The following is a 144179-nucleotide window of genomic DNA, read 5'->3' on the forward strand; positions in this document are numbered from 1 at the left end:
AAATCTGAGTAGAATATTTCGGGTCAGCGAAAAAGCATGCTTACTTCAGTTTTTTTTTTTTTTTGCGAGAAAACATGCACTGAAGCATCATCTTAGCAGTTACCACACATGTGGTCAGCACGAGGGTAAATTTTACTGTTCATTCCTTGTCACTTAGCTTCTATTGCCCCCTTTTTTTATCTGTCGTGCATCGCTCCAAGTTTATATGATACTTTCGACGACGGTCCACCTCACGCAAACATACCAGGATCTACCATACGTCTGATATACCTAATGCCTTCGGGACCTTAACCTTGCTATTCTGAGATGTGCATTCTAAGGAAGGCAGCCTCTGGAGTGCGCACCAAGTTGGCCTTATGGATTCGCCCGTAAGAACACGTCTTGACAAGCTCTGGCTAGCTACTGTTAGGTTATACGGCACAAAAAACTTAATTCAGCGTGTCATTAACAACATCACCGTCACTTGCCATCTCCTGGCGAGTATTTGTGCTCAAGATGTTCGTTCATCATCTGTCTCTCGTACGCACGAAGTGTCCGGTCCTTTCCTGCAAAGGCCGCGTCAGGGCTTGCTGTGTCGGTAGCCAATATGTGGGAGCAGGTTTTTTTCGACATTATTTCTTATCACAGAAAGAGCGAGTGAATGGAAGCTCCTAAGAAATCTGGTGTTCTCGTCCGCCACTTGTTGAGGAAAACCGAGGTGATCGAGCTCTAATAAAAAGAGTAAAAGCATGCGAGTCACTACATAACCTTCATAAAGGTTTCGGATGCAGAGGGGATTACTAGAAAACTAGACACATTTTTTTTTTATTTTAGCGATCTCTTTCCACTTAATGCAAATGGTAAACCTCCATAGGTCTTTGCTAAAACGCAAAATATTTGACTGCTCTGGATTACACTGAAAGCACATATACTTAAATGCGACGTGTAATAGAACCTAGTTCAAGCCATTCCGAAGGACGGGAAGTATGCAGCCACTACAAATCATCAGAAAACTTCGAATATATAGGAACACCCGCAATCATATTAAAACACCCACCACTACTGAAATTCTAACTCAGAGCTCCAAAACCAGGCAAACTAAGAGATAGCTTACATGTCTACCTGTTCAAATTTTAAAGTTGTCATTAACGATTAATTCGCATCAAGTGAAAGGAACAAACTTTCGTTATGGTTAATGCACCCAATGCGCGTGGCTTTGAGGAACGTCGCACAAGTTTCTTTCTTTTAATGCCGTAGTACAGGATAACCTCGACCGGTTTGTCAGCACAATAATGAAAAACTTCCAACGCAGATGAAGAAAAATATATCCCATGTTGACGGCAGTTCATTCACTGATGTGCTTTAAAAACATGAACATACGGTGGCTTCCCGCCTATTACATCCACTCTAAAGCTCGACTACAGAAAGCAGTGGTACTTTTTGCTCCAACTGGTATCCTGTGATAGCGGTTCATTTGTTATGAAACTCTTTGTTGATATGGGCTCATGAATCCTGAGAGTTAACATTTCAATGGGAGCTAAATGGAAGACATTCCTGAGCTGAAGTTTCAATGAAAACACCCTAGATGGTTTAAGGGAATTTGAAGGTAATCATTACCGCGTGCCTCAGAACTCGGGTGCGGTTTCCGTACACAAAAACCCTACTCAAGTGAAGGTTCACAGATGGTGCTACTTGAGTTCACTCAGTAACACCATCACTCGCATTGTCACATTTATTGTGGCGAAATTAATAACTCGGATACAATTCGTAGCCAGTTTCAAATACAAAAACTATAAGGTACAAGGAATACGTTCTCAACTGCTTCCTCGTACAACTCCTACTAATTACGAAAGCGCCTAATTCATTCCTCGTCGTGGCTCTGTAGGCAAACTCGTTGTGCTACTAGAGCGTATTAGTCTTTGACATCGGCAAACATAAGTAGGCTACATTCCATAGAGGTGTACAAGCACAATAATCTTTCGTTCGGGTTCACTAGCATGCGTTATTTTCAAGTAAAAGTAATTATGTTCAGCAAACCTTGCCTATAAGTGTGATTCACGGTGCACGAAAGGCGTGATCTAGATTATGAAATTGTATGTCCGGTCATTTTTCAGGAAAGCAAGCTGCCGGGCTAGTCGGTGATGCATTTTTCGAAAGAAGTTAGCGCAAAAAACGGACAAGGGACAGAAAGAAAGTACACATAAGACATTCCAAGAGCTACTACCAACTGTTTATTCATGCGGTCGTACAAGGCATATAAAAAGGAAAAACGACGAGCGTGCGCGTAGAGAGGACAGAACAGGCACAGCAGTCAAGCAACAAGTTACTATTTTTAGTCTGTGTGATAGATTGTGCAGTCACGCACTGTGACGTAGGAGTGCCATAAGAGAGCATGCGCCAGTTTTGTACCTGTGATGCTATAACCGGTTGTGCTGATAACTGGCCACCGCCGTAACAATTTAAGCAGTCGTATTCTTTCAATAAAGCGCTTTTTGATTCTGTGCAGTGTGACTCACGCGTCAGTCTCTTACAGTCTGTCTAGTGGATTATACCGTGCTTAGAAGGAGACTATGAAAGTGACGGGAAACCGAGATAACTTGGCAAAGATTAGTTTCTTTTTCTTCATATATTATTTTCTGCCGCGCAACAAACTTTTTAATTAGAAGAGAGAAGAGAACGAAGCGGATAATGGGAGCGAAATGACAGGGGTATCGGGGTGGGAGGAAGAGAGGGAGGCAGGGAGGGTCGCGGTGCACATGCAGCTATGAAATTTTATCATTGCCATCTTCTTTGCTGTAATCTTCTCCATCCTGCTACCGCGTAACATTGTAAGCGCTTCAAGCAGCCAAGCTGGGTCTAGTTTGCTCAATTCAGTAGTGATAATAAGCCGACAGAGAGTCCCAGCATGCTGAAATTAAGCTTTTTTTTGGTGTAAGGCGAGCACGCACATAACTGAGGTCGCCCTGTTCCAACTTCAGCTTTCTTCTGATTAGGCGCACAATGACGTCGAATGACACGCCAGAGAGAGCTCGCTTCTCGACGCGGTTGACTGCCGCGTATTGATTGCCAAATAATCCGGGAAACAAACTTACAGTTGCGGTAAAAGAGCTTCGCCGCGTTTAACTCTCTTTCTGTATTGCGTTGACTGTTAATTTGCGCTCTTACCTCATCCTCATTTAATTAATTACAGGACGTCCCATAGCAGCTCAAGAACATTTACAGCAATACATTCTTTCTATTTCATATTTGTACTTTATTACAAAGAAATCGAATGAAATGAATAAAGAAAAATGCATCATACCTGCCACGACTCTCCTCGTTCCGACGTCTCTGATGCGCCCATCATAAAAATTAATCCAGAAACGTATTATTAATTGGCATGCTCGCAGATACCCGCCCAGTGCGGAGCAGTTGCGAACACACATCCTTCTTTACGTCTATGATAGAGAGAGGGTAGGCAGATGGTTTTTTGACGCTCACACAGTAAACAGGGAGGGCAAATCCTCAGGCTGGTAGCCAGTGTTTCGACAAGAGGCTTTGTCCTCGTCTGGCCGTAGTATTCATCATTAGTGGGGTTTGAAAAGGGATTTCATTCCGAGGAACAAAGCATAGTGATGGGGAGGAGGGCGTGAAGCGGGGAGGTTGTTAGGATGGGGAATGTGGATGTTGTCCAAGCATGATTGTAGCTAAAGAGGATTAACCGGTTGACCCGCAAAACTATGAAATGCCAGCTCAGTCGAAAGGAATCCGGGGGGGGGGGGGGGGGGGGGGGGAGAGAAGGCGGAGAGACAGCGAGCATGGGCTTGAAGCGCTGTGTGTCCGCACATGGGGAGCTGCGGCAGGTGGCATGGGATGACTGGTTGGGTTGAAATGGATAAACTATAACACAACTGACCGGTAAGGCCAAACGTAATACCGATTGAAGCGACGAAAGAAGTACAGAGGTGCAAAGAAAGAGGGAAAGAAAGGGGGGGGGGGGGACTGTCTGAAAGCAAAGAGTTCCTAAGAAATGGTAGCAGGTGGTTAATTCACAGATTAAGGTAAAGGTAGATAGGAATAAATGGTAATAACTAAAGAGAAGGGACAAAATGGGAGAGGAGGAACAAAAGAGGAAAGGTAGGCAGGGGAGTAGGGTGAAAGAATCGATCAAGAGGCGATTCGCAGCACCGAAAAACGGTATGTGAGTTTGTTTCTTTGTTGCTCTGAGCCCGCGAAAAACCTTTTTTAAAAGAATTACGTCAGTAGAACTACCCCATGTAGAGGTGGTTCTGCCATGCCTCCTTAGGGCGTGGGGCTTAGGTGACATGTTCGCGGGTGGACTTGTGTGAAGGGGGACGCATGTCCAGTGTTCCATTCATCTGTCTTGGTCATCCCACATTGGGTACCCGTAACTAAGAAAAAGCACTAGGAGCACCGCGGGCCTGCCCCCGCACAAATACATAGCGAAAAAATGCTAAAAGAGCGCAAAATGCTTCCGATGTACGCAAGCATAGGGCACAGAACTGTACTGCCGAAATGACCAAAACGAATATATTATAAAAAGAGGAGCACGGTCAGCAAGAAAAAAAAAACTTCCATAGTGGCTACAATAAAAGGCGCATAAGAGTGGCGATTCGCTTAAATGTTGGTCTAGGGATACTTCTATAGCGCCGATATATTGCCTGTAGCATGCGCTTCAAGAACTGAACTTACGAAATATCAACTCATTTCATTTAATTACTTTTAAACATGAAATGCTTTAGCTCCCGTTGTCGGCAGTGTGGTGACGCCACGCCGACACCGAGAGCCAACATCCGGGCACTGAGTTCCACTCATCCGGGCACTGAAACGAGAACATCCGGGCACCGTACGAGATTTAACGAGACTCATACGTTATATGTTAGGGGCTTTGAGAGAGGGCCGCTTAGAGCAACAGGGGAGCTCCAGGGCGAGATGGGCCTTGGAGCTGAAAAACTGCTTCCGCGCCGTCCTCAAGGATGGCGCTGCGGTCCCACACTCACGCATGTAAAAGACAGGCCGCTGTGCCTTCAGCTCATGACGTTTCCCCCTTTGGCAGGCAGATGTATACACGCTCGCGGAGTATGGGAACGCGCTGCATATATGTACAGCCTTTGTCAAAAGTTTGGAGCCCATGGGGTTTGGTTCCGAGCCACACTTTGTGGTTCGTAATGCACCTCCAGCGCTCCAAATTTCCTGAAGGTAAGATGATTTCTGGTCCTGCCTCCTCCAAAGGGTAGGGCTGCCACGAATGCTTCGGGAGCCCCACTGCAACGCTTAGAAGCAAATCCCCTGGGCTCTAAACTTTTGACAAAGACTGTACATTCTTGTCAGGCCTGCGCCTCGTCGTGTCCGCGTTTGCTTCTGCATCGTCCTGCATTTCAATGCCACCACCGTCACAGCTGCTTAAGCCGAGCAATGAAGCCTGATGAAAGGAGAGGAAGGAAGCGTATTGCGGAAAGCGATCGCTTTGCGAGTGATACGCCACAGCAGAGACTGCTCGCCCCTGCCGACAACGCCATGATTATGCGGCCGCTCCCGAAAGCGACAAGGTCGCCACGGTTCGCGGCTGCCTACCTAAGCCCGCACTATTGCAGGCGATCGCTTCGACGCAACAAGTCTTGTGTGGCGTGGCGTGACGTGACGTGACGTGGCGTGGCGTGGCGTGGCGTCGCGTGGCGAACACTAGACCCATTTCAAGATTCTGACTGGTACCATCTACAACCAATGTGTTATGCCTGTAAACATTTCATGCTTATTCTACTCTCGCAACGCTTAACGCTAGAACCTTATCCAATGAAGCTAGCTTAGCAGTACTGCTAGTGGAACTAGCTGGTAATAAATGGGATCACTGGAATCATTCGAAATGAGAAATTCGAATCATCGCACTTCGTGCAAAACAATTTTTCATGGCCACACATACTCCTGGTAGGGGACTTTTATTATTCCTATATCGACTGGCATAATGGGAGGTCATGGGCGGCACAAGGAAGTGTAAATATCAGAATTTTCTGGACATACTTTCTTTGCTCTACTTCCCTCAAGTGTTTTATGTCCCTACAAAGTGACTCGCTTTTCGATCTTGTATACTGCCCATAGAACAAGACAAAATGTCAGGAAATGTATTAAACGGTATAAGTTATCGCCACATTCTGCGCTGCGAATTTAAAGGTGCAGTGAAGAGGAATCTGAACTCGTCTTTTTGCCGCGGGAACTCAATCTACACGTTCCGAGCATTCTTAGAAACTTCGGTTTATTGCCCTGTGTGGCCGATTTCCCTAATTAAATCGAATCAACGTCCGGCTCCCGCCTTTCTTTTTTTAATTCTCCCCCGTACGGTGGGCGGAGTCGACCAACGCGTGGAGTGCCTTTCACCCAGTCCCGCGGCGGCTTGCCGCTCTGCCATCGGCGGAGTAATACGTAGTAGTCCGTAGAAGCAAATAGTCCGCGAGTATTTGTATTTCTGCGGACTCATTTTGCGGCTATATTATCTGCGATTGAAACTATTTATTCACGGAAACCTAAAAAACAAAATAAACTGAAAGTAAAGCCTCCACGGAGCTGGCTGAAAGGCACTCCACGCGTTGGTCGACTCCGCCCATCGTACGGGGAGAATTCAAAAAATAAAGGTGGGAGCCGGACGTTAATTCGATTTAATTAGGGAAATCGGCCACACAGGGCAATAAGTCGCAGTTTCTAAGAATGCTCGGAACGTGTAGATCGAGTTCCCGCGACAAAAAGACGAGTTCAGATTCCTCTTCAGTGCACTTTTAACATAGACAGGATCAAACCAGAAGAAAATTGGCAGTGGTTTAGCTCTGGTTAAACCTGGAGGATTGCGAAAGCAACGAGGTAAGAGAGAGAGAGAGAGAGAGAGAGGCGATGCACAGCGCGCGGCAGCGGCGGCGGCCCCGGCACGCTAGCTATGCGCCGCTACTGCGCATGTGCAACTGGCGGGCGCGGCGGCGGCACCTCTGAGTCACCCGCGCAGCGACGGCGTCGGCGCGCCAGCAGTGCGCCGTCCTCGCGCATGCGCAGTATGGCCGTCAGCTCCGCGAAATGGCTCGGCGACTCGCGTAGTGTTGCATTTACATATGGTTACTCCACAGCAAACACTGATGTGCTAATCAGTGAACTGTCATCCTTTCCTGTTCATGCACTCATTCAGTCTTCCGAACACAATTAAAAACAGGACATATCTTCACGACAAACTGACTTCCCTAAAAGAGAACTTTATACCGAAAATCGGCACAAACCCTGTAGTTCACAGCACACGCAAAGCACAGTATAAAAAATGATTATATTGAAAAACCAAACGGTCGGGCTCCGTGCACGATTGGAAGCTGTACCGCGAGCATGTGCAGCTGCGTAAATGCGAACTTAATGGTTTGTGGTTTATGGGGTTAACGCCCCAAAGCGACTCAGGCTATGGAGGACGTTGTAGATGAGGCTTCCCGATAAAATCGACCACATGTAGTTCTTCAACGTCCGCTGACATCGCACAGTACACGGGCATCTAGCATTTCTCCTCCACAGAAATGCCACCGCAGAAGTCGGGATCGAACCCGACCCTTTCGGGGCAGCAGCCGAGCACCATAACCATTGAGCCACTGCGACGGCTAAATCCGAAGATTAAGCTGGCAACCAGAAATTCTGTAATTCTGTCATTTTAACATGCTTCAAAATGGCACAAAAGAAAAGATTCGAAAGCTCTTCCTTCAAGTGCGCTGCACAGACATCAATGTCGTTAACAAATGAGGGGAAAATTTTTTCCTTGGGCTGAGGTGGCTGTACAATATAATGACAATTTTTTTTTGCTCTGTATTTACTGATGAGACTCTGATACCAACACACTGTAAGACAGGCCATCGGCTCCCAAACCCTCGGCCGCTGGCGCTTAAGGAAGAAGACGACAAGTGAAAACCGTGCCGATGCTCGTACGTGTGCTGGACCGATTGCTGCCTCTGGTCTGCACAGGGACTGTACCGCTAGCTGTTCGCGACGCAGCGCCTTCGAAGACGTCCTACACAACAACAACTTCATTTTTTGCCGTTGTATTTATGCATTCATGATATAATTATCATTCTCCTCAGCATATCATCCGCTATTCATCGTCTTCCGGCCAACTCGGCACCTAAACTCGATGGAAATCTCGCAAGCTGTTTCTGTCGTATTCTTGCTGGTTTTTCAAGAGCCTATTGATACGGGACGACTCCCAAACAACTGAAAAATTGCTCGCGTCAACCTTTTTTCAAATCTGCTTTTCAATCTGGCCCAAAAAACTATAGACCTATATCATTAACTAGCATAAGCTGCAAATTACTGACACATATTATTTCATGAGCTATAATGAATTACCTCGACAATCAATACTTTTTTAGTAAACTTAACAGTTCCTGCGTTGTGAATTTTGAGACACTAAGCTTTTCAAATTAGTTAGCGATCTTCATCACGCCGTTGAATCTTTGTCCCCAATAAACACTTTTGACAAGATTTTTCATCTTTCATCAGTGCATCATTACCAGACATGCGAGCCTGAACATAAGTTCAAAGGTTGTTAGAGAGATGCGTAGGTTCCTAACAAACCAGACCTAATCAATCTTCGTGAAACACCATTCATCTTCTCTTGCCAACGTAAAGTCTGAAGTGCCAGTAGGTGCTGTTTTCGGGCCAACATTGCTTTTAGTTTATAACTACGATGTAAATACCAACCTACGTTCAACAATCACACTATATGCAGTTTTTGCTTTTTAGACAGATTGCCAACCACAATGATGCTAATTGTTTACAAACTGATCTGATCAAGCTTAGTAACTGGTGCAGAGAGTGGCAAATGGAGAACAACGTGAAAGCCATCACACTTACCTTTATTAAACCGATGCTCTATGAATGGACAGTAAACAACGTCCATGTGGATTTATTATTTACCATAACATATTTAGGTCTTCATATGTCATTCAGAATGTCATGGTACCTTCACTTGGACATGATCTCGAGGAAGGCTTCAGCAGGCGCAACTTGCGTTCGGCCTATTCGTCGAAAAAACTTACGGCTGCCATGACATTAGTTTGCTCAAAAGTCGAATGTGGGTGTCTTATATAAATCTCACATGAAGCTTGTCTAATAAATAAATTTCAATCTCTTCAAAACAAAGCTGCCCGGTTCAACTCAATGAGCTACTCACGAACATCTAGCGTAACTGAAACGAAAAGGTCCCTTAACTTGCACTTCTCGAGGAATCCAGGTTGCTTCAACTATTGTCCTTCTGTCGCGAGATTTATCACAGATATTCACACTTTTCTGCCCAACATAGTAGTTCAGCTCACCAAATATTTTCGCAACTGATCACCATCTCTAAGTACAGTTATTTTTTTTAGCGTAAAATCTTTTCTTTCACTCATCCCTTCTCGCCATCCGTTACTAGAGTCACCTCCCAGAACACATGACATCTATCACTGACCACGTCACATTTGTCCATAGCCTAATATACTTCCCGGGGCTTTGAATGCAGTAGAAACCACGCAGATCTCCCAGATGGTGCCTTTATTTCATGTACGAATTGTCTGACTTCTGCGTGTTTTGTGTATATTCAGTGCATTCTAAACCATTAATTCACCAGCGGCTGAATTTCGATGGAGGCAAAATTCTAGAGGCGTGTACTGTGCGATGTCCAGTGCACGCTAAAGAACCCCAGGTGGTCAAAATTTTCGGAGCCCTTCACTACGACGTCCCTCATAGCTTGAGTCGCTTTGGGACGTTAAACCCTAATAAACCAAACCAAACCATTAATTTCCCCCCCCCTTCCCCCAAAGAATGTCCGCTCGGTCGTTTATGGTAGTTAAATCAATAACTTAACGATGGCCCCAGAGAGCTTGGAAATTTTTCGACAGAAAGAAACAATCCCTATCTGCACTTATGCTGAAGGCACGTTACTCACCAACAAAAGTGATATTGCTAAGAAACTTAACTTACATTTTCATGTGGGTCTACAGAGTCAAAATATTAAATTCCAACTCTTGCTTCATGTTCCCAGCTTGAGCATGATCTTGTATCAGACACTGGCGCATTTGCAGCGAAACGGAAAGTTCAGGCAGTTGGTACATCATATTCGTTTAACACTGCAACACTGCTCGAAAGAGATCTATCAGTGCTCGTCTCGTCTACTTGCTTGTCCGTGTCTTTCGTGCCGTTTTATACAGTATATGGTGAATCTGAAACGTTATTTATCTTCAGCAACAAAGCAAGCCCTGCTCCTGATGAAATATCCAAGGCCTAGTACATTGCTACGCAGAGATCCCTGCTCACTTTTTTACACATCATTTTTAGCTTTTCTGAATTGTTTCAAGGGCTACCATCGAAATCGGGTGATGCACCTACTTTGCGTAACCACAAAAAAGGTGATGCCACATTGCTTGATAATTATCACCCCATATTTAAACCTCATTTTGCTGCTAACTTCTTGAACATATTACAGCTAATTGCATGAAAAAGCATTCCTTGCAGCAGCTGCATATTGTCAGCTTTCCAGCATGGATTAGAAAAGTTATTCTAGAGTCAACATGCTAAAACTTGGCCTCCACAGTTTTTCAGAGGTTCTTGACGATTCAGGCCAGGCCGATGCCATTTTTCTCGATTTTAGCAAAGCTTTCGATTTTGTTCTGCTGTAGAACTTATCCACAAACTTCGAGCAACTGGTCTTTTTATTTCATTGTTTCCTGGAAGACCAACGACGCCTGGTGGACCTGGCGAGAGTTCCTGCAGTCTCCGTGGGAGCACTGGACTAGGGGCTGCACCCAAACGCAAGAGAATGTTTCTCAATAAACATTTTACATTGATTCATTGATTCATTGATTCATTCATTGATTCATTCATTCATTCATTGATTGATTCATTCATTCATTCAATTATTCATTTATAACTTCATTCATTTATCGATTTATTCATTCCTGGTCTCCTAAATATCTAACCGACCTCTCTGTATGTAGGCATCGATAATGACTGCTTTAACTAACTTCCAGACGCTTCTGATTTTCTACAAGGGTGTCCTTGGGCCATCATTGTTCCTTCTATATAAATTACATTTCTGACATCATCACCAACCCTGTTCAGATTGAACTGTTTGCTGATCATTATTTTTTTAAATAAAATTGGTGCACCCAAAAATCACGTTTTCTTAATTCCGATCCACGCAATATCAAAGTGCTACGATAAATGGCGAATAAAAATCATGCTGGCAAGACAATTTTCATTCACATGGCTAACAAAAGAAACCTTCACTCTTTCTGGTAAAGGATTCCAGTCCGACAGCTTTAAGAAGTGAGAATACAAGTACCTTGGAGCAACCCTAACGAACAACCTTGGATGGAACAAACATATCGCCATAGTGAACTCTTCTTTCCATCGCGATCTTCATTTTCTTCGAGAAACTAAACAACCATTTATTAAAGTTAGATATTTCGAGTATATATATCACCATGAGTAGAGCTAAACTTCAGTATACCTGCAGTGCCTGGGATCCTTACAAAAAACAAAGATTAATGCCTTAGAAAGGATTCAGCGTAATGTTGATCGAGTTGCATATTTCTTCCAGCGTGTCAGCGACTCGCCCACAAGATTAATGCCTGAACATGATATATCGCCACTGAAACCTCGGCGCAAAATCTAAAGGCTGAATTTTTTTTTACGAAAAAATAACATGGTGTCTACTGTTCCTAATTTCCATCTCACAACGCTAACTTCGAAGCTAACAAAAAAGTGGCACACAGAGTCCCTAAAACCATACTTTGCAATAGCGAAAATCTTCGAATTTTGTTTTTTTTTCCTCAAAGCGTGATCGAGTGGAACCAGCTACCAACATCATCCCTTACTAACTAATGATTTAGAGCAGGCCCTTCGTTGGCTAGCTGCTTTTGTTAATGTTCTGATTTTTACTCTTTTTCATTCACTATCTTCCTCCTTCCAGAGCTCTTAACTGCGCCGGCAGTATGTTGAAATATTGTCACGTTGGCAATCAGCGAGATGTCACGTTGGTAATCAGCGGCTGAGGGTCCACAGCGGGTCAACAGACGTGCGCTTCGAGAACACTTTTACTTTCACACACACACACACTTCCTCTTCTTCTTGAGAGGCGCTTCCGTCTGCACGAGCGCTGGCGTCATTAGCCCCCCTCCTGCGAAGGCATCGACCCGATGCCGCCACGAACGCAGGGGTGGTCTCGAGAAGAGTTAGTGCGCCCTTTCGTAGTAGGGCATCAGGCGAACGACGTGGACCACCTCGGGGCGGGGGTGGCGGCGAGATTGTTGGGGCTCGTGAGGGACGACTTCATAATTCAGGGCTCCAAGGCGTCGCACAATTCGGTAAGGACCGAAATAGCGGCGCAAGAGCTTTTCACTTAGGCCACGTCGTCGGATTGGGGACCAAACCCAGACGAGGTCACCCGGGAGGTATTCAACAAGCCGTCTCCGTAGGTTGTAGCGTTGCGCGTCCTGGCCCTGTTGATCTTGAATGCGAAGCCGTCCGAGTTGGCGGGCAGCTTCAGCGCGTTGTAAGAAGGATGCAACGTCGTCATTTGGGTGGTCTTCGTCATGGGGCAGCATGGCATCGAGTGTTGTCGTCACCTGACGGCCATAAACGAGGCTAAAGGGTGTCATGTTGGTGGTTTCTTGTACGGCTGTATTATACGCGAACGTGACATAGGGCAGGACGTCGTCCCAGGTTTTATGTTCCACGTCCACGTACATGGAAAGCTCTTGAAACGCCTTCTGCTGCGGAGGTTCCCACTTGAACGGTACATGCGCTTTTGTCAGATCAGTAAGGGGTGAAGCAATTTTAGAGAAATTCTCCACGAAGCGGCGGTAATATGCGCATAGCCCGAGGAAGCGACGAACTTCCTTTTGGTCACGAGGCAGTGGAAAGTTGGCAATGGCGGATGTTTTTTCAGGATCCGGAAGAACCCCTTCTTGGTTGACGACATGGCCCAAAAACTTTAGCTCTTCATAAGCAAAATGGCATTTTTCGGCTTTGAGAGTAAGGCCTGATGATGTTATGGCCTGCAAGACCTCCTCGAGGCGACGAAGGTGCTCCTCGAAAGACGGGGCAAAAACGATGACGTCGTCCAGGTAGACCAGACAAGTTTACCACTTCAAATCCGCAAGGATGGTGTCCATGAGCCTTTGGAAAGTCGCGGGTGCCGAGCAAAGACCAAATGGCATCACCTGAAACTCGCACAACCCGTCTGGAGTAATGAATGCCGTCTTTTCGCGGTCTCTTTCATCTACCTCAATTTGCCAGTATCCAGACTTGAAATCCATGGAAGAAAAATATCTGGTGTTGCATAAGCGATCCAAGGCGTCGTCAATTCTGGGCAGCGGATACACATCCTTTTTAGTGATGTTGTTTAACCGACGGTAGTCAACGCAGAATCGTAAGGTGCCGTCCTTCTTCTTCACAAGCACTACAGGTGCCGCCCACGGGCTCCTAGAAGGGCGAATAACGTCGTTTGCGAGCATTTCTTTCACCTGTGTGGTAATAGCCTCACGTTCTTTGGTAGACACTCGATAAGGTGACTGTCGGAGTGGCGGAACATTTTCGTCTGTAATAATGCGATGTTTCGCAAGATGTGTCCGCCCGACGCGTGGCGAGGACGCGAAGGCACCACGGTAGCGACTGAGCAGTTCCCGTACTTTGTCTCGCTGGCCGCGCGGCAAGGTTGGGTTAATAACGTACTTAACACCAGCAAGTCCGTCGGGCTCAGTTGTTGAAGCAGATGTTAAACTATGCACACACCTATTTTCACTAAGAGCGTCAATATACGCCACAGTCGTTCCCTTGTTAAGGTGTTGGTGTTCGTTGCTGAAGTTGGTGAGAAGAACGTTGACCTTGCTATCTTCAAGGAAGACAACCGCCCTGGCGACGGAAATTCCTCTGTCCAGTAGCAACAGCTGCTTGCTTTCGACGACACCCTCAAGTTCCCGTATGTGCTTCGAGCCGACGGTTACCATCACACTGGAGCGTGGAGGCACGGTCACGTGTTCGTCCAGAATGTGCAGCGCCGCTGGGAGAACACTATCCACGGATATGGCCTTCTCGGTCGAGAACTTGACGGACTGCGATTGCAGATCAATAACTGCACCATTTTCGGTCAGAAAGTCCATACCGAGTATGACGTCTCGGGAGCACTCGGCTAACACTACGAACGTCGCCAAGAATGTTTGGCCTTCCACGGTTACCCTCGACGTGCACGTTCCCGTAGGCGTAATTAAATGTCCTCCCGCAGTACGCATCTGTGGGCCATCCCAAGCGGTTGTGACCTTTTTTAGTGCCGCGGCGAAATGTCCACTAAGTACTGAATAATCGGCACCTGTATCCACCAACGCGGTTACATCGGCGCCGTCAACCAAAATCTCCAAGTCGGCAGTTGGTGGTGTCTTACTTTGGGGATGTCGAGGCGTTCGGTTTCGGCTGCGGTGCGTCGAAGGAGTTCGGCATCGAGGAAGGGCGTCGTGTCCATGGAGGGGTGCGTCAGGACATCGGCTAGTTTTGGGGTACGTGGGCTCAAGAATCGTCGGTACGGCTACGGAATTCGGCGTTGGTTGAGAACTGTCTTGTGGCGATGGAGGATCTTGTATACTTTGTCGTTGAGCAGCCGCACCTCCAGAGGCTGCTGCATCTAGTTTCCCCTGCGGGGACTCTGAGACTGGCCTCGCCCTGGGGAACTGTAGCGACGCGGCGATGGAGATCGAGAGAAACGGCGCTGTACGGAGTCCGCTTGCGAGATGTAGTCCGCGATCTCCTGCGGTCGTTCTCCATACATCGGACGATGACAACCGAAGGGGAATCCTCGAAGGCCCATCTCCCTGTATGGGCAGCGACGATAAACATGTCCAGCCTCACCGCAGTGGTAGCACAGCGGCTGATTGTTTGGCGCTCTCCAGACATCTGTTCTGCGGCGTCCTAGCCGCTGTGGAGAATTCGGCTGGGGAGGTGGAGTTCGTGCAGCGGCGGAGGCAGGTGTGTCGTAACGTCGGTTAGGCTGCGATGCAATAAAACGGCGTGTGACGGCGGCGTAGCTTAGATTCGGAGGCTGGGGCTGCACAGGGCCGGCAACAGGTAGTGCTGTACAAGTGCCTAGAGCTTGCTGCACCTCCTCACGGACAACGTCAGCAAAAGTGCTAGGCGGAGGTTTTTCCTTGTCCGGAAAGAGCTTTGCCAGTTCCTCCCTCACAATACATCGTATCATCTCACGTAAGGAGTCCGCCGACTTCACCGTGGCGTCCTCCACAGTGGCCGTGAGCATCGACGCTGTTGTACGATCGTACTGCCGGGCCCTCATGTCCAAAGACTTTTCGATGGTGCTCGCCTCCTTTACGAAGTCAGCTACCGTGACTGGAGGACTTCGAACCAGGCCGGCGAACAGCTGCTCCTTAACACCTTTCATAAGGAAGCTCACCTTCTTCTCCTCCGACATGTTTGGGTCGGCACGCCGGAACAGCCTCTTCATTTCCTCGGTATACACCGTCACACTCTCGCTGGGGAGTTGATGTCTGGCTTTTAAAAGCAGGTCGGCCTTCTCCCTGCGCGACGTGCTGTCCTTGAAGGTTTGGAGGAACTCTGTCTTGAACGTATCCCACGTTCCAAGGCCAGATTCATTGTTCAGAAACCAGGTCCTCGCGTAGTCTTCAAGGGCGAAATAAACATGCCGCATCTTGCAGTCAGCGCCCCAACCATTGTAGATGGCCACCCGGTCATACTGGTCCAGCCAGTCTTCGGCGTCCTCGTGTGGTTGACCGCGAAAATGGGGTGGCTCTCGCTGGTGGTGGAGCAGGACCGGCGACACTGTAGCTGGAGGATTCATCGTTGTAGGACCTGCCCTCCGTGAACAATGCGAAACAGGGAGCAGTCCAAATTCGGGAGGTAAGCCCTGTAATCGGCGACTGCCCTGGTGGACTGGCGTGTCTACCTTCGGTATCTGTACGGGGCTCGAATTGCGGCTTGAAGGGGGCGTACGGTGCATTAACGACGTACCCAGCACCTCCACCAGATGTCACGTTGGTAATCAGCGGCTGAGGGTCCACAGCGGGTCAACAGACGTGCGCTTCGAGAACACTTTTACTTTCACACACACACACACTTCCTCTTCTTCTTGAGAGGCGCTTCCGTCTGCACGAGCGCTGGCGTCAATATATAAATTATGTCATGCATCCTGGGCTTACGGCGTTTCAGCGGCACGATCTAAGGTTTACAAAAACGCTATCTTTCACCTGAACTTTTGTCCAGCCGGTGAAGTTAGGTGAACTGAAAGTGATGTCGAAAGAAAAACCTTTAAATTTAAAGTCAGCGGTTGTTCTGCAAGTGTGAGTGTGGTACAAACGTTTTTAAATTTTTGCTCAGTTTTCCCGCACATGAATGATTCTCATTACACTTTTCAAAGTTTTATGTCAAAGAAAACATAAATTTGCTTCTACATTTTTGGTTTCCTGCGAAGAAACGTGCACCTCGAAAAGGAGAAACAGGCCAGCTATTGCTGTTCAATATAGTCGGTATGTTGCTGTAAACATGCGCTTCAAGAGCTGAAGTTATCATGAAAAATCAACTCCTTTTATTAACCCTTTACTGAAACTTGATAATAAAGCTCGTTGAAAATGCAAACAATTAGTGGCCGAGACACAAATCATCTATGCTTGTATGTACGCAGCAAAGGCAAAGCTACCCACTCAGCGGCATGCCCACTCGCAAAAGTACTGTGTTTGTTACTGCGCTTTTGACTTAGTATAAACAGAATCTGACTAATGGACTTGTGTAACCATACACTGCTTCCTCATAAAGATCCATTACATTTCCATGGTTTTCATAGCTTTAATGAACATTCCGAACAGCCTGCATTTCTCAAAAGTGCTGCCGGTCTGTGGGGTTACGGCTGTCGATTTTCAGTGTAGTATAAAGAGAAACCGGTTAGAGGGCTTATGTAACTGTAAACTACTTTCTCATAGACATTCAAAAATGTTCATGGTTGGTCCTTGGAGCATTGGAAGGTCAGGCCCTTCAGAAACGAGAGTTCTTCGGTGTTCTCAATTTTGGCTTTGAAAGCATCGATCTCCGACTGCGTCCAAGTTTCCTTGTACGTGACATAGTACCACACTGCAAGGATAAAGCATGCGAATGTACTGAAATACACGGGCAATCTAGTGTACGTTGTTCCGTGAGTTCGAGTCCACGGCAAAACAAAAATATGTAAGCAAGAAACAAACATTAAGCCAGAAGTAACACGGAGACCATTTGTACGTAATTGAACTTTCTTATCGCAGCGCCTTCCGTAATCCCCGTCCCTTCTGGCTGCCTCATTGGATTCTTTATTTCACATCGCCAAATTCTGCCTCTTGCACGTATACGAGAATATACGAGAATTAAAGCCCGTTTTTTCATATAGGAGTGCTTACACAGGAAAGCATTTGTCTAAACATTTACTCATATTGGTTTCAAGTGCGCGTTTCTCTCTCTTCCCAGCTGCCTTGCCTCCTTACCGCAGCGGTTGTCCAGTGGTTTGAGTATCCGCCTGCGGGAGGTGCGGGATTTATTTATTTATTTATTTATTTATTTATTTATTTATTTATTTATTTATCGCAGTTACCTACATGTAGCGCCCATTGGCCATTATCGTAGGAGGCTAATTGCAAACATAAAGATTGCAAAACAAAAACTGCAAACAGGAAAGCCGAAGGTAAAGCATACAGTCAGTTCTAAAGCAAGAAAAAGAAAATAATAAATTCAAACGGTCATTTTAACAAACAGGACGGAAACGCATTAAATGCCAAGTGTAAAAGAAACACAGAACAAAAAAATTAGTCAAGGTAAAACAAGTTCAAATAACGTTCTCGATGGCAGGTGAAAAATTAGGTACAGATACTACCTCCTTCGTGAGTAAATTCCATTCTGAAATTCAGCGCGGAAATAATTAAAACTTAAATGCATTTATGCGACTTTGATGTGGCCTGATTTTTGTCGAATTGTCCATTTTTTTGGAATTCCATCCCCACTGCTTCCGCGCATCTACCTGTTTCCCTGGCCTGGAGCTCTGCTTCTCTTGGGTGATATTCTTGGAAATGGGCATCTGACCCCATCTTGTGCAAAGAGAATACCTATCTTGTGCCACGACGCTTTATGGCTAAAGCCCTTCTCCTAACAAGCATTTATCACCATCATCTTAACCCTTTGAATAGTTGGCATTTCTTAGCGCCCTGTTTTGGCTCGTAAGACTTACTTCCTTGCTAACTTTATTCTTTAAATTTTGAGTGTCTCTCAAATTTTGTCGCTGCCGGAATGCATTTCTCGCTCAACAAAATAACCCCTTCAGCAATTTCCTTTCAAGAGAGGACCACATGCAGTATGGTTGCATTCGGCTGGGCATGCAAAAACCAGTACGGTTTGCGTCGTAGCCGCCTTGCCTTGTTACAAGAAGGCTTCCCGGTAAAAGCTTTTCACAAAAACTTCTGCAGAAAATATTCTTCCTAATCCTAGGCTCACGCCAAGGATTTGGAATTGGTTAAGGCAGCTCATCTGCCCTTTGTGGAAAAGCCAGACACAAATTCATACACCACAGTCATATCAGGTGAAATGGCATTTCGGCTGTGGACATACTCTCTGCGCATCTGAAGCGGAGAAGTTACAAATCCCATCTTTGTATGCAGGGGCCATTACTTCACTGCACTTTTATACAACTAAAATTTTGTTTAGTGGTGCTAAACATGCTTCATGCAGGCGTGAACGAAAAGAAAGCAGCTGAGGGACCGATTATTACTGAACCCAACTCGTAACAATATTTGGGCGGGCACTACATTGCCTGCTACATTTACGCCAACTTGGCTGCAAGTTTATATTCGTGCTGTCAATAGTTTGTATACTTAGCACACCACTGTGTTAAGGTATGTGTCGAGGGCTCTGTGGACCATTTGCATTCGGTCCATGGGCGGAGCTGCTTTGTACTGCTAAGACGAGATTGTTCCTGCACATCCCAGTGCAAGCGCCGCAGCCAATCAGTAAACGCCAATAATGTATGCGGACATATTTGGTCTGCCGCTGTGAGGTGGCGCAGCTGATTAAAACTAAGAGAAATAGTTTGTATCGCGCAACCAAAAATATTCAACTGGGCTACGCCTCTTGAAAGACACTAAACACGCTTGCATAATGCCAAAGCACTTTCAGATGATTTATGCCAGCCTTACCTGAACCATCTGGATAACATTCGAGGTAAACCAGGTACTTGCAGTTGTCAGTGTCCAGAATTATTGATCGTACTTTCTCTGCAAGTCAAGCAACAGGAACGTTGTTAGCTCAGCAGCTCGGGTGTTCCACGAAAGTTAAAAAATTGGCAGTGGTATAGCTCTGGTTAAGCCTGGAGGATTGCGAAAGCAACAAGGAGAGACAGAGAGGCGATGGAGAGCGCGCGGCAGCGGCGGCGGCCCCGGCACGCTAGATGTGCGCCGCTACTGCGCGTGCGCAACTGGAGAGCCCGGCGGCGGCCCCTCTGAGTCACCCGCGCAGCGATGGCGGCGGCGCGCCAGCTGTGCACCGTGCGACGTCACTGCTCCTCGCGCATGCGCAGTATGGCCTTTCCTCAGCTCCGCGACTCGCGTAGTGTTACTTTCGCAACAAAAATGTCAAAATGACTTTACACACTGGGAAAACAAGGGCCCAACCACAAAATTCCTGGTCCCCAGGTGCCTTTAGCAGTACTATTCGAAAATTAATTAAGTGATTAGTGCATATTATGTATTTCGCTCCTTCAACATACCGGAACGCTTAAAATGTATGGTCTCGCAAGCAACGCCGTTGCCCTTGTTATTGATATCCTTTCTTTCTCTCAATACAGCAACTAAATTAAGATGCACTCAAAGTTGGTTGTGACCGATTATAGACTATCTAATATGGCAAGTTGGCGCATTCGTAATGATGCTATTTCGCTGTGAACTCATTAATGTGAAATAGTCGGGGAGATCCCCCGCTTCCCCTCAGCATAAAATGCGATAACTAATTATTAATAGGAGGAGAGAGAGAAGTTGATAACGACGTCGTTTTACTACCGTTATCGATGTTGACCTCCAGGTACTGCTCGCCATCTACAGGAACATATGTGAAGCTGAAAAGTGAAATAGACATTTTTAGAAAGCAGGGAGCAGGCTGCGTTAAAGAAAAAACGCAATGCACTTAAAAACTTACAACCGTCTCAGCTACACTAACTATATATATTAATTGCAACGGCTCAGAAAGGCATTGCAGTGCTCCCCAAGGGAACAAAAAGAGTTACTTATAGTTATAGCGAAACCCGAATAACCGAATAACAACCACCCGCAACACACTCCTAAACAGACTAGGTGAGCTGGCGCGCATGCAGTAGCGTTGCGCTCACTCACTGCTGTTGTGTCTCCGTAGCTATGTAAAATATTTCACGTGCAAAACATGTAACTATTTTCTTGATCTTTGTTTGCACAGATGACCGTTACGCTCAATGCTAGACAGCGCAAAATGTAAAACATTTGTTATACTGCACACGTAGATTAAAACACGCTCAAGACAAGCGCATTCTTTTTCTTTTTGGTTTCTTGTTACAACTGTGGCAGAATTTCGTCGACACGCTCTCTAGACATGACAGCGAACGTCTCTATTCGTTCAAAGCGTAATATGGTTTTGAGTACGAAAAAATATAGCGAATTTTCGGAGTCAAAATAGGCACATTAGTGCGCGCAACTTTCTTGAAGCTCTTCAGGCTTTGGGAAACCAGCGCTTTCTTGAAAACTTGTGCCAAGAAATTTCTGATCGATGTCCTCGACCGTTATAAAATTGTGAGCAGTTTTCAAATAGAGCTTGAGTGCTCGAGTTTTGTATAGCAAGCTAAAGTAAAAAGTTATTTTGTTATTTATCATTTCTTACTTCTTACTTAAAGAACGTGCAGGCAAATACGCGATAAGGAAACAAATCCTAATAGTCCGAATTATTGTCAGATATATATACTTTTGATAGGTGTACTACACGCTCACGGCGATATAGGAAAATGGGAATGGTACGTTTATCTTCTTGGTGCGCAGCACAATGGAACAAGGCTTTATGGGACGTATTGGACCCCCCAAATCTCTAGCAAATAAGTAGGTCCTGTGTACTGCACCATTTTTTAATTGACATTGAATCGAATTTCGGCCGTAAATAATACCCGTACGCGTCGTCGATGTGGAAGTGAACTGGGAGACTTGGAGGAGAGGCGTCGCCCTTTCTCAGACGTCTGATTTGGCTACACCGGCAACACAATAAAAAGAAAGCAAGCGGTGCTGCAAAAATTGTCCAAGATCACTGTCAGCTCTGGGAGAGGGACAGGCAGAGGAAAATTTTGCCGCAATGGGTGCTGTACGCTTGTATCAGTCACAATAGAAGTGCAAGCAAACAAGGTCCTTTAATTCATGCGGAATCCTTTTGCTGTGGACTATCTTGGAGAAAAACACTTTTTATCGACCGTCGCCGCCTCTGCGATATTAAAGGCGGCTTAGCCGTGCAAGTCACTTATGAATAAAAAGAAACTGAGCGCCGAGAATTAGTTATTAATGTATTCAAATGATCGCTTATTAAGTTATCATGGAACTCGTGAACTCGCTAGCTGTCTGAAATGCTTCAGCAGGAATACGATCACTGAGCATCTGAAGTTATCGCCAGTCTGAATAATAATGTGGAGAATGCAACCAATTGTGTTACTTCATCCAAAATGCGCATACATGGAATAACAACGCCGACAAAACCAGAAACGCGCTTGTAATCTTAATACTGAGATGGGCATGTTCCGCAGGAGAAGGAAGATCAATATATAAAAGTCACTCTCGTACTTTAGCACTAGAAAATATTGACGTTAAATGAAGCAGACCAAGGAAAGGGACCACAACTAGCTTCGTACAGCTGCTTATTTGTCCTGTTGGTAGAATAACAACTTTTGATTTCAGTTATTCACTATCACCATGCCGACATACATCTTTTGCTTGAAATAATCAGCATTGCTGAATTTATATTCCTAGGTTACTACAATTAATTTAGCACCCCAGGGGTCCCAGAGCTGCACTAGCGCTGATGATAATTTTATATAACCTAAAAAAAATTTTCTTTAGGATTATTTTCTTCTCTGTTTCCCAATGGACTTCCCTACTTTTGCGACAATGCCATTGTGCTATACCCCAGAAGCTTGTCTCACGAATGCTCGTCATGAGACACACGAAGGCGGTGCTTACGGAGTCATGGCGCATCCGGCGGTCTCATTGACTTCGTAGCTTGTGAAATAGCCCTCCGGTGATTTGTCGATGCTGTCGCGTTCGCAGAAGGGGCTCTCCGTCGGTGGTATCCACACACAGTATGCGTCGGCGTTTAGTCCGCAGTCCAGGATCTGCGCAGATGTCCGCCACACGTGAATGAAAAGGCAAACCTCGAGACGCAGCTCACAAGCATGCTCAGACGTGGCCTGCCGGTTTACATCGTATTAGACAAAAATTTTGGTGCATATAGAGAAAAATATGGGTGTATAATGGCGGCTGCTTTTCTTTTGAGGCACACAAAATTTTGCATGCACTCGCATTATTCTCATAAACTGCCGCCAATATCTTCCTCACAACGAAAGATTACGAATATCTGCCGGCGAGGTAATATCTTTATTAGGGGTGTTCGAATATTCAAAATTTTCGAATACATTTCGAATATTATATTTTTAGTATTCGTATTCGATTCGAAATCCAAGTATTCGTGTTGTTTCGAATATTCGATTCAACGCGAATATTAGTATCTAGCCGAATATTCTACTGCGAGCACCGGTGTTCATTTCGGTCAGCAAGTCCTATCGACAGAGAAATAACAATATGACGGCGCCCAGAGCAATGCGTAACGTTGGGCCATGACGTAGCTGACTGCGCTGGTGAGCTTCTTTGTGGGTATAACTGCAAAGCTGGTATAGTCAGAACTGTGCACGAAATACCGCGCATTACGTGCCAGTTCAGTGCTAAGTGAGAAGGCATTTTCTGTGGCTGAAGAAGTCGTTTCAGCTAGAAGAGAACGACTACTGCCTGACCATGTGGAGCAGCTGGTTTTCCTTTACGACAACGTTTTATGTTCATCCCAGCAACGCGCTTTTGTGCTTATGGCAAGCTAGCCTTAATCGATGCTGTGTACTAGCCATCTTCTCTGATGTTTCCAATCTTGTAAGAATAATGTTCGAGAATTTGATGCTTTTTGTGCGGCCACACACACCTTTTGTGTTCATTTAATCATTGATAGTTGAACTGTGATGTTCTTTTGTAGTGAAATAAATGTTTTGTAATGGTTAAATGCGTCTGTACTTGATTATTCGCTATTCGATTCGATATTCGGAACCAAGTATTCGTATTCGATTCGTATTCGAAAAATTTGATATTCGCACACCCCTAAATTCTTTATGCACCTGTCAGTGAAGTATTCTGTTTATTTGTGTACTTCTTTCAAACACCCCGACTTGGTGGCACCAGTTTATGTTCAGGTAGCTTCAGGTGCAAGTATTTTGTCACTGCTAGACGACATCCTGCCTGATAATAACAGAAGAAAACACACTTTGCAGTGTTAGGTAAGGTTTATGGTTTATGTTTATGAGGGTTTAACGTCCCAAAGCGGCTCAGGCTATGGGGGACGCCGTAGTGAAGGGCTACGAAAATTTCGAACATTTGGGGTACTTTAAAGTGTCTGACAACGCACAGTACTCGGGCGCCTAGAATTTCGCCTCTTTCACAATTCGACAGCCGCGGCCGGGATCGAGCCCAAGTATTTCAGGTCAATAGCCGAGCGCCATAACCACTGAACCACCGCTACGGCAAAGTGTCAGGTAAGGCGCAGAGCTTATTATCATTTGCGCCTTACTGCAACTAGAATCGATACCAAGGTAAGAAACGCATAGAGTACAGGAAGTTCTCTCTAAAAAGGTAGATCCACTAGTGATGGCGAACTAGGTTAGTAATGTAAGGAGATTGAGACCCTGAACAGTAAAGTCACGAAGACTGCACTGGGAGTTCTACACCAAGCTTCTTCTAGCACGACCTTACTAGCCCGTTGCCTTCCGTTACGTCTGCAGGCCTCCAAAAACCTTCTTTCATAATTAGTTCGCCTTGGACAGACCCGGACAGGTCAGCTTCTGCTTCGTCGACTACGAGCGAGGACGCAGAGTCACTTCTTTGCAGCCCTTCATACCCAAAGCACACTGGGTTGGACATCCACGGGACGCAGGTGTGAGCAGAACCCGCTATGGTTTTATAATGACATTCATTGCCGCCTCGACATCAAAGGCTTACGCACAAAATGGTCGCTAGCTCTGGTGTAAATTACATCCTTGGTTCCTGAACATCTGACAAGTGTCTACGGGGACCACGTGCAAGTTCACACTGAATGCCCTGTGAGCAGACATGAGCAGTCCTGCTCAGCCAAATTTGCAGTGGCTGAACTTGAAATATCCTGGGCTGGGCACCTGCAAAGAGTAGTGTGGTCTACTTTGGCTGAATCATTGGCCATTTCAAGGTCGTTTAATTAAGCGCCTGTCTTTTTGCAAACCACACAGAGTCGTCATTCTGTCCGGCTCTTACGTCAGCACTAGAGCCCCTGCAACGAGGGACTCCCGTGGATACATTTTGCGTCAGGTCTCTCACCTGGCTGAGTAAGCTAAAATTCAAATGATTTACAGTTAACCCGCAGGGGATACTATCTCACGTTGGAGCCGCTGGTAACACGACGGCAGCCTTTTTGGCCCAGGAAGCACTGTCTTGCCCATCTTCAGTGGCTGTCCTTAAGGACGAAAACTTCTGCCCTGGTGCAACACTTCTCTGTACTTCGGCCAACTCTGCACCTCACTAGCGTTGCACGAGGCTTGTCGCGCGACAGAGCTGCTCTTTAATATCCACTGCCTCGGTTTATACGCCGGTATTGATGCACAGGATTCACCGTACCAGATCATCTATGTATGTTCACTGTGAAGTTGTGAGTGACGTGAACCATTTCTTTTTAGCGTGTCCTCCTTTTTGTGCCAAGCTTGAGAAACTCCAGCCAAGCCTGAGAAGATTGAACGTTCCCTTGGACGACGTCTTTCACAATGTTTTCCCTTAGGGCTCCCAAACTAAGCGGTGATGAGTGCCGCAGTCGTCGTTTTTAGTGGACACTGAGCTAATGGAACAATGGTACTGACGCAGTCATTTAAATCAGTGACTCAGCCAGAATAGTTTCCGACAGGCCACTGTAAGACTAATCCCACCAGTACATTCACACCACCACCTATGGGGCAGCCGATGCTCAGGTAAAATGATGAGGTAGAAAGTCTGCACACATTCGGCTACCGCAATGGCTCTGGAAAGCCGTAATCGAGTCCGATAAGAGGAGCCATTTCCCTGCATTGGACTGAATGTCACTGATAGCGATAAATATTTTCTGCTGGTATCATTTACTCGAGTAATTAAGGTTGTAATAAATTTAAGCTTTCTCGATAACTTGTAGTTGTCACCGCGGAATTTAGGCATAACTACACGTGAGAAAACGCGAAAAAGCGCGGACAGAATCAATCAATGCAATAAATTAACAATGTTTGATTATCAATGGTTACCTTGGCCAGGTCGAAAGTCGTTATCGGGGTAGCATTGCAAGCTTGGTCATAGCTGGCAGCCCCTTCCGCAAAAAACAGATGAGCTATTAAAGCTGTAAAAAGGACAGCGAGGTTAGAAGGTATCATGGTCATTTTTCCTGCCTGAAATGTGCGATTTAAGACCTGCTGACCGTCCGGCAAAGGATGCTTCAGCTTGTGGAAGCTCGGTAGGAAGGAACTCCTTTAAGTAGCACGCCGGAGGGCGATGACGATGATGATGGCTCAGCTGTTGCGCACGTGTCAGTGTTCGCCACGTGGAAGAGTGAGAAAGGGGAACTAAGGTCACCAGCTGGGTGAGGTCGTACATGTTTGGAGGAATAAAACCAGCGGAAGCGACGCAGACGCAGTAAAAACGCAGAGGACGACGCTGAAAAACCAGCCATAACAACGCGCATAAGGCTCTCCTCTCTCTCGCTGCCGACCACAAATATTTGCGCAGTTTTCATTGCGGACACTAACCCTTTCTAGGGTCGTGGAACACACGTCTATTTCACTTGCTTCAAGAGGCCAAAAACGAACGATGCACCTATGTACCGTATTTTTAAGACGAAAGGCATACTAGCCCCATTACGAGAAAAGCCGGCGGTGTGTGTTAGTGACTTATGTTGAATCCCAACGGCAAATCCAGACCAAGTTTTTTTGCTCTGTTTGGAGCAGTTGTATACCAAAGGAAGACTGGGAGCGCGAGTTGTGCGTTCCGACGGCAGTTCGGGATCAGGCGTCGATCCCGGATCGCTCCATGGAACAGGGATAGTTGTTCCGCCGAAGTGTAAACCGGGGTGCCAGCGTCATGGCCCTACGTGGCCTGGACACATGCGCGTAATGTGAGGGCTGTGCGGTTGCCCTGAGACCTTGCGCGGTCGAAATTCGCTCGCATAATAAAGTTTTCCATCCATCCATCCACCGAAATTCACAGATTCGACAGGAGCCACGCGTGGCGTTTCTCTTTCCTTCACGTCTCCTTCCTGTCACGACCAACTGCGGCTACTTCCTTCCTGTCGTCGCTAAGCGATGATCCGGGTAACATATAAGGAACGCTTATGACCTTTTTTTTTTTTGGCCTGTTAGCCACGTGCAGCGCCATCTCTGCCGAAACGCGCAATGGTAACTGTCTCAAATGTAATTATTTTTTGTTTTCTTCGCGTCCGCATAAATAAAAATTACTGCATAAGTAAAAAGCTTTTTGAACAGAACGTCAATTCTTTGTGACCGCTTTTAAGACCAATATCGGCAACCTGTTTGAACCTCTCATGCTTTCTGACGTCAGACGACGCGTACTCGCTAAGCTCAGGCTCTGTAAATACGGAAGCAATCTGAAAATTTGGCGTGTTTTATCGCTAAAATTTTGTGGTCCGAACATCATCTAACAAAATTCAGGGGGCACTTTGACTGTCTAAAGTGCGTAGAGGCGAAAGCGTTTTCCGCACCACTTTCGCTGCTTCTGTGGCATTGGTGACGTCACATATAATTGTGTACTAACTACTAAGTGATGACAAACCACTAATTAATGGTTAATTACTGATTAGTGCATGAATACTAATTAACTGCTAATTAATGACGCTTAAGCTTCGCCTTTAGGAGTGGAACGCGACGGCGTGTTGTAGCGCTGCCAGGGAGTCCGCGGAACACCACCACCCGTTCGGCGCGATGCCTTGCCCTTGGAACGCAACGCTTTTTGAGAAAAGGAAATGGCGCAGGAATTCTCTGTCATCTTGGTGGACACCTGAACCGCACCGTAGAGGAAGGGAGGAAGTTGGAGTGAAAGAAGATAGATAAAGAGGAGCCGTAATGAAGAACATGGAAATTGTATTTGAGGAAAAGAAATTACGCAGTAACTGTTTCACATATCTCGGTGGGCACCCGTCAAAATTCAGGGGGGCACTTTTTTTACCTAAAGTGCGGTCACTGACTAGTAACGTTGGTCAATGATGTGTGGTTAAGATCAACGTTACCAGAACCAACGAGTTGGTCCTAGTAACGTTGGTTAAGATGTTAAGCTTCGCCTCTAAGAGTGGAACGCGACAGCGACTTGCAACGCTGCCAGGGAGTCCACAGAACGCCATCGCCCGTTCGGCTCTGCGCCTTGCTCGTCGGTAAATTGGTTTTTGAGGAAAGGAAATGTATCTGTCTCGCATATCTCGGTGGACACCTGAACCTCGCCGTAAAGGAAGGGAGGAAGATGGGAGTGAACGAAAACATCGTATTCACTAGACGCGCCTTTGTTCGTTCCAAACCATCGAGCTGGCGTGGCGGAGTGGTTAGCGTGCTCGTCTCGCACTCCGGAGACCCCGGTTCGATTCCCCAACTCGACCGATTTCTTACTCGTTTTTATTTATTATCTGGTCTGACTAGAAAAGTTAATTAGGCTAATTGGTTAATTAACTAAACTCAGTCCCACTTACTTGGAGCATCACTACGATGGAAACAACATTATTACACACACAAAAAAAAATGGCTGAGGCTTAACTTGGTTAAGCCTGGAGAATGCGAAGCATCATCGTGTCGCGTAATTTGGAGGCGCACAACCACAGCGACTGCGCGAGGTGGGCCCCCGTTTCTCCACTGTCGTGACGTTATCGTGTCACATGGTGTGACGTCATGTATCACGTGATTTGGAGGCGCACAACCACAGCGACGGCGCGAGGTGGGCCCCCGTTTCTCCACTGCCGTGACGTCATCGTGTCACGTGGTGTGGCATCATCGTGTCACGTGATTTGGAGGCGCACAACCACAGCGACGGCGCGAGGTGAGCCCCCGTTTCTCCACTGTCGTGACGTCAGTGTGTCACGTGGTGTGACGTCATGTATCACGTGATTTGGAGGCGCACAACCACAGCGACGGCGCGAGGTGGGCCCCCGTTTCTCCACTGTCGTGACGTCATCGTGTCACGTGGTGTGACGTCATGTATCACGTGATTCGCAGGCGCATAACCACGGTGAAGGGCTGAAGTGGTAGCTAAAGTAGTATGCTTCGCATAAAAAAAAATCTTCCAGGGTGGTCCCCTACTGGTCCAGGAGTCCACGGGCTTGTGCTTCACGTAAAGCCCGATCCACCAGCCATTTCTGGCCGGCGGGCTGAGTGGTCCGTATAGCAGCCTCCCAAGAAGAATCAGGAGGATTGGGGACGGGGGGTACTGCCTTTGGGGAAGGACATTCTCAAATGTAGTGGAAAAGTGTGGATCTGGGCACGCCACAGGTGGTACAATCAGGAGGAAAGGTGTGGTGAAAGCATGAGAGACGGTGGGGTGAAATAAAGCAGCCTGTTTGTAATTGCCGCCATGTGGCGCCGGATAAGGGCGACAAGGTACTGTGGGGTGGTGGCAGTGTCATGGAGCATCACTATACCATCCCTGTAATTGGTTGCATGGTTACTAGGAGGAGGAGGTAAACTTTATTAAAGAAGAGGTCTTAGGCGCGGATTGGGGTCATGTTCCCCTCCCCGCGGTGGGCTCCTCTTCTAGGCCGGACGCCAGGTGGCCGACCGACGATGTCGTTCGGCGACCTCTTCGGCTCGCTCTGTGGCTCGAAGTTGAACCTCCGGGTCCGAGCTGAGCAGCGCGGCCTCCCACTGAGATTGGGTAGAGAGCTGCAGACTGTGCGATGGCTTGTCTTGAGTACACGAGTATAGGATGTGCGGTGTGTCTGCCTTTTGGTGCCCACAGAGAGAACAGACGGGGCTGTACTGCTCCGGGAACCATATGGAGTACATGTATGGATTAAAGAAAGTGTCTGTTTGGAGCTGCCGCCAGCTGACTTGTTGTGTTTTACTGAGGGATTTATGTGGTTCTGGGAAGATCTGTCTTTCTTTCTTGAAGTGGGTAGTAATTTCTTTGTAGGTTGTCATTCGCTCCTTGGCCGACCTGAGCTCGGGGTAGCGCACCTCCCGGTTAACCACGAATCCTCGGGCAAATTGGTGCGCCGCCTCATTTCAAGGATGGTCCGAATGGGCGGGGACCCAGATCAATGTTATCTGGCGGGTATTGGAGATTTTTTGTAAGATTTTGATGGCTGCTGAGTGGGCCCTTCCTTTTGCAAAATTTCGAATTGCTGTTTTGGAGTCACTTATGATGTATTTGGCAGTGGTGGAGGTAATGGCTAAAGCTATGGCAACTTCTTCGGCCTCCTCCGGAAATTTTGTTTTATCTATTGTCGCCGATGCAAGGGGAGAACCTCGATGATCGACAACTGCCAGAGAAAAGGCGTCTCTGTCCGCATGTTCTGCCACGTCCACGTGCGCCGTGTCTTTCTGTGAAGTTTTTGTACCCCAGCCTTTCTTCTGTCCGTATCGTAGTGTGGATGCATGTTTTTGGGCAGAAGAGGGACTGTTAAGTGTTCGTGCACGTGTCTTCGAATTGGCAAGGTGTGTGTACGGATTCCTTCATATTGTATTCCTGCTTTCTTTAGAATGAAACGTCCCGTTTTAGTGCCTGATAGTCTTTCATATTGTGCAATGAGGTGTGCTTCTATCAATTCCGCTAAGGTGTTATGAATTCCTAACTGTAATAGTTTTTCATTTGGAGTATGACGTGGGAGGTTGAGCGCAATTTTGTAGGACTGTCTAATTAGAGAATCCAGGTCGTCTCTTTCTCTTACTGTGAGGGTGACGTATGGTGTAGTGTAGTTGACTCTGCTAAGAACGAAGGCTTGTATTAGTCTCCTGGTCTCGGCTTCTTTAACTCCTCCTCGCCTATTCGCGATGCGTCTGATGAGGAAGGAGATTTGGTTGACAGTGTTTCTCAGTTTCTTAATTAACGTGTCGTTTTTTTGCTTTGACTGTATCAGCATTCCTAAGATTCTTAGTGTTTCCACTTCTGGGATGGCTGCCCCTTCCGCGTAGATTTTGATCTCAGGACCACATTTATCAACACAGGACACGATGCTCAGACTAGCAAACGAAGTCCTATCTCAGGAGCAAGAAAGGAGCACCAGGGCAATCCTAGCTCTAGATTTAACAAAAGCTTTTGATAACGTCAAACACAAAGCAATCCTAGAATCTCTTTCACCGTTGAATGTGGGCGAAAGAGCGTTTAACTACATCAAGGACTTTCTCTCCGATAGAACGGCTAAAATTCAAATTGGTGCAATTAAATCCGACACCTTCAGCTTAGGAGACAGAGGAACGCCGCAAGGATCGGTCCTCTCCCCCTTCTTATTCAATATAACCCTCATCAAAATGGCACACGCACTCGCAAAAATCCCAGACCTAGAACACTCTTTGTACGCGGACGATATCACCCTTTGGACCACCAAGGGGAGTATCGCCACAATACAAGATACACTACAACAAGCGGCAGATGTAGTAGTAGAGGAGGCACAAGCCGCGGGACTCGCGTGTTCCCCCCAAAAATCTGAAGTCCTCATCCTACACCCAAAGCGTCAAAGGAAAAATAAAGCGCCTGCATGGTTACTAGCGAAAGTGCAATTGACCCCGTTTGAAATTCGCGCACTGTGACGTCACGACCATTTCGACCAATTGAAAAGCGTGACATTTCTGTCGACGACTCTTGCTTTCAACAATGAGGCATTAAAGGCTTCCGCCTTAATATTAAGGCGGAAGCCTCGTTGTAAGCAGCAGTTGTCGACAGAAATGTCACGCTTTTGAGTTTGTCGAAATGGTCGTTGCGTCACAGTGCGCGAATTTCAAACGGGGCCAATTGCACTTTGGCTAGTAACCAATAATGCAACCACTTAAAGGGATCGTATAGTGATGCTCCAAGTAAGTGGGACTGAGTTTAGATGATTGCTTAATTAACCATTGAGCCTAATCAACCTTTGTAGTCTGATCAGACAGATAAATAAAACCAAGTAGAAAATTGGCCGATCTCGGGAATCGAACCCCGGTCTCCGGAGTGCGAGACGAGCACACTACCACTCCGCCATGCCAGCTCGATGGTTTGGAATGAACAAAGGCGCGTCTAGTGAATACGGTGTCATCGGTCACTCCTATCTTCCTCCCTTCCCGTTACGGTGAGGTTTAGGTGTCCACCGAGATATGAGAGACAGATACATTTCCTTTCCTCAAAAACCAATTTACGGACGAGCAAGGCGTACAACCGAACGGGCGATGGCGTTCTATGCATGGACTCTGTGGCAGCGTTACAAGACGCTGTCGCGTTCCGCTCTTGGAGGCGAAGCTAACCACACATCAGTGACACGAGCAGCAACATCGCGCTTAAGGCTTTCGCCTCATCGCAGTTTAGGTCACCAAAATGCCCCCCTGAATTTTTTTCATGCTTATGCTTGCTCGAGACGGCTTAACACGGAAAACAGCTTACAATGTGAAAGCATTAGTGCTGAGTCATGCGACTTGAGAATGACTATGAGTCACTAGTCATCACTAGGACTATGAGGTATGACTATGCATACTTCGTACACACTATATACTCCTTAGATTACGTTACTTGTGCCGAGTCATGCTACGTTTCAGAATGATAATAATAATAATAATAAATTCTTTATTTCACTCATGAAGTGAGGGAGTGCGGGAAAAAAAGCTGAAAATTCAGCTTGACTAGTTCCCAGCTCCCCAGAGTACAAAAAATTCAAGAAACAAAAGAAGAGAGGAGAAGAAAAAAATAAAATAAAATAAAATAATGGCAGAGCGGCATAAGAACAGCACAAATCAGAATACAGAAATGCTTTGTTTACAAAGTCAGATCGGCTTGTGCAAGGAAAATAAACAAAACAATTCTAATTGAACTGTATGAGACACCGGTGATAAGCGAAAGTACATGCCGGAAAAATCCCTAAAAAACAAGAACGTTACATAAGTAAAGGAAAGAGACGAAGAAAAACAATGCGCATGAACAGAAAAGTGTTGCTCAAGGAACGGTACAGCGTACATATGCAGAATGCGAGAAATACACCATCACATGAACGGATTGTTGTCTATGAACAGTAATTTCAGTTCTCTTTTTGAAGTTAACTCGGGAGTGATACCGTTTCTGTAACAGATATTTAACAAGTGTGGTAGCATTCTGTTTATCATTTGTCTTCCATAATCTGTCCTGCACGTTTTTACTAACCAAGGCTGTGTGCTTCTATATTCATAAGCTAGTGTCCTTTTACAAAGAGATGCCAACCGTAATAGACAATGAGTGTTGTTTTTTATTTCAATCCTATAACGAAAGTGAGTCATGAATAATGACTACGACTACGGGTCATGGCAGCACATATTTTTAGAATCTCAATACACATTGCATTCCACTATGTGTAAAATGCTGAGTCATGATACGTTGCAGAATGACTGAGTCATGACTATGACTGTTAGTCATGACTTGCATTACTGATGCTACATTACGTTTCATTATTCGTGACTATTCATGTTCGCTTACATGTGTTCTGACATCGTACACCGGCGTTATGACGTAATCCAAATTTCGTGCCATGGACGGCGGCGGACGGCTTTTGGGCTAGCCACGTGGACATTTGTAATGCTTTCGCATTAAAAGACAGGACGAAGGTGGTGGTGGAGAAAACTTTTATTTCATGAAATAGAGTTTGGGAGCCACAGTGTGGCCCCGCTGCATGGTTGGTGTCCCTAGTCCGGGACACCGCATGACGAGGCCCCGTCTCTCGCCCGTTTCACCAAAGCCCTTTCGGACTCAAGCGAGGAGCAGTTGAGGAGGGCAGTCTCCCATGCCTCTCGGGTGGGGTAGGGGAAAGGGGGAGGTGGGGATTTTGAGTACATGCCCACACTATGTGGAAGGTATCACAGGTCTCCCCACAGTGCGGGCATCGCCCATCCGTTTTAGGATCGTAATGTTTTATGATTGCAGGACAGAGTAGAGTACCTGTCTGCAGGCGCCTTAAAGTTCGCTCCTCCGTCTTACTCAGCCCCTTTGCAGGGGCCGGGAAAAGGCGGTGGTTGTCGCTATAATGCGTTATTATTTGCTTGAATCGCAGCAGCGGCTGGTTAGTCTCCGAGCCATAAGAGCAGGGATGAGGATCCCGGTGAATAAGCGCTCGGGCAGCCGCGTCAGCGGCCTCATTACCTCGTAAGCCCTGGTGGCCAGGAGCCCAAATGATTCTTTTCGGTGTTGGATCAGTGGCAGTCCGTCTTAGAATGCAGGCAGCTAAGGGGGAGATCTCCCCTGCCAAGTAATGATGACATGCTTTTCGGGAGTCCGTGATAATGATTCTCGAATTGGCGTGGGCGGCAACAAGCGCTATCGCTACTTCCTCGGCTCGCATTGAATTCGGGGCTCGAAAGGAGAGTCCATCAACGTGCATTTCCTGGTGAACGACAGCGGCCGAGTAAAATCCCGTGGGCGATGGCCCTGCTACGTCTGCATAATATACGCCGGGTCGAGAGCCGTGTTGTCTCTCAAGAGCCCGAGCCCGCGCTTGTCGTCTGTTTTCGTGCATGTCGGTGTCCATGTTACGGGGGAGCGGGAAGGCTTCAATGTGTACTGAAAGGGGATCCTCGGAGTGCGTGGCCACCGTGCTTCGCGGAGCGATTTCAACGCCCCGAGCAGGCTATGGGGGTACCCCCGGGAGGACAGACGTGGGAGGAAGCTTGCGGAACTTCTGCTGCCGAGGGACAGAGAGAACGGACGGCACCAGACGTGTGCGGGGAAAGAGCAACCGCCCGTGGTTGCTGCGCATGCGCGTTTGCCGCCTGTCTCGCCATGGCTCGGCGGCAGTGCTTCGCGTAGCTCCGAGGCCACGCGCTACCGCGTTCGCTTTCTGCTGCTGCCTGTAAAATAAACATGTTCGCGCTCACTCCCTCTTCCTACACCGCTAGCACAGTGGGAGTTTCAGATGCAGTGCCACTGCACGTGCATAGCACCGGTGCTAGGGCACACGCGTGACGACGGAAAAAAAAAAGGAAGGTGAGCGCCGGAGTCCTTCATACGGCAACGCTGGAAAGAATGCGAATTTCGCGCATATGCACTCGAGATGTGGGAACACTTTTTTTGCTTAGTGGTTTTTTTTTTTTTGTGAATCAGACATGTCCCGAGGTTATTCCATTATCCTTCACAGCGCAACTGCAGGTTGTGCTATAAAAAATATTTCAGCTGCTGGTGCTCCGCGGGCCGACAACTCGGTTGCAAAACGTTAAAGGCCCGTGGAGGAAGCACAAACATTATTTCAATTTTTTTTTTCATGAAAGCAATTGAAAACTTCAAAGCAGTGCCTTTAGTGCATCAAGGATGGTAAATGCATTTCAGCTTCTAAGGCACACTGTTCTCGTGCGCCTTTCTTTTCCTTTTTTTTTTGTCTGTAATTATGGGACTATGGTCTCGGGAATCAGCAGCTAGCCGAGCAGCGTGGGCCTGAGTGGGAGGAGCAGTCCAGAACACCTCTTATGTGTATATATCCACCCGTGAATGTGCGTCCGTCTGACAGTCTTGCGCCATTTTAGGGACCTAGAAACACAACTCTTAGACCCCCAAAATAGAACCCTTACCTTTCTTTAAAGCCTTAATCGTAGAGGTTTTTGGAGTGCCCGGAGAAATGTGTGAAAGGATCGTCCTCCCACCTTACTGAAAGGTAAAGACTAACGAAATGTTGGCAACATACTGTGAAATTCTAAATGATTTTACTTTTGCTGAACACCCACGAAGAACATATTCACATGACGCAATAAGCGAACTATACAACATATTTTTTCCTGTCTGTCGTGGCGAGCAAATGAACCTATTTTCTAATGTGGTGCACACGACGGCATATTGCATAATATTTAGTTTTCAGCTAGTTATAGTATTTGTAGAATGTAGAAGTTTGCGTTCAGAGCTGTTTTCTGCAGCACTCAAAAAACCTTACGTCATTGTTTCGTGATAAAATTTGTTTTTGGCAGAGGCTGGTCTTGCCACCGTCGAGATAAGCACGCTTGCTTTAATATAAAGATGAGAAGAATTTATTCCCCGCTTGAGAAAAAAAATCTGAGGCTGAAACGCGTCGAAGATATCAGCGCAGGTATGGCATAGAGCATAGAGCACATCGGCCGACAACGAGCGGCAATGGAAGCAACTTGATCCGCTATTTTTTTTACTGGAACGGATATTCACTGCCTAGAAAGGTTAAATACGTTCTTAGGTGTTGCTGTGTTGTGTGATTTTTGTATTGCTTTATTTTGCGGCAGCCTCATAGCGGAAACCGTTATTTTCATGTGGCTCTCAGTCCCCATGAAAATCTCGTGTAACGGCAACAGTAATGATGTGTCTACTTGTGGCAGCGGTGACGATAAAAGGCTAGAGTTTCCACCTGAAGTTTCTCACATAAAAATTTAGGGACACATACTGCGCGACTTTTCGTCCTTCTTAACGAAAATTTGATTCTTTCAGAAACGAACTGCTTTGGCACAACCATTTGACCCTTTCGAGACCAAATCTAAAAAGGTTAACTATTCGTCTGCTACGAATCATCCTTTAGGGCACAACTGTTCGCTCGAAGCGAGAAAAGTAGTGGAGCTACCGTTCATCCAAGGAGAGCAACAGCTAGCTAAAAAAGAGGAGGAGGAGAAAACATTTATTCGAGCACTGCAATGATTTGCAGATGCAGAACGGATGGTTGTTGTGCTAGCTTTCATTTCTATATGCCGGGACGCCACTGCCCGCCGCCGCTGCCGAGCTCTCAGGATCAGGGCCCACTGGGCCTGTAGGTCCGAGCTGGACAGGGCCGCCTCCCAGCCCTCCCTAGTTGGCTGACTTACATTGTCTGTATTTGTATTACACTGACAGGCCCACAACATGTGGTACAGGTCAGCGCGCTGCCCTCAGAATTTGCACCTGCTCGTGAATGTCAGGTCCACGTGTGTTTTACTGTGGCGGGATTTATGAAAAACTTGGTTCGGGGTGTTACCTTAGACGGCTCCATGCTGGAAGAAGAAAAAAAATTCGGACCCATGGGCTGAACCGAACCGCCACCACTATTTTTTTTTTGCTTTATTTCCTGGGAAGACACATTACAGAATACTGTTTTGAGCCTTTATTCTCATCAAAATCATGCAAAATGTACACAAGCATCATCAGCCGTACTGAGCCTGACCTAGAAAGGCTTAAATTTTTTAACTGCCGTCATAGTTTCAATGTATCGGACTCAGGTGCCTGATTCTGAAAGCCGATTAATTAAATATATTTTTGAAATCATTTCTTTAAAACTCTCTAATAGGCCTTGAGTCAGATCTAAGCGACGCGCCTCCATCCTGCTCCTTCATATACCATGCGAGCTGAAATCCTTGACAAGATGTCAGGCACACCATCCCCATTTTCAATCGGGAGGTATCTGATGCCGCGGAGGTAAAGAGTAAAATCCTTCGGAAGACATCCCAGAAAGAAAACGCGTACCAGCAGTCCAAGAAAACGTGTTAAATCGTTTCATCTTTTCTGCACAAAAGCAGACTCTCAACGGTTACAGTGCCGCTGTGCGATCGAAAAGAGAAGGTTTTGGCTGCTGGACAAATCACTATTTGTTGAAGTCTTTTTAACATATCTTGCCCTGGACCAAGATCACGGTCGTGTAGACTGGAGTATGAAAGAGCGACTCGCATAGATCTGTGTGAATATTTTTCGAGTAACTTGACTGAGATAATCAGAGGAAATGCGCGTAGGCAGAAAATGACAGAATTGCACCATTTCTTTCAAGTATCCGCGGCTTGGCCAATATATGGCAGGATTGTACCACTTCTTTAAAATATCCGCGACTTGGCCATTGAATACAGTGCGATGTAATTGAAATTCAGGCAAAACTTCGCCTAATCTCCACTGAATAACACCACCTAAAAAGGTGGCTGTAGCCTTATTGAAGTAAAGAAGCACTTGACGAACTGTCGAACAAACAGATGACATAAACCAAGACCTCCATCGTGAACCAGCGGAAAAATTGGGCAGTGACTAATTAGCTCTCGTTAGGCCTGGATACACAAGCGAAAAGCTTCAGTTATGCTTGGTTTGACGTCATGGCTGTCGCAGTTCACGCGCAATGCACTGGGAGCACCACTACAACGGTGAAGGTGTTCGGCCGTCCACACACTGCCTCTACGGAGGCGGAGGAGGAGACGGAAATCGGCGCGGTTAAAATTCAGGGGGCACTTTGGCGCTCTAAAGTGCTGCAAGGCGAAAGCGTTTCCTGGCGCAAAGTTTTCTCTTTATTTTTGTTTTTATTTTTCATATTTTATTTTGTGTTGTGTTTTATTGTTTTGTTTTTATATTTTAGTTTTCCCTTCTTTTTTGCTTCATTTCTTATTTTTATTGTTTTTTCTCATATCTTTTTATTTCGTTTTACTTTTTATTTCCGCTTCTTTTCTTATTTTTACTGTTTTTTATTTTCATTTTTCATATTTTTTCTTTCATTTTATATTTATCTTTGTTCCTTTTCTTATTTGTATTGCTTTCTATTTTTATTTCTTAGCCCGTTTATTTTATTTATGGATCCTATGCATTCACTAGATGCGCCTTTATTCATGCTGAAACCTTGCGCCTTCGTGGCGGCATGGTAGCATCTCTGCTTCAAACACCAAGGGCCTGGTTCGATTCCCAGCCTCGACGCAGTTTCTTTTTAAGTAGCAGCTGCGCTGCGCGTGTCACTCGGTCGCGGCATACGGCATACGTGAAGCTCGCCTCCGACCCTCATAACGAATCTTTTCGCTTCAAAAGATTGGTTCGGCTTGTTCACCAAGAAGAGAAGCCCCGGACAAACACTGCAAATACTCCGTGCAGCTTTTGCACATTCTAACGAGAACAGTGCAGGGCCTGCATTACATGCCATAGTTTGCTGACCAAGAAAGCAATGCAAACAGTGGCACGTGTCAACAGTGACAGGTGCAGTCAATTAAATTCTTCTCTTTCTCTTTTAATTCAGCATCTTTGCATTGTCAATAGGGCTGACAGCCACAATAAAATTCAAGAGGGGCACCTAAGTACTGGGGTGGTGGGGTTGTCGTCCAAAATACTTGGCGAAAGCACTCGGGAGCCGAGGCCATTCCCCATGTCAAAGTCCCAAGCACTTTCGATTCACCGCACTCCCCCTTGCCTCGCTGAAAACTTTACTGACTTTATTGACAATTTCTAGATGCTTCCATGATTAGCGCAGAAAACAGAAACATCATCAGCTTATGCCAAGGCATGAACTTCTTCCCAGGGCAGCCAAAATCCACTAAAGCAGTTGCTTTGAAGGATGCAGTCATAATGACTCAACATAGATGTAGAACAACAATGCGGGAAAAGGGCACCCTTAGCACACAAACCGCTCGACTTAGATTCGGTTTCTGACCTCTTTTGTTCACAATAAGGGGTGTGCCCTGCCGCGGTGGCTCAGTGGTTACGGCGCTCGGCTGCTGACCCGAAAGACGCGGGTTCGATCCTGGCCGCGGCGGCTGAATTTCGATGAAGGAGAAATTCTAGAGGCCCTTGTGCTGTGCGATGTCAGTGCACGTTAAAGAACCCCCGTTGGTCGAAATTTCCGGAGCCCTTCACTGCGGCGTCCCTCATAGTCTGAGTTGGTTCGGGACGTTAAACCCCAATAAACCAAACCAAACCAAACAATAAGGGGTGTATAGTGCTACTGATGTAAGTCATTTCCAATTTATTGTTCCAACGATAACATGATATAGCAAGGAAAAAATAATACTGTGAGGGACGCTATCAAAACCTTTTTTCAAGTCTACTTGTAGCATCCTGTCAAGTGCCAGTGTAGCATAGTAATCACAGCCCCTAGCATAGCAAACACAGCGCTCCTTCTGAACATTTGTGACGACACTGCGTCCTTTGACACCGAAAGTTTTATGACTACGTACAGTCTCTCTTATCACACTGTGTAGCCTTCTGGCCAATACCCTCATAAAAATATTATAGTCGACAATTCTGAGACATATCATACAGTAGGATTTAACTTGCCTTAGATTGGCTGGGTCATCTGTTTAAGGTATGAGTGTTGTATGTAAAGATAAAAAAGACGGTCAAATGAGTTTTACATCAAAAGCTTCGTTGAAAACATCCGTTAAAGCAAGCAGTAGCTTGTATTTAATGGTTTTATAAAACACCGCAGGCAGTCCTTCTGGCCCTGGTATTTTACCGGGCCTAAGGTCGTCAAAGACCATAGAGACTTTGCGAACAAAAAATGGTTTTCTCGCGTTATTATACACTTTTGGCATTAGGAGTAAGCAATCTCTCATAAACAGGCCTTTACTTACAAAGTGAGGGGCAAAGATTGGTTTTTGTTTTATGACGTTTAACGTCTCAAAGAGACTCAAGCTATGAAGAACGCCGTAGTGGAGGGCTCCGGGTAATTTCGACCACTTGGGGTTCTTCACTTGCACTGACATCGCACACAACACGGTCGTCTAACATTTCGCCACATCTAAATGTGACGGCATCTCATCTAGTTCATAGACAACGCAGGAAAAAGTGCAGAAAACAAGAAACGAGTAACAAATTGTTCCTAATAGGCTAACTTTCAACGCAGATTTCTCGCATCGCATCGTATGATCCCGGTGCAATTTTGTTGACCGCTCGGGACGCGTTATAGCTTTCATTCTCGCCAGACGCGACCGGATTGCTCTGGAGGAATCGTGAACACGCGTGAAAGCTTCGAAAACGTATACAACTGCTATAAAAAATATTCCCATTTCTTTTTGGGGCACCTGCGAAAACAGCAGTTACACGAGACAATTATGCATGCTGAGCCAGTTTGTCGTCAAGACAGGTATGATGTATCGTCTGTCTAATCATCGCGAAATAAACACCGCTCGCCACCGAACTAAGCTCGTGACATCACGGTTGAAAAGCAGCGACCCTTCCCTTCAATTTATGTCTAAGTAAATACCCGCAAATACAGTGACCTCTTGCGCCTGGCACTGCATAACAGCAGCCAGCTGATATGCGAGCGCTGCGAGGTTGCGAGCACGAAAGAACGCGCATGTGCCCATCAAGGTCTCGACATCAGGGCCGTACTCTGTAACTATCCTTTTCCTTTCCACTCTATTTGGCCCTCTGTCATTGGTCGCTGCTCCCGTTGCAACCGGATGTTATAGCGGACGACACGCTGGCGGTAACAGAAACACGCCAATGATGTCATCTGCTTGCATAAACGCCTGTTGAGCCTGCTCGTGCCCCTGTCGAACTGGCCTACCGGCGCAGACGTCTACGAATGACGAAGTACAGCGACGTGCTTGACACGCCTGACGAGCTTTACCACCGTTAATTTTATATCGGAAACAAACTGGGCGTGATTTCTGTGAAGAATTGATGCAGTGCAACCTTTGCGACCCAGCCGGACTGGATGCGGAAACGCGAGGCTGGCTAGCGGCTGGGTTTCGTCGCACTGACGACGCGGCCAAATTAAATGGAAAATGAAACGAATCCTTACAGAACACGGCCCCGTAGGTGCAAGTTCAGATGGCGCGGTGATGCAGGTTTGCCTAGTTTAACAAAGTGGCTTGTTGACTAGTGTTTCTGATCTCACTTCAAAACGAAACAGTGTTACAGCGTATTTTCTAGCCTCGGCTAGAAGCAGCCAGCTGCCACCTTTCTGCTTTTGCCACATTGTTCGAAAAAAGAAAAGATGCGGTATCGACTTAACTTTTTAAATTCAATTTAGTACAGGCAACTCTTGTCATTATGTACCTCTTACGAGCCACCAACTACTGCGCAGACGCTCTGCTAGCCAGTCTAGAAACGCGGCTTGAGAAAAAAAAAATTAACCATTTAACCTGGTTCGGTCAAATGAGTATTAGGTGCACTTCTGTTTCCCTATCGGTTTTGGCTTCCATTCCAGCCCCGGTTTTCACGGTTCTCAACTTTGCATCCATAGGTCGCTCCTCACAACACTCCTGGCGCAGTGGTGACGCGGTTAAGCGATGCGCCTGTGCCCTGCGATGACAGGTGCTGCCACCGTGATGTTAGTGAGACCAAGGTTGCTCTTTCTGTGCACCCCCTCGGAAAGAAGATCGAGAACGAGCAGAAAGAAATACACACCACCATGAGACATTAGCACATAAGCGTAGCGTAAGTTCCCGGACGACCCAGGCAGCCACCCGCGCTTTCCAAAACCATTTAAAGTTTCCTGTTATCGAGACACTCACGTGAACCCTCGCTCTAACTCTGAGCACACTTTAACGACGTCGTAATTAGAACCTGAATGCGTACTTGGGGGGTCGTTGGAAAGTTCAGCAACGAGTTTAACCCCTGTCCTTAAACCTTTCGCGAAACTTTTTGCGTTCCATACCTTAAGAAAGCCTTGCTCGTTTCATGCTCCACTTGAGTTTCGCCGTCTTCCAACTCATGAATGTGCACGCTATTCATATAACTCGCTGCTCGACTCCTCTGAATGTTCTACCCTCATTAGCCGCAAGGGCAGGGCCGCTCGCACAAGACTTACCAGAGTGTCCAGCAAGTTATAAGCAAAAACTTACGACTAGTGCGAATGCTTAATGCGCCGTTACACAGTGATTGGTAATATTCCAAACGCATTTTCCTACTTCGTGCAGTTATGGTCCGCTTGCGTCATACGAGTTATCAGTTTCCAGGCCCACGAAAATTAAAGGTTAAATTTTGTTTTTATAGAGAAATGTAGAATGTAAATTTTCTTCACAGGGGAAGTCGGTCTGTGTTTTTTTTTTTTATTCCAAACCAGCCTAAGGTGAGCATTAACGCTCAGGTGTTCTCCCCTGAGCATATAAACATTCAACTCGGTCCATTTCCAGGAGGTGGTGAGACGGTGAGCAAAATAAACTTCCGCAGACCAGTTGTCAGGTAAACGATGACTACAACATGCATCTGTATTTTACAACCCTATCGGTAAATTTTGTCAACAACTACCCGAGAAGTATGCGGCAAGCATTTTCCTTGTCCTTATAATATTTATCGCGTAATTTATATAAAAATTACGCAGTATTTATCAATATAATCTTTTTGTCCAATACAGGTTCCGCGCTCAGAACGATTGCAGCTGAACGAAGTAACCCGGTTTCAAAACACTTCCAGACTGATATGTGTGCCAACGTAAAGATTCATTTGCCGCAAGACAAGCCCACAACATGCCGTCTTACCACATGCTTTGAAACCCACTCTGGTGCTCGCTTCTTCGACGAAGAAAGTTGAAGAAATTTATAACAAAACCACCCCCTCCAGAAGTTGCTTCCCATTCCGCCCTTTGTTAGTACCTAACACTTTGCAATGGGCACGGTGTTTGTCACAACTGATATTGTCCACATTTTTATCTCCGCATTATAGTTAAGCATTAGTCATATCGCACCGCAATCCTCAATTTCGAGGATGAGCAGCTGAACTTCTGTGTGCAGCAACGCTTGATCGTGTAAGCGACACAACAGACTACGATCGGTGCTAAGAGGTGAAAAACTAAGCGCAAGAGATGTGGCGAAAGGATGGCAGCGCCCCCTCTCTTCCATGACTAAATAAATATCCGATTTCGGAACCAACAATGCGGTAAAACGACTTTGCAAAATAGTCATGGAAGCGAATGTTTTCAATTGTAGCAACGAATATACTGCGTCGCATTACGCTCGTGAAGCACTTCCTGTCTCCATAGCGCATGGCGACCTTGTGGATACAGCAGCCTGCTTATTTTGCTGTATTTTCCAATCTTTCAATGTGGCTCATATGTATTTACATTTACAGCTGTAGCAACGAGTATACTGCGTCGCATTGCACTCGTGAATAACTTCCTCTCTCCATAGCGCATGGCGACCTTGTGGATATAGCAACATGGTTATTTGCTACATTTTCGAATCTTTCAGTGTGGCTCATTTTTATTTACTACATTTTTAATCGCAGCAAGGAATATACTGCATCGCATTTCGCTCGTGAAGGACTTGCTCTTTGCATAGCGCACGACAACTTTTTTGATATGCCAACCTGGTTACTCCCTACACTTTCCAATCTTAAAATGTGGCTCATTTTTATTCCCATTCCCAACTGTAGCAACGAGTATACTGCGTCGTATTTCACTCGTGAAGGACTTCCTCTCTGCATAGCGCATGGCGACGTTGTGAATACGGCACAAAGCGCTGCATCGAGCAGCGCGAGTCTCTTTATATTTCTGAAAGGCCTGAAAGATTGTTTTCTCTTTCCCTGTTTTTTTACATTTTTCGCCTGAAAGTTGATGGCACATCCACTCCTACCTCTTCCCAAAATTGCTATTTTTCCTTTCTTTCGTTGCGCAGACTGTTTTAAAAAAATCCATTGCTGCTGCTGGCTGGCCATGACGTAACAGCGTCATTTGGGGACGCCTACGCATTGATTTCCTTCCATGCTGCCCCCTTTCCTCACCCACCTCATGCCGTCTCAAGGCTACCATTGATAGGGCGCGCACCAGGCTGATTTTTTTGTTGTTTGTTTCAGACCAGTAATCAAGCGTAGCTCTATCTTGCCACACATAGCACGAATCGCAGCATCCCTTCTTTTTCACTCTTGAAAACATCGAACACTTAAAGCAGTGGCATTACTTCGGGCAAAGAAAAGGAAACGACCGAAACGAGAAGGCAGTGAACTTTTTAAATGTTTGTTTTATAAAACGCGTAACAGTTGCTCGTAAGCGAAAAGCGTCTGCCGTCGTGCAAGGTACTCCAGACAAGTAGCACCATAGCGCGATGAGACTTTATTTGACAGGGGAAAGCAAGAGAAAGCAGTGATGCAGTAGTTATGTGCTACGAGCTTGCCTAAAACATTATATAAGCCAAAGAGTTGTACAAGAAAAAAAAGAAAGGGATAGCAACGACTACGCAAGAGCAGCAACCCTCGAAGGGGACCGCAATTTCATTTCACTCAGTGTGAAAGGAAAGAAAAGATAACAACGTGACTACACAAAAGCACCAATACTCGAACGACATCGCGATTTCGTTCCACTTAGCTTTTTTAGTTCCACTTGATGTAAAAGTAAAGAAAAAGATAAGTTGCCAAACAAGACCAGCAGTCCTCGAACGGCCTCGCAGTTTCGTTCCACTTAGAGTTTTTATTTTCACTTACTGTGCAATGTAAGAAAACAATACCAACACAACTACACAACAGCAGCAATACGCGAACAGCACCACAATTTCATTCAACTTTGCTTTCTCAGTTCCACTTAATGTGAAATAAGAAGGCAAAAACTACTGCACACGAGCAGCAAACTTCAAAAGGCACCGCAATTTCGTTGCCCTTGCAGCAAGCTCCTTCTACCAAGATCATTCTTTTATAAAACCAAACTACCTTCTTTTTATTAGCGGTGCAACATTACGCAATAGGCCTGGTCAGTATTGTTTTGTGTTTCGTATTTGATCCCATTTTTGTAGAAACATTTCTTTTTCTCCAGAGAACGCTGTTCCACTGTCCCGAAGATTGAATGAGCTTTGCTTCTCTTAAACACTGCAGCTTCGTTTCAAAGCAGGTTGGGCTGTCTATACGACTAGCCCTCACGGATAAAATGAATTCTTCGAGAACGAGAAGTGTCGCACGCAGCTATCGACGAAACTCCACGCTTCACGCCCACGTGGCCACTGAGTGGATAAATCTCGCTTGCTTTCCTTCGGAAAACGACGTATTTCGCAGTGTTTTTCTCTCTGAGTATCTCTCTTTGCCGCTTAATACAACCGGAGGCATTCCAACGCTCCAACCATGGCTAAATCAGGCGTCGCAGCAAATCCACCACTCGCGCGCGCCCTCCTTGTTCCTTTTCAATCGGAAGGCCTACGTTCCCAATTTAAACGCTCTGAAAGCCGAGCACTTTATCGCTCGAAGACGTGGCAATGTCCTTTAGTAAGATATCCACTTCTTCTTTTTCATATTTGTTTTTCTTTTCTAGAGTTTGAAACCGGATCACGACGCTGAATCGCTGATTAAAAGGTATGCGTCGATGAATGCATAAAAAAAACACGCATTAGAGGAATATAGTCTCCCCTTTACAAACCCTATCGACTACGAGATATGTCCACGCCTGGAGAGTTCCAGCTGCCATTTATTTTACTGCCGGAAACAATGGAATGAAACTTGCAAAGGAAAACTTATCTGTTACAATATATTTCCGAATTGTGTGAAATTTACCAAGAGCAACAAACCAGCTTAGTGGGAAAAAAATAGTTTGTTAGAACGTCCAACGCGAACCACGCGTGACTGCAAAGCTTTTCCTGGTCTCTCCACTCTATGTCGTGCAATGCAGGCAGTACTAACGAAAAATAAACGGCTTGTGAGCAGCACTACCTCAATATTTCGCGCCGCCAAGCCAAGCTAAACGGGGTTTTGTTGACAAAGTCTCTGGTTGATATTAAAAATGCATTAAGTCGTACTCGCCCTTTTCAATTTTATTGTAAAGTACGTATTGTAAATCTTGCCCCCTACTCGAACCATATACCGAATGCAAAGAGCTCTCATCATTCATGTTTTAACATCGCGAAAAAAAGAAAAGCAAAGACGCAACACAACACAAGTACATGCTGCTGAAATATGAATCTGCACCAGTTCGCCCAGTTTTCTGTACTACGTTCGTTCGTTCAGTCGTTAAGATGCGTTCGGCTCTTCGTGACCTTATGTAGCACAGCAAGCCAGGCCTTTCCGTCCTCCACTGCCTTCCGGATTTCACACAATTTAATCTGCATTGCATCCGTTATGCCATCTAACCGTCTCATCCTCTGCCGTCCACTTCTTGTGGCCGCAAGGTTTCCAAGCACCGGGGTTTTTTCCAGCGACTCCTCTCTGCATTAGGTGGCCAAAGTAATTGAGCTTTAACTTCAGGATTTGGTCTTAAAATGAGCAGTCAGGGTGTAGTAACGCTAGTAATGGCTGATTTGACCTTCTTGCAGTCTAAGGAACTTTCAAGAGTCTCCTACAGCACCACAGTTCAAAAGCATCAATTATTCAGTATTCTACCTTCTTTATGGTCCAATAGCAGTATTCACCCTGGCATTAAAAAAAAAAAATGAAACGGACACAGCAAAACCACCTCTGCGTGCCACCCGTGCATACATTTCCGCCTCTCCGGGAATTCCCCGAATACCGAATGAGACGTGTAGTTGAGTTCGAAGCAGTCTAGCAGCATATTTTCTTGGCACCATTTCCCTCATAGTCGCACAGCTGACACTTCCGAGGTTGCAGGTATATCTACGTCGATGTTGAGAGCACCGCTTTATTGCTCTTCTCTTCCCCGCGCCTCTGCCCTTCCCTTTTGGCGAAACGACGGTGCCGTCATCTTCCGCGACCATACGAATGCATCCTTTGTTACTGTAGCGTGTAGCTCAAGAGAGAGGGTGCGCCATAAATGACCAAGCGTACGGGAGACGCGCAGAGGCATAATTTGAGAAATTTTTCGTGTCGGCCTACAATACACATGCAATTACGGGGCGTTCAACAAGTCCTTTCAACGGATTAACTTAACAAGATAGATTAGAAGAGCGTCGCAGTTTTTCACGAACTTCACAAAAATGTGCGGGGTTTTTACGGCCCGTAGAAATAAAATGCACCTGGAATTAATAGAACGCCTAATGTTTATTCTCGTGCAAAACCTCCATGTCACCTTTTGGACCATTCATCATAAAGATGGTTTGTCCAGGCCATATGCGCTGGACGGCGTATGCAGTAACTAACATGCCTTCACCTGGAATAATAAGGAGGACTGAGCGTTCCAAGCTAATAAGGTTGTCAAACACTGCTCAGGACAGTAGATACCAAAGTGCCGAAAGTTCTCTGAAAGTAAGCAAGTAGAAGCCACAGCTGTACGAATATATACAGCAGCTTCGGTTCTGATCCTCTCAACTCCAGAACTCTTTGAAGGCCGCGTATCACACAACTTCTTTCTAGCAGTTAGGTGGTGTTGAATTCCGTCGAGACAACAAAAAGATAAAGGCCCTAGGGCATGGCGAAAAGTCTGAATCTTTCTTTTTTATTACCAAGGCTAGCGAACGAGTTGGCTAATACGAAGTGTTCCGTTTACTGATCGGTCTCCTTTCGTTATTTTTATACAATTTATTTTTCCTGCATTCGCTTGTGCCGCGAAGCACTAATCACCACTTTGCTCGCTGGGCGCTAGTCTATTTGTCTGCTCGCAGTCGACCCATCTCTTTGCAAGTCACGTGCCCTCTTTCCCCCGCAACTCACCGAAGCGAGCACCCGCTTATTTCCCTTTGGACGGCTGGTGCTGCACCGTAATGCGATTCGGACAGTGTGGTCGAAACGACCGCTACGGGTTTCTTGTACCACCGAGACATCGTACGTGCTATTCTGCCTGTAAACGATGCCTTCTCAATTGTTGTGGTTGTTTTGACTTCGTGTTCTTATGCGCGTTAGTCTCTACCAGTGCCGTTGCGCAAAACCATTCGTATTACGGCTGATTGCAAGTCCGTCCCTAACTTTGAACAATACAGAAAGCAATAGGAGGACAGGCACTGATAGAAATTTCCTCCGTAATAACTCCACACACCAGTAACACCCGTTAGATGTGATAAAGGCGTCTGCACCTTGTCCTTTGAGCCAGGGGTCTTCTTTTCCATTACCCGCGTTTACTGGTCGGTTAGGGCAAAGCGCGGCGCCGTTCGTTCTGCCTGTCGGCTCCGGTCATAACAGCATCTAGAGGGTATGGTTAACGTCGTTTACTGGCTCGTGCTACATTCCATGTCTCTACTCGACGCAGTTGCATCTACGCTGAAGCCCGTCACTCTAGTCTCGCGGTGTCTTGAAGAGTAGAAACCTTATATCCCAAAGCAAGCCAGCCTGCTTACATGCAAATGTGCCTTCCTCATGGATTTCTTTTTTTGTTTGCTTCTCCCATCACCGCTACTCACAACTCGCTTTAAGTAGCGTATGCCATTTTCTTTTTCGCTCCGAAGAGCCAATTAGGCGGCGTCAACAAAAATGTAAGCTTCGCCTCGAGAGGAATATCGGACGAGTAGAGATAAAGGAGGAGTGAGAGTGAGCTAGTTGGGTGTCTTCTGCTGCCATTCATGGGCACCAACGGTAAGCAAAGGCGAAGCCTTCACGAACCCGTCCTCAGCACAAAACATCAAGTTCGAATTATCGACGGCGATGAAGGCCTCCCAGGCACTGCTCTGCTTCTTGAAAACTCTGGCCTGCACGATAGTCACTGACTTTACTGCACGTTTGCTGACTTTGCATACTGGTTTCATTTTCCTGCTACTTCCTTTTCTCCTTCATCTTTATGTCACCTCATATCTTCCCGGCCCCGCCGCGGTGGCTCAGTGGTTACGGCGCTCGGCTGCTGACCCGAAAGACGCGGGTTCGATCCCGGCCGCGCCGGCTGAATTTCGATGAAGGCGAAATTCTAGAGGCCCGTGTACTGTGCGATGTCAGTGCACGTTAAAGAACCCCAGGTGGTCGAAAATTCCGGAGACCTTCACTGCGGCGTCTCTCATAGCCTGAGTTGCTTTGGGACGTTAAACAATATAAACCAAACCAACCATCATATCTTCCCCCCGTGCAGGGTAGCTGACCAGTTTATTCTTCCGGTTAACGTTCCTGCCTTTCGTTCTCCTCGTCCTGCTCCAAGTTAGAAATGGTTGGCATGTGTTCGGTCGCTACGTAGTCATGCTTTTGTTTATTCGCTAGCTCCCCTTCTCTGGCCGTTAACATACACCCTTGAAGAAATAAATAATTCTTCCTTGAAGTTGCATGAAGTTTGAAGTTGCTGGGAGCTGGCATGTCCTTCGAGCGGATCCAACCCGACTGTATACACCAAGAAGTTTTCAACAAGCTCATTTTTTAAACGGGAAAAACGCTTATGAGCGCAATTTTTTCGTACACCGTACGATTGTACCAAAACAACAAATATACTCCGCAGATTACCGCTCGTGACGCTTGAAGCCTTCCGCTATATATTGTCAAAAACGCAGCCCATTGGTTTTCTATGGAAGTGTTAACTACTCAGTGCAAACCGAGGACTGACTTTGAAAGCAAGAATTTGCTACGCATCGCATCGGACGATTACCATTCACATCAATAAGTCCATAAATGTACCTAGCAATATTCCACAGTTGCCTCACAATTATTTACAGAAACGCACCACATTGGTTTCCTACGGCAGTCTTAACTACTCGATGCGACTGTATAAGGCAGTATTTACTAAGCATAGAAAGTTCAGACCATTTGCGTCTATATGTTATTAGCAGTATACTGCAAAAGGCCACATTTCGCGTACAATTAAAAGTGAAGTCTAAGAAAGTTGGACTTTGTTCAGGCAAACAGTAAGTCCGTCGATATCATTTGTCTTGCTTTTCTGTAGGCATTTACTCATGTTAGGGAGCGCAATAACACTGCGATACTGTCTCTTGATTTTAAACTGAGTAAAATTAGCAGAAAATTTGGAAATAAGCTGAAATGAGTACAAGAAGTACATTTCCGACCGGATGCATATACCCGCAGCTGGCATTGAACCTTGCGTCTTCTACCCGATTACTGCTCAGGCACTGCGGAGGAAAATGACTTCCTGTGTGACCCCACCTACACTATTCAGCTGAAGAAGGGGGTGAATAGAAATTAGCCTGGCTTCAGCCCACCCTCCACCATACCTCGGCACCAAAAGAGGTTGCTCAATCACACTCACACTCACGGCCACTCGCACTCATGTCCACTCATTCACACTCACACTCATGTCCACTCACACTCCCAACCACTCACTCACATTCCCACTCATGACCACTCGCACTCACTCGCATTCACACTCATGACTACTCGCACTCGCAACCACTCACTCACACTCACACTCATGACCACTCGCACCCTCAACCACTCACTCGCATTCACACTCATGACTACTCGCACCCACAACCACTCACTCGCATTCACACTCATGACTACTGGCACTCACAACCACTCACTCACACTCGCACTCATGTCCACTCACACTCACAACCACTCACTTACACTCGCACTCATGTCCACTCACACTCACAACCACTCACTCACACTCGCACTCATGACCACTCGCACTCACAACCACTCACTCACACTCATGACCACGCGCACTCCCAACCACTCACTCACACTCACAACCACTCACACTCATGTCCGCTCACTCTCATTCACGTTCACTCACTCTTTCCTTGTTTGCTAACAACGGAGGGGTTGAGAGATTTACTGCCGCAGCCGACTGCCTTCATGGCTCCCCTAGCATAGCCTGTGTCACAAAGATGGGGTGCTGAGCGGCCCGGGCTTTGTCGGGCTTTTTGGCCAATTTTCACAGCTTCACTGTTCGATGAAAGTGGTCACTCATCACGCATATTCCATGCACAGAGTGGTACGCATGTGCGCTTCCGGGCTTGCTACTGGGACGATGAGTGCCTGTTCAGCGTCAGCTAAGATCCTTAGTGAAGTTTTTGAACGGCCTCCATTGGCGTGCGCAGGGTTCTCCATGAAAATGAGCCATGTTTCAGCGCAGTGCACCCCCCCCCCCCCCCCCCCCCCCACCCCCAACCTTCTCTCCTAGGCCCTTACGGCCAGAACGGAGCGCAAAGGTGAGGAATGATTATCGAACATTTTTTCCATGCGATGTAATTTCAAAATATACAAGATATTATTCAGCAGTAGTTTTTATTTCAATCTGTAACATCGGCTGAGGAATATATGGTATAGAGAGGATAAGCCGCTGGTTCCTTCACACTCAAAATGTGAACGAAGGGAGGGGAAAGGCTCAGGGTGCTTGCCAGAGTTTCCACAAGAGGTCTTGTCTTCATCCTGACTAAGACAGCCCTCTTGTTGAAACGTTCGCAAGCACACTGAGGCTTTCGGCTCTCTTGTTCACCACGTGAGTACCGGCAGAGGAAGGCATGTCACTGCGTCACTGAAGTATCAATGTAACATCCCGCTTCCAGAGTAATTTCCATTCTCTCTAAACCCCAGCAAATGTGCCAGATTTGTTTTTTTTTTCACTGTCACAGCAAAAAAGAACCTGGAAAGCTTGCCTCAAAATGACCCGGACAGTAAACAGTTCTTGAACGCAACATCATGGGTCTTCGGCCACTAAAAAACCTGATTAGACATAGAACTGCACTGTAAACTGTGACGGAACAGGTCCGACAAGTAATTGTATGAGTCAGACTTGGCGATTAGGGGGCTTAGACGATTGAGGGGGGGGGGGGGGGGGGGGGGCGCATCTCCTTCCCTTGTGCGCGCGCCTATGACGGCGTCTAAGTAAAAATAATGAATTTGTCTTGGCAATAGTATTGGATGGCGTCTAATTACCAATATTTTGTCTTGCTAGACAATGAAGTTCCGTGACTCTGCATGAACACATTGGAGTCAAATGGCAACTATGAATACTTTTCGCGGCATTGAAAATGGAGGTTGTTTTTCAAACGATCGAGTGATTTCCTCACGCAAAGGAAAATGGCTGGAATGGACCGCAAGTTGAGGATTCCCCCGCGTAATAATGATGCTAAGGGGAGTTGCCATTATCAGTCCATTTACAAAACCTCCTAAGCTTACTATGTGTGACCGATCTGTGGACGTGTCTGCAGTGCAGTACGTTTTCTGCATTGCACATAATCCCTGTCTGAAGGAGGTTTTACAAACCAGCGCGATGTTTTTGAGGCTAGTGCGTGCGGAGACCACGTGCGCATCCGCGTGGTGATAGGGGGCGCTTACATTTCAGCTGATTATTCTTCAGCGTCGTTCGCGGAAGAATGCGTATGCAGGTAACTTGTGAGCCATTTTGTAGCGCGCGCCTTACTTCACTGAAAACACAAAAAACAAACAAAATCGCATTTCACAAGCTTCTTTCGATTTCATTCCCCCAGTGACAAAGCTTAGGCGCCAAGTAGGTCAGGTTTTCGCGTGGGTCCGGCCCAATCAACAAATTACAGCCAGGGCAAAGCTCTCCAATGAACACACATGGGCACACAAAAAAAAACCTAAGAGTACACTGCAGCCCTCGAGATCACATCTTACGGTAGTTATTGCCAAGAAGCGGACAGTCGTTGTTTCAGCAGTAAGCACCGTAACTCTGTATATGAGGTGTATATGAGGTCGAGCCGTGCGGGGAGCGTGGCAAGATACTTCTGTCTATATTTTCAGGACTGACAATGCGAAATTCGATAAAGGATCTCACAAAACTTGTAGCGGCACATTGCATCCGCGAAGGGTCTGCGCCCGTGCCAATGGTGATCTACGAATGCAACGAAATATTGCCGTTCCTGTGCCAGCGGAAGCCTCTCCTTCGGTTGTCCAAAGACACGGGTATGATGCCTTATGCTGCCTCGAGCGCCCTCAGTACTCAATATTTGCTTCCCTCAGCTGTCAACAACATGAAAATAGCTAAGCGGGTATCGTCGTCGCGAAACATACGCGACAGACTTCGCTGTCGCGTCCACCCACCACTCACATCCACTCATTGCCACTCACCTCCACTCACAACCACTCAGTGCCACTCACGTATACTCACAACCACTCATGTCCACTCACAACCACTCATTGCCACTCACGTTCACTCACAACCACTCATTGCCACTCACGTCCATTCACAACCACTCATTGCCACTCATGTCCACCCACATCTACTCATCAAACATGTCCACTCACCACTCCCCGCTACTCACGCTCACATCCACTCACTCGCACTCACACACATCTCCACTTACACTCATATCCACTCCCTCACTCTCACACTCATGGCCACCCATGCTGACATCCACTCACTCGCACTCACACTCGGGTCTACTCAAACTCACAACCACTCACTCGCACTCACACTCGTGACCACCCTCACTCACATCTACTCACTCGCACTCACACTCACGTCCACTCATAATCACGACCATTCACTCACACTCACGCTCACAGACGTGAGTGTGAGTGTGAGTGAGGCGATATGAGTGCACTCATGAGTGAGTGTGCCGACCTATGCCCTCCACTCAATCGTAGCATTCTTGAACGCACCCTTGCACGCAATGGCACGTACCACTTGCTCCAACCGTGAGGAACATTACGGCGCTAGTTTCGAGCTTGACATGCCAAATAACATTAGTACAATTTCTCTGGCAGTAATTTAATCGCTAAAACGAAGCTCGAGTCAAATTTGCAGTGCGAGCTAGGTCCGGTCCATTGACGTAATTACGATACCACTGCGTGAGGATTCAGAGCAGACTGACTTTATTCGCCCGAAAAATGAAGCGAACTCGAAAGAGGAGCTCTTAGAGAGAGAGGCTAGTCGTTTGTTCGATGCCGCAACGCAGAGTTGCGAGTGGTTTCGTGTGACCGCGAGCGGAGCGGATTCAAGGCGTCTTGAGAGACGGACACACTGCGGCCACCGCGGCGGATAGCAATTCCACTCACACACGAACTTTAGTGTACGCCACCGGCGCTCTCAGGCACTCCAAACCACTGATCGATGACCATTATTGCGGTAGGGGACAGCGTTGCATCCGCATCTTCTTTTGTAACCATAGCCAACCCAGGGACTCCCAATCCGCAAGCGCTGCTAAACTTGCGATGAGCAGTATCGAACGCATACAGAGTAGGAAATCGGCATCAAAATACGAAAGGCTTCAGGTTATCGTAGTAAAGCATTCTGATGACTGGAATATATTGGGTCTTCTACTCATTAGTGCTATACAGGACGCCCCACGTAACGTGATGCTGGGGCTAATAACTGCGTTTACTAAGCCCGAAATTATTTGGTATCGTATTGCCTTGAAAAACAGTGCATAGATTAATAAATAGTTTTTAACCCCTGGACGTCGGGGAGAGGTTTGGTTTCAATTAGAGAACTGCGAACTCCGAAACTAATTACAAGCGTTGCAGTTTCTTCTACAAATATAATTTTAGTATGAACATTTTCTTTTTTTTTTTACACACTAAACAATGCATTTACTGAAGCAAATGGGGCGTAATGAACTTCTTGGCATGTGCAAAAAAAAAAAAAAAACTTTCATAAAGCGCTTCTCTCAGGACGAGAAAAATACTGCCATGCTATTGCATCATCCGTGGCTGACTTAACACTCTTCGGATACCCAATGGAGATAAAGTGCATTGCAAGGGGAGTCGATGCTCTCACAAAGAGGTGTAAAATATACGCGGGGACCAAGGAAGAGATGACGCAAGAAAACACCGCCGCATAGAGGAGTTGTCTCCTCCATCGCAGCATCCTTCCTCCGGGACCGTAGTTTACTATAGGGCCCTTCGTTTTCAGATAAAACCCGATCACATTCGATTCTTGCACACCGAGCTGAGTTCTTAAAATCGGGCCAACTCTATTTCTGCACGAAAGCGCACATTTAAGTGTAGTTTGTCAGTGTACGGTGCTGAATGAACCACACGGAAACAAGCGAGTGTCTTATTTTTTCGAGAGTGGCGTTTTAACTGAGCTGATGATTTTAAGCCTGTTTAATTTCAGTTATCCACGGCACATTTTAATGTATGAATAAGTTCGAATAGTAAGTCTTAGCGACGAGAAACCAGAAAACAAGCACTGATAGAACGCTTTGATTCGCGAGCAGACGTGACACAAAGATATGATAGTGCTTATTAGTCCAAATACAACGGTACCGCTTCTGGACCAAGGAGTGCCCAGAAAACCGGTGGGTGGGAGTGGTGCGACAACGGCTACGGAATTTCTTTGTTCTGTGACCACTGCCATCATCATCATCAAGTGTGCCGTCTTCAGAATGAAAGGAGAAAGAAGCGAAGTCGCGTTGCTTCACAGCAAAGCGGAAGAGGAAGCAAGGCCAGGTCCTGACATGACCAAAGCTCCTAGTGCCATCCGGATACGGCGGCCCAATGGCCCGGTGCTCCAGGAAGATTCTCCGGGCCTTCTGCCGCGAATCATGTTCGGCAGCGCGCTGTTCTGCCTTTGCGCCATGTTCGTGGCGGTCATTGCAGTGCTGAACAACTGGCCGTCGCGCGAGGAGCTCGAGGCAGAAGGCGACAGCACGGAGGTCCGTGCTGGTGACGAGGCTCGTGCCGGGGACGCTGCCACCGGCGGTCCGGTCACAGTCAAACCCGCAGCCCTAGAAGGAAGCGCTCGAAGAAGCAGCACCAAACGCAAGGGAACGATGCCACCCAGTTTGGTGAGCTTTCTGTTTTCCACCTCGCTTTCTCTTCACACGCTATCAGAAAACCTTAGATGGCGAAAACATGAGCGCCCACAGCCGCGAAATATTTGTAGGCCACAAACGAAGAAATCTGTCAGCATGTTATACACGCAGTATATAACATACTGACAGATTAGTATACACGCAAATAGCGTGTATGTATCGGCAATGAAAAACGCAAAAGCTCATTTCCTACAGCACACACTGCCCAACATGCTCACAAATGATCCCAAAAATTTTTGGCGTGCCATTAATCCCAATAGAAATCATTCAATTAAATTGTTAGATGAAAAAGGTTCAACTATTGCTGATACTGACTGTCCTAAAATTCTAAATTAAACATTTTGTCGCAATTTTGTTCTTTCTTCCAACGTCACGTTTCCTACAGTGGAGGACTGCCAATTCTCAATCATGGATGCAATATCCATCGAGCCCCTAGGAATAGAAAAATTAATAGAAAATCTTAAGACCTATACAAGCCCTGGAACAGATTTAATTTACGCGAAGTTCTTGAAGAGTACCAAACTTTATTCCTCAATCATCCTTTCCAAAATTTTCCAGCAGTCACTTGAGACGTCAGTGCTTCCAGCGGACTGGACGATCGGGAAGGTGGTTCCGTTGCACAAGTCAGGTAGTAGTAATTCCCCTCTTAATTACCGCCCAATATCACTAACCAGCATACCATGCAAAATTTTTGAGCACATTCTATACACTAACTTAGTTGCCTTTCTCGAATCTAACTCCTTCTTCACTGACGCTCAACACGGCTTTCGCAAATCATTCTCGTGCGAGACGCAGTTACTTACCTTCACGCACAAACTTCACACTATTCTGGATCGTCGTTCATGCGCGGACTGTATCTTTCTAGACTTCTCCAAGGCTTTCGAAAAGGTTAGTCACAAACTACTTCTTTTTAAACTTAGCAAGCTAAATCTTCTCCCAAATGTTTTAGCATGGTTAGAATATTTCCTTTGTAATAGAACACAGTTTGTAATGGCTAATAACATTTGTTCTCCATTCACTTCCGTGCATTATGGGGTCCCACAGGGGTCCGTCCTTGGGCCCCTTTTGTTCCTGATATACCTATATTAATGACCTTCCTATTTCCGTTACCTCCCACATTCATTTATTTGCAGATGACTGCGTAATATTTCGTGAAATTAACGACTCTAACGACACTCTTCTTTTGCAAAAAGACATTAATGGAATTCTTGAGTGGTGTAAAACGTGGTCAATGGAACTAAACAAAACCAAATGTAAAGTACTACGTGTGTCACGCATTTCTACACACCCCACCTCTTATCATCTAGATAACATCGAACTAGAACAAGTGTCTTCATACCGCTATTTAGGCGTTCACATAACAAGTGATCTAACTTGGTCTTTTCACATCAATTCAATGATTAACAACGCCAACCGTGCCCTCGGCTACCTTCGCCGTAACTTGTTCTCTGCCCCCACTTCCTTGAAACTTCTCCTCTATAAATCTGTCGTTCGTAGTAAGTTGGAATATGCTGCGTCCATTTGGGATCCCTTCACGGAAAACCTGATCAGTTCCCTCGAAATAATTCAGAATAACTCGGCACGTTTCATCCTTCAGAACTATAACCTTACCGCTAGCGTAACCTCTATGAAGAATACATTACAATTACCATCTCTTGCTAGCCGTCGAAAGCACGCTCGCCTTTGCATAATTCATAAAATAATGTATCATAACCCCAGACTGCACCGCGATCTTATACTTCCTCCGTCATATGTTTCATCACGAGTTGATCATGCGCATAAAATCGGCATTCCTTTCTTTAAAACAAAATGCGCAGCTGAGTCTTTCCTTCCACGAACAGCAAAGGACTGGAACCACCTTCCCGGAAGTACAGCCTCCATCATCGACCATCAGCGTTTTTGTTCCGCCTTAGCTATCACTGTATAATTAGAAATCAAACGCCTTGTACTAAACCCCTGTATACAACCACTCCCCTCTTCAATGCCCTCGGGCCTTGAGGGTAAAATAAATGAAATGAAATGTGGACACGTTGTGAGGCACGGTTTCCCTTTTCCCCCCTACACGGCGTGCAAAGGATACGTCCTGCAGAGTCAGGTTATTAAAAGCTTTGCCCAAAAGATCATCCCGTGGGCATATGACTATGCCCACCGGAGGTGACCAGTTCTTCACGACTTAGACTTCCAAGGCGGCTGATTGAAGCGGTCTAAGATGGTTTGACTTGTGGTTCATGGGATTCGTGGGGTGGTCGAAATTATCAGGAACCCTCCACTACGGCGTTCCTTATTGCCTGAGCCGCTTTGAGACTCATCGTCATCGAAATGCGACCGCCGCGGCCGGGATCGAACCCGCGTCTTCTGGCTCAGCAGCCTAGCACCATAACCATTGAAGCGGTCGAAAGTTCCTAAGCTGTTACAAGTAGCGATACTAAGCGATCGCACTCTCAGTGTGCAAATAATAATAATAATCTGAAAAGAATGCCAGTCTATATTAAGCTGCGATAAGCCATCATGACTATATTTGAGTTCAGCGCGCTAAAAGCTGGCCTTCCGTTGCAGCGATGCGACCGGACCTCGTTCACGTACTGCGCGGGCGGTCCGAACAGCACAGCCGAGCGGCACTACTACGACCCGTGGACGCGCGCGTGTGTGTCCACTCTGCACAAAGTGCCGCAGGTGGTGTGCAACCGCGGCAGGAACCGGTTCGCCTCGCTCGAACAGTGCCGGCGCAATTGCGTTACCAAGCGGCCGCCATCCAGACAATGCTCATCGGCGACACATTTCGTCGCATGCTCAGAGTGAGTGAAACACTTCGAAAACTGCACAGGGTGTTTCGCCTAAGACTGTCCAAAACTTTTGGGAACACTTTTTGAGTTAGAAGAGCGCTTTTTTTTTTTTTTTGGCATAGCACTTGAAATGCTAGAGCAGACAAAACGAGCAAAAGTGAACGGCAATTCATGCGTAGAAACTAATATTCCTCGAAAAGAAACCGAGGGTTGCGTTCAGAAATAAGCACCGTAAAAAGCCCGCGGCATCCTCAAAATAAAAACCGGGAACTCCTACCCCCAATTTTAATCGGTGTAAAATCCGGCATCTGAACGGTTACGCAGGCGTGACTTGAAGCACAGCTGGTGGTTCTGGGACGGCGATGGCTGCGTCAAGTGGAACTTCCCTGAGGGCCGCTGCCTGGGACCAGCGGGCCGCGAGCTCACCACGGAGTCCGCATGCCGCGAGGCATGCATGCCGTCGCAGAACGACACCGACACGCCGGCGGATCCAACGGCGTGTTGGCCCTCGGATTCGGTGCCCTGCACCCCGAACGTGATGCGCTACCCGTTCTTTGCGCAGCGCAAGGGGAGCGGGTTTGAGTGCATCGAGGTCAGCGCGCAGACGCTGCGGCAGAAAGTGTGCCTAGGCGACCTCGCTGCCAACAGATTCGACACGACCGCAGCCTGCAACGCTGCCTGCAGGAGCGGCAAGGGAAAAAATTGACTATTTTCAGCTGTGCTTTGTTTTGTGCACTGTAACTGTAATTGCATTACCGCTATGGGTACCAGAGCACCCCGCATACATTAAGCTCTCGGTAAAGGATCGCAGAAGCAAAAATATGAGAAATAAAATTGGATCACTGTGTGTCGTAAATCATAAAATATGCATGTGTAAGCAATGGCTAATTTGAACTTTAAAGGCTAACGTTAAAAAACAGCTAACTAATCGCTTTAGTATTTATCAGTGTAATTGTACGACAAATTGAACGTGCTTCATTCAGGCTTGCACCCACTGTACATCGCACCCCAAAAAGGAGTTCAGGGCTGTCGCCACTTTTATTGCGATTAGCACTTCTTTACAGGGGTCCAAACCCAGCTAAAAAATTGATGCTTGACCTTGAGAGCAACCCGCCTGGCTTGGCTTGTACCCGCTTGGCTTGGCTCGGAGAAACTTTATTGATCAAAAAGATCAGTGGGGTGGGATTAGTGACACCCTAGTGAAGAGCGACCTCTACCTTCCAGTCCGCAAGCTTGGTTTGCGTGTTCCTGCCCGGCTCCCTCAGAATGTTATGCCAGGCCTCCTGTAAGGGAGCCGGTAGAGAGCCTTTTGGAAAGTGGATTTTCCTTACAGTCCCATAGACAGTGTCCTTCTGTTGCTATTGTTGCTATATGACCGCAATGTAAGCAGTGGCAATCGATGCGTTGTTTGGTAATTTAAGACCGAATAATGGGAGTCCCGACTGTTCCAGTTTAAGCTCTAGTAGGTTTCTGGCCTTTTTTCTGGTAAGGTCCGGGTGAGGTGCAGGGTAAATTTCCAACCCTCATGGAGGTGATTGGTCATTACCCTTTGCGTGTAAGTTTCGTTGACGGGGGTCTCCGAGACACTCCCCGATCCTTTCTGGTTTGCTCGAGCTCGGGCATATCGGTTCGTCTTCTCGTTTCCCGGATTTCCCTCGTGTGCAGGGGCCTAGATAATTTCTATACTCGGCATCTTTTTGGCTGTGTTTTTGATTAGTCCTGTGGCTGCAGAGCAAATTAGGCCTTTATGGTAATTTTGGATCGCAATCTTGGAGTCGCTTATTATTGTGCCTACGCTTCCGTCCCTGAGGGCTGAGGCGATGGCTACTTCTTCGGCCTCTGTTGCTGTGGTGAATGTCGCTATGCAAAGAACCTGGACAGGCCTTCTGTCGCTCGCACCATGATGATGAAGTATTCGGCTTCCTTTGCTCTGGCCGCGTCGACATAGAGTGCAGCAGGGTGCGCTCTCCTAGCTTCATGTCTTTCCACTGTCAAGTTATTTGGGAGGGGTACGATTTTTATGTGCTGTCTTATTGCGATCGGCAGCATCTATCTGTAGCCTTCATAATACCATACGGTCTGCACTGGAGGCTGAGAGCCGTTATATTTGTGCTTCCTTATGCGCCTTGATCAGCTCTTCCAGTGTGTTGTATACACCCAATTCGAGTAGTTTTTCAGCTTTGGTGTATCTGGGAAGCCTAAGACCTGCTTTGTAGACCGTCCTAACGGTCACATTAACCGATTCTACGTCTCTTGCACTAGGGTTGCAGTAGGGAAGAGACTATATAATGCGGCTGATCGTGAAGACTTGTACTACTCGGCATAGACCTTGCTGCTTCATCTCCCTGTGATTATTAGCGACTCTTTTGATCAGTACTTGCACTTGTTTTCTTGTGGCCCGAATGGCCTTGAAGGCATCTAGACCTTCCCCGTCTTTGTGGAAGGTGAGGCCAAGGGCCTTGAGGGCATCCACTTCGGCGATATCGTTTCCTGCCAGCTTGATGTTTAAGAGCTTCTAGCATTAAGCTTTTTGGAGTGAGCGCATCCAGCACATGATCTCTCTGCAAGGACTTCGGACTTTTGGGGAGCACTTTAGCCTGAAGCCGGTGGCATAAAAGCTGACTGTACTTGCAGTCTTCTGCAGTGCCTCTTCTACCTGTTTCTTGCTACCCGTATTAATCCAGATAGTAATATCATCGGCATAGAGCGCGTGTTTGACGTGTGGGATTTTGCGCAGCAGTGCTAAGCTAATGCGACTTTTGGCTTAACGGAGTTCTGAAAGGGGCTCCCAATAAAGTTGCGGTATGCCTACAGGATGTTAAAAGACGCCGCTTCACAGATATTCTCTAGCAAGAATTTTCTTAATGCGTTTTGTGGAAGCCCCGTCAAAATTTGAATTTACGCGTCTTCGCGCCTTTCTCTTTCCTCTCGTCACTTTTTGCACGTTGACATGTCGGCGCCTCCGCCGACCCCGCCCACTCGGTCCCTCGGCCGGCTGCCGACGCGCGCGGGAGATGGGGAGGAGGGGGCAGAGCTTGCGGCCGCGGCCATGGGAGCTACGTGACGTCAGAAAGAGGCGTCACGGTGAACCAATGGCAGCCCTACGCTGGTGACGTAAAGAGCGCGGCATGACACGTTCGCGGATTCGGGCGAAAGCTCGACACTGCAGGTCACCGCGAGGCGCGAAAGCGCGAATTTTTAAAATTGTATTGTAAATGATCGGTTCACTTTTGAGGTCCTGTATGCTGCATGAACACTCGGTGGCCTGTACTCTACATAATGCAACCATATAGGCAACCTCGAACACCATTTTCAGGGACCCTTTAAGCTCTGCTCTCGATTTCAGTGGCGGTAAGTAGCGGGGATTTGAAGGAACAGGATTACGAAATAAGTGTCAAACTTTCGCTATAATTCAGGCTTGAAAAGGGATCTCATGGCTACGTTGAACAAGAAGGGGGAGAGGACTGCCCCTTGTGGCGTGCCGTTGGTACCAATTCTAATCTCCGATCCTTGTAGCTCCCCAAATTTAATTTAGGCTGTTCAATTACTAAGGCAGTCAGAGCCGTGCTGGTAAATGGCGTCACGGGGCCCGTGCCGCTACCGCGAATTACGTAATGGCGGCAGCTCACGCGGCGTTGTCGCCTCCATGGTCGCCTCGCTCACCGTGTACCACCAGGACTGCGAGTGCGCCTCTTGGGCCTCCTTCGCGCCGCGCGCTGGCTTCGCCCACTACGAGACTCCGGAGACGCTGCGGTTGGCGCATGCACTGCTCTGGTGGAGGCGCGGCTGCAAAGACTGTTGCTGAAATCGTTTCGATACCAGGCTAAACACATGCTTTCGCACATCTGCTCGGTTTAACTAAGTTAAATTTCTACCACTTTTTTCATCCGGAGATGGGCGAAGACATTGCCTTTAAGTCATGCACGAACGCAAGACAAATGTGGCGAAGGGTTAGTTATGCATGCTTGGAGTAGTAATGGGACAGATCTAAATATGAGCGAGTAATGGAAGAGCATATTTCGAAGCAGGATCGGGATTTACTCCTTCGGAGGTATTACTATGATCATCATTATACGCCCAGCTGAGTGCACTTAAGGAGATATCCGTAAGACCTACCCTTTTTAAATGGGAAAGCCTCATATCCAAATCAGTGAACAGACAACTGTCAGAGTAAACATTTTTTAAAAAATTGGAGCGCTTGCTCTCTTTCCTCCGCCCTCTCGCCTTTTCTCCGTCAGGAATTGGGCGCTTTCGGTCTGCTGATTTTCGCCGTTTTCGAATGAAAACTGGTTTCTGAGGAAATGAAGAGCAACTGCCTCACTTGCTGCTCACAATTTCTCAATTGATAGTAAGCACTTCGGCCTGCCCTTTCGTCTTCCGTGTGTCCCTCTTGCGGTGCCGCAACATTCTGGGTAGGTATATTCCACTTCTTGCACTATACTGGTGCACCTATCCCTATTGCTACCATATTTGCGTTTACGTTGTCATTATTAGTCATGGCCATTACTGCTTAGTCATAGCCACTTAGTCATTCTCCTCTTCATACTACTAAACTGTTACTGCTGTTGTACCACTATCACCTTTAATCTTCTTCTACAGACCTTAGGCACCTATCAGGCCCGAGGGTTCACATGGACAACGCCGGGCGCTTTTTTCCTTCATGGCACTCCAAACGCTGTCCATTAAAAAGAAAACTTAATTTGGCATCTGCCTTAAACATATCCAAATATCCCACTCCGAGAAAGTGGAAGCCGACATTCATCATCAGCTGTGGGTCTGCCCAGCCTTAACCTCGACAAGAATCCGGCACCTGGACGCAGCGAGTCTGTGTTTTGACGGATAGTTCTGCATACCATGATTCTTAAAAGCAGGGAACGCTTCATCGGTCACTCTTAGACTTTATTCGATCAGGAAACCTGGTTTCATTTCTATAACCAACCTCCTTGTTTTATTCGCATGTTTCATTTGTAAGCCCTGAGGCGGTAAACACCGCGGGGGAAAATGTCCGGTTTGTATTAGAGGAAACCGCAACTAAAGTGAATAAGGAGCGTGCACTTTTAAAGGTGGCCACAGCATGGCTTGCTTGCCTAATTGTCCTCTTGAACTTCACAGCATTTTGGCCATTGTGCCACTTCATCACGGCGCTGCACTGTCGCTTTACTTAGTCATTTTCCACAGTAGCCCCTGTGCTGATTCGGGCGTAAAATAGCACACACCTACAACGGGGAATCGGAAAAAAAGCCGGGTGACAAAGATCCACCCTTGCTGACTTTCCCCATTCCTTTTACTGATAGGTGACGTGTTTTGTCTGGGCTCTTTTCCCGGGTTGCCTCTTGTCGAATCGTCTTTTATTACTCACTGCACCCATACTAGGACTAGCTTCGAAAACGTTAACATTCTTCATTTTGGGCTTTCTCCGCGCTCATATGGCAAAAATTAGCTTCCAACCCTTTAAGTTTAAAAGGGCATCAGCACGAAATGTTGAACCCAAACGAACGACATGATTTGTTTCATGGGCGTAAGGAAATGCCTTCTAGAGCAAGTTTCACTCACAGACGTTGAGTGGAACATTATATGATTTTGAACTTTGACGACATTTTTATTCGCATGAGTGACTTCAAAGTGCACTTGCCCCAATTATTGTGAAGTCACCGAACCCAGTGGTTGTTGACGAGAACCACCATCGCTTGCCGCCGACGCCAATAGCAGTGTGGTAGTCCAGGATTGCCTGTCGACCATGACATCACGGTGCTCTTCAGCACTGGCGCGAACCGAGACTGAAACTGCCGGTAAAAGATCGTTAGTAATTAATCATTTACGCTGCGCAGGTGTTGTGATTGTCGGCTGATTTTCGTGATTACTAGTCTCCTAGGCCTCTTTAAGGAGCTCGTGTTGCATAAAATCCGGAGTCGTTGACCGTCAGCGAAAAAAATTCGCTGTGGCTCAGCTTGGTTAAGCCCGGCAATTGCGAAAGCAATATCCGTACCTATACGCCATGGTTCAGCTGGTAGTGTAGCTGGTGGTGGTGCTTGTGGTTAGACTTGTGGTGATGCATCGGTTATACAATCCAATCCAATCTAATTTATTCTAATCTAATGTAATCCAATCCAGCCCAATCTAATCCAATCTAATGCAATCAAGGTCAAATGAAGGTCAATGGTGGTCACCGCCGCGGCACGGCAAAGGCGTGAAAGTGCAAGTAGTATTGCTTTCGCAATAAGATCTACGAAAAATCCCTAGAGACGCAACCTAGGAGGCAGCTGGGCCACCTTGGTCACGTAACCTTGTGGCGACATCACAGCCTGCCCACTGGATTGTGAGAAAACTGCGCACCGTGGTATGTAGCGGTCAAATTAATGATCGGTCGCGCGAGGTTGCTCGGGAAGAGCAACATGGATTGCACAAGCCCCACCGGTGGCAGCACCTGCCATCCGAAAGCAGTGGCACAACGCTTAACCGCTGAACCACTGCGCCAGGAGTGGTATGAGGACTCCCAGGGATGTATGAATGTTAAGCAGAGAAAGACTAATTCTGCATATATTGGCATTAACCTGTAAGCTATCGCTTCACACTCTTAACGAGGAGCTAAGTGTCCGCTTCACTTTTTAAGGCAAAAAAACGAACACCCAAAAACCTTATGTCGGTACTGCTTTAAATGAAAAAGATAGCATTTGATATCTTTTTTCTGTTGCACATTTCCCTTTTGTCTCTATTTCTCATTAAGGCCGTAAGCTCGCACCAAAAGCCGCGATCGCGTGCTTGCGAGAAAGAAGAAGAAAACTGAGTCGGGGGGTCGGTTTCTGCTCTTTCACCGACAGTCATGTCTAAAGAAAACGTCAGAATAACCGGCTCTCCAAAGAATCCACCAGCCGCTTTCACCAACAGCGTGGTAAGGCACGACTTTGATCAGCTTTCTTCTTACAAAAAAAAAAACCACTGAGCTTAGAAAGCATGACGGTACCCGGCTGCTGTGGCATGCGCCTGCTGAACCAAAAGTCGCAGTATTGCATTCCAGCTTCGGCGGCCGCATTTCGATGGGGGCGAAATGCAAAAAAAAACTTTCCTGAGCTGCGAGCTCTCAGTGCACTTTAAAGGACGCCAGGTGGTCGAAATTTATCCGATACCTTCCAGTACGCAGTCTCTCGTAACCCCATGTGCGGCTCCGGGCGTAAACCCTGCACACCGTACTATATACTATTTCCTAAAGGCATGTTTATCCTTTATGAAGTGAGATGTGGCAAACGCTCATTGATCATAAGGACAACGATGCAGCTATCGGGCAGAAGCAAGAGACAGTGAAACGAGGCGCACAGAAACCGCCGTACACCCTTCTTTTGTCATAGTACGCCTATTCTATCGTCATAGTACGCCTAGGTTAAGCTAAGCAAATCAAACATCTGTGTATATATATGTGTCCGCGCGCGCACGCTTACCGCTACTTATATAGCGCACTCATAATTCGTAATTTAGCAAAAGTTTCACAGCAATTTGTGCTGCCAGTGCGTCAAGAGCGCAATACTTGCGCTTTCGGAACCTAGCCGGGTGTCTCGCAAATACGCCTGCAGTGCACATCAAAGACGTCACTTATTCATGAGCCGTCCTCTCCTGTTTTCAGAGCCCGTATCTCCCATCCCCTCGGGTGAATTCCTGGATCGGCGATTTGTGGGACGCGACCGTTGGATCGCACCGGCTACGGCAGCTGTTATCCGCTGCTGTGGCGGCCATTCTCACGGCCGCCATCACGCTGATCGTGCTGAGCATATTCGCGAGCGAGAAAAGCCTTTGCACCACGTCTGCCTGCAGACACTTCGCCGAATTCGTACTGAGATCCTTGGACAACTCCGCGCACCCTTGCCGCAGCTTCGGCCGCTTCGTCTGCGGACAGTGGACGAAGCGCGGCGCCAAGTTGTCTGTCCGCCGCGTCGTGCACAAGTCGGCACTGGAAGCGTTCTTCCATCGCCTCGTTTCTGTGCGCGTCCCCGAACAGAGGCAGAACGCGCGCGAGCAAGCCAACGCGCTCTTCTGCAGCTGCGACGCCGTGAGCAGGGGAGACAGAGACGAGATGAGCACCGTGAAGGCATACCTCGCGGAAGCCGGCGTCGTGTGGCCTCTGAGCCCCTCCAACCCCGACGTCCTCGACACCCTGCTGTACTTGGACTTCGAGCTCAACTGGGCCTCCGTGCTGCACTTCAGTGTGAGGGAGCAGGAGGGCATCACCAAGGTCAGCGTCGAACCCGCAACGTCGTTTAGTCACCTCAAGTTCCTGGGCTCCCGACTGAAGACGAAGAACGACAGACGGCATTATTTTAACGCGATCTTCGTGCACTACTCCCAGACCTTTCCGCAAGAGCATGCCTACAGCCAAATAGAAGAAGTGGAAGAACTGATGACGGCGAAGCTGGAAAGTGCGATGGAGCACTTTCAAGGGGACAGCGCATTTCCCGAACCAATCGAGGCTGACGCACTGTACAAAGAGGATACAAACTGGACGGAACGCCTTGCAAAACGAGTGAGGATACAAGGCCACGTGCAGTATTTCAGAGTCAACGCCCGTTTTGTAGCCGAGTTCTTGAGCCTTTGGTCACAGCACGGCGACATCAAGACGCACCTCTACGTTTCGTGGTGCGCTGTGCGCTTCGCAGCCCTCTTCGCCAACCGGGAGCTACTGAAGAACCACTACGGCGACGATAGTGACGCTGACGGCTTGGAGTTCAGACAGTACTGCATGACTGAATCCTACCGGGTCTTCGGGGAGGCGCTCTTTTCCAGTTTCAGCGATAATATCTTGACCCCTCACGTGCGACGCGACGTGAGAGATCTGGTGCTGACAATAAGGAGACACTGCACCCGTCGCCTGTCCGGTCAGCAGTCCTTCCAGGAGTACAGTCCTCTCGTCGCTGGCTGGGGCTCCCTCGACAGTGTCTTCTTCGCCCTGGAGTACCATCTTCACTACGACCAGGAGATTCCCGTCGCCGGTCTGCCGGACATGTCGCGATCGCATGTGGCCAACTGGAGGGCGTTTTCCCGGGCTCGTCGTACCCTCAACGTCAGCCTCGGTGGAGCCTTAGGAGATGACGTGCTTATGGGCCGCAGCCTATTTCACCTGGACAAAAGGACCAAAGACTTCGTCCTGTCGCCATTTGCCCTCGTGTTTCCCATGTACCACATAGACTTAACGCCTGCTGTAAAGTACAGCACCTTAGGGGATCATGTTGCACTTGCCACAGCCTGGCTGGCACTCGAACACTCCGACGCCTGGCCCGAAGCACAGCGGCGGCTCAACCGCTCGCGTCAATGCATCGCGCAGGCGTTCGAGACGCTGCCGCAGGCGCGCATCGATGAGGTGATTGCCGAGGTGGCCTCCCTCTCCGCGCTGCTGGATGCGTTCGAGGAGTCTGGCGATGACAAGTCTCTCATAGGTATGGACAGCTACTCGGCGTTGCAAACGTTCTTCATCGCCTGGTGTTTTATGCGCTGCGACACAGCGAGCCTCGACCGCGAGGAGGAGGACCCGTGCTCCCCAGCACTTCGGCTCGTCGACGCCTTCGCGGATGCTTTCCGTTGCTTGCCCGGCACGTACATGAATCCAAAGACGAAATGCACAGTTTTCTGATTTGCTCTGCAGCACATGTAAAATAATAACTTACTGTGTTCGGCTGCCACCCCAAGTTACTAATATTTTTGATGTGCACAAAAGTGACAATTACTCGTACTATACTACGAGGAAGCCACAAAGCCTGAAGACTTTTTTCACAACACGAAACTACTTGTGTGTCTGTCTACTTCTGAAAATGGAACTATTGCTGGTATTGTGGAGGAGCAACGATGTTTAGGGCAATAAGGCATGACCACGTGTGGTTACAGCATCACTAATGATAAGCTCGTTTGATTTTGCAGCATGGACATTACCAGATGAGTCCCCAGCCAGCCGCCAAACATGTAAACAAAAAAGGATTCCGAAAGAACTGCGCGTGTACAGCCACGCCAAATTAAAAGTGGTGAGACCGACATCCTGCAGCCTAGTTGCAACGCCTTGTCCTTGAATAGGGTCATTTCCTATATTGCCGCATACGATGGTCAAATTCCTAGAAATTAATATTTACTCCGCCTCGTGGTTCCCACATTACATGCATAACGAGGTTTTTGGAAGGCGCTGCATATTTTGAAGCTACGTAGTGCGAGCACTACTAGTGCAAGCACATGGGATGTAAACGTACCTCGCTCTCGATCCTCAAATGAGTGCGTTGGCGTGCCATATATTGTCAATACAGTTTTTAAGGTTTTTCGAGAATAGTGCTTTCAAAACACGCAATTAAAATCTAAAGAATTGCACATCAGTTTTAAACGCCTTTGCTCATTTCTGCTTCGCTTCCGGTTTAGGTTTATTGAGGTTTAACGTCCCGAAGCAACTCAGGCTGTGAGGGACGCCGTAGTGAAGGGCTCCGGAAATTTCGACCTCCTGGGGTTCTTTAACGTGCACTGACATCGCACAGTACACGGGCGGTTTAATGCGGCATTTAGACACAGACATGGATTGCGAAGGATTCCAGATGCGTATTAAAACTGCCTATGGCTTTGCAAGCCCAAGAAAACTTGCCTATAACACGATGTTTTATTTTAGCTTTTGAAGTATTAACGAATTATAAGGATTCGTACAATCTTTAAATAATCACAGAATGACCGATGAACAGCGCATATGTCTAGCTTTGAGAAGGGCGATCATGCAAGTCAGCTTCACAGAACAACAAAAAAAGACTACAACGAATAAGATGAGAAAACATTTTCATGGTTCATCGGTTTCTGGTCGCATTATACGCGGATGCTCCTTTCCTGGTTTCTTCCATCGATCCCCTTTCCTGCTATATTCAACACGCGGATTTTCGCGATTCGCTAAGCCAAACGTTCTTTTCCTCCGGTATGCATTAAAATTAGTAACCTGTCATGCGCACCCAACCCTTTTTAGTGAAAGTATATGGGCGGTAGTCACATACCAGGCTAAATATTTAGCTATATTCCCGTTCTCTACCTTCGTAAGTGAGCGTTAAGAAACTTGATAATTACATTAACAAAATGTCTAGGTGCAAATGAGGCAGTCCTCGCAGCCGACGCATTTTATAGTGCTTAAGGGAATACACCATGTCAAGAAATTTTTTTGCACGCGAGATTCGCAATCATAGTATTCTTCTAGCCTCTACAAACGTAGCCGCTTTAATTCCCTGTCTGTTGGGAGTAACACATATATCAGGTTGGGGCAACCTAAAAAGGTTGAAAAATGGCAAGCCCTGCCTGCACCACATACATGTAACAGAAGTAACCCAGTAAGAGATAGGTCATTCCAGGTGCACGTATTCGTCCATTACCACTCGCCGGGCGAGCAAAACATTCAGCTCTGGACCCGTACTGGCGTCACGTTAATTGCAACTGGACGCAGTTGCCGTCAACTGATCTCGGCGTTGTGACCTTGAAAAAGCTTTATAATGGTTTTCAACGGGAGTTCTTTAACTACCAGAGCTCCTGCATGTGGCACAAAAGTTATATTTAAGAGTCGCAAGTCCTACCAGAAATATAGGAATCAGATGCTTTACCACCGGCCCACAGCGTACTGTGAAGTTTCACCACAGTGCAACGTTGCATGCGGTGGTGCACGCTTTACAGGAAGCCTTGAAAAGATCGTGCAGCATGGTGGTGAGCACCGACGTCCGTGGCAGGGGTCAGGATGGAGATCAGAAGCACAGAGAAAACCAGCGCGTTTTCCTCATCCGCTTAACGGAATCAGCTGCGGCCTTTCTACGAAAGCTAGCTCGGTGCTTCATCATGGTTATCATGGCATAACGTGCATAAGACCAAAATATGTCCATCGCACAGAAAATTGGAAACGCTCAGTAAGTTCATTTAAAATAACTCATGGATACAATTATTGTTAACAGATGTCATGACACGCGGTCAGAGCGGCAAAGAGTTTACGAATATGGCAGGGCACCAGCAGCAAGAGCATGCTGCCAGTGTCCGCTTCTACGGCGTCTGTAGAACACAAGTGAAAGCCGCTCGCACTTACAATGGTTGCATTTTTGCCAGCCTAATAATGGTGCGCGTCTATAAACTGCCACGACTGAAGTCAAATTCAATCGCTGTGACGTGAGGGAAGCATTCATTGATTTATTTCTGAATTCTTCCACAAAAGAAAAAAAATCAACGCCAAACAAAGGAAAGCGGGTAATGTCAAAGGGCCAAACTCTTCGAACAAAATGCTAAGCAATTTGGAGTAAGGGCCGATACAGCCATGTTTGCATTGTGTGCAACCGAGAATAGCTCCAATCGGACGTCAATAAGAGCTCGCCAAAGTGGTCTACAGCGCTTTCAAGCGCGACTTGCAGAGAAGGCGTTCCTCAATTGCTTCAGACCGTTATAAAACAGGTCACCGTGACATACCATGACAAGTCAGGCCGCGATGCGACATGAAGCTTTTGTTCATCCCGCCATGCACATTCATACTGTTTGCAGTACGTATCAAACTAATCTTGAAATCAGAGACAGCACGAACAATAAAGCAGCCCATGTACAGGTAAAAACATTCTCGTCTTTATTTTAACAAGACTGATAGGCTCCTTTGTCACAGTGTGTCAAGTAAAAATATACAGCTAGGTCAACAACAGATAAGTACAACCATTTTGTACTGTGCACACACATGGTAAATAGAGCTTTCTGTCGTAAGTTTAACTGACTGTGTATTGCTTGAATGAAATCTTTTTTTTTATCGGATGGACCGCACTACATGCAATCAGGTGCAGTGTGCATGGATAACAGCCACCAAAGCGACAGCAAAATGTCTTTACAGCAACAAATCAGATTGTTCCAAATAAGCTTTTTTTTTTTTTCCTGACACAAATGTATCTTTTCATGCTTCCTCATGCTGTGACTGGGTCTACATTCTACAACTTCGCTTGCAATGAGGCCTTGTTTGTTGCTAACAAAGCCTTTATGAGCCTGACAGCCCACTAAACAGCATTATCACCACAGCAGTCAAGGTGTCGACACTAATACCTGGTGTTGAGTAAACGTACATACTGCCAGCAGAAATTAATCAGCTCAAGCTATCTATGCAAAACAAGGCATGCTCAAGCAAGCTGCAAGGAACCACGGACCAAATGTCTCGCACACACTTCAACTTGAGAAGTACAAAAATGCACATCAATCCACAAAAGGGTTTACACACAAAAGACACACTTATCAAAAGGCTGTGCATGCCTTGTTAACTGTAGTGTCACAATGACTATGACAGTGAAAAAAGGAACTCTGAAGTTCATCCAGTCCATCGTCAAACAAAATGTCCAAACAGAGGTCCAAAGCTGCCTTGTCACACAAGTAAAACGACTCATGCCATAAGAATCTCGCTACAGAGGGCTAGCGTACAGCCCACCATGAAACAAAGCACATGGGGAGTTTGTAGACAGCTCTACTAAAAGAAACTTGAGGCAAACGTAAGTGCTACGTGCCATTCGTAACAGAGTGATGCTGAAATTATCGCCATACCTGCTCACTATTTACACAGGGCCTCAATGCCACTAAGCAATAACAAGTTCTAGAGAAGTGCGAGCCCGCATACAAGCACTTTTACATAAGTAATAAAGCAGTGGGCCATGACATGAGCCCTGCTACAATATTCTGAAGGAAAGCACCAAAGGGCAACTACAGAACTTGGTATGAGCCAAATGGACGGTGAAACCTGACAAATTACCAGGTACAAACATTACAAGGTGCGACGAAACTCAATGGATGCACATTGTGGGCATGGCTACAGCTGCAGTAATTCTTCTGAAACCCTTGGCCTTTCATGACAATTCAGGAGCTTCCTCCATACTACAGTATATCATGCACCACCACCAGAAGGGTAGCATTGCCACTAAACAAATGTGAGCTATATTTAAATCTGACTGGACCGCAACAAACTGCCATCGAGGATGTCCAATTGCATTCTTGTGAATGACGAAACATGGCACAGCTTACCAAACTGCACCAATGACGCTGCATCCTATAGGCTTGCATTTAAAACTCGAAGATTGCAAAGCATTAAATTCTGTGACACCTCAATTACTGTAGCATCATATGAATCTCTCCATGGTTTTGAAATAAATCAAATATGCAAGCTACCTTCACGTCTTCTGGGAAGTAGTATGGGGTCTGCTGGTGGAGGAGCCACGGAACAGCTGCAGAAAAATGACACCAGGCCACATTTGGGCAGGAGCTAAAATCTAAAATCGATATTCCTGCTAACCCAAATAAAAGCAGAACGTTGAGTTGGAAGCAAAAGTATGCTTCAACTGGCTACCTGCCATGCTTCCAAATCTAAAACATTGACCTGTCAACAAAATTTCTAAAATCAATATCAGATTTCAGTGATGCACTACTACTTGTGCTTGAATAAGCACCATACCAATGTGAGATTTTAGGGGTGAAAAATATAACAAACAATTTTCGCCAACTCTGACGTGCACTTGCAAGTGACGCCTAGATAGTAAGTATGTTGTCTGTGCACTCAAGTGACGTATCCACACGTGAATACTTGCTGCAAAGCTCCATGCATGTGCCAAAAGTAAAAAAAAATGCATTCACCACTTCTCACAATGAGTCATAAAAACGAAGAACCTTGCCCGGAACCTTGCTCTTCTGGAGTCACATAAAGTCGAACCTCGCTATAATAAACACAGATATTGCAAATTATTGGCTGCATTGAACTCATCATAAAGATTCTTAACACGCAGAATTTTTACTTTATATACAAAACATGACTGGCCATAAAACAGATATACATCGAGCCCCCTAGCGCCAAGCGGTGCCTGCTCAGGTGGCAGGTTTCACCACATTACACATGCAACTGGTGGTGGCGCATCAAGCGTTTGCAACAAGGATACAGTTACACTAGAACCCCGCTATAGTAAACTCGATTATAGTAAACACTCGTATATAGTAAAGTGAAACTGCGGTCCCATTTCGCCTCCCATAGACGGCTGTACATGAAAGATTTTTTTTCGAAGAAACGGCTATGGTAAAGAGCGTCTGGCCGTTGCGATGTACTTCCCGCAAATTGGTGACATCGCGCCACGCGCGAAGTCTAACATCGCGAACATACCAAATGCGCACTTTGATGTGGCTTCACCACCACGCTCAAGAGCTGCGAGGAGAAGCCAACTTTTCGCCGTGAGGCAAAGCGCGCACGGAGTAAGCAATATGGCTATCAACGTTGAAAGAAGGCGGCGCGGGTCGCTGCGAAAAGAAAGCCATTACAAATGCAGTGAGGAGTAGAAAAGGGAAGAAAAGGGTGTGCGTTCGTAGAACGGCGGCGCGGAGCGCGGGAAAGCAGCGGGAAGAAGCGGACGCGCGACGTAACTGAGTAGGCAGTTTTGCCACGCACGTTTCTTAACTACTGCCTCTTAAATAACGCTGAAGCTACAGAAGATGACATCGTGATCATGGAAAGCTTTGGTTTTCACATGGAATCGAACTTGCTTCCATTTTGTAGTCACATTGTATTCATGTAAATACAGTAATTCCAAAGACTTACACCGTGTCAAAAGCGTGACAACATGTGATAATTGATTATAAATAATAATAAAATAAAGGGATGATAACAGCAGGATGTAAGGCATTTCTGAGCATTTGTTTTATAAACCAACACATCGTACTTATACTCCACTTCATGCATAGCAGGCAACGCTGCGGAGGTTGCTGAAGTAATGTGTCCGCGAAACCATATTACTCCGCCACGTATCATTCGTTCTTCTCGAAACTCCGGTCATTGTTTGGACGAATACAAAGAGCGGTATAAAAAGATGTGGCAGCACTGAAAATCACGGTCGAAGCAGTGAGGCGCTCAGTGTTCACGCTCTCTGGCCATAATTTTCATGGAGAGTGAACTACTTTTTGGGCGCGGATTCAGTAGAAGCGATTCGCCTTACCAACTGCGTATCATACCGCCACGTGTACTTTTTGCTTTTCAAAATCTCAACAAGTCACAGGACGAAAATGTGGCAAGAAGTAAAACGAAGTCCAGGAGGTGCCAGTCACCGCATTTAAGATTTGTCACTACGAAATATGTTTATGTTCGCTTTGGTTGTATGGCGAACTACTTTTTGCGTGCGGTCTTAGCCTGCACAAACAGGCACGCCAGCTTTGGCAGCGTTGCCTGCTATATATGAAATGGAGTATATTAAGCAGCCAGAGAGCATAGTCAGCGCCATGCCATCACCAACAACTGATACAGTAAAGATTTTTGCTGGCCTGAGCTACTTTACTATAGAGGGGTTCTACTGTATTAAACTATTTCAGAGAGAAGGATGCGCATTCAGCCAACGCATTCTATTGGGCAACACATGAGCGCAGGCACTCTTGTGTCACGTGACTGTGCGTTCAGGTCTTGCAAAAATACTCTTCCACTGTGCAGCTTGTAAAAAAGTGCAGCGTTGTGCTTGGAACATTTCACATAGCATGTAGCCATTACTGAACGTATGCATCCACTGTAATGTTGTCGGCTGACACTTTGTTTTGATCTTGTAGGAAGGTGCAGGTAAATATTCGAGCAATCTGAATGCTGAATGGTACACACAGAGAACTAGCCGTGTATCAATCAAGCACTCAAGCCTGAACAGCATCAAATCATCTCAGAATACTGCTATCTGGGTTACGAGACAAGGGCATCATTCAAAACAGACTGTGGCGGCTACCTGAGCAACAGACCTGGCTTACTGTACAGCTTAAACTGTGTGCATTAATTATAACATCCCAATGGTGATGATAGCAAAAATACTGTGGCAAGCCTCATGCATACTTAATTTTATGTTCATAAATAAAAGGGGGGGGGGAGGTAAATGTTTACCAGAGCATGAGCAGCCTGCAATATGATCAATAATTCACACCAGTGCTTTTAACTTTTTGCTAACCAGACGTGTTTCCACATCTATGGTTTACTATAAATTCCTGAAAAGAAAATATGCATACCAGTCCTGTATATCATGTGAGTATGAAGAAATTAGCAAGAACCTTCAAACTGTCGGCGTAAGAAAAAAACTCTGAACCTCTGCATATTGGCATTTTCACCAGTTTTGAGCTTTCAACGCTACCATGGTGCCGAGTTTCTGAACAGAATGAACAAATTGGTGCCTTGAATCAATTTGATACAATGACAGTCACTTTACGCTCAGCCACCTGCTTAGTAATAGCGATCAAAATTTTTCAAATAAAAATGCTGCTTTGTATAAACGTTGTCATCTCTTTTATGGAAATGCCAGTTATGGCTGCCTTAGAAAGTGGCCGTTGCATTGATATTACCTTTCTCAGACTGCACTTTGGTTAGCTTTTTAGCTATGAAAGAGGAAGAGTCTGGTGCAATAATGTAAGAGTGAAGATGCAGCAATGTGTACGCTATCTCACGTGCAAATGGTAATGTAACAATGAAAAGCACAATCTGAACAAGAAAATCCAAAACAAACTTCAAGGGTGTTGTCCCCTTGAATTTTGCAGTGATTACGCATTCAATACAATTAGAAATCCAATTCTTAGATGTTTTGGGCATATAAATGCGTTTCAAAGTAATTGTTAACCTGCATAAAAGGTGCAATGCTCGTTCCTGCACAACGTTTTCAGAAGCCAGAGCGTAAATTCTCACCGTTCGAGTGTTCCGGCCACAACGACAGTTGGAAGATGTCAGCAGCCTGGCGTAGACCACTTTCCAGACCCAGTTTAACTCCCTGGCGGCAAGGTTTGCACTTTTACCTTGCCCTAGTGTTCTTATCTAGCGCTCTCCAAATGCCCCATGGGCGATACAGCAGTGTGAAAGGTCTCGTACCCAGCATCGGTGCCTTGAAGCAGTGGATGTTGTAGCCTCACAGTAGCCATCCAGCACTCACATCGACTGTCATGGAGTTGATACTAATTTCCATGCGCCACACCTGTAATGCAGAGAAGCCATCCTAACTGGCACTTGACCAACCACTGTTGTGCACTAGCTGTGCTGGGTGAAAGCCAACCTAAACGGCTTTTGGTTTTTTGCGGCCTTCGGAACCATCACAAGCACTTTTGGAACGGCTGAAACTTTGGGAAAAGCTTTCCCTTTTCTTTAGATAGGGTCGCGCGAATTATCATCTCTTTGCTGAAAAAATTGTATTTGACGAAATTTTATCATATGAATTTCGACTAAATTCTTTTATACTACTTTCTTTAGATATCAATATAACGAGGTTCGACTATAGTTTGGGTCACATTCTACACAATATAAAATAACTTTGGTGCTTACCGTTTAATCTTCACATGCCACACCACATTCACTCAGACAGTCATCCACCTGCTCTGACCATGGACCTATGTACTGTGAACCAAGGGTTAATCGAAGCTGATAAATGTGCACTGCTTTGTTTCTCATCTTTCTGCAACGGTGCTCAGCTGTACACAATGCGTGCAAGAAAGACTCAGCCTGTTCCGTAAAACCAGTGGCCACTCTCTTCACTCTCCAAGCTTTCATGAAAACAAGATGAGAGCACCTGATGAATGCTAGGCCTGCATCCATTGAAATGCTGGAGAGATAGCGTGCAAGCACACTCATTTTTTTTTTGCTTATATTACCTAGTAAACATCAATTTCCATAACTTCACTTCCTCTCTCCAGGCTCCAGACCCTCCTCCTGCAGTGTAAGGACTCTTTCCTGACCAGAGGCTGTAACAAGCTTTTAAGAAGGTGACGCACAAGCCGTTACCAGCGACAAGGGCCCTTCAGCCACACTTAGCATAAGGAATGGTCTTGCGTGTCAAGACCACTGAGTGTCAAGGAATGGTCTTCTGTGTCAAGAAATCACATCAGTCAACTTCCATGTGCAAACAGCACATGCAACTGCCACATGCAAGCTAAAACTTCACAGTTAGCAACATCTAGCAGACAACTTCAATGCATGCAGACATATTGTTCGTTAGGCCAACAAACTTATTTGACGGAGGCTGATGCACAAGCACCACCACCGATCATTTCCCAAGCCACAAAAGTCAAGTAAGCGCTGTGACTAAGGTGCATCCGATAGACTGTCCCTGCACACCCGGCCATTGTGCGCATTCTTTGGCACGACTGCACAAGCCCTGGGATGCTGTTCCTTTTCTGACTACTCCAGGAGCCTCTCCTGAGACGATAAATCACAGCCGTTTCTCTCCCAGCGCGTGTGACGAGGGCTGCTGCCATCACGGTGCCGTCCCCGTCCAGCCCAAGACGCTGCGCAGCCAACGGACGTGGCGCGACACCAGCACGTCCTGCCACTCCCCACACCCCGACGCTCGCTGCAGGAACGCCTCCTCGGCTTCGGCCCAGTTGCTGGCTCCACGGGCCTTCTTGGCCTGTGTCTCCCCATTGGAAGGAGCCGGGTGCAGCTGCCAGAGGCAGAAGCGCCGGTGCATCCAGATGGCTTCGTGACCCGGGAATGCGAGGCACAGCTCCTCGCACAGAGCCAGTTCTTTGGACAGCAGTGGAATGCTCCCCACACGACGCAGCAGGTACTGCCGGTAGTGGAATCCACTGCAGTCGGACACGTGGCTACGGACCCACTCCCGCGTCAGCTGAATCTCCGATTCCAGCATCTGCGCAGGATATTTTTTTGGCAGTCTGAGCTTCCTTCCGGTGTAAAATGCAACTTGCCACACTAGTTGCCGATACTTGGTTCACATGCTCTCGCTGCTCAGTGTGGTGCTTACATAAAAGGACACTGAAGACAAAATGAAGTTGGCCTGTATTCATAATTATGGCACGCTGACAACAACGGCACTACATTCACCTAAAACAGAGCTTTTAGTATTTATTTATTTTATTTTATTTATTTAGTACATACTGCTAGCCTCATGCCGAGACTGTTGCAGGATTGGGGCATATTATACAAGGGGAGAAAACGACAGTAAGAAACAGTACACTTCACTAATTGTTACACAGTCCTAGTTGGCACAGTGGAACAAAGGAAACAAAACTACAGTCAGAGATCATAAGTCACAAAAAAATTTGCAGGAGGGCAAAAGTAACAAATCGAGAACATTCTGCAGTCGGGGTACAGTTTATAGCTGGGAAAGGGACGGGCACTTGACCACGTCATCAGGTAAGGCATTCCATTCACGGATTGCTTGGGGGAAAAATGAATACTTAAAAGTGTTGCTGTGTGCCCGGTATTACTAAATTAAATGCTTGGAGTGTTGTGTTCTAGTGCCGCGGTGAGCTGAGCGGGATATGTAACTCTCACTGTTGATTTTAAGGGCTCCAGACATGAGAAGATAAATATATTTGAGGCGTGTATGCTTGGCGCGACTACTAATAGTGCTGAGACCAGCCTGAGTAAGAAGTTCGGATGATGACTCGTGGCAGCGATCCTTGTTATAGACGAACCTAATTGCCTTGCGTTGTATGTTTTCTAATTTGGTAATTAAATTATTTGTGTGCGGGAACCAGCATATTATGCTGTATTCTAAGATTGGTCGCACGAGGGATGTATAAGCAAGCAATTTTGTATCGGGTGAGGCGAAATTGATGGAGCGCCTTAATGAGCAAAGAGTGGAAAATGCTTTGGATGTTACGTATGCTATATACTTGTCCCATTTTAAGTCTGAAGAAATGATTATGCCAAGGTACTTATATTTATCGACAAATTTTACTATGTTATCTCCAATTTTATACGGGAACGTGAGTGTTCTTTTTTTCCTTGACACGGTCATCACAACGGTTTTTCCTAGATTTAGTGTCAACTGCCATTCCTGGCACCACTTTGATATTACTTCGAGATCGGCGTTTAATAAGTTAGAAGAGGTAAAAAATTCTACACAGGTGTCGCCACCATCGTCCAATTTCGCAAATAAACTGCATACATCGACACATTTTAACCTGGCGTGGGCCCCAGAGGCTAGGCCAGACCACCATTCACTTCAAAATGGTGATCACGGAATCCCTTTTGGTGTAGACGTCACACAAGTTTGCATCAAGTGACTGGAAAGGTTTCAAATGCAATTTTCACAGCAGAAAATGCATATTTTGCTAAGAAAGTAGTATTCTGCTAAGAAAAAAGTTGTCATAAGTGTCCCCATAAACCGAGCGCTGACAACAGTAACATACCCAACAAGAAAATATGCCAGATCGGTGAACCTATGCAAACTGCAACTCCACCTTCCTGAGCAAACAATGCAATTTTAAAGCATACCACACTTACCTTTCAACGTAAAGGGAATGAGCAACACTAAATTTTCTGTTCAAAAGAATGAACAACAGTGCAACAAAAAGGGAAAATATCACCGGCTACGTGCTCTACTGCCGAGTCCCCACCCGAATTTCCTCTTTTCAGGTGCTACATCCAAAGGTTTCTTGCCCCTTCAAGCAAACATCTCTACAGTGTCCCTTCAACGATAACAAATCAGCAGCCTAGAATCACAACAAACATAAAATTTACTGAATATGCGGCCCTTGGTAAGATGCAAAAACACAAAGGCTAACATACTTTGAGCATGGTTTTTATTCATTCTAACAACCATACATAATCACCCCTATCACTTCACCTCCATAAACTGTTGCGCTGCATTCACTTCAATTTTAAGCCTTTTCGTTTACCTCACAGTTTCAGCCCTACAGGTGAATATGGCAGGACACCAGTGTTATACATACAGTTCTCTTGTGATTTCAGTTCAGAGAGGAACAAGAACTTATTAGAATAATTCGGGGTTCAAATTGATGGAAACCTTTTAAATAAACGATGCTAACGGGACCAAATAATCAGTTCAATGAAGATGCTCAAATTAGGCAAGCATGAATTAACGAGATTTCATGGCACTTTTCTTCAGAGGGATACTACTTAAAGGGACACTGAGGAGAAATTGAAGTTGGCTTGTATCGACAGAATACCAGCTCCTGATTACAAAAACGCCACTCATACTGACAACAAAGCTCTTGTAACGTAGAAAAGAGCAAGAACCAAAATACTGGTATCGCCGCCACAGGCCAAACTCGCAAGTACAAGCGTGATGAGATCATAGAACAAAACAGTGTTGCTGGAACGAATGGTTCTAGCAACACCAGGAACTGAGAAACCGTGCATCACTGAGGCGCAGCCAATGCATGCGCAAATCTCCTTGACGTCGCCAGATGGCGCCACGTGCCCGGCTGCTACGCGCGCTCCTGAAGCATCCGGACAAATCAGCGCCTGTTTTCCGGTGGTAGGCGGGCTCCCGGTATTCCGCTAGCGGTAACAAGGTACACGGTATGCTAAAGGGGTCTATTTGCGAGAACTTCGTTGACGACTTCGAGAACGAGATCCATCGTAACGCTGGCAAAACGCCAGTGCAAACGTAGTCGAAGCGACTGTAGCGACGGCCGCAATAGCCGATAGATGCCTTCAACCATGCCTTCAACGTGCGGCCGGCGGTAGCTTTCTTTTCGGCTGCTGCTAGGCCGCACTGCTGGCAGCCAGAAATCACGGAGTCTGCGTTACGTCATGTGCACGTCATGTTTCACGTCTCTTAGTCCTCTGTCGTCATAGACGAATCCCAAGTTTGAATCAGAGCGGCGGGAAAAACTTTTTCAACTTCGAATCCAAATTTCTTAGAAATAAATGCATCTTTCGCTGCCGGCCAAGTGGCAACAAAGCCATGACATGCCGAACTATCGGATTTTACTATAAAAAAAATATTAATAGTGCTCTCCTCAGTGTCCCTTTAAGACGTTCATAACCTGAGAGTGCCTATCAAATGCTCTTGAACAAATTCTTATACTCCTGGAAATTCCTATCACATGGTCCACATCTGTGGTTACTACTCAGCATAAATATAGGCTCATTCCCTTACTCTTTCCGAAATTCGGGCGGTAAAAATCGGGCAATAATTTTTTGTGTTCCAATTTGGGTATAAATTATAAAACAGAAATGGCAGCCATGGTTCTCCTGAGCAGTTTGAGATCTGGTCACAATCATAATAGTTTTTAAATTTTTCCTGAGGTTTCAAACTGCACCCCCAACCCACCCCCCTGTACTATGTCTGTGCAAACATAGTATTAGTCATTTTCCCTTTCTTCTGTTGTTCCTGCTGATGTCTGTAACAACATCGAAGACAAAGAATGTGGCTGCTAACACACAACTCTGCAAAAAAATGCGGAAATCCAAGATTTTTCGTAGAATCACAGGAAACTAAGGGAGTTACTCATCATCGAGCAACCAATACTGTGCATCCAAAGTTCTCAATGTTGATATCAGACCCTGCTTTCTCTCTGCCATCCTTGAGCACCATAAAGGGGTATTCGCATGGAAACTCTTCACAAACAAGATCCTTCTCGTGGAGCCACTAGCACATTTCATCCCTCTGTACCTGTTAACCCTATCACATGAGTGATGCTAATAGAGCAATCACCCTCCAAGCACAGCAGTGACCTTCAAGTCTGATCCAGTATGACCTGAACCACAACTACACTGCGTGTATCATTTCTGCACAGTATAGAGAAGGCAACCTTTCACATGAAGAGGCCAGTATCACAGCATCATGCCAGCAAGAGATGACATTTTCCCCATGAGAAAATAATGATATGATATTTCTTATCATATATCTTATATATTTAATGATCTTATATACTTATGATCTTATATATTTAATGATATTTCTTTTGTGACAAAGTAACAAACATGCTTCAGCTGTCAATCACACTGACTCACAATCAGGTTCCACAAGAAATCTTGAAAAACTTCTAGCTGCATTGAAGCAGAGTTGAGCAGCACTTATCCAGCTATACCAAATGGTACAAGGAAGAAACTTCAAGCCTATTTACTTCTTTGCTTGGGAGGAGAAATAGCTCATTGTAGCTGTTGACAAAAAAATCATTCTGTTAAATGAAGTAAACAACAAAATTGATTTCTATGACACTTTCAAATTGAACAAAATTCTGTTTGTTACCCTTTTAACAGAGACTTGTCTCCGTATAAGAAGGCTTCACTGAAAACAGAAATTTTGATGCACTTGTCAGTTTCCTCTATTGTGTACTGCAGTTGCTGTGTCCATTGCCTCAAACTCAAATGTTTTCACACTGACATAAACAGCATTTGATATACAACCGCATAAACTCATGTATTTCTTCTTTTTAAAAATTCGGGTGTGAATTTTGAAGGTGTGCGCCATACATAAAAAAAAAACGCATTTTGTTTTTCTCGATTATCTAGTCCAAAAATTCAGGGGGGCACTTTGTTGACCTAAAGTGCAGTGAGGCGAAAGCCTTAAGCGCAGTGTTCCTGCTCGTGTAACTGATGTGTGGCTAAGATGTTAAGCTTCGCCTCTAAGAGTGGTATGCGACAGCATCTTGCAACGCTGTCAGGGAGTCCACATAACACCATCGCCCGTGCTCTACACCTTGCTGGACGGTAAATTGGTAAAAGGAAAGGAGGAAATGTATCTCTTGCATATCTCGGTGGACACCTGAACCTCACTGTAAGGGAAGGCAGGAAGATGGGAGCGGAATTAGCTAGAAGGCATTCCAAATCATCGAGCTGGCATGGTGGAGTGGTTAGCGTGCTCGTCTCACACTCCGGAGACCCTGGTTCGATTCCCCAACTCGGCCAATTTCCTACTCGGTTTTATTTATATGTGGTCCGACTAGAAATGCTAATCTGGCTAATTGCTCTTCACTATTGTTCTTATGCCATCCATAATGTCCTGTCACTCACCTGTCAAGTGTTGGAATTCTCTAGAAGGATCGACACATAGTCTATGAAACGTCTAGAAACGTCTATTAATGATGGTTATGATAGTTAAGCATGACTTGCACATTTCGTGATTTTAGTTAATGTATGGTTAGTGATATTTAACGTAACCTTAAGCAGTACACTGATAAATTAGTGTTAGTTAAGGTACAGGCACAGTGCACAGTCCCACATGCTACTTCTTAACTACTACTAATTACCAATTAGTCATTTAGTCAAAAGTACAATGATATAATGATGAAATCCTTTTATATCATATTCTGATGTCTTTCGATTGCACCCGATTAAGTATCGATTGGCTATTGATTGGCATATGCCCATATAAGGCATGCATCCGAAATGCGGACACATTTGCTAACACGTCTTGGTCACGACAGTATGAGGCATTAAAGGCTTTCGCCTTAAAATAGGGAGTGCAGCCCATACATGGGTGCGGCCCTTACACGAGACTGTACGGTATTACAGCCTACTCTAGACTCTTTCAGAAAATGGAACTTGTGATGAAGGTTACGCGCCACCAATCATGATAGTAACTTATTTTTTACTGCACACTGATCCACATGAGTTCAGTATATTTTTCCTTTTTCTGCCCTAACAAATTTCCTCTATTTCTAAAACTTCAGTACAGTAGTACAGTAATACCTACCTGCCATATTAGTGCTGAAGAACATACTGAGGAAATTAGAAATTCACCTCAGCACAATTTTATGCTTTAAAACGAAAACTTAATTATGCTTCATAATGCATTGTGTGCATTATCATTTCTTTTGGCATCTGAAATAATTAAATGTTAATGTTCATACACATTACATTGTGTTTATTACAGTCAATATATTGATTTTATCAAGTTCTCGAATATTTACACAACTCTGGATATTCCCGTATTTGTCCCCTTTCGCAAACATGTACGCCACCTGCCTTCTTTTTTAAACTAAAGCATATACTTCAACTTCCATAGCACACTCTTGGCCATAAGAGTAACTGAAAGAGCAAAACAGATTATAATCACTTTCCCCTAAGTACAGCACAATTTTTTGAAGATTTCACTACCTTTCGTTGAGTTCAGGTTAGGTTGCGGGATCTTAAGAAGAGCAATGGATTAGTTTAGTTCTGGCTGACAAGAATAAAGCAGCTCAGACTTAGCTGCATATTACAATTTGGTTCCAAGCCTGGATCAACGTTACAGAAAGTGATTACATGGATATAGATATGCTTGCCAGCTTATGTTAATGCATTTCCTCCCACAGTCTCCAGCTACTTCATGAATAGCAGCATAAAAAGGAGATCGTCAATGTGGGCCAAGGATTTAGCCGTTCGACTGCTGCGGATGGCAGTAGAACTAGCCTGGTATCACAACAAGGGGTACTACACACAGACAATGGAGTTTTAGAATAGGAGACTGAAGCTTATCTATCTATATCTATATGCGCTGCCTATGGTGGCTCCTACTGCATACGGATTAGATTAGCTGCCTACAGCACCATTTCAGATTAAAAGTGAAAAGTAAATTGTAAACCTTGCTGACTGAATTATTTCTTCTTATTTCTTATTTGCACCAGCATCAGCAAAAAGCAGTAATAAATAATAAAAATAGGACATTACATGAAATTCAACAGTCTGGAACCTAGCGACACCAACCTGTTTGAATATCCTGCGTGTTCTGGCATCTCTAACTCCAAGGCGACCAAGTAATGCATACTCGACAAGCTTAGCAGCTGTCCAAATCCAGAATCAGTCTTAATATTTTCAGTGTTTCACCACTAGGATTTTGTGCCATGGTTATCTTGAGACAAATAAAGACTGCCTTGCATCATTCATTTGTTGCGAACACGATACACAGAGAAGCAATGACGACGAATTGAGGGTGAGGCAAGCGGCCCCCGCTTACCACACACTGCCAAGTTGCCTCACCCCATCTGGAGTTAGGGGGCCCCATGCTATTTGCTGGTTTTGAATCAGCACTGCCTGCTACCCTAAAGAGCCAAGGGGCGTTAGCATTCTGTGGATACACACTGGCACCCCACTATTCCCCTATCCCCCTAACAGTTGGTTTGGTTTGGTTTATGGGGTTTCACGTCCCAAAGCGACTTAGGCTATGAGAGACGCCGTAGTGAAGGGCTCCAGAAATTTCGACCACCTGGGGTTCTTTAACGTGCACTGACATCGCACAGCACACGGGCCTCTAGAATTTCTCCTCCAAAGAAATTCTAGCCGCCGCGGCCGGGATCGAACCCGCGTCTTTTGGGTGAGCAGCCGAGCACCATAACCGCTGAGCCATCGCGGCGGCCCTTATCCCCCTAACGGATAAGGTCACGTTACGCTAAATCTCTCCAACAGCGTGATGCCCTACATAACATCCAGACATGAAGAGTAAAGATAGGCTCACTCACGAGGGGGTTACCATGGACAAAAGTGTCCATCAGCCATATCCTGTACGTCCAGGCATAGTAGTTGCACCGATACTTCTCAGCAGCCATAAGGCACACCTTGAGCTCCTCCTGTAGAATGTTGTTGGCCCGATCGGTGGTGTAGCTTCGTAGGTTGTGTTGCATGAGCCATCGCCTAAAACAGGCACATCCACACCATATCAAAAGGGTTACCAGTATTGCACAGTTCATCTGACAACAGAGCCAACTCTCGATAATTTTAAATCAAAGGGGATAAAAAATTTTCTTAACATTTGGGATGTCTGTATTAGTGGTGCCTTTTAAATACACTCGAGCTGACTGTGATGTTGACGGGACCAAAGCATTTGTTTGTGTAATCAGGAAGGAGGAACCAAAAGAGTTTGCATTAACAATATTCCACCTCAGCTCATTACAAATAATGAGGCACAATGAAATAAAATAAAGCTACCTTAAGAAAGTGAAGTTCTACCTGCTTTACAGTTGACCCTTAATACACAGCTCACCATTCCCATTTTAAAAAAATTTCTGCCTGAACAGTCTGTAAGCCTAAAGAAAGCACATTAGTTTTGAAATGTGAAGCACCCACTGCCATACCTTATAGGTATGCCCACATTTGTGCAAGAAAAGCCATGATGGTTGCAAAATTACAACATGCTTTTGAGAAGTGAACAAAATAGGCAGCCGAGAGAGCATGCAATCACCACCTTTTACAGCAGCAGACAATGCAAGGGAGAATAATATGATGCGATAAATCAGCCAGCACTACTGTAATGAAACACTCGTTGCCAAGCTTATAGATTTGAGAAATAATATTTTTCCCAATCGCTAGACAGCATAAAAAAGCACCCCCGTCGAGATATGAAAAGCACTGAGTTAGTCTGCAGTAATGAACCACTGCGAGGCATTACACACTTTCAGGAAAGGCCCAGAGTTTGCCATGAGCACAATTGTGTGTATACTGTCTGAAAGGGTGAAAGCATTGTGTTCGCGACGACCTAAACCAAATTGCATTAAACCAAAAGGCCCGAGATGTGCAGTGGTTGCCCTGCAATAACAATGTCTGCCTGGCGATCTCAGATGTACAATCATTTTGGCATCATACGCGCACAAAAGGTACTACCAGGCAAAAATTAAGTGACCCTGCCCTCCAAGTTCCAAAGTGTACCGCACTGCATGCGGATGCCACCTGACAATGCACTCCGGATGACAGCTGATGATGCTCACCAGGAGTGCATCAGGTGGCACCCGCGTGCAGGTCGGCATGGCTGGGGACTTGAAAGGAGATCTCACTTACATTTGTCCCTGATAGTACATGCCAAAGCTTCTTTTGCATTAGTCTATTTCTTTTTTTTTTGTTCTCACTGTAACTCTTTTTAATAACGTTCACTAAAAAGTCACTTTATGAGGCAGCCTTGGCAGAGACAATTGGCACCCAAGCATCTCAAGCTCCAATCACTGCTCAGTATGCAGACCATGGAGCAAGCAGTGATCCCAATTTTAGAGCAGATAGCTGATAGACGTGTGACTTGTACTCTATACTGCATATTAAAACATGAATTCAGGACAAAATCCCAAATGTTTTCCACGAACATGAGTATACAAGTATGTTTTATATCAATATTTGGCTGGTTGATGCAGCAGATTAGTAATGCAAACTCATGCTGAAAGGTATAGGAGTACTCCGCATTGTAACTGCACAATGCATATTCCTTAGTTCAAGTCTCAGCTCACCTGTGTGAAAACACTTCAGAACACTTTGGCTTTCGCGTCAGGACAAGCTGGGAAAACTTGAGCTCCTCTTGAAATGTTGTTTGCTTGCACAAAAAGAGCTCTTTCCTAGAGGGAAGTTGGTAAATGTGCCACTGAGCAAATCTCTCCCACACAGAAAGATATATAGCAACTAGAGAACTAAGCACCCACCTGATATTCCAGGCCAATTGGACATCTGGGTTAATGAGAATCACGATTCTCGACCAGCCAAGAATGACATCTTTCTCTGTGAAATGCACATCGATTCAAGTATGAGCCAAGAATCACAGACTTAACAGTGTGCTGCACATATTTCAAGCAGCAAGCTATAGTGTTACGTGGCAGGAGGCGTTCACGCCACGAAGAACACTGGTGCACTCACGCTGAACAGAACACAAGCACAGGGCGCACCGGATGCCAAAACACAGGCCACCGTCCAGAATCCGGAGCCCAAGCACGCGCCAAGCGCCCTCTCACTTCGTCGGCCTCATCTTCTCTGAGTCGACACGTAGCATGACCCCCGGGCGCAAAAGCACCGTCGCGGTGCTGCTTAGCGAGTGTCAGAAGAAGGTAGGTGGTAGGGCTTGAGGCGCGACACGTGCACAATATCGGAGGGTGGAGTACGGGAAGTGCACTCGGGGAAGGCAGGCTCAATCTCGTATGTGACGGCTGTGACTTGGCGCAGCACACGATACGGGCCCACATATCGAGAAAGAAGCTTTTCCGAGAGCCCTACACGGCGAGAAGGCACCCAGAGCAATACAAGGGACCCAGGCAAGAAGGCACTGTCCAGGTGGCGGCGGTTATAGTGCTGTTGCTGAGAAGCTTGGGAGGCTTGCAAGCGGGAACGGGCGACTTGGCGAGCATGGTCAGCATGGGCAATGGCTTCACGGGCGTATTCAGAATGTGGGGAAGGAGATGTTCGATACAATGTGTCAAGCGGCAGTTGAGGCTCGCGGCCGTACAAGAGGTAAAACGGAGAGTAGCCGGCAGTGTCGTGGCGGGATGAATTATATGCAAATGTAACGTATGGGAGGGCGACGTCCCAGTCTCGGTGATCAGAGGAGACGTACATGGCCAGCATGTCGGTAAGCGTGCGATTGAGTCGCTCAGTGAGGCCATTAGTTTGGGGGTGGTAAGCGGTCGTCAACTTGTGCTTAGTTGAGCACGCGCGAAGAATGTCGTTTACCACTGCTGAAAGGAAGGTGCGGCCTCGGTCGGTGAGCAGTTGGTGGGGTGCTCCATGATGAAGAATGACATCCTGAAGAAGAAAGTCGGCGACATCAGCGGCAGTACTCGTGGGGAGCGCACGTGTTATCGCGTACCGGGTGGCATAGTCTGTGGCTACTGCAACCCATCTGTTCCCAGAAGTGGACTCAGGAAAGGGGCCGAGAAGATCCAAGCCGACACGGTAGAACGGCTCCGGAGGGATGTCAATGGGCTGAAGATAGCCAGCGGGAGCAGATGCAGGGCGCTTGCGACGCTGACACTCATCGCAAGAACCAACGTAACGGCGCACTGAGCGGTAGAGGCCAGGCCAGAAGAACCGACGGCGGACGCGGTCGTACGTGCGAGTAACGCCTAGATGGCCAGCAGTCGGGAGGTCATGGAGTTCGTGGAGAACGACTGTTCGTAAGTGCTTCGGGACGACGAGGAGAAGGTCAGGACCAGTTGGTTGAAGATTCCGGCGGTATAAAATACCATCAACGAGAGCAAAGCGGTTCAGTGAAGGGTCGGTGTGGGCGGACGTTAGGCGATCGATGATGGAGAGAAGCTCCGCATCCCGACGCTGTTCTTCGCCGATAGTTGTAAACGGCGATAGAGAGAACAGGTCAATAGCGCTTGCGCTCGTCACAGTATTAGTGTGGGCAACAGGGTAACGAGAGAGGCAGTCGGCATCTTTGTGCAACCGTCCGGACTTGTAGATCACAACGTAGTCATATTCTTGGAGTCGTAGCGCCCAACGACCGAGGCGACCGATAGGATCCTTCAGAGAAGAGAGCCAGCACAGTGCGTGATGATCTGTAACAACTGTGAATGGCCTGCCATAGAGGTAGGGTCGAAATTTGCCAACAGCCCAGACTAGGGCCAAGCACTCTCTTTCGGTAATGGAGTAGTTCTTCTCGGAAGGGGATAGGAGGCGGCTAGCATAGGCAATTACGCGATGTGTGCCGGATTGACGCTGGGAAAGGATTGCCCCGATTCCATGGCCACTAGCATCAGTACGGACTTCCGTAGGAGCTGACACATCAAAGTGTGCCAAGACCGGTGCAGTGGTAAGCTTCCTTATAAGGTGGGCAAAGGCGTGGTCTTGAGAGGACCCCCAGGAAAAACTGACATCCTTGTTAAGAAGATCGGTGAGCGGCTGAGCAATGTCGGCAAAATCTTGAATAAATCTACGAAAGTAAGAACAAAGACCCAAAAAACTTCGAACGTCGTTGCTCGTACGGGGTACTGGGAAGTCCTTTACTGCTCGGATCTTGTCTGGATCGGGACGAACCCCTGTAGCATCGACGACATGGCCTAGTATAGTGAGCTGACGACGCGCGAAACGGCATTTTGAAGAGTTGAGCTGCAGCCCGGCATGACGGAAGAGGGAAAGAACTTGTGAGAGGTGGTCCATGTGGGACGAAAACGAGGGAGAAAACACAATTACATCGTCTAAATAGCAGAGGCAAGTGGACCACTTAAATCCTTGCAGCAAGGAGTCCATCATGCGCTCGAAAGTCGCTGGGGCGTTACATAAGCCGAAAGGCATAACCTTAAACTGATATAATCCATCAGGAGTAACAAAAGCAGTCTTCTCCCGATCCTGGTCATCCACAGCAATTTGCCAATAGCCAGAGCGTAGGTCTATGGAGGAGAAGAATTTGGCTCCGTAGAGGCAGTCTAAGGCATCGTCGATGCGAGGAAGCGGATAGACATCTTTTTTAGTGATCTTATTCAGGTGACGGTAATCCACACAGAAGCGCCATGAGCCATCTTTCTTCTTGACCAAGACGACGGGGGAAGCCCATGGACTGTGAGAGGGCTCAATGATGTTCTTCTGCAGCATTTTTGCCACTTCCGCCTGGATTACCTGTCGTTCTGCATGGGAGACCCGGTATGGTCGGCGGCGGATCGGAGGAGCGTCGCCGGTGTCGATGCGGTGCGTAACGGTAAGAGCTTGGCCAAGGGCGCTGTTATGGAGGTCGAAGATGTCGGAATAGGACTCGAGAAGCGCACGCAACTGACAAGATTGAGCAGGGAGCAAATCGGAGGGCATCATTGCCGTGATCGCGTCAGTCGAAGTAGGAGCGTGAACAGGATCTGCAGGAGCTGATGCATGGGCAGGGTCCAATGGGGCAACTGGGCAGGAGCCAATAGGGGAGAACGTTGCCACGCATATGCCAGGGGGAAGGACTTGGGCTGAATAGCTGAAATTAATTAACGGTAGTGACACGCTGTTTCCCCTGATTGTAGCGACAGTATGGGGCAGTGCAACGTTGCGGTGCAGCAAGACATCTGCAATAGGGGCGACTAAGTAGTCACCATCGGCCACTGATGAGGTAGGACGTAGGGTAACGAATAAGGCGGCTAGTGAGGGCAGAGAAACTTGGTCGGGCGAATACAGTCGGAGAGAATGCAAGGGTTCAGGATCTATGGTTGGGAGATCGAGGTGTAGGACGCCTTGCGAGCAGTCGATCAGGGCGGAGTGTTCTGACAGGAAATCGAGGCCGAGGATGAGGTCATGAGCACAAGGGTTCAAAACAGTCAACTGCACCGGAAGGTCATGGCCAGCAACACTAACGCGTGCAGTGCAGAGTCCGTCAACACTAACTGTTCCACCGTCCGCGACACGCACTCGAGACCGAGCCGGCGTGAGAACTTTACGTAAACGACGACGAAGTTGTGCACTCATGACAGAGATATGCGCACCAGTGTCGATAAGCGCACGCACGGGGACACCATCAACACAAACGTCTAGTTGGTTCAAGTGGGAGGTCTGTAGAGGATTTGTGGGCCTGGTCGTGGATGCAGCGTCACCTCCGGGAGCTGCATCAGCTAGTTTTCCAAGTCAGAGCGGGCGTATGAGGCTGCCGAGGATCGAAGGTGCTGCGGGGATCGGAAACGCCGGCCTCGGGGAGATGGAGAGCGGGAAGAACGACGTGGTCGGGAGCTGGCGAGATCATTGGCCGAATCTGATTGGTCATGAGGTGGTCGGGGCGGAAAACGGGGGGGCATATCTGAACGGTTGGCATAGGAAAGCTCGGTGCGAGGAGTCGGAAACCATCTATTGCGGCAGTGCCGGGAAATGTGGCCGACACAGGAACAATTGAAACATATTGGGCGATCATCAGGCGTCCGCCACTCTGCTGGATTACGGTAGCGACGAAAGTACGGAGCCCTTGGACGGAAAACATTCCTGGTTGGTGGGCGGACGCTAGAGTTCCCGATGGAACAGATAGCGTGTGAGAGGTCCAAATTTGCGAGTTCCTCTCGCACGACGGCTTGAATGAGGGAGACATCGGGCAAGGGGTGACTGGGAGTGGTAGGTTGAGGGGCCGCAGGTGCACAGGCCTCCATTTCGCGGCGAACGATCCGGGTGACTGCGTCGGTGATATTGAGAGGCGAAGTGGGAGGTGGGCTAGGTGGTGGCTGCTGCAAAACACACGTAGATGTGGCGGCCGTATGGGGAAGGCGTTCAAACTGTGGAAATATGCGCCGGCTCTTGACTTGCTCGAAGAGACGGCACTCCTTAATAACGGCATCCACGGTATCACATCCTTTGCACAGAAGCAAATGGAAAGCGTCGTCCGCGATCCCCTTCAGGATGTGGCCCACCTTTTTGTTTTCCGACATGGAGGGGTCAACCTGGTGGCATAAGGAAAGGACGTCTTGTATGTACGTGACGTAACCCTCACTGGAGGACTGAGCACGCGACTCAAGGTGTTTCTGGGTTGCGAGCTTCGAAGCATCCGGAGGTCCGAACAGAGCGCGAAGCTTTTCCTTGAAGATGTCCCAACTCGTTAGTGCGTCCTCGTTGGTGTCGTACCATTGCCTTGCTGTGCCAGATAAATAGAAAATTACGTTTGCCAGCATGACGGTGGGGTCCCACCTGTTATGTGTGCTGACACGTTCGTACATGGAGATCCATCTCTCGACGTTTTCAGTTGAGGCACCGGAAAAGATGTCGGGGTCACGGGGATGAGCCATGACCATGAATGTAGTGGCAGTGGCACTTGGCGAGTCGCCGGGCTTCGTCATTGTAGCGGTCCCGGTGTAGCGGCCGCTGCGAAGCTCCGTGTTGGGATAGTCCAGAACGAGAGGAAGGGGAAAGTCCTCACCTCCACCAAGATGTTACGTGGCAGGAGGCGTTCACGCCACGAAGAACACTGGTGCACTCACGCTGAACAGAACACAAGCACAGGGCGCACCGGATGCCAAAACACAGGCCACCGTCCAGAATCCGGAGCCCAAGCACGCGCCAAGCGCCCTCTCACTTCGTCGGCCTCATCTTCTCTGAGTCGACACGTAGCAATAGTAAAGACCCCAACCACCATCTCGTCAAAAGCTTTGTTATACCCGCTACAAGAGAAATTTCTCTTCAAGCCCACAGGGGAATCCCCTAGGTAGAGTAGTTATCAAACATGTAAATCAGTTACTACCACCTACACGAGTGCAGCCACATGCCTACAAAGAAAAGGTACCCAGCTTTCTTAGAATGTTGTTTGAATAAAAATTCATCCTGTTTTGGAGCTCAAACCCAGCACCTAGGGCAGCATCTAGGGCAGTCAGTCTACTAGCCAAACAGGGCGGCTAACAGATGGCAGGGAAAGGTTGCACTGAGCAACAACTCGAAGCATGAATGATGTTGCTAATTGGTTTCCCGAGTGAAATCTACTCCTCTCCAGCAGACACCATACATCACATCTGCACCATGGCAGGTGTCTGCCAACATCTGCCACCTGAATGCACACTAGGTTAAAATATGATTATCACAACAGGTCTGCTGAGAGTAGTAGTGCAGATCAGTGGATTCAGAATGCCACTGCAGCTTACAGCTGAGGCAGCGTGCATGCAAGCGCTTGACAGAGCTGTGACACAAAAAAAACAATAACAAATGAACAAATTAAGTGCAAATGTGACACAATTCACATCCCTAAAAGAAATCTAAAGGGGCTAAGAGCAAAAGTAAGGCACTTGCTTTTTCAAAACTGAAAATGCCTGGCACAGAAAAAGAGCATTGGAACAGAGTGCAAGTGACCAGGCCCCACCAAAACACACCACTCAATAATATTGACAGTCAACCAATGAAACATTGCACACCATCTTACATAGCACACAAGCGCCAGTTCAATCATCAGCGAATGGAAGGACATTAGCTGTTTTGAGAGGAAGCTAAAGCATGTTTTTGTTTCTATTTTCACAGTGTGCCCGACTGTAATAATTTTGCGAAGGCAATCGTAGCTGCAATATAAGCAAGCTGACTTTATAACTTTTCAAACCTGGTGAGGGGTCCTTTCAGTCTTTCAATGCAATAAGGGAAAAGAAAGAGTAGTCTTGAACTCCTAATATTTAATGGCAGCACATGACCTAATCTGTTATGAAAAAGGATCATTACTGTATGCAGGGAAGAGGCAAAACTAAATGCAAGAATATGTTTACTGAAAGCAAGGCACAAGGTGGCAATAACAAGCAGCCCCATACACATGCAACTTACTCACCATGCCTTGTAATATTGTTGCGTGCTTCAATCAGCTTATTGTATGCATAACCGTACACGTGGGGTACACACCAGCTGCCAAGAGCCAAATGGCCATCAACACACACTACTGGACTGCGATTACAGGACGAGTTGCTGACTGGCACTACGTCGAATTCCTTCCTGCGTATGTAATGGACAACAAGTTAACAACTTACATCATTGAAGCACTATGCGCAACTTTCAGAGCAGCACATGCGAAAAGTACGTGGGTTTTAGCGCTGAAAAGAGTAGAATACGTACACGAACGGCTCCTTTTTGAAGACGTTTCCCAGATCTTGCAAAATGCGCTCCGCCAAAGATTCGCTCTCCATAGCTGTCGTAATCCTGAAAAATAAAGAATCAGAAGAAAAGACGACGAGAGTACAGAAATGTTCATGGATCTGTTTCGGCCTCTTCGTGTCTCTGCGCTATTAGCGAGACCTTTGTCGGGGTTTGCTCACAGACGGTTCCTCGCAGCGAACTCCATGCAATGAATTATCGCAGTGCAACACTTCTGCAGCGATTAGCAGAACTGACGGCAGGTATATGCGTACGCAACAAAGTTCAATTTACTAAAGCAAGCAGTGGCAAACAAAGCGTCTGCCAAAGCCGCACCTGGCAACAACTTTTCATATGACAACCAGCGATGTATACACGGCACTCAAATATCACTGATGTAATTTGGAATTGCGCTTTACCTGTGAGAAGCTCTTGCCTTGGATGTTCTTGCAAAAAACAGGCGCTCACACGCACAACCTCAGGCAACCAGTCATGCTGAGAGAGACAGCGCGGTCGCCTTGTAAGCAGCAAGCCCCGGACGATATGCACGAAACGAGAGAGAAAATTACAATCGCCGTCATTCCGAGGCTTCGGTTTGAGTAAAGTGCGTTCTAAGGTTCTGCGACGGTGAGCGGGCGAGGCAAATAAAAGCTCATTTGGACCAATCTGGTGCGCTAACAAGGGCTCAAGTCCCGTTGCTACCCCTTTCTAGTTTGCTTTTTTACGTTCAAGCTATCCCGATGTGCCGGTGTCGAAGCCGTTGTCAGCGAAGCCGGCAAACAATCCAGCGAAGCCGGCTGAGAGGAATAATTAAGGCACAGTTACGTAGTTGAAATTCTTTCAACAAGAAGCAATCAGCGGAGTCAAATGCAAAATTTTAAACTAGCTACATACTTTAAGACTAGTGAAAAATATTTGCTTGCTATATTTTTTGCTTTATGAAACATGCTAGCTAAACACAAAGCAATAAAGTCCCTCTAGCCAAGAACAGTCAAGCCATGGCCAAGCGCCAAACCAAACTTGTGCCCAAACATGGCCCAAGTGCCTTCGCTGCTTTCGCTTCCTTGCCGTGTTTGCCTCGCATGTTTTGACCTGCTGGTCTTGCTGGCGACTTGAATGGTAAAGTGTGCTTGCAGGGATGAAAGTGAAGCTCCTTTGTTTGCGTACGAGTAGACTGTAGTGTTTTCCTAGCCGTGCCGCTTCGCTGTGTCATCGAGAGGAGTGCTGCTGGGATCCTACATTGTGAAGAAGACCGACTGCTTTCTTTTGCGGTAGGTCAAGATCACTCGTGAAAGTACTCCTTGAAACAAGACAAATGGTTGAGAAACATTTCGAAGCAACCGCCACCGAACGACCACCAAGCTAGTTAAATAATTGGGTCGACAGCACGTGATGTTCAAAATAGTAGTGTGATACTGGAAGTTAGCTAAAAACGCGCGATCAGTGTACATACGCTGAGGAAGCGTGTATTACGAGGATGAATGACAAGCCAACGTGAGTGCGCAAGTGCCAGGAGTGTATTCAATCATACTTTACACTGGTCAGTTCTTCGGAAGGCGCCCGACTTTCGTAATAGCAGTCCGTTTCATTGGTTTGCATGTGCACTCGTATTCATTCAAGTTTATGCTGTGGTGGATTGTTTACTGTTTATGCCGCGGCGGAATGCTGTCTGTTAAGGCGTGGCAACATTATCATTTGTTCTCAATTCTTTCATTTCTTTTGAGACGATTGTGGCAAACGATTTTTATACCGATGACGCTACTGCGTGCAGCTTCGTCCCTCGCCACTTTCTCTGTTTATGGTCGCCTCACCTGTTGGCCTCCGCCCAGTGTCATTGCCGCTATTTTTTGTCTTCATTACATGTGAGCTCATCCTTATCAGAGTTGTATGCAGAGTGCTGAGCGACGTCTGCCAGCCACAGAATTTTTTTTTTTTTAGTGCACCCTTTGGGTAGATGACTGCGCTGTCTGCTGCACTCCTGTGCTGAGGACCAGGACGGTCAACGTTTCTGCTGTTACATCCACAAACTACTTCATCTGCCTTATGGTTCACTTGTACTGCCACTTGTACTCGCACTTGTCTCATTTCAGTGATTGAGTCAAGGAAAGAACGAAAGCTTAAAAGTTTTGCCAGAATTATTATTAATTGGTGAAATGCTATTGGCATTTGGTAAATGGTTGACATGGTTGAAAGGGCTTCATTTGATGGCTTAGATTCCACACTGTGGATAAACTCCTTGTGAGAACAGAAATGAACGCACTGCAACATGCCATTTCACATGTGCCCTGAAAAGTAACTATACAAGCCCTGTTCTTCCACTATGTCCTGTGTTTCACACTGCTTTAAGATAAATCGGTTCCAACTTGCCCAGTTTTCTGTTCTCGTTGACTCCATGTTTCTGCACCATTAAGGATTAATTTTGGTGAGACCCACCATCACTAGGGGCTTCTGCACCAACGACAGTCATGTGCACTGGCTGCAGTGTTATTTTTCTACTGAAGGGGCATGCTTTGAAGCGGTTTCATATATTCTGTGCACTTATCTGCAGGCAATGTCTTTCTGGAATCCGTATCAGCCACCACCACCCCTGCCTCCAAACAACCAGGCCTTTGGAGGTGCGGCTTGCTCTGCTGTGCCTAACCAGGGATACCCAGCATGGCCACCTGTGCCCGTGCCTCATTTCGCTCCGCCAATGCCAGTGCCAGGCTATGTTGCTCCGTATAGTGCGCCACCTGCTGCACCGCAGCCTTTTCAGCCACCTCCTAATGTGCTTGGCCTACAGCAAGTGCAGCAGCCTTGTGTGCCTCCTCAGTTTCTTGTAAACAGTGGCACTGTCAACACGCCACCTCCATGGGCAAATAACTGTGCCTCAGCACAGCCTTTAACCACGCAAGCGTCTGACAAACCAGCAGAGGAAGAGTCAGAGGGTGATCTACGGCTGGGACATCTGCCGCAGTGGCTGCAGAACAAGGTTCAGGCATATGAATCCAGCAAGAAGGCGGTGCCATGCTCGAAATCAAGCTCTTCTGTAAGAGCCATTTTTTTCTCATTTTTTTTTTTTTTACTGGAATGTGTCATCTTAAATTTTGTGCATTGGAATGTGCATAACATATGCTAGCGTAGTTTTAGACTTATGCCATGCACTTTCTTAATTTGGCTCTTTGACATGTTTTCATTATTGATTAGCCACTCTGAGGGCTCCTCGTGTATCGTCAAGGCCACCACTAGAAAATTATGCCAATTGGTGCACACTAGTAAGAGTTAATTCCATTCGCAAAATTCAAAATGGAAGCAGGGATAAAGATTGAAGGAAACTACATTTCAATGGCCCATCTAACTCACTGGGTGAAAAAATTGGCCATTGCCAGTCAGTACCACACCTGACCCACAACATGACAGAAATTTGCATGCTATAGTTGCCTTACCAGGCCAAATATGATGTTCCCAATCCGGCATTTGGATGTGCCGGTTGTTTCACACCTGAGGTCAACACGGGAAAGCGTGGCTGCGTTCTTTGGAGCATCAGTGCATCCATTGTGGCTGCACCAGTACGCAACGTGGCAGATGAAGTGAAGCACCACTTCCAGATCCCTCTTTGCCTGCTCCATTTTGCTTCGATGCTTAGTCATTCTGGATGTTCTAGCACTCAAAAGAGCACTGCCATGCCTGCCCCATGTTCCGTCAAAGTGAGAAACCATTTGTACATACGTTGCCAGTGGGGCAAGTGAGAAGACAATATGGCTCCCAGATACCTGCTTATAATTTGAGGTGTATGTATATTGAAAGTTTTAAATATGAATATAAAGAAAAAGTTATTTCGAAGATTGAATCATATATTGAATATCTGTTCATTATGAAAAAAAATTTCAGAAAAAGATAAATAAGCAGTTGTTATTGTACTTCCATATGTGCATTTCAAAGTAGTGCATGTCGTTTGCAATCACTCAGGCAGATGAGTGTCCAAATGCTTTTGCAATTAGCTCATACGAAATTTGCCCTCTGCTGTATGTCACAGATGCAACAGCCGTCAAGCCTGACAAAAAAAACTGAATATATGCATTCTTTAAGCATCATTTTAAAACATGATTGTGCATATGATGTGATATGGCAGTTCTAATTACGCTTGACGACAATCTTCAAGCCAATGTGTACACAAGTGCCTGCTGAACCCTAAGTATATCAAAGAATAATTAACTGAGGGGGATAGGCAATTGCTCGATGGCTGCTTTCAATTTCTATCCAAAGTGACCTCGTCCTTTGCTTTAACACGGCACCTAACGCTACCATCAACGTGTGCATGGCAAACAACCAGAGTTGCTGAAAACCAACAGAGGATGTGAGGATCCGAGCAAAATGTGCTCAGAATAGACAGTTACTTCCATTATTGTTGCAAAAGACGGTGGCATGAAGTCCAGTTCATATTTCTTTTGGGAGAAGAGCCAACGAGCTGATATTAGCACATAGAAACCGCAGAACAGATTGCGGTCACGTGGAATGCATGATGCCAAACACACATGCACACATCTGGCTAGCAGATAACACAAGGACTAAACCACGCTAGTTGTAGTCCCTTGACTTCCGGCAGGTGGCGACTCTGCTTGATTGCACGGCCAACAAACGAACCAAGTGCAAACTAAACATCTAATCAGGCATCATTATAACAGCCAGTGGCACTTAACATCCACTACTGAATATTAGCACTATGTTCCAGCATAGCAGCCTGAAAAGGGAATTTTTTGGAGCTGTTAAAATAGTGATTAATGTGGTTTCAAGGCTCTTTCTTACTGTTGAGGCATTGCCAAGTTCAACTGTGCTTTGTGCAGACAAAGGAACTATATGCTTTATTTGTGTTACAGACCTCTTAGTTAAAGTTATGACAGTGAATTCTACCATCACTTCAAATGATTCTTTAGTTTCTTATTGTACCTTGTAATTTGGTATAGTCGTAGGCTGTCATTCTTTTCTTTCTAGTGAGCATATTCACAGATTGAAGGATTATATTGTATATGGTGCTCATATACTTTGCGGACCATAAACTGCACGTTGCACCAATTTATTTTCAGTATTATTCAATTAGCTGTCTTTGTTTGTGTTTCTAATTTGTGAATTGATAATTAAGAAAAACTTTTGTTTTGATTCTGTGACTTATTGCAGCCACTGGCCACACTGAGAGAAGCACTAGAGGCCCTGGAAACTTTGAAGCAACTCGAAACATTGGCTAATAGCCTTCTTCATTGCGAAAGTGATGAGCAGTGGTCAGTTCTTATGCAGCACGTCGAAGTGCACCAGGTTTGTAGTGCACTGAATTCTTTATGTCACATTGCATTTCTTTGGTACAGGGGCAACTACTGCCAAGGGGTACCAGCTGCAATGTTACTGGCAGTATTTACAGCACAGTCATTCACCTGTGGCCATTCAATTTCTCTGTCCATTTTTGTTAGCTTATTGACAGGCTTTTTGCTTTCCGGTGTGGTTAGTTACAAATAGAGTTTGGATTATAGAGGCATTGCAAACTTTCTGTTGTACTGGTGGCACCATGCTTGCTCTCCTGTTTCTTAAAAAGCAAGATGCTGATGGTGCCATCTGTGTTCCTTTCCTGTGACATCTGTTCATGCCGCCTGTTTGCCATTGGGCTCATGAACCAATTCAACCAAAATCAAGTTCCTTTTAAAGCACTTGCTGCCTCTTTTTCTGTGATTTGGCCATCAGCACCCTATTTGCAGAGCTGTTGGTATTCGAATGAGTTAAATCCTTCAGATTGGTGTAAATGCACAAATTTTTTATGTCCTGTTCATTATGCATGTGACTATCATGCTTGGCATTATATTTCTTGTGCTTTCTTACTGACAATTCCTTCTGATCTAATTTTTGCCCAGGCAAAAATGCAGTCGCGCTGCAAAGAACTTTCAAAGGAGGATGTTTTGTCTCGACTGATGACCACTGTTGAGCGGCGGCGTAAGAAAAGGGTAGGATTTCACAGCTTTCACTGTCAGTCCTTAAGAAAAGGGCTGCTATTGCATCCGTCTTGCACAAGTGCATAAAATGCTTACTGTGAGCAATGCTGTTCTTTCATCGTGGGGGCTTTGGCATTCAGCTGTTGAGCCCAGATGTCCAAATTTCAGTGGAAATGAAATGGAAAACCTCATGTGCTGTGCTACGCCAGTGTACTTCAAAGAACCCCAGTTGGTTGAAGTTAATCGAGAGCCCTCCCACTATACTTTCCCTCATAGCCCATGTTCAACCTCATGACTCTGAACCCTACATTGGTGCCCTTTATGCTGACATAAAAGAAAACCTTAAAATAGTTAATGATAGCCGATTGCAGTTGTTAAAATTCATTTCTTAATTCTTATGAAGGTGAACAGAGGAACAGCTGTGTACTGCGATTTTGGTGCACCTTAAAGAACATGAGATGCTCTAACATTGTTGTTCTTTATGCTTGCATAAAAGAAAACTATTATAATGATAGTTGATCACAGTTGTTAAATTCATTTCTTAATTCTAAGTTGATAAAGGTGAACAGAGGAACAGCCATATACTAAGGTGCTGGTGCACGTTAAAGACTCAAGATGGTCGAGATTAAGCTGGAATTCCGCATTGCAGCATGCTTCTGAGCATACAGTGCTGGTTTATCAAATAAAACACCACTGACTTACCTTGATCAGCCTGTGTAAAGTGTCCAGCAAGTGCTTTGTCAGCATTTTATCTTTTGATGTAATGGGATGTCCACTGTATGGCCTAAGGATGCAATAAATGGCTGTACGTTTACTGAGTACATTCACGGGCCACGCACCGAGATGATGTCCGGCAATTAGTGCCTGCTGTGCTGATGTTACAAGAGTACCATTCCACTTGCATTCTCATCTAGGAGCGGCTGAAGAGACAACGTATACGACGTATGCAAGAAGCCGAAGAAGAGAAGATGCGTGTGGCTGCAGTTGAAGCAAATATCAATGCATGCCGTCAAAGGATAGTGGACAAAGCAAATCAAGAAAGACAGGTTAGATGCACTGTCAGTTGTGTGTGGTGGCAACAAGCTGATGTTCATTGTGCACATACGGTCAAACAGCCTTCAGAGGTGTAGGTCTCGAGATAAATTTATATTATGCAATGCTTATAGACAGCAGTTTCACTCATAGTTACGTTTAAAAATAAAGAACTTGCAAACTCTCTTTATATGTTTGAGGTTATCAACACTGTACCTGAACGTAGTCAAGGAAAAGCACTCTGAGGAAAATGCGTGAAAGAAGAAAAAAAAATGCAGTTTCACAGTTCACTTGTTCGGTAATTTTTACATGTTCTTAAGAAGGGTTCCAAAGGTTACAGCTAATTACAGTAAACAGACATTGATCTACCAAGCAATCGCTATTCTAAGTAAACATGAAGGTATAATGAATAGATAGCCCTGCTAAATTAAAAAATATATATAGAACTTTTCTTATGTCAAACGCATGTGTTATGTAGATTGCTGCATATTATTTTTGTTATGAACATTTTTTTTCTGATGTACTGTTTTTATACACAGTGTGTACTCCTGCATCAGTGCTCATAGAATACCTGTAACGTGTTAAAATTCTTATGAACTTTGTCTGGGCATATGATTTTTTTTGTCAACTGAGTATATGTGTAGTATTGCTTGTTTTCTTTTCCCGGTATATTGTAAGTCATTTTTGTTGAATGTCGAATGGAAAACCAAAATTTCTATGTTAAGTGCACCTTTTTTTTTACGCTGTACGAACAAAATGGAGGCAGAGACCTCGTCAGGCTGTATTAGCCTTTAGTCGCTGCCTCCGCAGGAAATGCCCTGAAATAAAATGTTTTTGATTTGATTTTGGTAATTGCACTGTATCATTTAGTATCTGCAACCTTTCCTGCTCTTGCTGTGCATCGCAGGAAGAAGAAATGAAAGAGGAGGCAGACTCAATCCTCAGTGAGATCCGCTTCAAGATCAACCGCACAAGGGAGCACCTGGAGAAGCTGGAAGCCCTAACACAGCTTCGAGCTGCTCGCAAAGAATCGTACCAGCAGAAAGGTGTGCACGTGCAGCTCAAGATAAGCCTTGGTCTACTGACGGGCAAGGGTTTAGAGTGAAGTCCCTCAAACTTCGTAAAGTAGCGACATCTCCGCTCCCTCCTTCGTCTCTCTCTCCTGCAAGTGTTGCTTCTGCGTCAAAGATGGCGTCCAACGCCTACCTATTGAAGTGCAGGATGGTTGCACCCATCGTGAGAGAGAAGGAAAGAGGGAGGAGCGAGCAAGGGTCTGCATTATTTAAAGGTTGGCATTACTTTACAAAGCTTTAGTTTAGTGCCAGGCCGTCTAGCCCTTGTCTTCCTGTAGTATAAGCTGCCCACTGCTGTGGCTGAATAGCTGTGGTGTTGCACTGCCGAGCACGAGGTTGCACTTATGTTGATGGGGTCGATATGCAAAAAGCACTTGTGTACTCGGATGTCACCGCACATGAATATAAATATTAGAAAGTTGAAATTAATGCGGAGCCCTTCATTGCAAAGTGCAGCATTTTTTAGATGTAGCCTTGGCTTGTACAGTGCACATGCATTTTTGCCATCTTAACGTTTGTTGTAGTAGACTGAAAGGGTAAATATATATATATAGCAGGTACTGCTGCGCAGAAAATTAGCTTACAACTTGCCAGAGAGGTGCTGTGCGAACAGGTGGCTTGAATATATTCACAGTTTCGAGAAAGGTTGCTTCTGCTGCAGAAAGGGGGTATGAGACGGTCAGGGCTACGCCTTCTCATGTCACTTTTTTATTCCTTGTGTCTTTAAAATCTTTGAGTCCAAAACTAAAAACAATTGCTCCTTCTGAAACTGCTTGACCTTAAAATATGGAAGTTCATACTCTCAAAAACAATAGATTCATTCTTTACATCAAGTCTACAGTGCTTTCCATGGAAACAGCGCTTTCATAGTGTATCTCAGTTTTGAGCTCACTTGAACCCGCCATGGCTGCTGAGTAGCTTTTGCATTTGATTGCTGATCCCAAGGTAGCGGCTTCGATCCTGGCTGCTGCGGCCGTAGTATAAAAATTCCTGTGTGCTATGTGTTGCAGCACAAACCCTGGGTAGTAAAAAATTTAACCGGAGCCCTCCGCTGCAGTATCTCTCGTAACTCATGTATCATTTCAGGATTAAACCTTACAATTCACAATTTTAAGCTCACTCCTATTGCTTTGCATATGTGTTTGGTTAGGTATAGCTGTTGGAGACAGCTACCGCCTTGAGAAGTTTACATCAAATGTACTGTGCAGAGATCATTGGGTGGTCTTTTATGACTTTATGCTATGTTCTGGGCTATAAAGCAGTTATAAATGTTTCTAGTTCGCCAGGTTTCCAGTACTACTTTATTGCTGGTATTTGTGTAGCATTTACATTTTTGCATTGCATTTCATGCAACTTTTTACATTGCATTGCTCTTTGCTTGCACGCGCCATATCTCAGGCATTGCTTCATTTTAGTCCTTCCTTTTTGGCAGGCCTGTATGTTGCTCCAGAAGCAGACAGCAACTTTGAAGATGGCATTGTGTCTGTACAGCACCTCCTTGAAGACCAGCTTTCAGATTACCTGAAGGAAGAGACTGCACTCAAGGTTATGCTCGAAACAGAACACAAGGAACAGTATGAGAGCACCAAGCTTGCGAAGAAGCAGGAAGCAGTTCTCAGGAGTTTGTTTGGAAGCACTGGTATGTCTCCTTTCTTATTTGTTTTGTTCATTACTACTTGGGCACGGAGCATCGTGTAGTGCTGGTGCATATCTGGGTATGGGTTTAGGATTTATTGTTGCGAAGCAATACTACTTTAGCTACCACCTCAGCCCATCAAAACGCGAGGCTGTGGTAGGCACGGTTGACCTTTAGCATCACGTCTGGTGTGACGTCACACCATCTGTGTAAAAACGGGGCCCCATCTCATGCTGTCGCGATGCGAGGCGGTAGGCACGGAGCGGCGGCCTAACTCGCGCTCCTCTCACCAGGGGCTCCGCATTCGGAGTGACGTCACACCATCTGTGTAAAAACGGGGGCCCGGCTCGAGCCGTCGCAGTGCAAGGCGGTAGACACAGAGCGGCGGCCTAACTCCCGATACTAGCATAAGCTTAACCAAAGTATCACCACAAGCGGTACAATAGCAGAACCCACGTATTGCTTCGCAATTACCAGGCTTAACCAAGCTAAGCCACCACCAATTTTTTGTTTGGCATCACGATTAGAAACTTGCTGGGATTTTTCACTTTTGTATACAGTAGCGGACAGATTTTTCAGACTTCAATAATGCATAGGAACCGTCACGCATATCATAGGAACATGTACATATTCACAGCCATTTTTGTGGACTCTGTGGAGTTCTGGAGTTCAATTTTTCGGACTGAAATATACACTAGCATCACTGTGGAGTCTGAAAGTTTAATTTTTTGGCCCTTCGAGCGAGCATCTTTGGCAAAACCAGCCCACTTTTCGCTGCCGTGGAAGGCGGCCTCTTGTATTCAGTCAGATAGACTTGGCAATATCTCTTCATCATTGCTATCACTCAAGTTAACAGCTTGCTCTGCATTCCCATCAAGACAGCCTAGAAACAAAAGCCCGCGAGATGCACGCAAGGTTGGAGGCAGCAGGCGGCAAACACGTTGATATCATTACCCGCAGCCCGGGGAGTGAGTGGGATTGAGGGAAGTGTTGTGGGGCTCTGAGATGATTATACTTTTTGCTTCCCATGTTTCTGCCTTGCAATGACAGTGCAATTTAACACCTGTGCTTTCATATTTACCATTTTCTGGAACATGCAGTCACTGACCGATTTTTCTGACTCGGCAGGACCCGCAAAATGTTCGAATAATCCAGCAGTCTGAAAGATCTGCAATCTTGAAAACAGTCACTCTGTTGAGAAAAACTGGCTTGGAAATTCTTGAGATTTGCCATTTTCCGTGTTCAGCTTGCAAACGATGATATTAGCTAGTGAATGAGCCAGAGTTATGCTGTTGTCATGACTGCATAGCTCACATCATCAATGCTAAAATGTGTGAAACGGTTTTGCGGCATGCCGAGAACCGTGCCGAAAACGAATTCTATGCCAGTGCTCCACATTGCATGCCGCCCAACGGGAGCCACACGAGGTGAGAACAGAGTCTATTTCCATGAGCAACGATGGTCATGAGGACTGAGGCTCTGAGGTGCTCACTTTCCGCAAGTCTTAAATTCTCTAATAATAAGATAAGTGTGTGGAGGCTTTCCTGCTTGTGCTATGTAAATTTCCATCTTTACTCCATTGATTTAATTTTTACAACCTGTGCTTCTTTTCTCATATAATGAACCTTTGCTTGCCTTTTTTTTGCTACTTGGAACGCATGCATATTCATAATTTCATCATGTGCACAATGAAAGTGCCAGCAGGAAAAGTTTTACAAAAAAAGGGATGTGGTGAGACTTATGCCAGCGGTACTTGTTTGAGTGCTGAGAGATCCTGTGCTTGTTTCCAGTATGCAGAAATAGAAAAGGAAACTAATCTCTGCAAGCATCATTAAGTGAACATTCTTTTTGAGCAGACTGTGCAATAAGTGGGGCACTTCTGCGTGTAACAAAACAGGGAATTCCCTTCTGTATTATAAGATTTTTTTGTTATCCGAGTATCTGTGCTACAAATTCAGAGAAGGGCGAAGATACAGTGAATGAGATTCGTTGTCTTGCATGAAGAAAAGTTCAGCAGGAAGTTTTATTACGTGCATATCACTTCATGTTAAGAGTTTCATAATATTATCAGAAGATGGTTTTTCTGTCCATTTTGATGTCAGATGGCAACACTAATGCACGCCTGTATGGTATTGCTTTGTTTGCTTGCACAGAAGTTGACCCTGCTGTACTCCCATTCAATAAACTGTACACATCTTCAAGCGAGAACCTGGAGTCTCTGAGATGGGTGAGGTGAGTGTCATTTTTTCTCATGAGCTAGGGCTCAGTTATGCTGACTTTTCGTGCACAAATTTTGTTCTATTTTTCTTGATTTCATCATTGCATGATAGTTTTTGTACATTTTCCCCTCCCTGAACTACACGGACCAGCTCTGAGCTCGAAAACAAGAAAAGGGGGAACACAAGACTAAGCTGTCCTTTTTCAGTGAAGCCGTGTGTGCGTGCACGTGTGTGTAGTCTAGTGTAGTACATTTATTTGTGCCATGGATCTGAGGTCGTCAGTCTCAGTTTGAAATTAAAGAAATGTATCATTTTCGCGCTCCGTTGTTTCAGGAGGTTGTACCTCTATTGAGTGGTCTGAAATCAGAGGGTTGACTTGTCTACGTGGCTTAGTTTAGGCTGTAGCAAATATCAACTGATGCGTGGCTGTGTTCTTGTTTTTTTTTTCCTGTTTTATTCTAGAAATACATGGGACCAGTTTCGTGTGCCCCCAGATCATCCTGATGGCTCCTCAGTGCCTGTGCAGTGGGTAGTGCCCCCAGAGCCTTCTTCTCACTCGTGGGCTATGTTCTGCGTGTCCTAGGCGGAAGCTGGTGGTTTGAAGAAAACTCGTTTGATCAGGGATGGTCATTACCAAGTGTATATATAGTTGTACTGTTACGGCAGTCAAGGAATTTAAAGTGGCATTCAAAGCATGTTTGTGCTTTTGCCTAAAAGCTTTGTGCACAATTCTTATGGGTAAAAGTGGAAAGGTCCTTTAAATTTTAGCTTAAAGGCAACCCACATCGTACCTGGAACATGTTTTATGTTTTCTGTTAGACTGCATGACTGCAGTCGACATGTCTGTTTTTATTTGTGACATGGATTAGCCTGCCTACATCACCTGTAAAAGCTGCGAAATAAATTATTCTCTCTGTACTTTTTTATTGACTTTTTCATTGTTGAAAGGTGATACTAGCTTGCTGAGAAAACAAGCTATGCAGACATTTTCTAGTTCCAATGTGCGATAGGTTTTTGAAAAATCTGTCGCATGTGTTCACTCCAAGAAGTTCTCATTTTATCAATAATACTGAATGCAACAAAAAATCCTTGTTCCCCTTTCATATTTCAGTTCTCACATGGTATTGCTTTGCAACTTGAGACTGGACAAAAAGGAAAAGATTCATTTTAAATTGGACGTAAATTTTGTCTATGGTGTTAAGGAGAATGTGATGCAGAGCATGAAATTAAGCGTTGAACATCCAGTTTCCAGTGCTAATTAGTGTCAGTGCCAGAGCCATTTAACAGGGAACTGGTTTGTTTTGCTAGTCAGGGCACATGAGTCCTGCATGTGGGAACTGCTGTGTCCATTAGGCATGCTACTTCTGCACTGTGTCACAGTTTCCTGCTGTGGTGGGGTTCGGCTTTCTAAAGCAGCATGTGCAGCACAACGGCAGCCACATGAAAGAATTCATTGAAACAGCTGGCTCAAGTAAGAGCAGTTCAGTGTTGCACAGTGTTGGCTGTGCTGGATTTTGAACAAGACAGGGGCAAGATTGAAAAGATTTTGGGATGTGATCACGTACATGCTTGGTAAAGTTTGGAGAAGCAGCTCATTTTAATACTGGATTCGCCTTGCTAACTGCTTCAGTTCGTTATTTTGCAGGTGCTAACTTGCGGAGGAGAGCCCATCCTGCGGATGTAGTGAGTAAGTGCGTGTGTTTGCAGGAGAGGACCGCATCTCGTATTTCATCGAAGGTGCTGTGGATGCCCAAAGTCTCCAGTTGAGGTGTTGACGTGCACATGGGGAGTCCAAGAGCGGTTTTGAAAACAGTGCGGATGAGGACTTCAGCCTTGTGCTGGTTGGTTTTGGCAGGGTGTCGAACCGGAACCGAACCCGAACCCTAACCCGGAACCGAACCCGAATTTTCGCCCGGAACCGGAACCGAACCGAACCCATAAATTTTTCGCCATCTTGGAACTGAACCCGAACCGGAACGATTCAAAGGAACCGTTCCGAACCGGTTCGGGACCCGGTTCAGCGCCACTTTTTTTCATCTCGGCATACTTCTTGTTTTCGGACAAAATGAGATGATCTAGCGCGTAGATTTACCCTCCCGTAGCTGTCTGCGCTGGGAAGTGCGAAAATGGTACCCAGTATATGCGACAGCAAACTTACAGGAAGTCTGGTGCCTGGGAAAAAGTCTAATTGACGCTTCTGCAATGTACTACCGCCAATTCTTTGTGCGTCAGGTTTATGTGAAATCTTGAGTTATTACTCCTCCCCTTTTACATATTTGCGTAAATCTTTAATCAAAATGTTAGGACTGCTCTAACTCAGTAAAGTACTAAAGAAACCAAATTTTTTGCTTGCGTGCTTTCTTCTTTCAAACGATGTGTTAGACGTTGGTGTACACGGAGCATGGCGTGGTATTTCACCAACACGCAATAAATAATTTATATTTCAATTTCTTCATGACCCTGTTTCGGTTTCACCAACATAACGATGGCTGTGACGTGTAGAGGAAATTAAGTCGCGTGAGGTGCAATAAAACGGCAATACAACTGCTGATACGTTGTTCGTTGTAACTATAGGTCTTGAAGCTGGCTGATTTAAGTGCTATAGTGAGTCAAAACAACGTATCAGCGTTTCTATTAGTTTTCTCGTGCCTCACTGGACCTAAAGTTGAAATCATGTAACAACCATCATTTGGTTGATGAAAGTGGAACAGCATGGGAGAAAAAATTGTTTTCTAAATTATTTAGTGGCAGTAGGCGAATACCACACGGTGGTCCATGTATTCTAATATCTGTGGCGTAATTTGAAAGAAGAAAACACGCAATAAAACTGGGTGTCTACAGTCATTTAAGCACCGATTAAGAATGCCTTCCTTTTCTTTGGGTCATTTCCCACAAATAGATGAAATATTAGCGCGAGGATCCAACAACGTTGTGACGGTGGTTTTTGAGAAAAGGAAATGGCGCAGTAACTGTCTCATTTCTTGATGGACACCTGAACCGCGCCGTAAGGAAGGGAGGAAGGTGGGAGTGAAGGAAAAATCAGAAACAGGCGCAGTAGGCGTACACCGAATAAGTAACCGAGCGCCCTAACCACTGAGCCACCGCAGTGGGTAGTGCAACATTTACTTTTGTAGGCGCTCATTATCTCAAACAGCAGGTTCTAAATAAAACCCCTCACGATGTAGCTCAACAAAGAAAAAAAAAGGCTGAATGGCTGTGGAGCTCGGCTGCTGATTCCAAAAATACAAAGACCAGCGTGCTTCCTCGCACGCCGAAAATCCCCAGCTGGTCCTCGATAATATGGAGCCCTCCACTACACGGTCCATCCTATAGCCACAATGTCTACTCGACACATTAAACCCGAGATATTCCTACTATTATTACCAAAAGAAGGATGTATAAATTGGTGCAGCTTGTTTTGTTTTTAGAATCCGTATATTCTTGTTTGTGCGCGACGGAAATAAGCAACGAAAGGCGGGTTCTTGGCAACGGTGGAGATGTACTAATAAGAAAAAAATTAAATACCGAATACTCAAAAGGGCAATGCGGAAATATATGCGCTCGCTGGCATGCGATAGTGATTACGCCCAGAAATATACTACTGCGATTAAATGTAACTGCGATGAAGTGATTTCGTTATCCCTATTCGCTGAAATCGTTCTGCTTCTAAGAAAAAATTGCTGCCAGTCGCCCGCGCGCGGCCCCATCCGCTGTTCTCTCACTGCTCGATCTTAAATTCTCTGTCTGGCGACTTATATCTACTTCTCGCTGTCATACTTCCCATTCGTAGTGTCTGACACGATTGGCTTATGACTGTTGGCGTTTTTTTCGTACAACGCTTGGGCGACTGAATACGTTGAGCCTTCACAACAATCTGCCTCGGCTATATCGGGTACAGGTGGGTGATGGGGGTAGAAAGATGAGTGAAAGTTTTTGAAGGTGCATTTTTACCAGTGAATGCCCGAATGTGCGCCCACCGGAGTGCGCATCAAGGATGGAGGCTGCACACACAAACACACACACACACACACACACACACACACACGCACGCACACACACACGCACACACACACACACACACAACGCGGTTATTTTTGGGAAAGCAGGCTATAGTGCTAACGCAGTAAAAAGAACAACTAACAGGGTTTGTATACTCTATATCCTCTGACTCCGAGTGGGATTCGTACCAATGGCGGCGCAACAGAAAACTCTCTTTACAGATGCTTTAGGCTATTCGGCTATCTTGTAGGCTTCTTTTTATGGTTGTTGCATGGAATATTTGGAACCTTTCTGACCCTTTGTGGCAGATCGAAACTACAGTTGAGCCCATTTATAACGAGCCTGACGGTGACGCGGCTTCCGTTCGTTATATCTGATGTTCGTAGCAAGTGGATTCTTCGTACAACAGCCATAAACACTAAGGCCACTAAAAATGGCGTCTATTTCTTCTAAAACTGCGTTATTCGTGCCTGCTTGTGCAAAGCAGAGCCTGTCGCGGCTCTTTCCAAGCTATCTAGGGCGGTCATTTAATCCTCGTCGAGACCTTGCTGCCAGCTATCAAATTTAGGGACAGGGTATAACTAATCATGAATGAGATGTGCATGGCAGTTGGTGGCAGGTCGGCCCCATAAATGAGATTCCTGGCAGTAGGGAGAACTCGCCCATGGTGTTCAACGTCTCTGTCAGAGCATGCACTTCTGCGATTGTGTGGTCGGCAGGAACGTAGTTATACGAGAAAACATCTGCATGGCTATGGATCAACGTAGCGCTGCCAGAAATCTGCATGAGTCTGGTCACGCGTGTTTGCGAGCTTCTTCTGTCGTTCCTGCATGGGATGATGCAGCGACGAACTAGCGCAGCGCTTGTGGCGCAGAATGCATCCGATGCACTGTCCGCTGTGTGACAATGCCTGCACATGGTAGCGGCGCAAAAGATGGAGACAACTGGGCAGGCTATGCATACCACTTGACCGCCATGGCCAGCAAGGATTTCAGAATTATCAATCGCTGCTTTTAGTTGATCCTTCGGAGCAATAGCGCGATTAGGACAAGGGACCAAGGACGAGTAGACACACACAGCGCTGTGTGTCTACTCGTCCTTGGTCCCTTGTCCTGTTTGCGCTATTGCTTCGAAGTATGAACCAACAAGCCAGGATTTCAACGTTTTTAGTTTATCCGCGACCATGGTCAGTAGCTTCGCTTTCGACGATGCCCCCGTCTCACGCACACCGCGCTTCTTCCATACGGGATGCTTTGCCGAGCCTGCGAACGCGTAGGCAATGATTGCCCTCGTAGGCCATCGACGCGGGTTTGGCCGGCGGTTACTTACTATTTCAATAGAGAGTTATAGCATATCGTTACCGTGTTTAATTTATCGTTTACATTGTTACCAGACGCTGGAGTTTGCGGTTAGCGCTGCGCAGGGCAGTGCCGCCTTTTAATTGCACTTCTGGGTCGACATGTTCTTTCCGGTTGAGAGACACTTTTTCATCTGCGTGCTTAGTGGAAGCACGACCTCTTCAACTTCGTGGGTAGTTTACCGCGCCTCCTCGTTCGCTATAGCCGCGTGGTGCGGCCAGACTTGTTCGTTGCATCTCCGACAAATTTCCATTATGCATATATGAATAATGGAAATGCATATTTTGACGGTAGCACCGCATCCGCTCGTAATAAACGAGGGTTCGTTATATCTGCGGCCGTTAAAGTGGGCTCGTCTAGCTGCACATCCGCGGAATTCGCTTTAATACACTGGTATCAAGAAAGTCCAGGCAGGGCTGCAGATGTATGAGTAGAGGAAGTAATGGCCGATCGCAACATTTGTCATCTGCCTTGTGGAGAGGCCGTACAGGTAAGTGAAAGCGAAGAGTGAGAAAACCGAATGAATCAACACAAAGTTTTCTCGCCAGCACGTCCAGAAAAGACAGGCAAGAACTTAGTCGCCTATTAAGCATAGCTGCCAGAAGGGAGTTGTTTGTAGTTTTCAAAATAAATGCCTGAAACAATTTGGTGGACAAATGGTGCATGCCAGATTAACCACTCTTTATCACTCAATCAAGGGCGCAAAAAATTCTGTTGACGCAAACGTTGCCTTTCATAGCGCCCCAAGAAAAGTCGCAAACATTCGGTGTAGTGCAAGTATATCTTCTTCCTCGCACAATGCTGCACTTGCAAGAATGTTGCAGCTCAAGGTCGCAAACAAACAGGTTGCCAATTTCTTTGGTTTGGTTTATTGGATTTTAACGTCCCAAAGCGACTCTGGCTATGCGAAACACCGTAGTGAAGGGCTGCGGAAATTTCGACCACCTGGGGTTCTTTGAGGTGCACTGACATCGCACAGTACACAAGCCTCTAGAATTTCGCCTTCATCGAAATTCGACCGCTGCGGCCGGGATCGAACTCGCGTCTTTCGGGTCCGCAGCCGAACGCCGTAACCACTGAGCCACCGCGGGGGTGAAATTCGAAGACTATCTTCCATAGTAGACGGCACTCCCCTATCCCCTGGACCTCACCCAATTGCCAAAAAAGCCTGACTCCTTATCTACCAAACTGATAGATGGTGAAGCAACACACTCATCTCCTTCCTTCCGGATCACATAGGCCTCGACCAACTCCCTACATATGCAAACAGGGTTATTAAACAGGACACTTGTCTTATCTACTGGGGGAATCAATTGTTGCACTCGCTGCAATGCAAAACCAAGTTGTACGACACCGCTACTTTTTCCCCCCATCTGTGATGCTCGAACAAATGCTCATTGCTTCCCCACTTAGAAAGACAAGTCTCCTGCTTACTCACCCTGATCGAATTGGTAGCGAGATGGTGGAGGCCTTTATGATCAGGAAGGAAGCAGATGAGCGTGCTTGTTCACCATCCATCAACTTCGTAGATAAGGAGTCTGACTTTCTTGGCAACTGTGTGAGGTCCAGAAGATAGGGGAGTGCTGTCTACTATGGAAGATAGTCTTCGAATTTCGTTGAAACAGATGTCATGACTCGACATTGATGTGCATGCGCAGTATATTTGTTTTATTTTTAATCTTTGTTGTTCTGTTTTTTGGATTGTTCACTGTGTCCTGCGCCTTCATATACTTTTCCGAAAATGTAATAACCTGTTGTTAGTCAGCGTCTGTGTCGTCTCCAGTCTTCCTTTTGTCCTGTTTACTGCGCTTCTTAAGCATGAACCCTTACAAACTGGCACAGTTTTATGTTCTCTTAAACAAATCTTTGCATTTTTTTTATACCTATGTGCCAGAAAAAAGAAAACGCATAGCAAATTGACTGAAACTCATCTGCGTTCTATTTTTTTTTGTCCTGAACCCGTTTGAACCCGTTTGAACCGGTTCGGGACGGTCCGAACCGGTTCGAACCGGAACGGAATGGCCCTCTGGAGCCGAACCCGGAACTGAACCCGAAAGGCGTGAACCCGAACCGGAACCGAACCCGAAAAAATGCCGGTTCGACACCCTGGGTTTTGGTGAGGTGGAGGCGGGGAAGGCTATATTGAACGCGGCTGATTGTAAGGGCCTTGATGAGAGGGAAAAATTGGAAGAAAAGCCCACTGTCTTTCATTTCTTAACTGTAGAATGCGTGTTTCCACTATGCTTCCACGCACTTAAAATGGCACTGAGGACGAATGGAAGTTGTCCTATATCGGTAGGGTACTATGTTCTGTAATCACAAAGAGGCCACTCTCGCCGTAAAAGGTGCTTATACAGGATAGCAACAGCACAAAAATCAAACAGGTATCACCATCACCAGCCAACTTGCCAAATAAAATGCGTGCGTTAACACCGGTTTTTGTACACGAATTCGTCCCCCGTCCTTTTAGGTAACGACGTCACGAGTTTGAATCGACTGGCGAAAATATTTTTAAATCCAGTTTTTCTAGCCAGTTAATGCGTTGTTTGCTGCCGGGCAAACGTCAGCATACCCAGAAATACCCCGAGAATCAATTTTTACCTGAAAGCATTAATTAGGTGGAGTTGTTCTGAGCGTCCCTTTGAAGAAGCCCCAGGCCAAAGCAAAATTTAAGAGATTGCCTGTGAGCAAATACTATTTGCTAGAACTAGTTCGAAATTCGAGACTTAATTGGTGTATAGTTAGTACTATACACCAAGTCTGCATTTTTGGGCGCGCCGCATACCGGAGTCGACATTGCCTACTACGAAGTCGTACCGCGGAGGCGGCAAGGAAAACGTAATGGTGTCTTGGCATCTGTTATGAAAATAGCCCTGCTCATGCCGCACTCGCTTTGCTCCGCAAAATCAGAAATTTCGTCAGCGTGGCCTGGGCCCGGGTCCGTAAGAGTTTGAGATGTAAAGCGCAGCGCAATTTTGGTTGTCTTTTCACATCGTATGCGCCGGAGAAAAAGCTGAGCGTCTCTACCGGACGGCGAAGCTTCGTGTACACTCTCTCGATCGTTAGTGCCGGTTTGTGTAAGCGGGTCAGAAGGTATATGCCCGAGAACACTGAAAGGACATTAGTAGTGCCCTTGGTCAACTGCCGATCGAGACGTTCTGAGGTAACTGCAAGCGCTGTGCCTCTCTTCCAGACAAGCAGGCCGGCAGCTGAAGTGATCGAGTAATGAAATAAGAGTGGCTCTCCTAGATTCGACCGTAGTTCAAAGATGTTTGAGACTGGGCGCAGTGCTTTGCTGCATTGCTGCCTCGGTACGTCTGGACGTGCGCATGACAGCTTCCGGGATGATCCAGGAAGAGGTTGCACGAAGGCTGCTGTCGTGCGCGCGTCAGACGTACCAAGGCAGCTGACGAAGAACCGACGAAACTGGGAACTGCTCTCGGAATATGCTGGCGCACAAGGCTTCGCATGGCAACAGATTGCGTCGTCGACCCAGATTGGAAACGACTGCCCATTTCTACGCGCAACTACATACTATCGACGTATATTTCCCACGCAGTGTCTTGCTGTCTGATCTTGAAAAGGGACACCACCACAGACAGTAACTACCCCCCCCCCCCCCCCCCCAACCGTGTTTCACCCTTCCATTACCAAAGTCGTCTACCGCACGGATGTCGCATTCACTGCTTACCGCAGTAAGAAATGGCCTGAAGAAACAGTCTGACATTACATACGTATACCACCACGTAGAGCCGCATAGAGACAAGCCAGAAACGAATCTTCTGCATCACCACTCTACCGCCTTCATTAGCATGCGTGCAGACAGCCCAAACGTTTTCTGAGAGTTCACCGCCCACACATCACCATGGCATATCAAACATGACCTTACGCTTCACATCGCAGCCCATCCCTTCACGTATATCTGAAATGGGCCTGAGGCAACGAGGCACCGTAGGGAGTAAAAGGGACCTGCTTTCGCGCTTGAAAACCAGTCTTATAGCCGCCATGTCCCCAGGACGCTGCAGTAAGAGTCTTCAAGACCTTCGTCATAACAGTCACATTCGCCCGCCGCTCTAACAGGCCGAGAAACATCATATATCCGCTTAACGCAAACACTTTCGCACGCGCGACCTAATAATACGTTATGAGCCGACCTGGCATTCTCCGTCTTGGTCTGCTCTGTTGCAGGTATACTGGCATAATATAGACGCACCTACCGGGCGTCCTCGCACCCAGCAATCGCCTTACTTTCTCCCACACTTTTTCCTTCCCCATGCTTTTTTAAAATGCGTGGGACAGCCGGGCCGTGTCGTCTCCAGACTTTTACTCCTTTCTTTGGCCTCGCGCCTCGCACGTCTTCCATGTTCGCGACTCGACAACAACCGATGGACTCTCCCAAGCGTCTTGCCCATTGTCCATGAGGACACCCTCGTGTGTGATCTCGGCGGCTCGTTTTGATAGAAGTGTCAGAGTGCTATCTACACCTTATACATTCTAGGTAGACGAAGTTATATGGAGCACTCCACTACGTCGCTTCTTTCTCTGTTCCTTCTCCCTCTCCTTTTTTCATCCCTTCCTTCACGGTGAGATTCGGGTGTTCACCGAGAATTATTCTACCCCAAAAGTAACTTCCGTATTTTTCCTCGTTCCATGACTAGAGGCTGCTAAACTTTTTGGCGCCTAAGCTGCAATGTGGACTATAGGAGACACGTACGCCTCCAGAGGTCTGCGTATTAATTTCGACCATATCGGATTCTTAAGCGTGCACGAAAATTTCAGTCCGCGTTACACATCCACCGAAATGCGGTGGCGCGGTATGGTTCAAAATCGTAACCAGGTGACCACAAGCAGAACACCGCAGTCTCGTATAGCAGCAGGTTTATGTTCTCCATGACTCTACTGTTAGTTAAAAAACAAAATGCGCTTAAATGGGAGTAAATGCCTTGTCCTCTATGGCACCACTCCTAGGCGGGAGTTTATTTTACTCCGCCAAATAGGAGCAAGTGTTGTACTCCCACGATCAGGGGGGTAAAGCTGAGCCAGCAAAGCGGTCCACGCATGGAGGAAGAAAAAAACTAAGGAGGGAGCGTGACGTCACGCGGCCAGCGTTCGCAAGCCGAGTTGTTTTGAAGTCGTTTTCTCCCTCAGTTTTTCGCTCTCCGAGGCAGTCCTTTATGTTTTGGTTCTGGTATGTTTTAGTGCGCGCGTATGCGCGACCCGCGGCGCGGGCGTCTACAGCAAGGAAGTTGATCTACAGTTAGTCTGCCGCGCTAATCGGCGCATGCGCGCGCTCAGCGGGGCTAGACTTTACCGCACGCTATCACGTGGTGCGATCACGGGGGGACACACTTTCTTTTTTTGCTATATCTTTACTTGTTTAGACTAGGCTTCAAGGTTGTCGCCGGACGCTCCCTCCTTAGTTTTTTTTCCTCCATGGTCCACGCATGTAAGTCGCCTTCTTGGACGCCATCTTACAGCACATTAATGTGGCCAGCACAGTTTTTTCTCGCGAAGTCAAGGATGGGTGAAGTTTGAACTTGAATTCGGAAAACTGCGGCAGAGAAAATAATTGTATGTCACTCATACGCGTAATTCAATGTTTTAAATACGTTTTGTAATCTTTAGCATACTGATTGTGGTCATTTCTTTTAATATCGGACGATTGTGAACATGTTCACGAGTAAACTGAGAAAACGCTCTCAGAGTTTCGGCTTTAAACTTCTGCTTTCGAATCTGATTTCAAGTTGCTTAAGCTATGGGATCAAGGCACTTAATGCAAGGAGCTGCATACGACAAGGAGTCACTCGCGCTCTCGTGCACCGCGATGCCACCTTCGTGCGTTGATGCATGTCAAACGCTTTAAAAAAATCGGACATTTCGCATCATTTTGTGAGTAAACGTGGGAAGTGGTACATATGCACAGTTCGCGACAACTGTGTACTGCAAAGGGTGTGAACGAAAATCTCCCTTTCTCTGAATTTCTCTTTAAAGGCCGATGACACGAAGCGAATCAACCTTGCTGCCGTTTACTTTTTCACGGTATTCGGCTTTCTTAACGCCATTGCCTCAATTTGCTTGACAGAGTACACATTGGTGCTACTTATAAAGGATGTAGGTGTTCTTGCTTAAATGCATTTTATTACGTTTTTCAGCACTAATGCATGCGGTAACTAAAGGTAACACTGTTGAAATTAACGGCCCCGCAACGACAACGGCACAAGAAGAAGGACAACAAATACGCACTCTACCAACTGTTTATTAGACGGAAAAGAGGCACACTAATGATCCTCAGCTCAAGCATGTGACACAGCTCATTATCGCTCCGAACAGAGCCAGTGACAGGAAATCGGCATGAAAGCAAGACAGCATACATGTAATCGCAGGACACTTTTGTATCCCGTGCGTATAAAGCACTAGCGGCACTAGCTTCTCATAAATAGGTTTTTGAACCAAACAGAGGAATAAAAAAAAATCTCAGCAAAAAAAGTAGTGTCATACATCAGAAGCAAGAGCACAAAACACAAAAGCACCACAACAACCAACCAAGCACCCACAATTTAGTGTGCACAATGCTACACATCGAACGAAAGTTTCTCGAGCGATACATGCTGTTTCATATATTTCTGCCTCCACCTTGTTTCAGTCGTTCGTGATGAACTCTGGGCGTTGCTGCGTACGAAAAAAAAACCATTATGAGCTCGTCCCGCGCGAGTAAAGACACGGCGCAGTCTTGCTCGGCGAAGGCGAAGGATAAAAAAAATGCGAGAGGCCCGCGGTAGTTTAACAAACCTTCGACATTTAATATAACAAAACGCTGAACATTCAAAAGAAACCAGGCAGAGCAGTTGCTCCATTTACCTTGGGCATACGTTTCCTTTGCGAATTGTGTTCGTCCTTTTGGGGCCAAAGCAAATTTCCGACGTGTATTTGCACTCGGCAACGGAGGACATGCAAAATCCCGCGCGCTCTACGGACGAAATACACTCCAAGCGCGTCACAGTCGCGGTACTTGCCTTCAAATACAATTCAGTACACACAAGCCACCTACATGAAACTGCAGTCGGTATGCGACACTGCATACAATTGGAAATGGTCTAAACGCGGCGATTTTCCCGTTGTTTACAGCAGTTTAGAGTAGTCGATAGCTACTCTGCATACCGCCATCTTCCCACGGTCTACGTTGCCAGGTTCCAACTCCGTTCTTTGTCCAGATTTAGAGAGTGTCTAAACAGCTGGCAACATACACAAACCGCTGGATCATGGCGGCGTTCATGCGTTGCCCACTGGTATGCATGGGCTCAATGGCCAGCTTTCCCTCTAGAGTTGGTTATATTAACTCTATGCCCACGATTAACAAAGTTTTTGCACTAAGTTGTTACGAAGAGCTGCCGTAGTTTTATTTTTACGGACATGGGGGAGTTGTGTGCATAGACATGAAATAAGGGCGAGTGCAGCAGGCAAAAGGTACAGAAGGTTTGAGGATGAAGGATGAAGCAGTAAACATTCGTCAACGTTTTATGGTCGGTGTTTTTTCGCCGTCGACTTAAGTGTCTAAACGTCACCTCGCTATTAAAACCATCACTATTGCTTTCTGTGTTTAGTGTTGTCATGCGTGTTCGGCATATGCGAGCACCTGAAAGCGAGGGATGCGCGAGTCATTCTGTATTTGGATGTCATATCTTTTTTTTAATTCACCCTCAATGCATTCGCATTATAGAGGGAGGAAAACATGAGTCGATGCACCAAAAAGCAATTGGTACAATGCGAAAGTATAACAACGATATTATCACGTAATATCAACGCACCCACTCAAAAATAGCAGCAAAAATGCACTAAATATGACACAGTCTACATAATCACAGGTGGTCGAAGTCAATAGGTGAAAAAAAAAACTGAAATAACTTGTTTTTAAAGCTTCTGGGATCCGTAGTGGTGCGTCGTAGTGCGGACTATTGCGATCCCATAGGTAGAAGGTCCGGGTGGAGACAGGAACTGAAAGAGCCGTGCAATGCAATGAAATGCAATGCAGTGCTCGAAGTCAGTGAAGGCACTGAACCATTAACGGGTGCTCAGCTCGCAACACAGTCCATATATTTCAGCATATGTACACATTGCCCGCCGGATAACACCTAGTGTGTCGTAAGCAGCTTGCAATCTCACGCAAGCGAGGCTTGCGTGAAACGGCACATAGCGGCTCCCACAGCGGTCTTCTACTCGCCCCCTCCGCTCCCTTTCCCATTCCGCCCTTTAGCCCCGCACCTACGGCGCTTGCCACCACCGCGCATGCACCACAGCCACCAGCACCGCCACGGCCAGTTTCCAAACTGGAAGCGGCCCCCGCCCTTGTTGCGCTCCGCGCGCGGTTTTCGTTTTTGGCGCGGTGCCACGGCCGCGCGCGGGGGAGGTGGCGCTGCGAACGCGCGCGCACTTGAATCGTCGTCGACGCTGGCTGCCGTCTTCTCGCCACTAATGAAGGAGACCCGAAGAAGAGCGACTCGGTGTCACCCACAGGCCCCCTGCGCACCATGCATCACATGCTATGGATATACATCGCCCTCACTGTCCTGCCGGCATTCGCCTGTGAGTGCCCTCTCCGAACATCTCGTGCATACGCGCTGGAGTCTTCGCTTTCTTAATCCCCTTTCTCTTTTCTACCCCCCATTCATACGCGTCGCGTTTCTCCAACAAAAATGGCCTGCTACGAGCGCGGTGATTCTATGCAGCCTTCCTTACATAGGCTGTTTTATTCTAAAGACAATCGTGGTTTCGTGTTGTGAGCGCGCGACGCCTACGCGCTTTGTCGCGGTGTCTCTTGCGTCTCTCCCCAAGGTCGGCGCGGAAATAGGTTCGTCTGGACCGCGCAGGAGAGGTGTTGCTGCTTGTATCGCTGGCCTACCTAATTGCTGACGCCTCGTTACTCGACGATATGGTGGGAAGCTTTCGTTACGCCTTTCGTGCATCTTTCGAACTCGGTGTTATCGAAAACACGGCGCTTGTTTTCATCATGTACTACACAATCTATGCAGAGCAGAACTGTAAAACTGAATCAGTTCCGGCAGGTTTGCAAGCGTCCTTCAAAAGGATAGTAGACTTCGCCGTTGCTTGTTGAACCTAATATCTGGAGTCTTTCACTAACTGTTCCTTCAGTGTGTGAGGTTTGTCGAGGCTTCTAAGAAGACCTGATGCGAACGAGAAATGCCTTGCTTTTAAGTAAGCGGAGCCGAAAGCATGAGCTTTGTTGAGAATAGAAAAGAGATAATTTATTCTTGTCGCCCGCAAGAGAGAGCTAGATAGAGAGGAAACTATTGCTGTAATCAAGAAACCATGCTAATGGCCTACTTAGTGAGACATCATGACATCATTAGTGAGACTCAAAAACACCACGAACGAAGAGCGTAGGAGGAACACAATGCTCGTGTGGTGCCGTTCCCTTCGTGGGCCTTGTCTTGTACTGTATTTCTCAACTTGCTGTATTGACTCCAGATGACTCCACTGTGCACGGTTTGCTTTATCTGCTTATCGTCCTGTTGGTGGAACAAATACCAGGCATTGACTAGTTTATGTATAGTTATGACACTCTCAAAGAAGAGGTACCAGTTTGCGGAGAAAGACTCTCTAAAGATATTTTTCATCCGTCTGCGTTTGTAGGACATTACCGTGTTGTACAGCTGCTCACAAAAGTTTTCAGAACATCGAAATCACAAAAGGCCTCAATTTTCTCGCTACGTAGAGACACAGCCAGGCATTTAGAAGTGCATCGTGTTGTTCGCGGAGGAAAGTGCGGAGTTCATCCGTCATTTCGTGGATGCATGCTGAAACTGCTCAGAATTTAGGTTTTGTTGCAATTTTCGTGTTCGGAAAACTTCAGTGGGCACCTGTACTTACGAATGCCGCACGTACGCATTGGCATGATAAACATTACGGTAGAAAATCTACCTACAAGGAAATGCATGCAAAAGAGAAAGAAACGATATGAGAGACGAAAAAACAAGTCAGGTATCGTCTGCTAGGTTCTTTTCTATGCTGTGCTTATTGCGGTGAAGAGCATCAGAACTCTCGCTCTTACGTTTGCGGAATGCGGTCGAGCAAGTCGGCTGCACACGTACGCCGTCGCGCTTGGCAGGGAAAGTGACTCGTGGGACACTCAAGTGAAGTGCATTTGAGCTGCGTATTTGATTAGCACGCTTAGCTGCACACGAGTCGCGTTTGCTCAGCACCTCCGGTGATGCTGGTGTTGCTGCAACACTCCTTTTCTTAGAAAAAGGCGGGAAGTCAGTCTGGTTACCCGCTGACTTTGCGTCAGCATCCCTGTATGGCAGACACTCGGAAATTTTCTGGAGGCGTTATGATTTGTTTGTCATACGGCGCCGCACATCGCTGTTAATGTGTGCCCCCTGAATCGCGAAAACCTTTTTTTTCTTGTTCAGAAAGCGTGAATCTCAACCACGCACAACGCACGGTGACACTCACTCACTCACTCACTCACTCACTCACTCACTCACTCACTCACTCACTCACTCACTCACTCACTCACTCACTCACTCACTCACTCACTCACTCACTCACTCACTCACTCACTCACTCACTCACTCACTCACTCACTCACTCACTCACTCACTCACTCACTGAATAATTAATTAATTAATTAATTAATTAATTAATTAATTAATTAATTAATTCACTCACGCTCTCGCTTCGCTGATTAATTTGTTTATTCGTTCATTCATTCATTTACTCACTCACTCATTTCGCTTTCTCATTCACTCACTAAAACCCACTTTTATTCTCTCACATCGGCTTCGAAAGAGAAATTAAACTACTCTTTTAAGAAATTATGTCTAAATTTCAGAATTAATCCGTTCAATATGCCTCGTATTTGTATCACTGCCAGTGCGGACAGCGAAAAGACGAAACTGCAAATGACCTGCAATTAACATAAAGAAAAAAAAAGCCAACAGCTGATATAGTGCCTGTTGACTCTAGTGCATCGCTCACGTGCAGTCGCACTCTGGCAAGCGGTTTTCTACTACGCTATGAGCCGGTCACGTACTCTCTGCTTCCGCATATGTACGTGACCGCTTTACGCTTCGCGGACAGACGTGGCTCAACGCTCACAATGCTGGCCACAGGCTCAGCCATCCGTCCGTGCTGTTTTCGGGGTCGCTAGCTAAATAATTGCCCACGCCGGCTGCTGAATAATAAACCTTTCCTATTTTAGCATGGAGCAAATGTTTATTTCAGCCCGTAGGACTGTCGTAGCCGCCATGAAACGCTTCCAGATATGCATCATTACGTGACTGATCTCTCTTCTTCGCTTATACTCAGGGGCATCCAAGATGTGACGAGCCAAGCATCGAAAATACGCACAGTGAACACTGAGACAACCGGCTGCACGAATTCGCCACTGGCGTGCGCACCACTGGGCTCAGTAGATGATGTCCGACCGCTCAGTGAGAGACCCGTCGGCTTGGCTTTCACAGCGAGGTCCGACTGAGAGACAACTTCCGGAAACTTCGTTAGCAACAAACAAACAGCCTTGAATGGTGCTTTAGAGACACGGAAACATTGAAAACCACGTTTATAATTGTTTTTTTTTTCGGCATTAGAGGGTTCCAGGAGTCTAAACAGCCAAATTGCTACGTCACACTGCCTGCATATTAATACACCCTAATTGAATTGTCACGGTGTGAATGGACTCAGGAGCCTCGGACAGAAACAGGGCATCAACGCACGCAACTCGAGTGTATTAGTGAGAGAGGAATGTGATGCTCCGAACGAAGTCTCATGAGCACAGAACCGACGTGTCGGTGCCGACTTGGCGCCTCCTTCAGAGTTGACTCAATGGGGCGAGTTTATTAGCAGAAGAGACGCAAACAAAACGACATGGAAGCAGGGAACTCACAAGTTACAGATATTTCACTACGCGCACATATAGTGCACGTGGGAAAGCGAGCGCCTTACGTGTACTGTCCAGTGGCCGATAAAGGTTGTTACGGTGGGTAGTCGCCCGACGGAGTTGGCTTTAGAGTCACTGGAAAAAATTTTTTCCAGTGACTCTAGATGGCTTGCGTTTGTTGCGCCATCTGACGCCGTCGATGGTAACGGAGCGGCAAAGGATGGTCGGATACTACTCAAGAACGAAGCGGCTTTTCCCCGACTAAAGATCCCCTTCCAGCCAATGGCTTCGGTGGATTCTCGTGAACCTGAAGAGCTACTACGGGGGCTAGTTCGTATTTCATCGTAAGGGTTTTGGAAAGCGCTAAATAGGTACAGAACAGTCGCGTGCGTGTGTCCGTTCTGTGCCAGTTAGCCCTTCCCAAAACCCTTATCATGAACCTGCTAGGGTGACAGTGCAGGGAACGGCGTGACAATAGAAAGGAGGGGGGGGGGGGGGGCAGCTATCGCTTTTCATCTGCCACTCCGTGCATTGCCACCCTAGCAGACAGATGAGAATCGGCTGATGCCATTGGCTATAAGGGGGTTCATTGACGGGGAAAAACCCATTCGTTCTTCAGTAGTATCCGACTAGAGTTGGCTGTATTTGTATGCAGTATGCTATATATCGCTCTGGAGCTCCTGAGCGAACCTGGACCCATTTTAACTCCAACTCTAAACCATCTTTGCCAAAACCGCTGCTTCAATGTCTTGGAGGATTTCCGTGTACCCTGTACTCTGATTATTTGCTTGGAAGTGCAGAAACAAATCCGGTGCGACACTTGCAGCACTTTCAATATTCGGGTGTTCATAATTTTTTGAACGTGATTTACCATGGAGGGGGGGATCTTGGTGTATCTGTTGTCTCAGCCAGCGTCTTCGCTTCGGCGGACGCAGTTGTTGCGACGCGCGTCTCTTTTCCTTTTCATCCTTCTCTCAGTCGCAAAAACAACAACAACCGGTATATCTGAAATATATAGGAACATTTTATTACCTATTGCGAGCTTGCAATATAAACATTCTCGGCGCAAGGTTCATTTACGCAGTATCTGCAAGTACATAAAGAGGGTTCAGCATAAGTTAAGGACAACGCAGCGAGCTATGGAAAGAAAAATGATAGGTGTAACGTTAAGAGATCGGAAGCGGGCGGAGTGGGTGAGAGAACAGACGCGCGTTAATGATATCCTAGTTGAAATCAAGATGAAGTGGACTTGGGCAGGGCATGTAATGCGAAGGCAGGATAACCGCTGGTCCTTAAAACGGAGTGGATTCCGAGAGAAGGCAAGCGTAGCAGGGGGCGGCAGAAAATTAGGGGGGCGGATGAGATTAAGAAGTTTCCGGGAATATGTTAGCCGCGGCTGGCGAAGGGCAGGGTTAATTGGAGAGACATGAGAGAGGCCTTTGCCCTGCAGTGGGCGTAGTCAGGCTGATGATGATGATGATGATGAAAGCCGTTTTCAAAATTAGACAGCCCGCCTTGTTTGCTTTTGGTCCATGCAGTGTGTCTAGTTTTGTACCCTGAGCTTTCCAAATCTCTCCAAGATTAGAGCAACTCTCGTCCTCACAGCTACGGAGCTAATAAGACTACCACTGGTGCTAGGGAGTCCCACTATACGCCTTAGCAGTCAACCCTTTAGACTGCATATTTTTTACAAATGCTGTACTTCGGTACAGGTGTTGTTCATATCGAGATGGTGTCCTTTATTTTTTTTAATTACCCTTGTGCTGTGCGTGTAGACGTACAGTGGTGAGCAGCCTTGTCTACAGCGCTCGGGCGGTGCACTTCCTTGCAAACAAATCCAGATTTTGTGGCAGCCTCTAGGGTCCAGTTGCAACGCTTGCACGGAAGTAGCGCCAGATAGCCTCGTAAACAAAGCAGGCACGAAAACTTTGCCCTGTAATGAGGGGCTGCTCTCTAATTTCGGTTTTTGTTACCAAGTGCGCACTGCTCAAGCGCTCTAGACAAGGCTGCTCACCACTGTACGTCGCTGGTAGCGAAGCTAGTATACTCAATGGCAATGAAATGATGCGATCATGCAGGAACTGAATTTTTCGTGAAATCTCTTTGCCAAGGCTCCATGGCGACGGCATCTATAAATATTTCACGCTTAAAAAGCGGTCCATAAGCAGAGTTCGCGTGGATGGACGCACACCTAGTTTTGCTTTAGAGTAGCTTCTATGCAGCTATAAAACGCACTGAATACCTAACCAGTCCTCTAGTCGAAGCCGCTTGTATGCATTTCTTTTTGTAATTGGAGGCTGAACATATTGCAAATTTAAGACAGAATGCAGAGCATTACAGCAAAGCACCGTCCACATTTAAAAAAATAGTTGTTTGGCACGCTGTTCGAGAATACGAAAAACGTATGTGAAGACAAACGAAGAATCTTGCGAGCTTCTCGCACGCCGGATGTTTAATCCAGTCCAGGAAAGAAGTTACCGATTCCAGAACTCCCGCATTAAAATCGGGCGCTCCAGTTCGGTATTGACCAAGCCTCTAGAAGAAATCTCTTTTTTTTTTTCCCCGTGCCTCAATTCTGTCGCTCTTTTTGCCGGCTTCTGTGTAGCGATCGCTATGAACTGATCTTATGTGTGTGAGGTGTTGCGAATCTGCTTCTTCCTTTCTTTTACTTCGCACCTTGTGAAAAGAGGACTGCGCCTGAAGACACTGTTAAGATTTGCAAGCTTCGGGGTGTCAGGTCCTCGTTACTAGTAATTAGGGACAAGCGCTTCTAGTTCTCTTCCATTCCACCGCATGGTGCATGGCTTTGAGCATTTAAAAATAGCCGCGTTGACACCATCCGGGACGTAAGAAAGAATGAGAATGGCTGAGTGGCTGCAGAGCTGAACTTGATAGGCCGCTAGGTTTAGCTGCATCGGTTGGGTGCTGTCCTGGATTCCTGATAATGCGTATGCTTCTGACAATTCAGAGAACAAATTTGAGTATATTGTGACGAAGATGACGAAGCTGGCAGTGGCGCGGGACGGAGCGCTCGCGCTAGGCAAGCGGCCATTAAATCATCTCTTGTTCATGGTTCATCACGCCTCATTCTTCGGCTGGTCGCCACGTTACAATATAATAGGCCGCGATATACCTCAGCCAGCACACTGTCTACAAAGAGCCGATGAAGCTGACAAAAGCCACGAGCACGCGATCTTGCGAAACGTCAGCTTTTGATTCATCAGCATCATCATCATCACCACCCTGACTACGCCCACTCCAGGGCAAATGCCTCTCCCATGTCTCTCCAATTAACCCTCTCTTTTGCCAGCTGCGACCACCGTATACCCCAAACTTCTTAATCCCATCCGCCACCTCACATTCTGCCGCCCCCTTCTACTCTTGGCTTCTCTTGGAATCCACTGCGTTACCCTTAAGGACCAACGGTTATCCTGCCTTCGCATCACGTGCCCTACCCAAGCCCATTTCTTCCTCTTGATTTCGACTAGGATGTCATGAACCCGCGTTTGTTCCCACCGCCCGCTTTTGGTCTCTTAACGTTACACCTATAATTTTTCTTTCGATAGCTCACTGCGTTGTCCTTTTCGTAAGCCTCTACGTTTCTGCCCCATAGGTGAGTACCGATAAGATACAGCTGTTGTATACTTTTCGGTTGAGGGGTACTGGTAAGCTGCCATTCATGATCTGAGAAAACCTGCCGTATGCGCGCCATATTGGCGCACATTAAACTTTTGAGGGCCTCGCTGGCTATCGTGACTGGCTAGTCTACGCGTGCCAGCCAATCATGCATCGATCTCAGCTACGAAGACGTGCGGACGGCTGCGGCTGAAGAGGCTTATCCTTGAGCTGGCGCGAAACGTGCGAGCGTCCTTTTAAAGCTCGGCCCACGAGGCACTTCGTTACAACACGTATGTACACGTGTACCTGCACGACGCTTCACGGATCTCGAGTTGGAAAATAAATTTACAAGACGAGGAGACGGTACGCCCGAGTCACGCACAGAAGACGCAAACGCAGGCGCCGATCTTCTCGCCCCCTCCTCCTCGTCCACCGTCGAGAGCGCGGCGGGTGTGGGTAGTTACGCAAGTGATCCCACTGCGCGTCATCTCACGCTGGCGCGCACGGTCCCAGCGCGCTAAGCCGCGCACACACATACACGCGCTCTCTCACACCCGCGGCGCTCGGGGCGTCCCTGACGGTCGGGCTGTGTTTTCCCACCGGAAATAAATTCAGTGTCACCTGCATCTGTGCACGGCCGGCACAAGGCAAGCCGGAGTGACTGCCTGGGAGAGACCGTTTTATTTTGGGCCCCCGACGCGGCCCTTGCGCGGCTCGAGACCGCGGGATGCTCGCGGGCTTGGCAAGGGGGAGGCTTCGCCAGTGAAGCCCGTGTGTCGCTGATCCGGGGAGCCCGGCCAAGCATCGCGAGTGTCTCGCGGATGGAGGGTTACGCGGCGTTCACGGCCGCGCTTAGACGCCGCCCGGAGAGGCGAACAAGTATACCGCCAAAAATCGCGAGCGAACCGTCAGGGAAGCTTGCCGTATTAAGACGCGCTGGAGCTTTTTGGTTCTGGAAGCTGTCTGTTTCGAGGGGGGCCCCTTGCGGACTCTGCTTTTCAGAATTTCAAGTGTACAGGTACGACCTTGTTCCGCATAAAACAGCAGATGGTATCTTTACATAAAGAACTGAAGGATTTGTGGGCGGAACACGGATGGAATCACGCTTGTTCAGGGCAAGTCGTATGAATAGATAGCTTTTAATGAGGGTGAGTTGCGAGAAACATTGATCGCAGGCGCATGTTTACGGGCGTCCTTGCCCGGCCTCACAAGTCCTTTGTGTAACTGTAAACGGCGCACCAGATTCTCGGGTGCTATTCCTCTTTTATATGGGACGTGTTCGCTTCTAAGGAAGGAAGGGAAAACTTTATCTACACTAATGGTTTTTCCTTCGGTTTGGGGGCATCTTCAGAGACGTCTTGGTTCTACCCCCAGTAGCCTTCTCTGTCGAAGTCGTCCGCCTCTAATCAGTGGTCGGTTGCCCTCAGTCCAGGGCTCCGCTGGCCACTGCCACCCGTTGAGCTCGCTGTACCAGACCTTGTTGGTCTTCGCAGCGGTCGCTGGACAGCAGAGTCTCCCACTGCTCCGCACTCAGGTTTTGTATTTTGGGGACCACGTCTATGTTTTGACAGGCCCATGTGATGTGGTATAGTGTAGGTTTTTCGTCGCACCAGGGACATTTGTTCGTGTATATCGTAGGGTGCATTTTGTTTAGTATATGTAGGTTTGGGAAAGAGCCTGTTTGTAATTGTCTCTAAGTGACAGCTTCCTCTCTGCCGAGAGATTTGTGCGGTGGGGGATATCGCATTCTTCTGCCTCTATAGTTTTGTAGTATGGCCGAGTATTCCCTGGGTGCTTGCGCGAGTTCCGCGGTCTCGTCGGAAGCTCGGAAAGTAATATATCCTCGAGCTATCCTGTCGGCCTCTCGGTTCCCTGCCACCCCGTGTTCGCTTCTAAAACCACTCACGAGAAAAACTGACGCTCCGATAACCCAACGCGCACTACATAATAAGAGGAGGAGGTCAAAGTGATTACGACTTGACGACCTGGTTCGCTAATTGATCACGAAATGCGGGCCTCCCATGGGGGGGGAGTTGTTAGCACGGAATTGAAACAGTGCACCGGAAATAACAAACCAATACGCTAACAAGCTGTAGTATTCATCACGTGTAAGAAGTCTGGAGACAGAATTGCTGGCTAACTGCCGGAGTGAAGTCGACAAAGCTCAAAGAGAATTAATGGAGTCCCCCGCAACGCTGATCAGACGAGCTCAATTAAAAGGGCTTACGAAAAGCCGCCTTCATGTTCGTGCTTCCCTTTAATTGTTCCTGCGGCAGTACTGAGTAGCGAGTAGGTCATCGGATCATCTAACGTGCAGTGTTTCCGACTGAACGAGCTACACTTGAGTTGCCGTGAATTTGGGCTGCGAAGAGGATGTCAAAGTGATAACGGCCTGGTTCGCTAACTGATCACTGAATTTCAGTAATTTCCAGAACTTCGGCAAGCACCACTGTCTTTCACACTGTTTATTCTTAAAGACAAAGTGGTGCAGCTGTTGGCGATGATTTTAGATTGCAGCCTGCGTGACCACTACTGTGAATGCTGGCGTCATAAAGATGCCTGTGTTCTGCTAGTGCAGAAAGAAGGGTCAAATGATTGGAAAAAGAAGGTAGCTGCAGTTTTTGGCCAGAGGAAATCCGAGTCTTGCAATAAGTCGCCGGCAGTTCTCTCCACCAGCAAATGCCACCTAAATGTCACACACGTGGCTTGTCGCGACGCTTTGGTGCCAGTTGTTTCTCGATGAAAACTTAACAGACGGATACCATACATTTGTCTGGAGGACTCAGTGCGCTTCGCGCGAGAAGACGTCATCCTCACAGGGCAGCGGAACTGCCTTAGAGGAAGCAACGACAATAGTGGTTACTTACAGCACGCATTTTACAAGGCGGCCATGCAAACTTTGGTCGCCGCGTTGAGAGGCGGCTTGTTAATGGAAAGTCATGTTTGATACAATAGACGACGAAATAGAGGCGCGGAAAAGAGGGCACGGTACTTTTCCCCGCGCCCTACTGGTCAGTTTCACAGAGCGAGGAAAATGAGGGGGGAAGTGGCCAGCCGGCAAATCCCCCCTCCACCGTTAAGAGCAGGAAGGTCCGAGGACAGTTGGTTCATGCTTTATTCGTTTCCCCGACTTGCATTTATTAAAAGTGTTCACTTCGACAATTGTTCACTTCGACACATCCTTATTCCTCTCTTCTCTCACTCCCTCCTTTATCCCTTCCCTTAAGGCGCGATTCAGGTGTACACAGATATATGAGACAGATACTGCCCCAGTTCCTTTCCTGAAAAGCCCATTTTCATTTTCAATCTTTTATCCTTTGAGCACTTCCGTGTTAGGAAAAAATATATATAAAATAAAAGGAGCGAACGGAAGTGCCGGGCGAGATACGGACCGTCGTAAAATATGTTCTCATAACGGCACGCTTCTCAGATGCGTCCACACGAATTGCCAAAAGCGTTCGGAGGGCGTGAGCGAGCCGGAGAGGCCGGTGCGCGATATAGCTGCCGCGGCCTTGACTCGGCCGCATCCAAGGCCTGTCTTTATTAAGTGCCACCCGTTCCAAGTGCCTTCCCCTCTTCTGTTCTTTTCTTTCTCCTCTTGGGCTTCCATCCGAGGGGAGTCCTCCTCGCTTCGTGCTGCGCTTGTTTGTCACGGCAGCTCGTCCATACCGCAAGCATTCTTTAAAACGAGTGCGCCACAAGGGCGGGCATTCCCCGACTAGCTTCGCGGCTCAGACAAGGCTGCACGTGTGCTGCGCTAAAACTCGTACAAAGCGCAAGAGGCTTGTATGATTCGGCCAGCCTACTTCTGTGGCTTTGAATGCTGTTGGAACTCAGCTAAGTATGCAGGTCATTAGAAAATTCGTGCACTTGGGTAGGAGAAGAACCCATTCCATTCACTGCAAGTACGGTTTTATACCTGATGCGCAACTACTGGACAGTCGCTTGCGAATTTTTTAGTAATTCTGTCCAAGCACTGTCTATGGTGAAGACTTTCGAAGAGAGAGAGAGAGAGAAGCTCTTTAATCGAAAAAAATTCAGGGGGGCACTTTGTTGACCTAAAGTGCGGTGAGGCGAAAGCCTTAAGCGCGATGTTGCTGCTTGTGTCACTGAGGTGTGGTTAAGATGTTAATTAAGTCTGATTCGACGACTTTCTGTAAACACTCTCCAGCGTCCTAGACAAAGAGAAATACATATGCGTTGGCAGGAAGTAGCGTAGCCACATAGGGTGGAGGCCTATCAGCATTATTAAGTCAAAAGGTACCCCATCCTCATTTTCTACAGATAAGTACTGGATGCCATACGGGTGTAGTGGTAATTCCTTCTTTAGGGTTCGCTGCAATACATCCCAAAAATAAACCCCTTCCCAACAGTGTAAAAAAACGTGGTCTATTGTTTCCGGCTTTCTGCAAATTAAACAGTGAGATCCCCAGGGTAAAAATAATTCCTTTCCTCCTAAAAAATTTTTAACCGGTAAGGTTCCAGTGTGCAGCTTAAAAAAGAAGGTTTTTGTTCCTGGCGGCACCTGCATTTTTTTACCCCTCTTTAAAACATCTCTGCCTGGGCCTCCACTGTACAAGGCCCTGTACACGGGCACTGGGAAAACTATATCGCACAAAGCACGGCACAGTTTCTTCCGTTTCACAGTCGACAGAAAATCATTTGAAAACCGCGCGGAAAGGAATCTCACACTTACTACAATTTCCCGGTAAAAGCCGCTAATCCTAAAGTAAACCTCAGTAGTAGAGACTACCTACTCCTGCAGCATGCACCGCAGCCCAACTTGGCATATAATGCGCAAAAACGGGTCTCTTGTGTCCCGAAAAAACAAAAAAATTATTGACCAGCTGCCGCAAAAACAAATGGCCCCGTCCCAGCCCTCCGTCCTGTGAATAGGTTGGTCCGGCTGCAGCGCTCCCATTCAGACGACCAGAATAAGACGGAGAAAATACTGTGTAGCTTCTGTATGTTTAACCTTGAACAGTGCAACACCTGCATTACATACCAGAGCCTGCTTATAAAGAACAAGTTGCAAACAGTGGCTCTGGCAAACATCAACAAGGTTATTCCTTTCAACTTATCCGCTCTTTACCGTATCTCTTTGACCTGTCCTTTCCAATACTGTTCACTGTCTCGGTAAGCATCGAGCGGAACGCCCAAGTACTTATCTGGTGTTGTCGTCCAAGACACACTGGCGAACCGTTCAGGCGTAGATGGCCACCTTCCATGCCAAAGCCCGAGGCACTTCGACCAGTTAACCCCGCTGCCTGTAGCTTGGCTGAATCTGTATATGGCGCTCAAGAATGGCAAGCTACCATTGTGACAAAGACGCAAGACCTACCCGAACTTTCTTTCAGGAAAGCATGGACTGGATTCTGGCCATCCAGAAAGCCGCTGCGGAGCCTTCGGAGTGGCTCTCGAGGCTAGAACCACTGTGCAATTTGCGTGAATTTTAATCTGACGAAGTCAGATTCATGCTTGCTGACCACGACAGTGCCGTGTGCATGTATACATAGCGTTTAGTGTGTTTTGTCGAATGTTATGTGTCAAAGCCAGGCAGTGAAGAAAAAAAAAGCAGGAAGTAGCGTAGCCATTAGCACGCTCGGCTGCGGAACGGAAGGGTGGTGATTCGAATCCCATCGTGCACAAAGATTTTTTTTTTCTGGTCTGACTAAAAAAAGCGTGACACCTCTGCTGACAACCTTCTGCTGGCAACCTTCTGTCGACAACGATGAGGCATTGAAGTCTTTCGTCTTAAAATCAGAGAATTCAGCCGACGTTTAAATTCTTCCTACTCTGCGTGGGGACTCGAAGAAGCCTCCGCCTCGTCATGTGGAAAGCATTATGTTCAGTCCACAGCGCCACACGGTACCCACTGGTTTTCCCATGCATGGGCACAAGCTTCACCCAGGCCTGGTGCTCGGAATTTACTTGGGTGAAATGGTGGAAATGAGGGTCTCTGGCCAAACTGTAGCTCCATCGGGTCGGTGATACATACTGCCGTCGAACGACTAAAATCCTCCTTGTGCGACGAAGCCTGATCACGGATTTTTTTCTTTATTTGGTCAAGAACCCTTTCCACAATCATTTCACTCTAAAGAAAGCCGAGCACCAAGCGGGAGGAATGCTTGCACCCATCGAAGAACCGGGGGCTGTACGGTTGCACTGGGGATCGAACTCAGCACGTCCCACACGCGAGGCGATTGCTCGTATCATTCTCGGTTGATGGGCATGAACCTTTTGTGGTTGCCTGCCATTACGAATAGTGGCACGAACATGACGTACCTCAAGAATGTGCAGGTCACAGAGGGTATAGATTAGGCACCAGAGACTGATTTTTTTTGTTACCGATTCGTTTGTCTTAGACACAGACGAGGTCAAAGGTTCGATACAAGGGGTTACTTTTTATGCTTAACAGTTTGACAGATTCAAAAGAAAGGTTTACCCAGAGATTTTAGGAACACGCGCGAATCTGAAATGGCGCAATGCTCTAACGTCGATAGCTTTCCGCAGCGCCACTTGGCAAGAAATACCCGATGAATGCAATGTTGTCGTTGTTCTTGTTCGTTCTAGTTTTATTATTGTTATTACTATTAATAAGGACTTGATATAGTGATTATTGTTATTATCTTTATTACTATTGTACGCATGTGCGGTGCAACTTACCGGCGTATTAAGTTTTACCAGTACGGGTATAGACCATAGACATGCCACCGCACTGCCAGTTTTGCTTTAAAGTACGCTGAGGGAGAGGCAAATGAAGCAAGCACATGTTTATTATATAAAGCAGAATCTCTGCTGATATCGTTTGTTGTTCTAGTGTTGCTTTGCATTGCACCGTTCAAATTTCACCGAGACAGTACACGCAAACACTGTTTATCGTTGCACTGTACACACACACTGCAACGCACAAGGATCATGCATTAAAAATTATATTTCAGTTTTTATCGCTACACTATTTACAACTCACTGCTTTTGCAATAGGTCTGAATGCTTGCAGCTGGTGCCTATTTTTGCACGTAGGTGGGGCTGATTTATTGGTGTTATTATTCAGATGAAAAAAACTCAGTCTAGAAGTTTGAGGGGAAGAAAGCAGATAACCAATCTTGCAATAACCTCTGACTTACCCGTTGAAACCAGCCGTGACTACTTTTGAGCGCTTTCCATGTTTATTCAAGTGCAGCCCACCGTTACTGTACACATGGCAAAAAATGGCGCGCTATAAATATTTTCACAAAAACGATAATCAAATTATGTCTCTAACATGGTTTCGCGTCGAGCGGGAAGTACAAAGAATGTTGTGCGCAGAATATTTTACCGTCTAATCCACGACTAGAAGCAGTTTCATGCAATTACGCCTGACTTTTACGGTTCCTTGAGTAGAAAATCAATAAAGAATAAATGCCGGCAGCTTAGTGGCTTATGTTGCATGGCTGGTTAGCCTGGCCTCTGGAAAACATCGCTGCCCTGCACACCATCTTATTGAAGCAGATCAGTGATCTGCAAACTGCACTGTGTATCACTAAATTAGGGCAGTTGTGTGGTTCCACATTTCGTGTCATCGGATCATGGCCCGAATTCTCAAACACTTTCCCACGTCAAAACATTCGTCGACTGGCTCACGCCCATGACCTCGGGACATATAGCGAAGTTTTTTTTTTCTTGAAATCTACCAGTTGCGAACCCGCGAATCAATAACCGACCATGTTTAGCGGAATTTCCCGCAGGTTATCGGATGGTGGCGCCTGCATTGATCTCCTCAATTAGCTGCAGGCAACACGCAACAAATTTTCTGTTTTGAGTTTTTCGCTGTTCAGAGCAGTTAGTTTTGCTGCTGCTAGAAGGCGCGACAACCGACTTACTTCTTACTTTCAGGTTTTGCTCAAATCGTAGCGCCGTATGTTTTGATGCATGAACACTATGAGGTGTTTCGAAAGCGGTGTTGTCTTCGAAAGCGGAGTTTGTAGCCGTATGGTTGCGCTTGGGTGGAAGTGAATGAGTAATTACTCCCTTATTACAAATCTACTCCACCTTGGGGGATTCCCCTAAACATTTGGTCAGCACCGTTCCCACTTTGAGTTATTGATCAATTCGCTCTCGCCCTACCATAAGCTTGCCGTCCCGGTTAGCTCAGTTGGTAGATCGACTGCTCCGGTGAAGTGGCGGTCCCGGGTTCGAACCCGGACCAGGACGAATTTTTCTTTAACTGCGAAGTTTCTGAGAATGCTGTACAGCTTTTCTTTGTAGCCGTGTGGCTGCGCTTGGGTGGACGTCAATGATTAATTACTCCCTTATTGCGGCGTTGTCTTAATAAACATATGAATTCATCTGCACTCTGGTACTGTAACTGTTCCTGCAGCTAAGCAGCTTCGTGAATTCGACTTTTGATTAAATGACAGCCCAAGGCTGCATAGCGTTGCGCAGTTGTGGTCACAAAAATTATAGGACAATGTTGATTCTCGAGTGCGTTTGAACAGATAAAGTATGGTATAGTTAGAAAGCAACCGCCCATACTTGTAATGGCGGTGGTGAGCAAACGTTGCTTCTCGCAACCATAACGCGCGGTCGACGTGACCGTGCTCAGCCAACACCACAATTTATGCAGTTTTACGCATAGTGTTGACACATCAGGGTGAAGCGCTGGTCTGAGACTCTGCCGCTTATTTGAATTTCAGACGCCGTTGCATCTCCACACTTTATCAGAGTAGGTACGTATGCATGCACCCAAGAGAGGCATGCCGAGTGGAGGACTCTCACCAGAATGCGTTTGCGGTGCACTAACGGTTGTCTCTCTCTTTTTTGTTTTTGCTTGTGTTGAACATGCCGAAGTAGCTGTTTCCGTGAAAGACTTTTGATGCCTCTGATTAGTTCGAGAAAGTCAGTGATGCGCCCACGCGAGTGAACGTCGTGTAGTATGTCTGCATTTCTCAGGAGTTGCAGCCGTCCTTTTTTTTTAAATTAATAACGTTGCTTACTGGACACTTTCTTTTTTGTCACCCAAATAAAACCAAACTAAGAAACAAAGTGTCGTCATTGCCTGGGATAGTTTTTGTTTGCATGCTTATTGTGTTTTTTATATATTTTTTTCTGAGTTTTAGAAGCCACAGTAACTCATTGTGTAGATTTTAACTCCCGCTTTCTTGACGATATTCAGTTTTGCGCTCTCTTGTATGTGTGTGTTTTGGGGGGCGTGGTAACGCTTTTGACAACCCCCCCCCCCCCCCCTCAAAAAAAAAAAAGAATGGAAAATAGGATCAAAGAGGGGAACTATGTTCTGTTCTCTTTATTTTTTCCTGCATTCGTGCACTCTATATAAGGAATACAATGTAATGGGTTTCGTGATGGACTTGTAACAACTTATCGGGCATTGCACCCTAGCCCGTTAGCTTGAGTCTTCAACGCCTGATGCATGCAACAACAGCACTTTTTCTCCGTTTTTTTTTTCACATATTTGCAGATAGCCTATTAACAGTGTGGTTCCGGCGCATGTCGTGCCTAATTCCCTTTTTCGGTTATTGTTTCCGACGTCGTGCCATTGAAATACGTCACAGGTGTTTTCTGGCCAGTCTAGGCAACAGAGGCTTCCAACTGTGAGCCCATCTCTCACTATGGCGGATACGCTGCTTTTTCGCCTTTATCGGATCGACTGCAATTTCTCAGCTGTCACTCCCTGTCAAGAGGTGTCAGCATCGTTAATAGTAAACCCCAGCTTGCATGCAGAGAGCATCTATACAATGATAATAGTAGCTGCCCTCGGTAGTTTTGTGATAAAGTCTCATCACCATAAATGGGCAATGCCCTTTGAATCTATTTCCAGGCAAATGCTTAAAAAGGAAAATGACTGGCGTTTGGCAATCGCAGTCCATGACTCATAAGTACGTTGCAAATCCTTTGCACGAGGCTGATATGCGCACGTCGGAGTAATTTTTGCATCGATGGCATACAAAGACAAACGTGACGCTTGTGCCTTTCGCTTATTGGAAATAACCTGCTTGTATCACAAGCTGATAAAAACAAAAATAAATAAAAAGACTGCCAAAAGGGCAATGGATAGCAGGAGTAGGGGTACGGCCGAAGAGCGCAATTGCCTTAGAAGAAATAGGATTTTGCAACCTCTATTCAGGGATTTGAATTTGAGGCGTGACCACAAAGGTTAAAGGCTTAATTTAGAGATCGAATACTGGGATAGACACGATCTGCACGGTCCTGCGTCGACCTTTTTGAACCTCGCGAAGAAACTGACGCGTCACTGGTCTGAAGGCACTTTTCAGGGAATGTCTAGTCGAGACGGGCAATTACGTCACATAGAATGACGCGCGACCGGTCTCCTTGCAGCGGACGAGTGCGACATGGAAACGATACGAGAGAAGGTGAACGCCACCAACGAGAGGCTGCGGAGGACAGACTACAAGGACGGGCACGCCTACTCCAAACAGACCTGCCAGTGAGTGAAGCCACTGCGGCTCTGTTTTCCCACTGCGCGAGCTGGCTTTCTTTTTTCTTTTTGCTTTACCTGCAGCCAACCAATGAGAAAAGAACGAACAGCTTGATATGTAGTGTACTTCACAAGATCCATGATAAAAATCGTACATCTATGGAAGGAATTGTTTGCTGCCCACATTGCTGCGGTGAGAAGGAAAAAAGCTTAAAGTTGTATGCTACCGTTTGGAGCAGAGTCGTTTACTGTCTTTTTAAGCTACGCCACTTACTAAAAAAAAAGAAAGCTTTGACAGCGCATTACATAGGTGCCGATGATGATTATGTCATGGTTCTTGCTGACGAGAGCCAGCTGGTTGTCCAGCCGGTCATACGCTAGTTCCTATTGAAAATAGCAACAAGCACCCTTAGAGATGACGAAGGAAGCCAACAAATAATAAATGGAGGAACGATGTGGAAAACAAGTGAAGCAAAGCGCACTTGAGCAATGCGATCAAATTCACTTCAAAGATTACACTCAGATCAGCTTAAATAAATTTTATTGATTTGGTAAACACAGTTGTTTCAGAAATTTCGTTCTAACAGGACTTCGTTTTTGCGGGCCTCAAATGAACGGAACCAACGGCAGGCCCCAATTCAGACGCCCTGCGGGGCTCTGCCTTGAACTTCTCGCGTTTCTTCTGAGCCCTCGGAGACACGCGCCGACAGATGGACAAACGCGCTATTTCGGGGAGCCACCTCCCTCCCACCCGTCGCCCACACTTCCAGCCAACGCGCTGAGCCTTTTCGCACGTCGCTTACGTCACCGCGGAGCCTCGGCCGAGCCCGTCCTACTGCTGACAAACGCGACGCTTGCTTCGGAATTGTTTTTCCGCATTCCAGTGCGCACGACACACTCGTGAGCTTGTGAACGGCAGTCTTCGATGCTGGCTACGTCATTTTTTTCCTCCTCCATTCTCTTCGTGATTCTTCCCTGCATTGAGAACTATTGCGGAATTTTGTTTTAAATCAGTTGCGTACTCCCCGAGCTCAATTTTGGAAGGCTGTTTCAAAACTACCTCGTATTCATTTTTACTAAAGCGCTGTAATATATAGGCGTTGTGACACACGAGAGCTTGGTTGGCAACATGAAACTTCATCATTCATTGCTCGTTTGTGTCTTCTTATCCGTATTGTCGGCACGCGATGGGTATTGAGCCTCGCAAATTCGACACGAAGACAGCAGCAATGGGTACCTTCTGCTTGACGTTTGTACCCATTACGATAAACTGCGCTGCCACAGTTGCAGCAGCGGCCTAGAGCCGCTGATTGGAAAACTCTTAATTACTGGGTGCTTCCTTTGGACACATCACCATCTAGTGCGCAGTGTTCGGCGATAGTTATTTTCTCCACTCAAGTAATGACATCCTTGAGCGCCGACAAAGAACGTCCTGACAACCGAAAAAAGTACGCGACACAATTGTAGACTTATAGACCCGTCTTCAGCCCCTTTATAAAAAGCGCGCGCAAGTGGCTGAAAAATCACTTTACGTGCCGCTGGTAAGATGGAGCTAAGATCGCGCTCCGTTCCTTCCTAGCCGGCATATCGATTTGCGCGTTTAAAAAAGATAACTGCTGCGCTCCAGCGTCTCACCGAAGGCTGAGGTCGTGAGCGCACTGATCACACTTTCCATTGGAGGCTTCTTATTACAATGGCTTTACTGTATAAAGTTTATTATATTGGCGTCTTGTTTCCGCAGTGATGGACGAGGTACCGTCTTTTTCAAAAGAGTAAAGCCCAGGGGTATTTGCATCTTAGCCGTGTTGAGGGACGCTTCGGTTGAAGTCTTGACTTTAGGAGTGGGGAGAACCAATGTTCGTAGTAGTAGTAGTAGTAGTAGTAGTAGTAGTAGTAGTAGTAGTAGTAGTAGTAGTAGTAGTAGTGGTAGTAGCAGTTTATGAGGGCCGGATTAAGAAAGATGATGTCCTGGGCCAAAGAGCGTGTAGCCCCCTCCCCGTCTGCCTTTTCTTTCTCTTGATAGCCCCCCCCGCACCTTGATACACTACCGGAAATGCCACGTTTCATTTCAAAGGCGCGAAATTAAAAATGAACAAAGTGTGATCAATTACATTCATACGACCGCCAAGCGTTAGGCCTACTCTTAGTTCTTTATTAAAATTCAACTCAAGCATCAGAGTGAAGGAACCATTATAAACATTGTGCAATAAGTACACAATATATTCGGGACATATTCAGTACTTGAGGCAACACAGACATGATAAAGCGGTCACTAGACTGCACTTCAAAATTTTCAACTCTGATTACAAAACCATGTTTGAAATTCCTTCGCTCAAAATAAGACAAGCGTGGGCGACAGCAAATAAACGTTTGAAGTCTAGTGACTGACGGAAACCCGTCTCGTCGGGATGGCACATGACGAAAATAGAAGGCGCCGACAAATAAACGCGGTGCTGACTGGCACCCTTTGTAAAGAGGTGAAAAAATACAAATAATACAGTTGATAATAAGCAGGTTCAATACCACAAGAATAGCAAACAACAGTATAACAAGGAAGCTTTATATATTTTTTTTGCATTACAGCTACGCGTTTCATTGACAGCACGGAGGCTGAAAGACGACACACGGAACAAGCTCAATGGAAAGTTTCGAGTATTCTGCAAATTTATTTATTTATTTAATTTATTTATTTATTTAACCATACTGCAGGCCAATGCTTTGGCCCTAGCAGGAGGGGCATTTCACAAACAATGCAAAGTAAGAAGGCTACAAAAACAAAAGAAAAATGTCCAGAAATTCAACACTAGTAAGTCTGGCAACAAATGAATACAACGTAAAGGGGCATTAATATAGAGAGAGTGAGAAAAATACATGGTACAGTGCAAGAATACAGTGCAAATCAAGGCGCCTCTACTTGGGAAAAAAAAGACATTCCAGTTCTGATAGAAAGTTGTTCGATTCAAAAATGCTCGGTGGTAGTTTGTTCCATTCATTCACTGTTTTGGGGAAAAAACTGTTCTGGTAAGAATTGGTTTTTGCAAAAATCGGAGCCAGTGTGTATTGTGTAGTGTGCCTTGTTCGCCTGGTGGTAGCTTTCTGAATGCAGTCTGGAAGTTTAAACGGGACTTTACTTGACAAAAATTTATGAAGGAGCAGAAGTCGATTTATTTTCCGGCGTATTGCTAATGTTGGAATTTTATGTTCTTGCATGAGTAGTGAAGGAGAATCTAGTCTTCTATATTTTCCAAATATAAACCTCACTGCTTTTCTTTGAATGCGTTCCAATTTTTCTATGTCCTTCTTGGTGTAGGGATCCCACAGCACCGACGCGTATTCCAGTCTCGATCTTATACATGTGTTGTAGGCTAAAAGTTTTGTTCTGACGGGAGCATTTTTAAGCTTTCGTTTCAAAAAGCATAATTTCTGAAAAGCGGAAGCACAAATATCTGTGATATGAATGGACCATGATAGATTATTTGTGAGGGTTATTCCTAGATACTTATATTTATCAACTACAGAGATCACAGTCTTGCCTATTTCGTATGTGAATATGCTGGGGTGTTTCTTTCTTGTAACGCGGAGCAGAACAGTTTTTTCCCCGTTTAATTCCATGCCCCACTCTTGACACCAAAGATCAATAGCATTCAAGGCAGCCTGTAGAGAAGTGTGGTCTTCCGTGCTCGAGATCTTTTTAAAAACAACACAATCGTCTGCGAATAACCTGATTGAAACATCATTTGGTAAAACATCTACTAGATCATTTATATAAAGTAAAAATAACAATGGTCCCAGAACACTTCCCTGGGGAACTCCGGAGGTAACAGAAAGCATGCCGGATGAGTAATCTTTAATTTGAACAAATTGTTGTCTGTCTCTAAGATAAGCATAAATCCATCCTATTATGTCAGACGGAAGACCAAGGCGCTGCAACTTGAACAATAATTTACCATGAGGCACTTTGTCAAAGGCCTTGCAGAAATCTAAAAACAACGCATCTAACTGGCCAGAAGTGTCAAGAACACTCAAAAATTCATGAACTGTTGAGACCAACTGTGTGACAGTAGACAGGCCTTTTCTAAAACCATGCTGGTAAGCGGAAAGTGTGTTTTGCTCAGCAAGGAATTTCTGAAGGTAACTTGCTATAACATGCTCCAGCAACTTACAACATTGACTAGTGATAGAAACTGGGCGATAGTTCGTTACTAAGAGACGACTCCCTTTTTTATGTATAGGTACAATGCGTGCCTTTCGCCAGTCATCTGGTATATCACATGAACTCACTGATAAGTTAAAAAGATCCGTAAGGAATCCAGAAACCTGCTCTGCATAGCGTCTCAGAAACAAATTAGGAATGCCATCAGGTCCACCAGATTTCCTGGTATTGACATTCAAAACCATCGCCAGAACACCCTCGCGCGTGATTACAATTTCTTGTGAAGAAACAGATGCGGGTGATCTATGCACAAATTCATCCGGTTCCGAGAATACACTTTGAAAGTAGCGATTAAAACTTTCTGCAATGCTACAAGGGTCGGTCAGTGTTCTGTCATCGACCTTTATTTTCGAAAGGTCTGTTTTAGTTTGCCCAAGAAATCGCCAGAATTTTGAAGGGTCACTTTTAATAAACTCCTCCAACCTGTAACTGAAAAAATTATTTCTGGCTTGCTTAATCATTGTCAATAAATTGTTCTTCAGAAGTTTTAGCCGCTCACTTTCTGTCTTAGCTTTCTTCCGCATTCGTTTTATTTTGCGCCCACAGTGAATTATCTCTCTCGTAATCCATGGGTTTGAGCGACGTTTACACACTTTTTTTGATGGAATAAAATTTTCTACACAGTATGTGACTGTATTACGAAACAACTGCCATGCGCTTTCAACGTTAGTCACCGTTAGTTCACATAGTCCTCTTTTAAAAGGGTATCTTTCGCTACTTCGCTTTGGGGAAATAAGTACAATCTGTTCTAAAGATAAATCGTGGAGAAGGTTTTAACGAAGCAATTTTTTTTTTCAGTGTCAACTTGAAAAACGATCGATTTCTCTTATAGTTTGCGACCTGCTTGCTTAGGTGCATTCGCAAAGCATTGAAAAGGTTTAGAAACACATTATTAGGTTGTTTTTTTTTCGCGCAGTAACTTCGTTATTTCCGAAGAATTCGTGTCTTGGCGCACAAAGCTTTGCAGAAAGTTCGCTAACTGAATGATTTGAGCTGAAAATGCTGGATTCCGATCATTTTAGTAGGTTTTCACCAACCTCGTTGTCTACTATACCGACCGGAGAGATCTCGCCCCCAACTTCTGTCACCAATTTTGAGAATACTCACCTTCCACAGAGCTCAGTGTAGGCAGCCTTTCTCACTCGCAAAGCATAGCCTAGACTGTCAAGTCGAACATTTTGCGGGGCTAATTTGTCCATTGTGACGTCATTAAAGCAGCGTGAATGAAGGTGCCCGAAGGCGAAACGAAGATGGGACAGAAAAGAGAGCTCTTTCTTGTCCCCTCTTCATTTCGCCTTCGGGCACCTTCATTCACGCTGCTGTCGGTCGTCAAGTAGAACATTGTACTTCATTAAAACTTCCTGTTGGGCGAGTTGGTAGTTCATCTTGAATTAGAAATGTTATAGCGCAAACAAAGAAAGTTTTTTTGTCTTTTTTTTTGTCTTTTTTGTCTTTTTTGTCTTTTTTTTCCTCTCACGATCCTTCGGCCTATAAAAGGTGTGGCTTTCGACGAATAAATTAAGTTGACAGTTAGCGCTTGTGTGTGTGTTTCCTCTCTTTTTGTCCGTGTCTTTGTTTGCGCTATAACATTTCTAATTCAAGAAGAACATTGTACGTTTCTACGATTAACGTTTTTCTGCCTCTTATCGTACTATCGCTCTTTCTGTCTGGATATACTTACTCAGAACGATACGTTCGCTGTCATCCTGATAGAAATGATGGCTCTGGCTAAAGGTACGTCGGACGGACCGTGTACACTTTTTTTTGCGAGTGCGTCGGGCGGATCTGACCAACTTGTTTTTCAGAGACCAGCCGTTTTATGCACGCTCGGCGGTGTGCTCTATTTTGTTCTCGTTGCACTCCTTTGGTTTACCATTCATGAGGGTAGTTATACATTAAGTTGGTTCAAGAATATTTGCCATCATGGCCCAGAATGGGGCGATTGGAGTTCGGTGCGCGTACTTCGCAGTAGTTCGTGTCAAACACCATGTACTACTCTGGTTGCACCTTTACCCGCATTTCGTTTAGTTGCAGCTCGCGAACTGCAAAATTGCTCCAGTTATTTCCGTGCCAACATATATGGGGCCCATAAATTTGTTTTTCTCCTGTGTGCCGAAATCTGCTTTGTCAACATGGAAGCTTGTTTCCTTACAGCAGCCGCGGTCCTCCAGTCGAAGCTGAGTGCACTGGTCATCGGTGCTCCAAATACGCATTTGCGTTGATGGCTGAGCGGAGTCCCTTTGGCTCGCGCTAAGCTCGAATCCACGAGTGTAACGTCTGTGTTTGCACAGAAGTAGCTAAGACACGCTTCCGGCTTTGCGGTTGCTCCTCCTCTGTGTATTGTGGCGAAGAACCCCTTCACCTCGGCGGGGGCGTCGGCTTGGTCATCGCCGTTGTGCTACTACCTATAGGCCTGAAAAATTTGACATGCTGTTGCTTTTGCCATGGCTGTGAGGCAGATTGT

The 144179-nt window shown here is 46.4% G+C and overlaps 4 protein-coding genes across 6 annotated transcripts in view; 2 read left to right on the plus strand and 2 right to left on the minus strand.

Moving 5' to 3' along the window:
* Positions 1 to 16666: 16666 nt before the first annotated feature.
* Positions 16667 to 76357, minus strand: LOC149341553 (uncharacterized). The gene is made up of 5 exons (XM_089543642.1): positions 76229 to 76357; positions 22233 to 22384; positions 20052 to 20107; positions 19194 to 19271; positions 16667 to 17112 (listed from the first exon to the last, which is right to left on the minus strand). The coding sequence occupies exons 2-5, from the start codon at positions 22238 to 22240 to the stop codon at positions 16979 to 16981; spliced, it is 276 nt and encodes a 91-aa protein (XP_089399768.1). The 5' UTR covers positions 22241 to 22384; positions 76229 to 76357; the 3' UTR covers positions 16667 to 16978.
* Positions 70933 to 95076, minus strand: temp (protein prenyltransferase alpha subunit repeat-containing protein tempura). The gene is made up of 7 exons (XM_089543641.1): positions 94702 to 95076; positions 94265 to 94348; positions 93984 to 94144; positions 87448 to 87523; positions 87259 to 87363; positions 85510 to 85681; positions 70933 to 77996 (listed from the first exon to the last, which is right to left on the minus strand). Exons 2-7 carry the CDS (start codon positions 94333 to 94335, stop codon positions 77604 to 77606), a joined length of 978 nt encoding a protein of 325 aa, XP_089399767.1. The 5' UTR covers positions 94336 to 94348; positions 94702 to 95076; the 3' UTR covers positions 70933 to 77603.
* A 226-nt stretch (positions 95077 to 95302) lies between these two features.
* LOC149341555 (programmed cell death protein 7-like) lies at positions 95303 to 107114 on the plus strand. Of its 2 annotated transcripts, XM_089543645.1 has the most exons (10): positions 95303 to 95553; positions 96221 to 96336; positions 96831 to 97310; positions 99437 to 99571; positions 100159 to 100248; positions 101151 to 101282; positions 102176 to 102314; positions 103774 to 103980; positions 106131 to 106209; positions 106659 to 107114. In XM_089543645.1, exons 3-10 carry the CDS (start codon positions 96834 to 96836, stop codon positions 106777 to 106779), a joined length of 1380 nt encoding a protein of 459 aa, XP_089399771.1. In that variant the 5' UTR covers positions 95303 to 95553; positions 96221 to 96336; positions 96831 to 96833; the 3' UTR covers positions 106780 to 107114. The 2 variants fall into 2 exon arrangements, with proteins under 2 accessions (XP_089399771.1, XP_089399770.1); XM_089543644.1 differs by lacking the exon at positions 96221 to 96336.
* A 12796-nt stretch (positions 107115 to 119910) lies between these two features.
* Positions 119911 to 144179, plus strand: part of LOC149341556 (uncharacterized) — a 53474-nt gene continuing 29205 nt past the window's right edge. Inside the window, exons 1-3 of one of the 2 annotated variants that reach the window (XM_089543647.1) lie at positions 119911 to 120133; positions 135743 to 135775; positions 137403 to 137511. In XM_089543647.1, coding sequence (XP_089399773.1) covers positions 120079 to 120133; positions 135743 to 135775; positions 137403 to 137511 — 197 coding nt within the window. In that variant the 5' untranslated portion in view covers positions 119911 to 120078. The remainder of the gene's footprint in view (positions 120134 to 135742; positions 135776 to 137402; positions 137512 to 144179) is intronic. The other variant, XM_089543648.1, reaches the window with a different exon arrangement.

The sequence above is a fragment of the Amblyomma mixtum genome, chromosome 5 (assembly GCF_055824585.1).
Source record: "Amblyomma mixtum isolate Tamu chromosome 5, ASM5582458v1, whole genome shotgun sequence".
Classification (NCBI taxonomy): Eukaryota; Metazoa; Arthropoda; class Arachnida; order Ixodida; family Ixodidae; genus Amblyomma; species Amblyomma mixtum.

What these genes read in the sequence shown, in the direction of transcription:
- LOC149341553 (XM_089543642.1), bottom strand. An exon ending in GGAGGTCAACATCGATAACG is followed by an intron (nt 19,272 to 20,051) that starts GTAGTAAAACGA and finishes CTTGACTTGCAG; the next exon opens with AGAAAGTACGATCAATAATT. An exon ending in ATGTTATCCAGATGGTTCAG is followed by an intron (nt 17,113 to 19,193) that starts GTAAGGCTGGCA and finishes TTATCCTTGCAG; the next exon opens with TGTGGTACTATGTCACGTAC.
- temp (XM_089543641.1), bottom strand. Translation starts at nt 94,335, where the DNA reads ATGGAGAGCGAATCTTTGGCGGAGCGCATTTTGCAAGATCTGGGAAAC. An exon ending in TTCAAAAAGGAGCCGTTCGT is followed by an intron (nt 94,145 to 94,264) that starts GTACGTATTCTA and finishes TTACATACGCAG; the next exon opens with GAAGGAATTCGACGTAGTGC. An exon ending in CAATTGGCCTGGAATATCAG is followed by an intron (nt 87,364 to 87,447) that starts GTGGGTGCTTAG and finishes ACTTCCCTCTAG; the next exon opens with GAAAGAGCTCTTTTTGTGCA.
- LOC149341555 (XM_089543645.1), top strand. Translation starts at nt 96,834, where the DNA reads ATGTCTTTCTGGAATCCGTATCAGCCACCACCACCCCTGCCTCCAAAC. An exon ending in AAGCAAATCAAGAAAGACAG is followed by an intron (nt 101,283 to 102,175) that starts GTTAGATGCACT and finishes TGTGCATCGCAG; the next exon opens with GAAGAAGAAATGAAAGAGGA. An exon ending in GAGTTTGTTTGGAAGCACTG is followed by an intron (nt 103,981 to 106,130) that starts GTATGTCTCCTT and finishes TTGCTTGCACAG; the next exon opens with AAGTTGACCCTGCTGTACTC.